Source organism: Telopea speciosissima, chromosome 1, assembly GCF_018873765.1.
Source record: "Telopea speciosissima isolate NSW1024214 ecotype Mountain lineage chromosome 1, Tspe_v1, whole genome shotgun sequence".
NCBI classification, from domain to species: domain Eukaryota; kingdom Viridiplantae; phylum Streptophyta; class Magnoliopsida; order Proteales; family Proteaceae; genus Telopea; species Telopea speciosissima.
In genome coordinates this window covers 25,633,741-25,767,408 of record NC_057916.1, presented here as the reverse complement: position 1 = coordinate 25,767,408, position 133,668 = coordinate 25,633,741, and the positions used below count along the sequence as shown (strand labels likewise).

The 133,668-nt window shown below is 38.2% G+C and overlaps 9 protein-coding genes and 1 long non-coding RNA gene across 13 annotated transcripts; 6 read left to right on the top strand and 4 right to left on the bottom strand.

Moving 5' to 3' along the window:
- The first annotated feature begins 10,773 nt into the window (after positions 1–10,773).
- LOC122641806 (beta-fructofuranosidase, insoluble isoenzyme 1-like) lies at positions 10,774–20,282 on the top strand. Its single transcript, XM_043835111.1, has 7 exons — positions 10,774–10,912; positions 18,034–18,042; positions 18,161–19,017; positions 19,295–19,453; positions 19,539–19,777; positions 19,882–19,972; positions 20,086–20,282. The coding sequence occupies exons 1-7, from the start codon at positions 10,795–10,797 to the stop codon at positions 20,263–20,265; spliced, it is 1,653 nt and encodes a 550-aa protein (XP_043691046.1). The 5' UTR covers positions 10,774–10,794; the 3' UTR covers positions 20,266–20,282.
- Positions 20,283–26,999: 6,717 nt separating this feature from the next.
- On the top strand, positions 27,000–28,076 carry LOC122641814. The gene is made up of 2 exons (XR_006329966.1): positions 27,000–27,227; positions 27,840–28,076. It is a non-coding gene; the product is annotated as an uncharacterized LOC122641814 (long non-coding RNA).
- Positions 28,077–29,857: 1,781 nt separating this feature from the next.
- Positions 29,858–30,592, top strand: LOC122638646 (uncharacterized mitochondrial protein AtMg00810-like). Its single transcript, XM_043831522.1, has one exon. It carries the CDS (start codon positions 29,858–29,860, stop codon positions 30,590–30,592), a length of 735 nt encoding a protein of 244 aa, XP_043687457.1.
- A 3,916-nt stretch (positions 30,593–34,508) lies between these two features.
- LOC122641796 (beta-fructofuranosidase, insoluble isoenzyme 1) lies at positions 34,509–39,769 on the top strand. Its single transcript, XM_043835101.1, has 7 exons — positions 34,509–34,644; positions 37,444–37,452; positions 37,570–38,426; positions 38,667–38,825; positions 38,913–39,154; positions 39,264–39,354; positions 39,462–39,769. The coding sequence occupies exons 1-7, from the start codon at positions 34,527–34,529 to the stop codon at positions 39,639–39,641; spliced, it is 1,656 nt and encodes a 551-aa protein (XP_043691036.1). The 5' UTR covers positions 34,509–34,526; the 3' UTR covers positions 39,642–39,769.
- A 6,836-nt stretch (positions 39,770–46,605) lies between these two features.
- On the bottom strand, positions 46,606–48,012 carry LOC122661329 (ubiquitin-60S ribosomal protein L40). Its single transcript, XM_043856693.1, has 5 exons — positions 47,856–48,012; positions 47,670–47,756; positions 47,454–47,556; positions 46,902–46,968; positions 46,606–46,755 (listed from the first exon to the last, which is right to left on the bottom strand). Exons 1-5 carry the CDS (start codon positions 47,956–47,958, stop codon positions 46,729–46,731), a joined length of 387 nt encoding a protein of 128 aa, XP_043712628.1. The 5' UTR covers positions 47,959–48,012; the 3' UTR covers positions 46,606–46,728.
- A 3,767-nt stretch (positions 48,013–51,779) lies between these two features.
- On the bottom strand, positions 51,780–87,121 carry LOC122661313 (probable UDP-N-acetylglucosamine--peptide N-acetylglucosaminyltransferase SPINDLY). 2 transcript variants are annotated; one of them, XM_043856680.1, is made up of 19 exons: positions 87,013–87,121; positions 86,736–86,806; positions 86,150–86,586; positions 84,995–85,156; positions 84,707–84,882; positions 84,550–84,625; positions 82,326–82,454; positions 81,297–81,416; positions 81,083–81,151; positions 80,918–80,999; positions 76,248–76,342; positions 71,118–71,182; positions 70,232–70,430; positions 69,815–70,009; positions 65,105–65,199; positions 55,653–55,788; positions 55,317–55,534; positions 53,363–53,490; positions 51,780–52,219 (listed from the first exon to the last, which is right to left on the bottom strand). In XM_043856680.1, the coding sequence occupies exons 3-19, from the start codon at positions 86,558–86,560 to the stop codon at positions 51,849–51,851; spliced, it is 2,727 nt and encodes a 908-aa protein (XP_043712615.1). In that variant the 5' UTR covers positions 86,561–86,586; positions 86,736–86,806; positions 87,013–87,121; the 3' UTR covers positions 51,780–51,848. The 2 variants fall into 2 exon arrangements, with proteins under 2 accessions (XP_043712615.1, XP_043712609.1); XM_043856674.1 differs by lacking the exon at positions 86,736–86,806.
- Positions 87,122–92,865: 5,744 nt separating this feature from the next.
- Positions 92,866–95,989, top strand: LOC122649459 (WD repeat-containing protein LWD2-like). Of its 2 annotated transcripts, XM_043842641.1 has the most exons (3): positions 92,866–92,871; positions 94,523–94,528; positions 94,892–95,989. In XM_043842641.1, the coding sequence occupies exon 3, from the start codon at positions 94,937–94,939 to the stop codon at positions 95,948–95,950; it is 1,014 nt and encodes a 337-aa protein (XP_043698576.1). In that variant the 5' UTR covers positions 92,866–92,871; positions 94,523–94,528; positions 94,892–94,936; the 3' UTR covers positions 95,951–95,989. The 2 variants fall into 2 exon arrangements, with proteins under 2 accessions (XP_043698576.1, XP_043698569.1); XM_043842634.1 differs by lacking the exons at positions 92,866–92,871; positions 94,523–94,528 and adding an exon at positions 93,240–93,386.
- Positions 95,990–97,108: 1,119 nt separating this feature from the next.
- LOC122658919 (transcription factor SRM1-like) lies at positions 97,109–99,013 on the bottom strand. The gene is made up of 2 exons (XM_043854078.1): positions 98,497–99,013; positions 97,109–97,488 (listed from the first exon to the last, which is right to left on the bottom strand). Exons 1-2 carry the CDS (start codon positions 98,886–98,888, stop codon positions 97,146–97,148), a joined length of 735 nt encoding a protein of 244 aa, XP_043710013.1. The 5' UTR covers positions 98,889–99,013; the 3' UTR covers positions 97,109–97,145.
- Positions 99,014–107,333: 8,320 nt separating this feature from the next.
- On the top strand, positions 107,334–122,974 carry LOC122648554 (vacuolar protein sorting-associated protein 55 homolog). Of its 2 annotated transcripts, none has more exons than XM_043841766.1 (5): positions 107,334–107,438; positions 109,424–109,475; positions 121,860–121,899; positions 121,989–122,073; positions 122,746–122,974. In XM_043841766.1, the coding sequence occupies exons 2-5, from the start codon at positions 109,443–109,445 to the stop codon at positions 122,927–122,929; spliced, it is 342 nt and encodes a 113-aa protein (XP_043697701.1). In that variant the 5' UTR covers positions 107,334–107,438; positions 109,424–109,442; the 3' UTR covers positions 122,930–122,974. The 2 variants fall into 2 exon arrangements, with proteins under 2 accessions (XP_043697701.1, XP_043697702.1); XM_043841767.1 differs by lacking the exon at positions 107,334–107,438 and adding an exon at positions 109,193–109,336.
- A 2,146-nt stretch (positions 122,975–125,120) lies between these two features.
- Positions 125,121–126,195, bottom strand: LOC122648553 (NAC domain-containing protein 90-like). The gene is made up of 3 exons (XM_043841765.1): positions 125,989–126,195; positions 125,599–125,903; positions 125,121–125,435 (listed from the first exon to the last, which is right to left on the bottom strand). The coding sequence occupies exons 1-3, from the start codon at positions 126,143–126,145 to the stop codon at positions 125,226–125,228; spliced, it is 672 nt and encodes a 223-aa protein (XP_043697700.1). The 5' UTR covers positions 126,146–126,195; the 3' UTR covers positions 125,121–125,225.
- Positions 126,196–133,668: the final 7,473 nt, after the last annotated feature.

The following is a 133,668-nucleotide window of genomic DNA, read 5'->3' as shown; positions in this document are numbered from 1 at the left end:
TCTGACCAATCCTATGCATTTTCTTTTAGTCCAAGATTTTCAAAGTTCTATTTTGTAATGCTTTAAAAAATGAAATTGGACTGGAGCTCAATATGTCCACAAATTTTGAGCCTCATTTGATTTATACACTAAAATTTTTAGGGCTATGGAAGTAAGGTTTCTTAAATTGAACATATAAAAAACCCTTACCCTAATTATTATCAACTCTCTCTTTACTGTTATATAACTATAATGTGTAAATAATTATGCTAAGGTCATCCAACGTACTCTCAAGCCCATCATCCTAGTTGACAATCCATGACCCCAATACTTCAGTATAGGAGCTATGGTGGTTTCGAACAAAATTTTGCTGCTACACTTGTAGTAGGAACGTTCCTGTTACAAGACTGACAACCAAGGAAATGGGATCTTATAGGATATTTTAGAAAATACAAAAACCCAGGAAGATATTTATGAATCCAGAGGGGAAGTGAATTTATTCCATTTCCTTGGCTGCTAGCTTTGTAGCAGTAATTTTTTTTCCGGTGGTTTCGTTTGTTGTGCACTATACATATTGCTTCTTTCTCTCTCTCTCTCTCTCACATTCTTGGTTACTATTAAAAAAAGAGAGGGATAATTACAATTTTATTTCAAAAAACTTGACTTGTAAAATTTTACTATGTTGAAAAGTTTTTCAATGCTTGTTTTTTAATGAAAACAAAATTGAAAACTTTTTAATTAAAAAAACAAACATTGGAAATTTTCAACATGTTACGAAATAAAATTTACGGTGTAAAATTTTCCGCCAAAACAAACGGAGTCGGGAGTGTTCTTCCGTTCTCTAAGGGGGAGTGTGGCGACGTGGCCCCAATGCCAAGGCACAAGGATATGTGAAAAATGACCACCATGCCCTTGATCCACCTGATCAATGCCCCCGCATACGATCCTACTGGCTGGATGCAGGCATGTAGGGGCCACACTCCCGTCGAGCTCCTTTTTAATTTTATTTTTTGAAAAATTGATTAAATAAAAAAGTCTAGAAAATATAGCCACCCATCATCTGACGGTCAAAAGGAGACAGATGGGTAAAGATTCCACTTGGGTGGCTCTCACCATGTGGGGTGGCAACCCACATCATGTGGGTAGCTGATCTAGAATCCAGACTCTGAAACTTGAGCCTCGATCATATAGCTAGGAGTGTGTTTGTTGAGATACCTTTTTCTGGGAACAATTACAACCACCAGAATAAGAATGAAGGTGTTGGTTAATAATTTTGAGTGCATATAGAGAACTGAAGCGAGTGGGGCGTTGTTCAAGAAACCAATGGGAGTCTCACTCACTCACTCACTCACTCACTCACACACTCACACGGCCATTAATCCAAGGGTAAAGAACACGTACCCCCTATAATGCACCCAATATTCCTTGTACCCCCTAAGCGGCTCAATATTCTATGTACCACCCTTCAATATTCCACGTACCACCCCTGTTTTACACCGCAAATGCCAGATAGGTCCAATCCGTTAAATACCACCGTTAGATGCCAAAATTTTGACCATTTTACCCTTTGCTCTATTTTCTTAAATCTGAAAAGACTTAATTACCCTCAGTTATTTGTTGCCCTAAACTAATTGAAAATGACCATTTTACCTTTTGTTTTATTTTTATAAATGAAAAGACCTAATTACCCTCATTTATGTATTATCCTAACCTAATTTGAAAAGACTATTTTACCCCTAAATATTTGTTCCTAAAAACCCCAAACATTGCCTTGACCTATTTGTTCATAATATGAAAAGACCTTTTTGCCCTAACCTAATTTGATAAGACCCTTTTACCCCCACAAATTGTTCTTAAGAACCTAACCCAACCTAATTACTAAAATGCCCTTGCTAGGGCATAATTACCAAAATACCCTCATCTTCCCCAAAATCCATCTTCCATTTCTGAAACTTCTCTCAAACTTCATAGAAAACGACCTTACTGCCCTCATATATAAAAACTGTTCTTCATTCGTGCACTCTTCCATGCCCGTTTGCTCAGAGAACCTTCTCCTAACAAAAAATAGGGAGGATGTGTAACGTGTTCACCCTTCTCCCTCTCTCTCTGTCGCTCGCTCGTTCTGGTCTCTCCCTCGCATTCATTCCTTCTTTGAGTCCAGGAATCTAGGGCAACCAAACGGCTCGGTTCGTTCCTTTCAGCCATGAATATCTTTCGATTTGTAGGTGATGTGATGCATTTGGTCAGTATTTTGATACTGCTGCTCAAAATCTATGCCACTAAATCATGTTCAGGTAACAAATGTAACACGACTTCTTCATTTCTTCTTCTTCTGCTTTGGGCTGTTGAGTGGGTTTCTTCCAGTATTTAATTGTATTGAGATTGTCTTGGTTGTAATGGTGGGGCTAAGCTTTTTTAACAATCTTCTGGAGATTAGGGATTTCGCTCAAAACGCAGGAGCTTTACGCGATAGTTTTTCTGGCTCGGTACTTAGATCTCTTCACGGATTTTATTTCTCTTTATAATACTGTGATGAAGCTGGTATTCATAACGAGTTCTGTTTCCAATTCCTAAGCTATACTGATGGTGGGTGTGTAAATTGTGCTTAGAAGTCTTAGGCGGCATTGTGTGTTCTCAACTCTCTTTGTTTCTCTAAGTACGGAGGCGCTCTAAGTGAGTTGATTTGGGGAAGATGAGGGTGGTTTTTAGGAACAAATATTGAGGGGTAAAATAGTCTTCTCAAATTAGATTAGGGTAATACATAAATGAGGGCAATTAGATCTTTTCATTTATAAAAATAAGACAAAGGGTAAAATGATCATTTTCAATTAGTTTAGGGCAACAAATAAGTGAGGGTAATTAAGTCTTTTCAGATTTAAGAAAATGGAGCAAAGGGTAAAATGGTCAAAATTTTGGCATCTAACGGTGATATTTAATGGATTGGACCTATCTGGCATTTGGGGTGTAAAACAGGGATGGTACGTAAAATATTGAAGGGTGGCACGTGGAATATTGAGCCACTTAGGGGGGTACGAGGAATATTGGGTGCATTATAAGGGGGTACGTGTACTTTACCCTTAATCCAATTTAGGGCAGGAAAGTACCTGTACCTGGCTGCAACAGAAACAAAAGAGTCGATACAACCGACGATGCAGAAAGGAAGGATATATATATATATATATATATATATATATATATATATATATATAGAGAGAGAGAGAGAGAGAGAGAGAGAGAGAGAGAGAGATTGAATCCTTTGAAAGGGATCCTATTCTATCTGGATCAGATCACCCACCCAATGCATGCTATGAATGACTTTAGAATCTAAGTACCAACAGACGATCGATGCAGATCGAAAGGAGTGCTCCCTCCACTTTCTTTCATTCTTTTGGACTTTGGGGGAGAGAGAGAGAGAGATTGCAAGTAGCAGAAGGATCAATTCGCTGAAGTATTAATTCTATCCTGGATGGAAAGTAATATTATTGTGCGTATATATATTGTAAATCTACAACGATACGATACTCAACTTGATTTCATAAACATCCAATGAAACAACTCCATTTAGAATTTAATGAGACAGAGAGAGTAAAGGTAAAGTTTTATTCCTTTATAAAGTAGTTATTCTCTGATCTGTTCTGTTTAATCGATCAATATTCTGAGCGAGGACTCATATAGATAGAAGTTCTAATTAATCGACAAAGTTTGAAACAGTGCGTAATTAATTGATTGTGTTTCATCCTCTCAATCTCTATCTGTGATTTGTGTTTTGTGTTTTGTGTTTGTTTCTTGAGATCAAACTCGATCATCCAAAAAAGAGTCGCACAGTATCGATTGATCTTATGATTCACCAAAGAATATTAATCTCTTACTATTTAAAAAGAATAGTATATAGGGAGAAGGATCTCGATCGATCTCTCTAATGAAAAACATTCAAATAAGTGATATCGAAGAACTTATGAGGAATTAATGAATACCTGTAGAAACCGAGGAGGATTTCTGAAGAAGCACCATCATCATCATCAGCACCAGTAGTACAACTCCTAAATACCTCAACTCCATCGATCTTTTGCTCTCTCTCTCTCTCTCTCTCTCAAAACCCAAACCCAAACCCAAACCCAAACCCAAACGCAAAAGCAAACGCAAACGCAAACGCAAACGCAAACGGAAACGCCTCTTTTCCACCAAAGTTTAAGGTGATGATGTTTCTGGTATATAATGTTTTTTTGCCACCTTCACTTCACCCTTACTAAGACAAAACCCAACTCTCCTTCCAATTTCCCAAGGGAAGCATAGAAGAAGCAAAGGATATCTGGGTGGGTTTTCCCTTTTAAGTAAAAAAACACATTAATAAAGATGCAAAGTTACTAAAACGATGGCCGGGTTACCAAAAGTAGTAGTAGTGCTCTATCACATTGCCAAGTCGGAGGGTAAGGTATCCAACCTTCATCCAGGCAGGGTTAGAAATCATAGTTTTTTTAGTAAATGGTTAGAACCATAGTTAATTAAAATGGGGAAGAGAGTTTCTACAAAGGCACTATATATAAGAAGGAATGTTCACACTAAACTCAATAAGGGTTTAGAAACCGGGATCATCTATATGGACCCATATGGTCAAAATAGGATAGAGATATTTCAGTACATCTCACTATTCTTTTTTTTTTTTTTTTTTGTGATGAGAGAAAACCCCTTATATTAGTTAACGCGAAGTATGTACATCACTAGAATTTGGAAGAGTACAACTGTTATTGACCCTAGACCTAGCCAAACCTAAAATCGATTTATAGAAGGTTTTGTTACTATACCATTTAAAATTAACGGTAGAGACGTTTGCAGTTGCCTCAGCTAAACTAAAATAATGTTTAAGTAAGTTATAGGGTAGGCGTATTTTATCATTTGGATAAAATAAAGAGTAGAGATCTTTGTTTTAGCACTACACTTCTTTGAGTTGGATATTAGCCTTCACAACTTTTTTCCATCCCTGCAAGAGTCCGTAAAGTTCTGCCTCCTTCACATCAATGGTTGTTAGTCTACCTACAATTGTTAAACCGTCCTGGTCATCTGTCAAAATTGAACAAGCCCAACTGGTTGATCTTTGATCAGGGTTATAAATGCCTACACAAATTTAACCAGGGAGTTGCAAGTCAGAGTTAGAATCTTGGTTCAATTCATCAGATGTGTGTGTGCATGGTGAGGAGGCATGTATAGTATGAGATGGGGGTTGAATATGTAACTCAGCAAGCCATCGAAAATCATCTCTTAGAACCAACATAGGTTCAGCCTTGGTTAATCCCTTAACGACTTTGTTTCTTACAAACCAAATGAAGTAGCATGTAATAATAAAGACCGAAAAAAAAACCAAAGTAAGGATTGTTTATTCAATCTTTTTGAGCAAAGGAAAGAGGCACACAGATGTGCTAATGAATGACTGGATAGATGTTCGGTTCTTAATCCGAGAGGGCTAGATGCCTAAATATGTTTAGTCCAATCACATGACAGGAATAGATGCCAAATCGATTCATCACAAGAACCACAGAAAATACAAGTAGGCTCAATGGGCATCCATTTTGAGATAGTAGCTTTGACAGGTAGACCTGCATGTAAAACACGCCAAAAGAACATTTTAAATCTCGGATGAATGTTAATCTTCCAAAAAAATCGCCGCCATCTAGTGATCATGGGGCAAGGTTGTTGAGTTGATGAAATGAACTTGGCCACGGGTTGAGTAGAAAACGACCCAGAATTAGATAAGGAACAACTCCAAGAATCAATAGATTTTGAAATATTTATTTTCAAAATATTATTAATAACATGATTAGGGAAACAAGAAGATAGAGCAAGTTGATTTGTAGATCTCACTGTTTATATGTAAGGAAGGTATAAAGGAGAGTGTATAAAAAGCACTGTAGCAATCAAAGAAAAGAAAAAATGGACAGTAAGGATTTTAAATGTTTAGATTTGAAAAATACACAAAAAAAAAAAAAAAAAAACCCCGGCTTAGATTGTGGGACTAACTCATCTCTCATTGATTAATTATTAATATTTGATCATTTTGATGTACTAATTATAAGGTTACGTAATATTAAACTATTTAAAAAAATAGTACTAAAATTAAGTTTTTTAAAATTGCCATTTAAAAAAAAGTGCAAATACATTTAAATTTTAAAATGGTTCGTTTTAAAAAAAAAAAAAAAAAAAAAAAAACCTTTGTTTGGACTTTTTTTTGCCTTATAATTGGGATCAATTTGGAAAACGACCAAAAAATGCAAAAATGTTTTTTGAAATGGCAAAAAAATGACTTTTTTAAATTTTTTTAAAACTATGATTAGAACCCACAAGTTCTCCCGTTGAATCGGATTAAAATAGATCCTATTAATTACAAATATAATAATAATAATAATAATAATAATAATAATAATAATAATATGAAAAAAGTTATATGCATAGCTAGCATTACATTTATTAAGTGCCCATCTCGATTACCCAAAACACCCCATCCTAATAAAACAGAGTCTAGGGGAATCTCTCGAGCATGAATCTCTTTTCTATTTTTTATTTTTAAAACTTGTAGAAATGACCAAGGAGAGGCCAAACAAATTTTTTTCTTTTTCTTTTAGGTAGGGATGTAAATGAATAGCCGAAATCCATTTCCGTATCCGTGTCCGCATCCGTTTAGCACTATCTGAATCCGTTCGAAAGCTAAACGGATACGGATACGGATAGGCTATAGCTATCCGAAAAGCTATATTTACATGTAAACGGATAAAATATCCGATCCGTATCTGTGTCCGTATCCATATAGCACTATCCGAATCCGTCCGAAAGCTAATCGAATGCGGATGAGAATATAGCACTATCCGAGCCGAATCCGATCCGTTTACTTCCCTACTTTTAGGACATAGTAGTAGTAAGGTTTAAAAACTTCAAAATCAGCAATGAGAAATAAAAGAAAGGGAAGTTTGAAATAAAGTCAAAACTAAAATGAAAAATTTTGTAATAACTACCAAATATTATTGTGTAACAAACTTCGAAACATTTCAAATATGGCTACTAATTTTTTTTATTTTTTATTTTTTATTTTATAGTTATATTAAGAAGGATATCACAGAATCAATTTGAAAATTATGATTATTTAATTCGCCTTGCTTATGTTACCATATTTAAGTTGAGCTCCTTCATAACTTCCATATTCTTTTTAGGGGCGCTGTTCTCTGTGCCGCAGCGCAGCCTGCGCTTAGGCACATGGGGATGGGCGCAATGACCACCCTGCCCCTTGCATAGGCTGCCCATGTGCCTGGGCGTAGGTTGCACTGCGGCACAGAGAACATTCTCCCTTTTGTTTAACATTGGAGGGAACCAACTCCTTTAACTTAATATGTATACTAAGAATTCGAACAAATTATAATAAAAAAAGGGAGAAAGTTCTCTGTATGGGAGTGTGGCCTACGCCAACACTCCCATGAGTGTATCTCTCTCCTCTCCATATGAAAAGACATCTCTGCCCCTTGTTTTGAGGAGGAGAGAGATAGACACATGGGAGTGCTGGTGTAGCCCATACTCCCGTACAGAAAACTATTTCCCTAAAAAAAATATTGAAATTGCAAGATTGGGTGGGTGTGCACACGGGCTTCAACTGGGTTGTGCAACTGTACTTGGGCTGAGAGATTACAAAAGAATACTAGCACATTACGTTCCAGACTCATTTCCAGCCCAGCCTGTTTAATTAATTGGGCTGGTGGGTCAAAACTTATAAGAAACTGTTTTAGGTTTCTTTTTCTCTAACCTGGCAGTGATCCTCCCCTCCAATAAAAAGAAAATTGGGGAAAAGAACCTGCGCTTAGATACAGCCACCTGAATTTACCATCCCGCACCCGACAAAATAAAAAAATCCCCTGTTTAATGCCCTAGCACGTCCCCTCATTGACCCTTACATTGGTGTAGGGGCCGTGCAATTGGACTGTGTTCTTCTCCCAAAAAATAAGGGTAGAGTTTTCAAACACGGCCGCATAGGAGGGGAGTATTACGTTGCATCAAATAGCGGGGGCTTATAATCATTTAGGTCACCTATTGTCCCTTCACATTGTTGGTACTCGACCATGCATGGTACATGGCCTTACCCCAATTTTTTTGCCAAAAATAATTTGAAAAACTATTTTATCATTGATTTTTTTTTTTCCCAGTCACTCCGAAGAGTGTGGGTCTTTGGGCAATAGTAAGGTTGTTCCATTGTGACTGAGTGGTTATGGGTTCGAGTCTAAAAACAGTCTCTATGTGAAAACATGGTTAAGGTTGCGTATGACGGGTGACAAGCGAACCGATTCGATTTCTTCGATGCCTGCAATCGATCCAACTATACGGGTTGAATTTGGACTGCCTAGCCACCCTAGCTGAAGGAAAACCTTTTTTTTTGGGGGGGGGAATGGTGGAGGAGGGGGCGAGGGTGGTGCGTGGGGGGTACTCATTAGAGGTTACGTCAACTTAATTATAGGGCTGAATTGGAGGTGATAATTATTCGAATTGGGACAGGCAATTCGAGGTGGGCCGGGTAAAGGGTAGCCACGGCTTAGCCATTAGTCAATCTCACTCGCATATAATTAAGAGTGGTAACGAGAGGGTTGATGTCATGTATTCTGTTGCTTGCATAAGTGGGCTAATTGCGCGCTAATCTACACTATTGGTGGGGCCTCAATGAACTAGGGGATTCATGTGATGATTTAGGGGCAATACGCCCCAAGAACTTTTTCGTAAATTTTCTATACAGGATTTCACTATAAATTTGTAGCGAGGGTTCTTTCTTTTTGATCAATCTGAGGTGTGAGGATGAGCTATAACTCTATTCTCCATTAATAGTGAAGCAAATCTCATCTCATCATGGACGTGGACAATCTTGCCGAACCCTGATTGATTGTGTGATTGGTTGTGATTTTCATTCTTTTTGGCATTGTTTTAGGTTCATGTTTTTCTACACCCCCCATGAAAGACAGAAATCTCACCTTTGTTGATACTTCCGCGCATGCTTCCATTGGACCTTGCGCTGACATAGGGGCCATGCTGCCTTACAGGAAACCTCTTCGATAAAAAAAAAAAATGGACAAAAGATTACTACCTGGTCACGTATTCAATTCCCTGCATCAATGCGTGGGCCGATGAGGGTGTGTGCAGGAGTATCAACATGGATGAATTTTTATTTTATGGGGGTGAAACAGTAATTTCCCAAACTCCTGTGTTTAGGCACAGGAACCATGTGTCAGCTTAAGCATTCATCTCATGTCCATTTGCAGACATTTTATTAATGGTTCACCATTAAATCTATTGCCTAATTATGTTTCCTTTGTGAACTGACAGTGACATTAATGATAACGCTTGAGTTGGCATAAGGTTTGATTTCAGTTGAGTTGTATTAATAACGATTGATTCCTTTTCTGAGCCAAGCCAGCCCCTGCTCTTAATTACCTACATTAATCCTTTCAAAAACCTTTCTTGACTCAGCATTAGTTGTTCACATATTTGAAAGGGTTTTTATCGAATACCCTCCTCAAATTGCCCATAAGTTCAAATGCATCCCTATTTTCCAAACTTTACAATATTCTAGTCTAAGTACATTAGACGTTAGTTTAAGAGAATCTAATAACCAAAATACCTTTATAATGAAAACCCACTAAAATTAAAGAGTAACGTGATCAAATTACCCTCATCTTCTCCAAATCATTTAGGGTTTATAACTGAAAATCGAATAAAACATAAAATCATCCGAAAAAGAGAGACTCATTACTAAAATACATCCAATCCAATGCAGTTTCTGCACTCGAACCCAATTAAAGAACTGCCATAAAAAACACCACCATCTCAGCCGGAATTTCACGGTTCCAACGTTGCACAGCAACCAAATGTCCCAAGTAGATCCAAGGCTGTGCTAAAAAGAAAACATTCATATCCCTTGCACTCTGAAATTTGATAATAAAGCAGTCCGATGCCCAACCCATTAAGTGGTAAGCTTTTAACATCAGACTAAATACGTGTTTAGTAGTCTTACTGGTTTAGGCAATTGGGGTGGACGGTGGACCCATCATCCCCATTGATCCAGATTCCGTTCACTGGATGGATCTGATCTTCCAGAGGGACTAGGTTAGGTCCATATCCAAACTTTTTCCATTTTGTTTTTTTTTTAAATAAGAAATAGGGGAAGTTTTCATACGTAGCCGAAAGAATAATAGATTTACCGGCAGAAGGAAGAGAAAGATATGAAATGACATGTTTACCGGCAGAAGGATTGGAGAAGAGAGTATAACACTAGAACTAGAATTAGAATTTGAATTTTAGAGAGAGAGAGAGAGAGAGAGAGAAAGAATTTGAATTTCCCCAGGGATTCTCGATTTCCCCTAGAAAGGAGAATTAATGACAAAGTTATCCATAACTCAGTCAGCTACCTAAAATAACGAGTCAGTGGCTCAGTACCCTGTTTTAACCTCTTCCTCTTATCATGTCTTCTCACATTCTTAGTGTGTGTGTTTATTTCTCACACCTTCTCTGTCAGTGGAAAATTATCTCCTCCAGTTCCTTTCTGTCTCCCTTCATTAATCATAAATCATAAGTCATAAGTAAGTTTTCTATATAACTCGTGCTCTTAATTGCCCTGATAAGTTCATAGGTGTAGTTGTTGAATTGTTTTGCTCGATCTCCTATTTCATTCATCCGTTCATCTCCACTACAACTAATTCCTTCTTTTGTAGATAAAAAAGAATGGCGATTCTGAAATACGTAGGGATTGTGGTATTCTCATGGTTGTTACTGAGAATGGAGAATGGTGGTGATCATAATATGTGTGTGGAAGCATCTCACAAAGTATTTCCGGAGTGGCAGTCTCTCCAGGCCTCAAAGGTCAAGTCACTCCATAGAACCGCTTTTCACTTTCAACCTCCAAAGAACTGGATTAACGGTACCCGCGTTTAAACTTATAAATCTCTTTAATTATGATCTATCTATGTATCTCTCTCTCTCTCTCTTCTTCTGCTTCTTCTTATTCTTGGTATCCTTTTATTTTATTCTTCTGCAACTGGGCAAGTGGGTTAGGATCTTCTCCGGCCATTAGCCCCCCAAGGGCTCTTCTTGATTTAGAGTGGTGTTTGGGGTAGGGATGGGAGAATTAATAAAGAAGAATGCTATTATCTTGGAGGATTAGAACTCTTTCTTTTTTTCTTTTTTGAGGAACTCGGGTTAATTTGGGGCTTGGGGGGATTAGATTAGGGGAAAGTGTCAGTTTCTGGGCGTATGTTGGACAAGGATGGAGAGAGAGAGAGAGAGAGAGAGAGAGAGAGAGAGAGGGGCAATAACATGCACTAGGCTGGTGTTACATTAGGTGAGGTGAGCAGAGTCTCCTATATATGCTTTTGTCCTGTTTTTTTCCGTCGTTATTGTTGATGATGACGGGGCTTGAGGCCTACCAGTGCTTGGTGGGGTCGATTTGTTTACCCCTTTTGGAGTCCTGCAACTTTGCTGATATATGCTTCTGATATTATTCTAAAAAATTACAAACTAAGAGAGTAGAGGGAGCTGCCGGGAGGGTCAGTTGGAGTCTTGTGTCTTCAATTAGGAACTAGACAGTGAAGTAGTGAGGGACTCATTCAGATCCTCTCCAACGCGCCATCGGATGGCTGGGCGTTCCTTGTGATGAGTGGCGCCACCGTACCACTTGACCATATCGGCGGGATTTCTTCCCCACCCCCCTCACCACGGGGTCATGATTTGATTTCTCAATTGAAATCAGACTGTCGTAGTCAAAGCATATGTATCTTACTTATGGTCATGATAAAAGCTCATCTTTTTTTCTTGTGTTATCTGGAATTAGGACTTGTTTGCTTGCTTGCTTGCTTTCTTGGGGGTTAAGATTATTATATATATATATTGCTTCATTCTATCACGAGTTTGATGATTTTAAATAGATTTAAGATATGTTTCAGAGAATGTTTTTGAATTATACAATCAAATTTTTTTTTTTTTAATTTTTATTTTGACATTCCAAAGTCCAAACAACTCTTTAAATTTTATTTTTATTTTTCATTTGAGTAGACCAGACAAATCTGATGGAGATACATACGCCCCATGTAATGTAAAACTTTGCGACCCACATAGACAGTGAGTGTACCATCCATCAAAGCATGGGATTTTATGTGGGTGGCCCCCAGACTAGAGTTTTAAAAACAAGTTGAATCAAGATATGAGAGAAAGGAAAATGGATATGTATGTGGTCCATGCATGATTATCCAGAATCACAGACCTCAATTAATTGCACTCTGTCTTTTTGTTGCGAAGAGGGTTGTGTCTCACAGAGACCTCAATGCCACTAGTCTCTGGACTGGAGTATCCCTGCCCTGCGATGGAAGGCATTCCGTGACCTCCGTCGTCAGTAAAACCTTCCTTTTCTTTAACCCTATCCACAGTTAACTTTACTATCTGAAGCGAACCAATCCCTATCTATGTGCTATTTATGCGCTATATTTAATATTTGGCTTCTTCTCAATATTCCTTTCTGTTGTTGTTAGTTGTTACATTTACCTAGTTTGTCTCACTAACTTAACGAATGTGCGCACCGACAAGTTTGGGGAACTGCATTCCTGTTGGAGACTCCCCCGTAGGGATGTCAATCGGTTACTTAATTTCCACCGGATTAGGTGCGGGTTGATTCTATTTTGGTGTAGGAATGGTGAATCGGAAGCCATATATCACTAACGAAATTTTGGTTTAACACTTTTAACATATATATATATATATATATCAGGTAATTCGTTCTGTTATTAGTGTTCTACGGATAAATCACCAAACCCTACCGATAAATTTTTTTTTTATAGTTTTTTCAAAGTTGAAATTCGACCTTAAGTGAAAGTTTGTATTTATTTCTTTCTATATTTTTATGGTTTTTGTTATGTTTTTTTGGGTAAATTTTCACGTATCTCCCTTGAAGTATCACGTAATTATAAAAACATCTTTCAATTTTGAAAAATTTTGTATGCCCCCTTTAGGTTCATAAAAATTAACACTTACTCCCATTCCGTTAGTGTATGACTAACAACCTAAAAACACAAGGGTTGAACTAACAAAAATACCCTTGCAAGAAAAACACAAAAAATGAGTGACTTTGCCATTGCCAAGGCCACCACCCACCATTGCTGTATCCACCACCGCCATCCCCTATTACTACCATTACCACCAACACCACCGTGTAGTCCCATCCCACACCATCCTCTGCAGTGATCCATGGAGGGAAAAGCAAGCAGAGATCGATTGAATGGAAGATGAGGCTGGCGTTGGAATCCCCTCTTCCCGACCCCATACCTGTAGGATATAGCTCTCCACAAAATCTCCCCCATGGAATATCTGAGCTTACCATGCTTTGGATAATGACAGATTACATTAAGAAATTATAAAATTTCAATTTTCAAAATTAATTTCGCCGACAATATCAACGAATACGAATCACAAAAACTTTCAAAGGCAAAATTCCGCAATTGGAAAATGTAATAAGTATGGTGTTTTCTTGCAAAGGCATTTTTGTCAGTTCACCCCTTGTTTTTAACATCGTTAGTCCTACACTAACAGAATGGGGGCATGTGTTAACTTTGAAGAACCTAAAGGTGGCACGTAGAATTTTCCAAAATTGAAGGGTGTTTTTATAATTAAGTGATACCTCAGGGGAGGTACGTAAAAATTTTCCTTTTTTTTTTAATAAAAAATAATTTTATTTTGATGAATACATAATTTATTTAAATTTATTATCATATTTAGTAATAATATTTTTTCATATGAATTTTTTTTATTATAAATTAAATCTTTATTTTAATAATAATTAGTAATACAAAAAATATGATGACATAATCAATTTGTCTATCCCTCTCCTCATATTCATTTTAATTTTTTTTTTCTTGGCTTTCAAACATAGTTTTAAAATTCAAAAAAAAAAAAAAAAATTTTGAGGGCTCCATCCCATCTCGTTTATGAAATTGACATCCAACATCTACCCTTGTCTTCTTGGGAGCCACGACAATCTATTATTTTATGGTGTCAAAATGGAAACCAAAATGAAAAAATCGACTGGAACAAACTATTTGGTTCGGTTTTATGTTTTAAGAAACCAATAAAAATTGAAATCAATTGGATTGATCAAATGTGTTGAAACTGGTGAACTGAAAATCGATGAGGCTGATAAATATCAGGTTTTTTTTGTTTAAACTTCGGAGACCAACCCATTATCGGTCCAGTTCCTATCAAGAATGGATCATCAGGATGTATGTGCAGGTGAACGTATGTCTGAGAGCTAACTACATGTCCCTTTTAGTTTCCATAAATACAGTAAATGGCAAAATGGGACTGGTGGTTGCCTCTCACATGTTCATGTATTTGTAGAGGAATTGAACTCATTCCGATCAAATGACATATGTAAAAACCAATTGAAACAACGAACAAAATCAAACTAAAATTACTATTTTACACATTTATATTATTTCTTACAGTACACATGCATGGACATAAACAATGTTGCATACCGATTCAAAATAAAATATTTCATTGAATTAATAGGCAAGGCTGGGCATAACGGTTAAGTTGCGCTATTGCAACATGTTGGTTACAGGTTCAAAACTTGTAAACAACCTTTCTTGTGAAGTGCTACATACATTTTTTCCTAGTAGACCCTACAATAGCAGGAGTCTCGTACATTGTACGAGAAGGACGTTCTATAACCTGTTCTCTCTATCCAACGGTTGGAATGAACACATCAGTTGTCCACATGACAAAATAGATATCTTGTGATAGTCAGAAAATAATTTGTGACCATAATAATGCACTTTTTTTTTTTTTTTTTTGTCAAGAATTATTATTTTAGCCATATTGTAACTAAAACAATCACAATAATAAGGGTAAAGAGTATTTTGACATTCTTGTTTTTAGAACTAAAACTTCAAATTGTTGTTTTATGATCACTGCCAGAGGCCAAAAGTAGGATTCACTGGAATTCAATGAGAGCCTAGCCTGTTAACATTTTTTATTTTAATAAGCTCAGCCCAAACTCCACTCTAATATTTCATTCAAAATAAGCAATGCTTCTCTAATACCTTTGACTTTACTTGCTTAGTTTTATCTTTGTATTTGTTAGAAAACAATAAGATGGGCATAAGTATAAAACTTATCTGTTTTGTACAGAAGTTTGTATGTCGCCGAAATATCCTTGTAGAAGTAGGAGAAGGGATTGGTATCACCTATATCATCCTTTTGTATCATTTGAATTAGCAAATCTGTGCTCTGAGTTGAGTCGTACTTAATGTACTTTCCTTAAGGTATTTGAATGCCATGAATATGTGCAGAGCGGGTTGACCTTACATTCTCACCTCCAAGATAAAACAACTCCAATCACAAATGACAACACTCCAAGTGTGATTACAATAGGCAATATCCGAGGATAATACTCACTAGTTCATTGACACAGACTCACTACAATAGAGAAGAAAACAAAACATAAGATTGTTTTAAAATAGTATTAGAGAAATAGACAAGATCCCCTCTATTTATATCGGAGAAGAAGATACACGTCTAAGAGATGTCTGCAAAAGATATGCTCCAAAGCATGTGCCTTTTCCCACAAGGCTTGTTTGTTAGCCATTTAAACAAGACTTCCAATAGACACACTCGATCATTGGCTATTTATGTGTCTATTAAGAAAGGACTCAACCCTCTAACATACCTTTTATAAAATAAAATAATATTTTGAATCTATAATTTTAAAATTATTTAAAATTTCAACAATCCCCACAGATTCAAAATATTGATAAAACAAAATACTGAACTAGTGAATAAATTTAGACATAGTAAGACACATTGTTGGAGGTGTCTTTCGGACTTGAACCTACACTAGGTCTGATGAACTACGCTATAGAGTATGGGTGAAGTTGGATTTCTTGAACTTCTCCTCATTGGTGTAGCTGGCTAGCTCACCATCCATATCCTACTAGTTGACGTTCAAGACCTACCCCTTAAATATCAAATTGGACATTATATGGTCTTGTCCCCTATCTTAGTCTCATGAATATTAAAAGAGTTCGCCTTTTAAAAACTATTATCAGCAGGCAGCCACACCTCCTACATTCACTTAAGTCAGCCAGTGTACACCACAGCTAACACACCCCCAAATTTCGTAGGATTCGATTGATTAAGAGCCTAAAACACACCCTCCTTTCATTGTGGTAGTACTACTTTTTCATCTAACCAGAAGGAGTAGACATTTAGTAATACTAAACAGGCCTCCTAGTGACTTCATTTATATCCTTTGAACCTAATTCAGGAAAGTTCATCTTCACCTAGGTTGGGTTTCCGTCATATGGCCTATGACACAGAGCTTAAGGACTCAGTTTTGTCATGACTGTACTGAGTCGATAACACTATCTTCTTTAGCCTCACCAGATATATGTAACAACTACATAAATGTCTTTATTTCTCTATTGGCCATGCCATTTGCCTTCCGGATAAGGGCTTACATCGATTCAACTTCAGCTATCATCATATATCTGTTATTTAGATTATTAGCCTAGTGGCTCCCAATCCGACCTCCTTACAAAACCATAAACTAGTAAAATTATGGTGGTACCTATAACCTAGGTTTATATTATTGATTCTATAAATCACCCCCACTAACACATGTTTGTACATGCCACTTTTAAATCAAGGTATTGTTCCAAATATTTACATAACCAAATCTAAACATATCTATTAGATTCAATTTTCAAGTAAAGATTAATCATTCTACTTGGCTTTCTTCATCTCTTAAAAAGAGACTCAACATGTAAATATATGCATTCTCATCATAACCCCCACATATTGAGTTTATACATTCAGATATATAGGCCAATATAATATGAGAATGCCCTTGTGAGAAAACTGAAACCCTACACTTCCATACTAATTCACCTGCAACTTTATTCGCATATCAAACATAGCATATCAATAAATATTAATGCACCCATACAATTTTATATGTACATAATTATATGGACTATGCCATTTGTTTCTACAAATTTGGTTGTTCGACTTTATTTACCACTCAGTTATAATGCCCTTGCATCATAATTATTTCAATTTCGACCTCTACTAAGTCACCAAATGAAAAATAGTTGGGTTCAAGTAGCCTTAGAATGTAACCTTAAAACCACAAGTCACAACTACCAACACATGATGTCAACCAACACTTGTCAAAGGCACACCCTGTGAATGGGTTATTACGAACTCACATCACATTCTCAATCAAATGGCAATAAATAATAATCAAACATAATTACAAGTGAGATAATGTCATTCCATAATCCATTTCATCAATTCATTTTTTTTTAAATCATTTATTACAAGGACATTCTCATGTTTGATCCACTCTACGAACTGAAAGCGAGATCTTGCAAAAGGACACAAGGCCTGAATCTACTCATATGGGCTATGTAGATAAGGGGGCCAGTGTTATGATCGCTTTGAGTTATGCTCAAAGTGCAACATGTATGCTTACGTGTGAATTGTGAAGATTGGGAGAAAAAATACGAGTTGGAAGTTGAAGTATTATATTGGTTTATATCTCTAAATGTGATAAACCCAAAATGTGGGCGTTATTATGAACTCACACCACATTCTCAATCAAATGGTAGTAAATAATAATCAAACATTATTACAAGTGAAATAATGTCATTCCATAATCCATATGATCAATTCATTTTTTTTTTTATAAATCATTTATCGCAAGGATATTCTCACAAGGACATTCACATATTATATTGACTTATATCTCTGAATGTGATAAACCCTAAATGTGATAAACCCTAAATGTGGAAGTTATTATGAGAATGCGTATATTTACACATAAAGTTATAAATTATGGGATTAGATTTCGGCTGTGAAACCTCAACTTAAAAGCTGTGGTAATTACCCAAAAAGATGAGAATGTCTTTGTATCTTCCACTGCAATTTCTAACGCCTGTTCTCTGTTTTGTGTCTGCTGAACGAACACTTTGCGGAAAAACACAAAACTGTCAGACCCAAATGGTAAGGCTTTCAATCGATGAAGTCAGTTTTATTCCATGCTTGGTTTTTAATATATACTTGTGTTCTTAGCTCTGGGTCTTGATGATCAATGTTTTTGTTTATCTCCTCTCTGCAACAGCACCTATGTATTACAATGGCATCTACCATCTGTTCTACCAGTATAACCCCTACGGCTCTACCTGGGGCAACATTGTATGGGCCCATTCCATATCAACTGATATGATCAACTGGATCCCACTTGACCCAGCCATTTACCCTTCCAAGCCATTTGATGTGAATGGAACCTGGTCAGGATCAGCAACAATCCTCCCTGGAAACAAACCTGTCATCCTCTACACTGGACGTGATGGCCAAAAAAGGCAGGTCCAGAACATAGCTGTGCCAAAGAACACCTCTGATCCATTCCTTAGGGAGTGGGTAAAGCCTGATTACAACCCATTGATTGTGCCCAACAATGGCATTAATGCGAGCGAGTTTCGTGACCCCACAACGGCATGGTTAGGCCAAGATGGACATTGGAGGGTCTTGGTAGGCAGTAGGAGGAAAAACAGGGGAATGGCTCTGTTGTATAGGAGTATAGACTTTAAGTATTGGTGGAAGGTGCAGCACCCTTTGCACTCAGCAGCTGGAACTGGTATGTGGGAATGTCCAGATTTCTATCCAGTTGCTTTGGAAGGAGAGTTTGGGTTGGAGACATCTGTGAATGATAATGGTGTGAAACATGTATTGAAGGTGAGCCTTGATAAAGCCAGGTATGATTACTACGAAGTGGGCAGATATTTCGCGGAGCAAGACCAGTATGTGCCTGATATCACATCTGCGGATAATGGAATGAGGCTGAGATATGATTATGGCAATTTCTATGCATCAAAGACTTTCTTTGATTCTGGCAAGAACAGAAGAATCTTGTGGGGATGGGTAAATGAATCCGATACCGAGGACAATGATGTTTTCAAAGGATGGGCTGGTATTCAGGTAGAAATTTTTAGCAGTTAAGCTGTTTTTGTTATGAATTCTAAGAATAGTTTCCTGGTTTAGAATGCATTTTGAAACCCGATTCACCTCTATTTCCTCAATTCAGAATGCACTCTGTACCTAGAATCTATTCCGAGAATGCATTTTTTTTCTTTCCAAACACGGCCTTAGATTCTGATTTCCTTGGTTTAAACTTTCTTAAGAATCACTCCATTACTCAATGAGATGATGGCTAGGAGCTGATTTTTATTGTACAAAATATTATCTTCTTCTACAGACAATTCCAAGGAAAGTGTGGCTTGATAAATCTGGTAAACAATTGTTACAATGGCCGATCAAGGAAATCAAAACACTTCGAGGATTAGATGTTCATTTGAGAAGAGTACATCTTGCAAAGGGAGGCCTTGTTGAAGTTCGACCAATCACAGCGGCACAGGTTTGTTTCTTTTGTTAGCTTCTTCCTCTACTTGCAATTAACTTAAGCTTTTCTTACTCTTTTGGTGTCACCATTTTCTTCACAGGCTGATGTTGAGCTCACCTTCCACATACCTAATTTACACAAGGCTGAGGCCTTTGATCCAACTTGGGTAGATCCTCAACAGCTCTGTGGCCAAATGGGAGCTACTGTTCAAGGTGGGATTGGACCCTTTGGGCTTCTAACATTGGCTTCCAAAAATCTAGAGGAGTACACATCAGTTTTCTTCAGAGTTTTCAAAGGCAAAAACAAGAATGTGGTGCTTATGTGCTCTGATCAAAGCAGGTTTCTCTCTCTCACTCACTCTGCACATATGATCCATTTTCTTCAGAAATTAGTATACTATTGATTTCCTTTGGTTTTGGATTCTTTTTCTATGAAAAAAACAGGTCATCACTAAGGCCAGAGGTTCTTAAACCATCCTTTGGAGGTTTTGTGGATGTGGATTTGAGTGAAGGGGTGATATCTCTGAGGAGCTTGGTATGGCTACAAATTATGATGTTATGGGCATTATTGGTCTCTCTGAAATATCATTTTTCTTTTTTCCTTGTTTCTGTAGATAACCATGAATTGTATTTTGTATATCCGGCCAGATTGATCATTCTGCCGTGGAAAGTTTTGGCGCCAGAGGGAAGACTTGCATTACATCTAGAGTTTATCCAATTCTAGCAACAGGTAAGGATGCACACTTGTTTGCCTTCAACAATGGGACTGAAGCTGTAAAGATCTTGAAGCTGAGCGCATGGAACATGGACAAACCTCAGATGAACTAATTAATAAGAGCTTTGAATGGACTAGTTAGGCTATTTATTAGATGTTAGAAATTAACAAGCTAATGACATGAATGTGATGGCTAGATCTATTCTGTGCCAGTTTAACTAGATTCCAAAACATTGAGTAGAATGGACTCAAGGTATTCATCATTTTTTCATAATTTGGGGCTTTTTTATTATGGTAAATTACACCCCCTGAGTTTTTCCCTAAATTCAGTACTACCCCCTGTGTTTCTAAAATATACTTTCAGACCCCTAAGTTTAGGTTACTTGTTACACTCAACCCCACTATGTGTCTATGTTAGAGCCTTTCTGTTAGTTGCTGACATGGTGGTCATTGATGCCTTAAAATCACAAATATACCCCTAATGTTGTGTGAGCTTACCATTTTGCCCATAGGGCAACCCAAACATCACCCTCTCATCTCTGTTACTTGCCTCTGCTATCTTTCTTCTTCTTCTTCCTCCTCCAAACTTACCTGCCCCCACCCCTTTGCAACCCCATCCACGCAGGCTTAACCCTCCACTCTCTTCTTATTTTTCGTATTTCATTTTTTTTGCAACCTCACCCTGCTCACCCCTTTGCAACTCCACAGTCTAAATCCTAAGTCACCCTAGTTTTATTTTATGTGATCGAGCACTTGCCAAGAAAAGAAATAAGAACATATTTCATAGACATGCCTTCATTGTTAACAGGGGTAGCTTTGCCATTGGATTGTGTTACTGTAGAGGACGAGAGGCTCTGATGGAGACCAGCAAATATTAAAGAATCAATTTGAAAAGTATGATTATTATATTTAATTCGCCTTGCCTATGTTACCATATTTAAGTTGAGCTCCTTCATAACTTCCATATTCTTTCTAAACATCGGAGGGAACCTACTTCCTTAGTTTAATATGTATAATAATAAATCGAACAAATTATTATAAAAAAATGTTGAAATTGCAGGATTGGGTGTGCACACGGGCTTCAGCTGGACTTGGGCTGAGAGATATAAAAGAATACTAGCACATTACGTTCAGGACTCATTTCCAGCCTAGCCCGTTTAATTCATTGGGCTGGTGGGCCAAAACTTATAAGAAACTGTTTTGGGTTTCCTTTTCTCTAACCTGGCAGTGATCCTCCCCTCCCGTAAGTATAAACACACCCTTGAGGTATCACGTAAGTATAAACCTGAAGATGAGTTGCAGGTGTTTTTGTTTTTTTTTTTTTTTTCCTTCTTGCAAGGTAATTTTTGTTAGTTCACCCCATGTTTTTAACGTTGTTAGTCATAAACTAACAAAATGGGGGCATGTGTTAATTTTTGTGAAGCTCAGGGGGTTAAGGGGGTGTTTATACTTACGTGATACCTTGGGGGTGGTATGTGAAAATTTCTCAAAAAAAATTGGGAAAAAGAATATTGTCTGAGCGTGTGGCCCTTGCACCTAGACACAGCCACTTGAAATTACCACCCCGCCCCTAACAAAATGAAAAATTCCCTCTGTTCGATGCCCTTACACGTCCCCTCATTGGCCCCTACAATGGTGCAGGGGCCATGGAACTGGAAATTGTTCGTTCTTCCCAAAAAAATAAGGGCAGAATTTTCATGCACAGCCGCATAGGAGGGGGGAGGATTACGATGCATCAAATAGCGGGGGCTTATAATCATTTAGGTCACCAATTGTCCCATCACATTGTTGGTACTTGACCGTGCATTGTACATGTCCATACCCCAAATTTTCTGCCAAAAATAATATGAACAACCATTCTATTATTGATTTTTTGGTTTCAATCAGTCCGATGAGGGTGGGCCTTGGGACAATGGTAAGGTTGCTCCATTGTGACCTAGTGATTATAAGGTCAAGTCAGAAAACAGTCTCTATGCGAAAACAGGGTCAAGGTTGTGTATATCGGGAGCCTTGTGCATTAGGTACACCCTTTGGTCAGTCTGATCAGCTTTATTTTTCTACTGGTTCCAAAAACTTCAAACCAAACATGACTGACAAGGGAACCGATTCGGTTTTTTCGATCGCCTCCAATCCATCCAACTATTCGGGTTGAATTTGGACCGCCTAGCTACCCTGACCGAAGGAAAGCCTCTTATTTTTTTTTTTTTGGGAGGGGGGGGGGAAGGTTGGTTTGGGTGGGCTGGTGGGGGAGGGGGCGAGGGTGGTGCGTGAGGGTACTCATTAGAGAACCTGTTATGTTACGTCAACTTAATTATAGGGCTGAATTGGGACAGGCAAATCGAGGTGGGCTGGATAGAGGATACCCATTAGTCAAAATCTCACTCTCATATAACAGTTGTAAGGAGAGGTTGTAGCTGAGTCTGAATGGCCCATGAACATGACTATTGTTTCACAACTTAAGGAATCCTCCTCCGCGACTATTCATCTTTAACAGGAGGAGCTGCAAAAGGGCTTAACTCACCATAATGTCTGCAACTTTAAGGAGTGGAGGAACAAAAAGCAATGTAAATAATGGAGCAGAAATCCACTCTTTAGATTTAATTATTAATCAAAACTAGATACCATAACAAAGTGGAGAGGAGAAGCTCTTAAGTGTTATCCCCCCCCCCCCCAATGCATGCATGCTACTATTTTTGTGTCAAATTTTTAAAGGTATTCATAGGATTTTTTTTTCCATTAGCTATTTGGTAAAAAAGTTGCAGGACATAGGTCATACTTGTTGGTTGTGGACCTTTCTATTTGGAAAAAATAATTGGAAACTTTGGAAAGGAGGTATATTAGGTTACCCAATATTAATCAAATTCTAGGCCCATAAGGTGTCGTTGACCCTAGGCCCAGGATAAAGATAGGTCTTTCCTTTTCTTCTAGGAAATCAAAGTGCGTTACCATGGTAATTAATTAAGTATGGAATCATTATCATCACCTTTGTTCTTAGTGATGTGTTGACCACTTTAATGATATTGATGAAAGTTGATCACTTCACCAACCCAACTGTTACAAATATTTCCCCAGCTTTAATTTCTGTCCATTCTTCTATTCTATGGGCAGAGATTGTATCATTAGTCAGTTCAGAGACTACTTGAATATATATAAAAGCCATAGCAGCCCAATAATGACTTTGGAAGATCTTTTTTGGCTTTTGGGTAAACACTTTTGGAAAATCTAAAGCTAAAGGGTTCTGCACTTTTGCTAAAAGGTATAATAGATTATAAGAGCATGGCGCATGCAAAAATTATATTTAGGAATCATAAAAAGATTATATTTAGGAGTACAGTACATTAAATAAAGGAAACAGAAGGAGAAGCAAAAAAAATTATATAGAATTTGAAACATCTGAAAACTGAGACTTAAAAGGGTAAAAAAGACTAGAGATGTATTGATAAGAAAGTATATTAATTGAATTGAAAATAGAGATTAGACATGTAAACAATGCAAATGGAGAAAAGATGGAATAATTATCACCTCCAATTCACAGGTACCTCCAATTCCTCCAATCACTCTAATAGGGGGGGGGGAGGTGGACTCCACCTTGGGCAGTGTTTTCGGGTAGGGGATAGGGTGGTCATTTCCACCCCCATTTGAGGAATTGGAGGGGATAACGATTCGAAAAGATGGGTATATGTGTTGATGTTGTTTAATAGCGCATAGGTTGAGCTCAAAGAGGAATACATGAAGATAGAAGAAAATGAAACAAAGGATAAAGTTTTCCACCATTTAGGGTGAAGAAAGAATCTCTTCATGACTCTTGGTATGGTGAAAATTATCATAAACTCCCGCCCTCTATTAAGGAAGGTCTGAAATATTCTTTCTCAGCCAAATGAGATGGTCAAATCCCGTGAATTAAGAGGTTCTCTCTTCATCGTGGATCAAGGGAAACTTGGTCTAAAAGGGAAAAAAGCTTTTAAATCTATACATGTATGTATATAAAGGAAAAGAACCCTGAAAGGTAGCATAGCCCATGTGCCCAGACACAAAGGGGTGCACAATGACCACCTTGTTGAGGGGTTTGATGTCTTGTACTCTGTCGCTTGCATAAGTGGACTAATTGCGTGTTAATCTACGTTATTAGTGGGGCCTCGAATTAGCAAGTCCATGTGATGGTTCAGGAGCAATAGCCCCCCAGAATTTTTTTTTAGGGCTATATGGGTTTTTTGGTAAATTTTCTATAGAGAATTTTGCTATAAATTTGTAGTGAGGGTTCTTTCTTTGTGATCAATCTGAGGAGGTGTGAAAATGAGCTGTAACCTATTCTTCATTGATAGTGAAGATCTCATCTCACCATGGGCGTGGACAATTTTGTCGAACCATGTAAATCCTTGTATTTGATTGTGTGATTGTTTGTGATTTTCATTCTTTTTTTGCATCGTTTTAAGTTCACGTTTTTCTATAATCCCCCCCCCCCTCTGAAAGGCAGAAATCTCATATTTGTTGATTCTGTTGCGTATGCTTCCATTGCACCCCATGCTGATAGGGGCCACACTGCCTTACAAGGAATCTCTCTGATAAAAAAAATTGGACTAGAGGTTGTTGCTTAGTCATGTAGTCCCTGCAGCAACGTGGGGGCTATTGAAAGAGTATTAGCATGGAAGAATTTTTTTATTTCATGGGGGGTGAGACAGTAATTTCACGAATTCTATGTTTGGCCGCAGGAACCATGAGACCAAACAACATTCTTTTTCACAAAAAAAAATTCTCCTCTACAAGTATAGAGAGAGAGAGAAAGAGAGAGGGGGAGAGGGTTCAGCTTAACAAGAAATATTGAAAAGAATAAATATCTTTTAGTGATATATCAGGAGTTGTGAGAGAAACTTGGAGATTGTGAAAAGGGAAGTTTGTGAAAATAGATTTTGGAAACCCCTGGATTCAAGGATAGCATGAGAATTATAACCCAAGGATTAAAGGAGAACATGAGATTTATATAAAGGAAAAGATTGTATGAAGATTTCCAATTTGATTGATTAGAACTTAGAAGTAGACAAGAGATGTCGGATTTGGGTTTTGCACTTTGGATATGTGATAATTTACATTCCCATCGAAAAACTAAAGGGGATTAGGTGGGAGAAAGTGTGATTTATTTTAGAACAAGCAACAGCTAAAGGCATTCATCTCATGTCCATTTGCAGGCATTTTATTAATGGTCCACCATTAAATCTATTGCTTAATCTTTGATTTCAGTTGAGTTGTATTAATAATGATTGATTCCTTTTTTGAGCCAAGCCAGCCTCTGCTCTTTACCCCCATTAATCCGTTAAAAAACCTTTGTCTTGACCATTCATCATTAGTTGTCCACATATTTAAAATTATGGGAGAGGGATAGGTACACCGTCCTCTCCCATATTTTAAAGTATGGAAGATGGACATGCACTGTCCACGAGCAAAAAGCTAGCGGGTAGCATCAATGGGTGCACTGTGCACACGATGGAGCATCATATCATATAAGATGGGTAAAGGTCATTTCAAAATGGGGAAGAATAAGATAGCCACAACGACTCTTAGCTTGTGGCACACTAATGGTATATCCAACATTTTCCTTTAAAGTATCAATGAAAACATTAGTGGGTTATTTACTTTACTCATATATATTTTCTCGCTTTATTTTATTTTATTTTATTTTTTCCCAAAAATCCTGTTTGCTTCTTCGTTTTACATCCAAATTACATAAACAAATTCCTTCCAGCTCTATTTTATATTCACATAAAAAAAAATTTATTGTAAAATAATATTTTTCTTTGTTTGTTTTAATATACATTTAAAAATTGAAAAAAAAAATTTACATGAAGGCCTTGTTTGTATTGTAATAAAATTTCCAGTCGAAATGATATTTTACATAAAATTAAGTTTGTTTTGTTATAAAATTCTCCATGCAAATAATATTTTAGATGGAAAAATTTTCTTGTTACTTTACAAAGTACAAACAGTGAAAAAACTATATTACATCATTTTTTCTCATTTTCACCTTTGTACATAAAAACAAATAAAACATAAGAAAGAAGGGAAAAAAACCTCGCAGGATTGTATTCTTTGAAAATCAAATACATCAAGAGCAAGGGAGCTCACACTTGACATGATATACATGAGCTAGTAGGCATTGAGAGTAGAATATCAATCTTCTTATTGTGAATATAAAGAAACACAATGTTTCGTCTAAGTATGGGCACAATCATTGGTAGCTCGATGAAGAATATATTAGATTATTATTATTTTTTTGGGTATGAGAATATATTGGATTATAAATCTAAAGAAGAAGGTCAATATATGTACGAACACACTCCATGAGTATATATTTGAAAACACATGATTCATAAGAAGAAAAGGTGTAAAGTATAAATTCTTAATCTTTTTAATTGTCAATATTATCTGTTAAAATATCGATTAAAATTCTAAAAGTTATTGAAATAAAGATCCATTGAGTATAACCATTTTGATATACTATCCTTAGAAAGAGTTTCTTAGGAAACATTTAGGAAGTGTTTGGTTCACTTATTCTTAAGAATTGGAGTCTACGGGGGCAGCAAGGGGTGGGTGAGTGTGAGTGTGTATAGGGGCAGCATGGGGTGGGGGTGAGTGTGTATAGAACATAGAGTTCTTCCCATACACTTGGATGTTGCAATATGGTTGGGAAATGAAGTTGCGCGCAATGGAGCATGGAGCTGAACACCCAGCTGATGCAGTGAATGACTATATGCATGACAGTACGATTCTAGATGTGGATTTAAGTGACTTTCATGGTATTGATGACCATTTTACTGAGGGTGGGGATAGTGTCCCAGTCAGTGAAGCTAGGTTCGATGTACAATCCATGCCCCATTCCTTTCAAGTCATTAAATTAACGAGAACTAATATATGTTACCAACTCTCCTTTTCCTTTACAAATTTATTTGTTTCCCATGCAGTTGGCGGGGTAATGGCTTTTCTCACTTTGCATGAAATGCTGCCATTGGCATTTGATTACGCGGGAAAGAAGCAAGCAGTCAAGTAAGGCTGTGTTCCTTGGAATGGCTTTCATGTCTGCAACGTAATCTAGTTCATTTTGCATTAATGGTCCGGCCATAATCTATATCATACTCTCTCATATGCCTGCTAAGGTGTTCCTTGTTCTATAAACTTCTTATTTGAAAGTCTGTCATGAGTCATGCCATCTGCTAGCTGCTATTGGAATTATGTTCTTTCTAATTGTTAATGTTGCATTAACACAATCAGACCCAAGGGATTGGGGCCCTCCGGCCTGCAGTTTTAACTATAGATTCAAAACGCTGGTTGGTGATGGGTCCCACCCAAGATTACAATCTTATTGTCATCATACACGTACATCAGGAATATTGGATGGACTTGCTTGTCAAAAAGAAATAATTAGATCTGCACCCTATTTTGGGATTGATGTACGTGTGGTTTGTGTGATTACACTTTCATCAAAAAGATCTGCGCTGTGTGCACTGGGTGTGTGGGTTTAATCCCACATCGGATGTGGGTGTGTGTTGTATATATCCGCCATTCCTTGGTCCAAAAAATCAGTTAAGTTTTATTACCTATTTAGTTGGCTTTGTGTCGGTTTATGTTCCTGGTTGGTTTTCCTACCTACCTGCACTCACATTCATGTTTCTTACACATTTTTCTGCTTGTAATGCAGCCTGTATTTTCTCGAACTCAGCTTGCCCAAGGACATGAGCTTGTAATGGAATCGTTGATCAGCCCTTCATAGCTTTTTCATGTTTCAAAACATTCTTTGCAGGCTATTGATGTGTCTAGATTTCTTCCTCCGGCCTCTCCCCTCTTGTAATCACCTAGAGCTTCTATAATGTGCAATGTTGTCTTCTTATGAAAAACCAACTGTGTTGTCATCTATATGGAAAATTTAGTTCTCCAACTCCTGCCTTCCCTATCCACCAACTCCACCCACCCAAGAGAAAAAGAGGGGGAGGGGGAGGGGGTGGGAATTGTATACTTGTACAACCTGTACGTAAATGATCCAGTGCCAATTTCATTATAGTTCTTATTAAGCTATAATGAGTCAAATTGCCCTCATTGTCTATTGATGAAGAAGTATTTATGTTTTAATAACCAATATTGAAGTTCAAAGCCACGAATCCACAGAATGGATTCTTCTTCTACTTACAGGAAGTGTATTGGTTGCTAGAGAGCTTGCTTGGGTGTTCCATTGTCATCTACTGTAAGCAAGTGCACTGATTAGAGGTTAAGTAATCAGTAATTATACATTTATACTTGGGTGATCTGATAGAAGCTTGTGGGGATGTTTTCAAAGTTATGGGGATGTTTGAAGTGTTACTACTGGTTTAAGAACTTGAGCTAGATATATATCTGAGTTTATCCTAAAAATTCATTATGAAGGTAATTAGAGAATCCGTAATCCAAAAGTTTCTACAAGGGTCAGCGAATTTACAAGCCATGCAGTAACGATAAAATGACGCATGCTATCTTCTCAACTGTGCTTCTTAGAAGGCTTTTGAGTTCATATTTTGGATTTGGGACTACAAGTTCTCAATGTATGTATGGTGTTCTGATCCATTCAGTTACGGATAGGGATTACGTGTTCGCTAAATTCTTCTTCTCTCTATCTATTAATGGAGGATTAGTTCCTATCATCAGGAAAAAGAAAAAAAAAAAAATAAACAGACACAAGTAAAACAGATAAAGAGATGGCAAAGGATACAAAGTTTCAAATTGTGCTGCACTTATCATGTTGCTGGCCAGTATCACAGGGATTTTACCTGTATGATGTGAAACTTGTCTCCAAACACTTCCAGAAAGTAATGGAAAGAGTTGTTGTGAATGGATTTTGTACTATGGAGCCAGGGCCAAAGGCTGACATATTATCTTTATTCCTTCTTCTTTTTTCCCATTTTTTTCCTCATTTGTTAGAGTTGTGATGTGATAACAAGTTTGGAATCCTTTCACATTCCTAGCAATTCGGCTCCATCTCTTGTAAGTACTTTCTTAACATGTAATGAGAGAAAGATCACCTACCTTCCTTTCTCGGATTATCATCACATGTGATATACTTGTGATATGGATCTGTCCAACTATGGCAAGTCTACCCTAATCGGTTATGGCTGAATATTGTGTATTATTTTGTATCACCCAATATTGGGTTTCCTTTTCATGGAGATTTAGAATCTCACAATGTAAATCTTGTATATATATATATATCCCATTGGGATTATTCACTAATCTAAGGATATCATTCACTCTATTATGGTATTAGAGTGCAAGACTGACAGGTCTCTTGAGCGCTATAAGGCGCGTTTAGTTGCGAAAGGTTTTCATCAACAGCATGGCTTGGACTATGGTGAAACTTTCAGTCCAGTTGTCAAACCCACCACCATTTGGTGTGTTCTATCCATTGCAGTATCCAACGGCTGGCCCATTCGTCAATTGAATGTACAAAATGCGTTCCTCCATGATACGTTGGATGAAGAAGTCTACATGGCCCAACCCCAAGGGTTCACTAATCCTAACTATCCAAATCATGTCTGCCGTCTACATCAGTCATTATATGGCCTCAAGCAAGCACCCCGTGCATGGTTCCATCGACTGTCAGAATTTTTTCTTAGCCTGGGCTTCACTGGTTCAAAGACTAACACCTCACTATTTATCCGTTAGTTGGCTGGCCATACCTGCTACATTCTTATGTATGTGGATGACATTATAGTTACTGGCAGTGACCCATCCATGGGATCTACTCTATTACACCGCCTTTCTCAGGAGTTCTCCATCAAGGATCTTGGAGATTTACATTTCTTCTTAGGTATTGAGGTCAATCGAACTGCTAAAGGGCTGCTCCTAACCCAATCAAGATACATTTTTGACTTATTGACACGCACAGGAATGGTGGATTGCAAGCCAGTAAAGACTCCAATGGCCACAACTACAAAGTTCTCTGATTCAGGGGGGGTGTCAATGCCTGACCCCACCAAGTATAGATCGACAGTGGGTGCCCTACAATATGTAACTCTCACAAGGCCGGATTCCTCCTTTGCTGTTAATCGTGTGTGTCAGTTCATGCACGCTCCAATAGAAGAACACTGGCAGCTGGTAAAGCGCATCCTTCGTTACTTGAAAAGCACCCAAACGGCAGGTTTACTGATTGACCGCTCCTCATCTCGGTCTCTACAGGCATTTTGGGTGGGTTATGGGTCAGATCAAAAATCAACCGGCGGCTTTGCTATTTTCCTTGGACCCAATCTTGTTTCTTGGGTGTCTCGCAAGCAGCGTACAGTGACACGTTCCTCTACGGAGGCCGAGTACAAAGCTCTAGCCGATGCCTCGGCAGAACTGATATGGCTGGAGTCATTACTTGCTGAACTTGGGTACCCTCTTCATGGCCCTGGTGTGACAATCTTGGTGCCACATACTTGTCCGTAAACCCGGTATTTCATGCTCGTACGAAGCACGTTGAAGTTGATTTTCACTTTGTCCGAGACCGAGTTGCCAAGAAGCACTTACAGGTTCAGTTCATTTCTTCTCAGGATCAAATCGCAGACACACTGACTAAACCATTGGCGCATACCCAGTTCCAAACTCTACGTGACAAGCTGAAGATTCGGTTGCCCGATTTTCCACCTTGAGGGGGTGTAATGAGAGAAAGTTCACCTACCTTCCTTTCTCAGATTATCATCACATGTGATATACATGTGATATGGATCCGTTCAACTATGGCAAGTCTACCCTAATCAATTATGGCTGAATATTGTGTATTATTTTGTATCACCCAATATTGGGTTTCCTTTTCATGGAGATCTAGACTTTCACAATGTAAATCTTGTATATATATATATCCCATTGGGATTATTCACAAATCTAAGGATATCATTCACTCTATTAACATGTCATGTGCTATCCAAGATGGCATCAACATAACAGAAATCTATGAATAGAAAATAGAAAACAACAATATATTGCAGAAATTCATGCACCAACAGCATGGGCATAGTCCCCCGTTTTTTTTCCTCATTTGTTAGAGCTGTGATATGATAACAAGTTTGGAATCGTTTCACATTCCTGGTAATTGGGTTCCATCTCTTGTAAGTACTTTTTTAACATGCCATGTGCTATCCAAGATGGCATCAACATAACAGAAATCTATGAACAGAAAATAGAAAACTCATGCACCAACAGCATGGGCATAGTCCACATCAGAGCCTGCAATGGCAACTTTCTTTAAATTCTAGGAAGAGTTGTCTGAGATTTAATTCTGTTACTTTGTGATTGAAAGAGGAGTAGCCCATCTCTATTACTTCTACAATGTCCTCTTTGAGAACATAAGAATAATGGGCTCTGATTGCTACTATCTCCAAATGGATTCTTGGTATTAAAGTTGTCTTGTCCTACCTTCTCTCCATCGTTAAATATGGCATTTGGGGCGTTTATAGTGACTTGCATTTCACATTTTTTATGTTTTAACTTTGAAGCTTTATTAGCTAGAAAGTGAGCAACAGAGAGATTTGAATTTAGCACCTAAGCATGAGTAATTGACATCACCAGGAGATGGAGATTTGTCTATTTTTTTTATTTACTAAAAAGGAGGGGAGGTTTGCCCAACTAAATGGCATTAAGATGCATTTCAGACATGCCAAGTTTTAACCACAAATAACTGACACCACCAGGAGATGGAGATTTGTCTCTTTTTTTTATTACTTAAGAATTAATAATTTGGCCAATATCCTTTTCACATGATCAACTATACACATGCTAGATTTAGGATGAATCTAACTACAAGACTCAGGGTAACCAAACAGTATTTAGATAGATTTAGGGTAAATCTAACTCACAGACTCAGGGTAACCACACAGTTATTCATATAGATTTAGATGAATCCACCTAACAGACTCAGGGTAACCAAACAGTCTTTCAAAAAGATTCAACACAAAGAATCAGGGTAACCAAACAGTTAATTTCAAAGTTACGAATCCACAGAACCTAATTTTAGAAAACGTGATCCAGAATTAGAATCTAATTCTTCAAAATAACCGAACCAAACACTTCCTTATATAAATGGCAAAAAATACTGATGAAAATTTTCTTCCAAAAGTGCATATTTTTTTCCGTGTCAGAACTAATTTTATCATTCTTACTATTCGAATTTTAAAAATTTTGCTTATTATAAAAAGTTGGAAAAGATTAATGGGTAATTTTTACTTTTAGAACTGTTAAATTATCAATGGGAAAATGATATACACACCATTTATAGTTCACGCCATCTCATACTATCTCTCCTCCCTGAGTCTTGATCATGTGGGCCCCCTAAATACGAATTGAGAAACGTTCTATCCCATCCACCCATTGGTTGGCCATGGAAGATGCCAATAAATATGAGCGACATGTAGCCCTTTAACTTGGAATTCAACCGACATGTATTACTATTATTATTATTATTTGGAGTTGAATACACTTGTTTTCGTTATATATGAGAGAGGATCTTCAAAACAAGTGGTATAGAACAGCTCACCTATGAGGTGTGATAAAATGGTGTCATACATTAGTGGGTAGCGAAGTTGTTTTATGTGAGGAGAGAGAAAGACACAAAAGTGTCAACGTACCCTACCCCAATCGTTCAAAGAACATTATCATATTAATTGCCTATTGTCTATTTGTCTTATTCCCAAAAGTTATTTAATGCAGTATTTATGTGAAATAACAAGATTTATTCTTTTTGAAAGAGAAAAAATATATATATGTCAAACTAAAAGGATGAAAATGTAAAAGGACAAGAATATTTGTGGTGCAATGCCCTTGTGCTTGGACACAAAGCTGGGCGAAATGACTGCTGCAACCTCAAGGATTTCCACTTTTCCATGGGCTGTGACGGTCATTTCGTGCGGTCCTGTGTCTAGGCACCAGGGTTGCGTGCCGCATGTGACCATGTAGCATTCTTTCTCCCAAAAATAAAATTAAGATTTTTTTTTTTTTTTTTTTTTGAAAAAAGATTGGAAACGTTGTCAAGATGATCAGCATGTGTCATCCTATCTCTCCCCCTTTGGAAAAGACCCCCTTGACCTCCTATATCTTGCCTTATGATTGGTGTATATCGCTAACTTACCGAAAGTTGGTGGCATGCCCAACCCTCTCTTTTTTTTTTTTTTTAGTATTTTTACCCTCAGGTAAATAGGTAATCCATCAAACTAGTGAATACAGTTGGTGATTGGCCTTATAGAGAGAGGTTTAGACTTTAGACTGCAGAGGCAAGGTTTGGTGGTATCGAAACAAATGTGAATAATATGGCGGTTGGTTTCCATTACGGTTCATATGTTTGATCATAAAATTTTACTTGAAAATTTGTACTTTCAAAAAATTTTATATGATAAAAAGTTTTTTCAATTTTTATTTTCATTGAAAAATAACCGTAGAAAAACTTTTCAACATGTAAAATTTTTCAAAGTGGTAAAAATTTTATACCGAAACAGACGGAGCCTATCTCGTAGAAATCTTGAATTGGCTCATCCAACAAATGGGCGACTTATTTGGGAAGAACAACATTAAATGGTAAGCTTTTAAAATCAGAATAAATACGTGTTTAGTAGTTTTACTGGTTTAGGCAATTTGGGTGGAGGGTGGACCCATCATCCCCCATTGATCCAGATTCCGTTCACTTCACTGGATGGGTCTGATCTTCCAGATGGACTACCTTAGTAGGTCCATAGCCAAACTTTGTATCCAGATCGTCTACGGCCTGCCTGCCCGTAACGGTTAGAGCGGTGCACTAATGAGGCGCAGCATAATGATCGCTTTACCCTTACCCAAATGGGGGTAAGGCCGTCATTACACCTCACCTCATTAATATAACAGTAGAACTAGAGAGAGTTTGAATTTTACTGGGAGAGAGAGTGAGAGTAGACTTTGAATTTCCGCAGGAATAGGATTCTCGATTTCCCCTAAAAAAGGAAATTTAATGAGAGAGTTATCCATAACCCAGTCACCCCCTACCTAAAATAACTAGTCAGTGCCCTTATTTAACCTCTTCCTCTTATCACGTTTCCTTCTCACATTCTGAGTGTATGTGTGTTGTTTCTCTCACTCTCACTCTCTCTCGCTCTCTCTGTCAGTTCCTTTCTGTCTCCCTTCATTAATCATTAATCATAAATCATAAGTCATAAGTAAGTTTTCTATATAATTCGTGCTCTTAATTGCCCTGATAAGTTCATCGGTGTAGTCGTTGTTTTGCTCGATCTCCTATTTCATTCATCCATTCATCTCCACTACTACTAATTCCTTCTTTTGTAGATCAAAAAGAATGGCGATTCTGAAATACGTTTGGGTTGTGGTGTTCTCATGGTTGTTACTGGATAATGGTGATCATAATATGTGTGTGGAAGCATCTCACAAAGTATTTCCGGAGTGGCAGTCTCTCCAGGCCTCAAAGGTCAAGTCACTCCATAGAACCGCTTTTCACTTTCAACCTCCAAAGAACTGGATTAACGGTACTACGTTTAACCTTTTTTTTTTTTTTTTTTATTCTTTCTTCTTGATCTCCTTCTTCATCAAACTTAAAAATCTATTTTTGTGATCTATCTATATCTCTGTCTCTTCTTCTTATTCTTGGTATCCTTTTATTCTTCTGCAACTGGGCAAGTGGGTTAGGATCTTCTCCATTAGCCCCGAAGGACTCGTTTTTGATTTAGAGTGGTGTTTGGGGGAGGGGTGGAAGAATAAAGAAGACTGCTATTACCTTGGAGGATTAGATGTTTTTTTTAAGGGGAAGGGTTAATTTGGGGCTTGGGGGGATTAGATTAATCCATTAGAGTAGGGGAAAGTGTCAGTTTCTGGGCGTATGTTAGACAAGGGTGGAGAGGGAAGCACTAACTGGCACTGGGGTGTGCATGGGGTGATCAGACTCTCCTTTGTTTTTGTCCTGTTTTTTTTGTCGATGTGTTGTTGTTGATGATGACGGGGCTTGAGCCCTACCAGTGTTTGGTGGGGCCGCATTGTTTACAGTTTTGGAGTCCCGCAACTTTGCTGATGCATCCATCTGATATTATTCTCTAAATACAAACAAAGAGTACAGAGAGCTTCCTGGGGGTTCAGTTGGACTGTTTTAGGGACTAGACAATAAGTGAGGGATTCAGATCTGATCCTCTCCGGCGCGCATCCGATGCGTGGGCGCCGTCCTTGTGATGTGTACCGCCGCCCAACCTCCAGCGCCGCCACCAACCCCAACCACCACTGAAGCATATCGGCGGGATTCTTCTCCCCCAGCTCCAGGAGGGGGTCATGATTTCTCAATTGAAAACCTAGGAGTCAAAGCATATGTATCTTATGGTCATGATAAAAGCTCATCCTTTTTTCTTGTGTTATCTGGAATTAGGACTTGTTTGCTTGTTTGTTTGCTTGCTTGCTTGCTTGGGGGTTAAGATTATTATTCTGCTCATTCTAACACCTGTTTGCTGATTTTAAATAGATTTCAGATATGCTTCAGAGAATGTTTTTGAATTATACAATCATTTTTAATTTCTATTTTGACATTCCAAAGTCCAAACAACTCTTTAAATATTATTTTTACTTTTCATTTGATTAGACCAGACAAATCTGATGGAGATACCCACCCATGTAATGTAAAACTTTGCGACCCACATAGACAGGGAGTGAGTGTACCATCAAGCATGGGATTTTATGTGGGTGGCCCCATACTAGAGTTTTAAAAACATGGAATCAAGATCTGAATTGGGTCTGTTACCAACGGGGCTACCATTTAGTGCTAATTTAGCATTAGGAATTAGATCCATAATCTCATATACGAGAGAGAGAGAGAGAGATTGGTAATGTTTTACCAAAAAAAAAAAAAAAAGAGAGATTGAGAATGAGAAAGAGAAAGAGAAAGGAAAAGGATTTGGTGTATGATTATCCAGAATCATAGACCTCAATGGCACTGTCTTTTTGTTTCGAAGGCATTCCGTGATTTCCGTCGATGATCCCTGTGTTGCGATGGAAGGCATTCCGTGACCTCCGTCAGTAAAACCCTTTTCTGTTTTTTTGGTGAAGAAGTAAAACCCTTTTCTTTGATCTTATCCACAAATATAACTTTACATCTGAAACGAACCAATCCCTATCTATGAGCTATAATGCTGTATTTGGCTTGTTCTCAATATTCCCTTCTGTTTTTACCTTTAGCTAGTTTGCCTCACTCAGTTTACAAATGCGTGCACCGTACAAGTTTGGAGAACTGCATTCCTGTTGGAGACAGGGATGTTTGGGCCCTTTTTAGGTTCGGGTTGAGTCTATTTTGGTGTAGAAATGGTGAATCCAAAGCCAAATCAGTAAGGAAAATTCGGCTTAGCTTCGGTTTCAGCTTTGTTTGTATCCTTTCCTTGTATGGGATTGTTATTGGGGTCGATTTTGGTTTCAGTCTGATTTGGGTTCAGTTTAACATACATATTTATATAAAAGTTATGAAAAACTGATTTTTTTTAATAGGTTTCGATTTTTGAGTTGTTATCAGTTTTTTTATCAGGTAGATCAATTTAATTTTTATTTTTTAAATTAGTTTCGAGTTGTTATCGCTTATCAGTTTCTTATTGGGGTAGATCAGTTTGATTTCAATTTCAGTCTAGGTTTTTGAGCCGGTTTTGGGTTTTAGGTTCTTCCGATTTTTTGGTGTGGATTGGCTTGGTTTCAACTTGTTCAATAAGACATTGATTCGGTTCGTTCCTGATCAATTTTGACACCCCTAATTGGAATATTAGTATTCTACGGATAAACCAACAAACCCTATCTTTTAACTTTATTTTAGCTTTCTCAAAGTTGAAATTCGACCTGTGTCAAAGTTTGTTGTATTTGTTTCATTCTACATTCTTATGGTTTTTGTTGCTTTTTTTAATAAAAATAAATAATTTTATTTCGATGAATGTGTAATTTATTTAAATTATTAGCATATTTAGTAATTATATATTCATATGAATTTTTTTTTTTTCATATTTAGTATTTTGCCAACCTTGTTTTTTAGAACTAAAACTACAAATTGTTGTTTTATGAACACTGCCAGAGGCCAAAAGTAGAAAATTCACTGGAATTCAGTGAGAGCCTAGCCTGTTACCTTTTTCATTTTAACAAGCTCAGCCCAAGCTCCACTCTAATATCTCATACAAAATAAGCAATGCTTCCCTGATACCTTTTACCTGCTTAGTTTTGTCTTTGTATCTTCCTTCCACTGCAATTTCTAACGCCTGTTCCTCTGTTTTGTGTCTGCTGAACGAACACTTCGCGGAAAAACACAAAACTGTCAGACCCAAATGGTAAGGCTTTCAACCGATGAAGTCAGTTTTCTTCCATGCTTTGTTTTTAATAAATACTTGTGTTCTTAGTTCTGGGTCTTGATGATCAATGTTTTTGTTTTCTCCTCTTTGCAACAGCACCTATGTATTACAATGGCATCTACCATCTGTTCTATCAGTACAACCCCTACGGCTCTACCTGGGGCAACATTGTATGGGCCCATTCCATATCAACTGATATGATCAACTGGACCCCACTTGACCCAGCCATTTACCCTTCCAAGCCATTTGATGTGAATGGAACCTGGTCAGGATCAGCAACAATCCTCCCTGGAAACAAACCTGTCATCGTCTACACTGGAGTTGATGGCCAAAACAGGCAGGTCCAGAACATCGCATTTCCAAAGAACCTCTCTGATCCATTCCTTAGGGAGTGGGTAAAGCCTGATTACAACCCAGTGATTGTGGCCGACAATGGCATTAATGCGAGCCAGTTTCGTGACCCGACAACGGCATGGTTAGGCCAAGATGGACATTGGAGGTTCTTGGTAGGCACAAGGAGAAAACACAGGGGAATGGTTCTGTTGTATAAGAGTAAAGACTTTAAGTATTGGTGGAAGGTGCAGCACCCTTTGCACTCAGCAGCTGGAACTGGTATGTGGGAATGTCCAGATTTCTATCCAGTTGCTTTGGAAGGAGAGTTTGGGTTGGAGACATCTGTGAATGATTATGGTGTGAAATTTGTATTGAAGGTGAGCCTTGATTTAACCAGGTATGAGTACTACACAGTGGGCAGATATTTCGAGGATCAAAACCGGTATGTGCCTGATATCACATCTGTTGATAATGGAATGGGGCTGAGATATGATTATGGCAATTTCTATGCATCAAAGACTTTCTTTGATTATGGCAAGAGCAGAAGAATCTTGTGGGGATGGGCAAATGAATCCGATACCGCGGACAATGATGTTTCCAAAGGATGGGCTGGTATTCAGGTAGAAATTTTTAGCACTTAACCTGTTTTTGTTATGAATTCTAAGAATTGAAACCCGATTCATCTCTATTTCCTCACTTCAGAATGCATTCTGTACCTAGAATCTGTTCTGAGAATGCATAACAAGCACAGCCTTAGATTCTGATGACTTTAGTTTATACTTTTATAAGAATCACTCCATTACTCGATGAGATGGCTAGGAGCTGATTGTTATTGAACAAAATATTATCTTCTTCTACAGACAATTCCAAGGAAAGTGTGGCTTGATAAATCTGGTAAACAATTGTTGCAATGGCCGATCAAGGAAATCAATTCTCTGCGAGGATCAGATGTTCATTTGAGAAGTGTAGTTCTTGCAAAGGGAGGCCTTGTCGAAGTTCGACCAATCACAGCAGCACAGGTTTGTTTCTTTTGTTAGCTTCTTCCTATACTTGCCATTAACTTAAGCTTCTCTTACTCTTTTGGTGTGTCACCATGTTCTTCACAGGCTGATGTTGAGGTTACCTTCCTCATACCTAATTTACACAAGGCTCAGGCCTTTGATCCTAGTTGGGTAGATCCCCAACAGCTCTGTGGCCAAATGGGAGCTAGTGTTCAAGGTGGGATTGGACCTTTTGGGCTTCTAACATTGGCTTCCAAAAATCTAGAGGAGTACACATCAGTTTTCTTCAGAGTTTTCAGAGGCATATACAAGAAGCATGTGGTGCTTATGTGCTCTGACCAAAGCAGGTTTTTCTGTCACTCTGCACATATGATCCATTTTCTTCAAAAATTAGTATAGTATAACTTTCCTATTGATTTCCTTTGGTTTTGGATTCTCTTTCTATGAGAAAAACAGGTCATCACTTAGGCCGGAGGTTTATAAACCATCCTTTGGAGGTTTTGTGGATTTGGATTTGACTGACGGGGTGATATCTCTAAGGAGCTTGGTATGGCTACAAATTATGATGTTATGGGCATTATTGGTCTCTCTGTAATATCATTTTTCTTTTTCGTTGTTTCTGTGGATAACAATGAATTGTATTTCTATACCCAGATTGATCATTCTGCCGTAGAAAGTTTTGGCGCCGGAGGGAAGACATGCATTACATCTCGAGTTTATCCAACTCTAGCAACAAATGAGGATGCACACTTGTTTGCCTTCAACAATGGGACTGAAGCTGTAACAATCTTGAAGCTGAGCGCATGGAACATGAACAAACCTCGGATTAACTAATTAATAAGAGCTTTGGATAGACTAGTTAGGCTATTTAGATGCTAGAAATAAGGCAAGCTAAAGACATGAATGTGATGACTAGATCTATGCTGTAGCAGTTTAACTAGATTTCAAAACATTGAGTAGAATGAATTCAAGTTTTCATCATTTTGCATAATTTGGGGCTTTTTTATTAAAGAAAAGGAGGTGCTCAAGCAAACCTACCAACTCTTTGCATGAGGTTTTCCTGTGGTTGGAGTGGATATATTTGGATTTGAGTTTCCAATCAATACTTTACTATTAAACACACGAAGTCCATCTAGGCCAAGGTTTATTCTCTATCCTGTCTTCAGCACTTCTATTGCCTATGTGGCATATCTTGAAATCTATCCCTTAAATCTTATCTAAATCACTTCCTCTATAACAAATCTCCTTAACAACTTAGACTCTTATTAAATCTCTCTCTCACACACTCTCTTGGTTCAGTAAATCTCAATCAAATATCCAACGAATCCATTTCCCTGGTTTCACAAATTATCTTTTCGATCCATACATATCTGATATGGAACCAAAACAATAATATAACTATGGGGTCGCAAGTTAAACAGTCTAACCATATATATAGACCAGAACAGAAGAACCCACCTTTAAAGCCAGAGGCATTTTTGGATTCAAACTGGACACTAAATCTGCAAGACTCTAGTGTCGGTTTACCAGAAGACTTGTTGAGGAGCTTAGTGCAAGGGATATCAGCAAGTGGGAATAAATTTTTCCACCATGTGAATCGGACTATCTTTTTTGGGGTGGGGTGGGGTGGGGTGGGGGGGGTGGGGGGGGAGGGATACCATTCGAAGTGGTGTATGGTAAGAGGACTAAGAATTCTTCTAACTGCAGAGTTTCCCTATAAAATCGATGTGAATCGGCGTATGCTAAGTAAGCGGGGAAGGCACCATTCATTTTTGTTTTTTGCTAATCTATCTAAGAGACTTCCCAAGGGTACTTTACTCACACACACTAGAGGGGTAGGAGGGAGGGAGGGGGGCACACTATATACACACACAAGCAGAAGCTGCAAGCCAGTGTGCTATGCACTGGATTCACACCATTCAAAGTGGACTAAGAATAAGGGGGAAGCACATCTCGGAAGGTTAAATCATGGTGATCTAAAAAGCTTTTGGGTGAACTGATTTCTGATCAGTTTTCCTTGGGATGGTTAGGCTTGAAGCAGGAAGGAGAAGGTACATGTTCTAAAGGCAAGATCATGACTGGTGAAATGCCTGAGTGATGAGACAAGAAAAGGAGTAAGATCATATTCATAGACGTTTCTACATTGTCAACGGGTAGCTTTGCCACTAGATAGGACGAGAGGCTCTGATAGAGACCAGCAAATATCAAAGACTTTCACCTTTGAAACAGTGAATCTTTAAAGTTGAGACGGCTAAAACCCTATGCAAACCTTATGGGACTAGGGTTCGTCGGAGGGCCGGTCTTATAGTATTGTCCAAGCAGTTCATTGTTGTACATGATGGCAGGTTAGACGAGATGTAATTCTGTGGACAAGTGACACCATGGTCTAGGGTGTCAAAACCTAGCCCGAACCAATGAAACCAATCCAAATAGAACCGAAGCTTATACAAGCTTATTGGATTATGTTTCAGGCTAGGGTTTTGTGACAACGAAACCAAATCAGACCATACCGAGACCGATATTATAGGGGTTTCAACTGGTCTGATTCTGGGCTATTGGTCCAGTTCTCTAGCAGTTCTAGCTCTAAGGTGTCAAGACCAGATCCGGATCAATAAGCTCACTGATTCCAAATCTAGATCCAGGACCATTAACTAAAGGGTGGTCCGGTTCCGATTCCTAATCAGGTCCAAACATGCCCCTGTTGAGTAGCTAAATGTAAAGCATTTTTCCCATTGGAACTAGAAATCTCAAGCAAGCTGTAATCTTTCAAAAGCAATTCATTAACTATTGGTGTGTGTCCTCTATGTGCAGCAGATATGAGAGGTAGAATACTAGAATTTGAGGAGCCAAGTGTCTTGCTTAGTCTTGGGTCATGTTCTAATAGCAATTGTGTCACGCCCCCATCCCAACAAGGGATAAAATACATTATAAGGGGTGACTAGGACAACGCTTGTCATCCTACTAAGCTGCCAGGATCACTGACACAGTGTCCCAATGCACAGTCATAACTAATATTAAAACAATATAATATCAGAGTGCGGAAAGGGAAATATTACATTCCAAATGATCAGTAGTTTTGCGGAAGCGTATAAAATCAATAGTTACAAGATGATCAAAGCCTAGATGATAAATACTGTAGTTAATCCATTTTTCATTACCATCTAATAATGATTAACAAGGGTATAACAGTAAATATTTTTACATGGGCCTACGCCCTAAAATAAACAAAAGGGGAACAAGTCCCTAGAATTCTCACGGCCCGTAGGCGCAATCGTCACAAGGACACCCGTTGCCATGTTCCTCTAACACAGCTTCCGGCTCCTCCGTACCTGCATCATAATCTAAAAATTATGTACACGAGGGGGTTAGCTCTCCACTGAGCCAGTGAGGGGATGGGGATGCACAAACACACAATTCACATAGTCCAATGATGCATGCATATGTTAAGTAAATTTTCCACCTAACATCACAACTAAGTCAATGACATATGCTACTGTGACAACTTGGGAGACACTGTGGGTCACTTAACTTATCGCCACAATGAAACCTCAATTGTCACCTGGGACCTACGCCGATCGAAGCCTCCAAGACCACTCGTGGCGCCTCGATAACCAATACTACCATGATCGGCCTCTCCCACCTCCACGTAATCCGGTGTCGATTACCCAACACCTAAACCCCTGTTGGTAAGGGTCGTAGCATAAGGGTGTAAAATCCTAGCCACGACTACATGCAAGTCCTATCGTCCCGAGAGGTAATCCGGCGCATCAACTTTTCATCCGGTTTTAGTGCCCACAAGACGGCAACGCATACAGCTTCAACATGACATTCAACATAATTTCTTCATAAATATATATAGTATCCGGGGTTCCGACCGCACCCACCGACACCGAGACCCATCAAAGTAAAGCATCTCCAATTAACATCATAACATTCATATATAAAAGTATGCAATATGCGCAAGCATGCTTAATAATTTATAATGATGACATAATATACAATGCAATAATAATATCAAGCCCAAACAACCAAACCCACTCACAACGTATACGCCAAGCACCAAGATTATCAGTTGTCGCCTCGATCAAGCAATAAGCCACAAGATAAATATATTAACCTAAACAAAGAGTGAAATAAGGTTAAACGAGCGAAGGGAAAGGATCCCCAAAAGGTCTTCCATAATCACTTAAGTATAAGGTTTTAGAAACAAAGTGGTTGCAGGAGTGGTTTCATGCCCAAATTCTACAACCACATGCAAATCCTAGGAAACCATGGGTTCAGGACAGTTTTAGTCAAGGTCGGTTGCAGATGTGGTTTCAAAAAACTGAAACCGCCCATAAATCCGAGCTTCACAGGGGCCTTCTCAGGGAGGTAATTCCAGGGTGGTTTCTTGCTGGTTTGAAACCACATGTAAATCCTAGCTAACCAGGGGCTTAGGAAGGTCTCTGCCAAGGGTGGTTGCAGGTGTGGTTTCTTAGGTCTGAAACCACATGTAAATCCTAACTAACCAGGGGCTTAGGAAGGTCTCTGCCAAGGGTGGTTGCAGGTGTGGTTTCTCAGGTCTGAAACCACATGTAAAACCACATACCTGCAGAACCGAAAATTGAAAGGTTTCTCACTAGGGATTCATTTTCCAAGGGGTTTAAAGGTAGGGAGGTTTCAAGAAAGCTTCCTCCTAGGTCCATTAGGGTTCTAAGACCTCATTAGGTCCATGTAATCCCATGGATTTAAGAGGGAAAACAAAGAGAACCTAAATTAGGACATAATAGGGTAGAAACCTTAAATTTCTTAAATGGAAAGAGATTACTTAGGCTTAGGGCTTGTAATGGAGTGAAATAACTCCACCATAGTCTAGGTTTAGAGGTTCCATCGATTCCTTGGGTTCCAAGAGAACCCTAGGTCGAATCTCTCCCATTTTCCAAACCTCAAAACTCAAAATAGATGAAGAGATGTGGGTTTCAATGGCTTACCTTCCCCAATGTAGAAAAGCTCTACGTAGAGGACTCCACAAGGTAAGGTTCCAAGCCTTCAACCAAGCTTTTCCATTCCTCCTTCTCCTTTTCTCCTTCCTTCTTTCTTCTTTCCTTCTTCCTTCTTTCTCCTTTCTACTTTCTCTCCTCTTTCTCTCCTCCACGATTTAGGTTAGATGGGAGAAGAAATGAAAATGAATGCTTTCCCCCCCCCCTTTGTCTTATTTATAGAAAATGGGCTTGGGTCCTTTAAGTTAAATGGGTCAAATAGCTAAATGGGTACTTTAAGTTAAATGGGTCAAATAGCTAAATGGGTGGATCCAAGATAAATGGGTCAAGAGGGCTTAATGGGTTGACCCATGGTCTTATTTAGGGTACAGGAATGGGTTAACCCATCTTTGGGTCAAATAGAGTCAAATGGGCCCTCAAGTTGAATGGGCCTCTTAACTAAATGGGTCTGCCCATAGGTTTCAAATAGAAAAGAACCCACTTGGGGATGGGTCCATCCACCATGGGATTATAAGCCCATCACACGCTCCCTTAAATAAGTGGGACCCACAAATAGAATATTCCCAACTCAACTAAAATAGCCCGGGCGATCTAAATCTTGACCCGCACTTCGAGGGCATCGAGGAAAAGGATAAATAAATAAGCCAAGGGCTAGAACTTACTTCTCCATTGCCATGGTGTGTCAATGGTAAGCCCGTATCATGGTCAATAATTTGTAACTGGGTTTGACCACCAGTGAGAACAGCTCACCAGCACGTGGCAGTGATAACCACACGTCACGGGGAAGAAATAATAATTAATTATGATCCGGGGTGCGGGTATAACAAATTGGACAACAACTGTATAATAAAAGTCACTTTAACATGTATGTTAAAATAACAAAGATCATCTTTTAACATTTTAAAACAGAAAAAATGATGCAAAACAAGTTCAAGGGTATGCATTTCTTCCGGTTCCAACGGTTCTAAGGACCATAACAGATCTGGACTAATAAACTATCACTAAGACCAAATCCTGACCAATAAGCTATTGGGTGGGTCGGTTCCGATTCCTAGCGAGACAGTTTCGGTCCGATTACCAATTCCCGTCCTAAATTGATACCCTTACGATATTACCCGAGACTAGAGATGTAAATGGATAACTGAAATCCGAATCTAAATATGCATCTGTATTCGTTTAGAGATATCTAGAAAAAAAATCCATCCGAAAAAAATCCAAATACTTAATGTTAAAAAATTTTGTAAACAATGATTTTGAAGATTTTTGAAGATTCAATAGGTTCTAGAATATGATGAAAAGAGAATCATGATCTAAGAGAGATGGATTAAGAATGAATTGTATCTCCTAAGGGGAGGAATGTCTGGGTTACACAACGCAAAGATGTAAACGGATGATCAAAAATCCGAATTTGATCCACATCCAAATCCGTTTAGAGGTATCTGTATTCGACTAGGGAATTTCCGGATCTAATCACATCCGATCCAATTACATCCCCATCCGAGACAAACTTAAAAAACTGAACCGAATATGAAATAAACCAATAATAAACAAATAGCTGCCATAAATTCATATAAAAACACATATTTTCCCCTTATTTACTACTAATAATGTATTTGCATGGTAATTTGAACTCAAACCGATTAATAAAAACCAAAACCAAACCCAATCCAATACACCCTTATTGAATCATGTTTTGGACTCACTCAACACAGGAATCAGGAAGTGTAGCTCCAACACCCAAATACATAATAACGTGAAAGAACCACCACCCCATGAAAGGTACAAATCCTGATGCCTTCTCACGAACTCCCATTGGCCTCTATGCAACTTTTTTTAAAGGATTATAGAGATTAAAGACCAAAAATTACGAAGAAACATGAACAGGCATCAGGATAATAGATTTGATTTGCATCTGAACTGCGACATTTTAACCAATCTTGACCACCTCTCCACATGGGCAAAATAAATGATCCATTTAGAAGAAGAAAAAAAAAGTAAACATGGAAGTTTAGTAGCGATATTCCTAGGTAGGCCGGTCTAGCAAGGGTTATCTGTTTTGAGCATATCAAGTTTCTTCCCAATCGAAGTTGTAAAGTCATGATTTTTCCAATAATTTTAGGATATTGTTTGCTCTCCGTATGGAACAAACCAATGATCCACAGGTTTATTTTGGCAGAGTACTAAAGTTAAGACAACAACGGGGACTAAAGGGTAAGGAATTTGAGCCACCAGGCATATCCTCATTGTCCCCCCCCCCAAATTCTCTCATCACATCAGCCATTGCTAAAGATAATAGCTTGCCGCTGAGCCCTTTAGACAATGTTTGCCATTGAGACCCTTAGACAATAGCTTGCCATTCCTCACCAGCTCTGTAATGGTTTAATAGCACAGAGGTTGAGTCTAGGGTTGCATAGGATCTCAACATTCTAGATTGAAGTTCAACAACAAATCCTCAGACAATAGTTCAAGAGGTTTGTTCTCCTCTGCCGAAACCAAACCAGAAGAGAATTTTAGTTTGTAAACTATAAACTACAAGAGTAAATCATCATCCAGAATTTTGATCCATAAACCAGTTGGCTAACTACTGATACTGTTGCATTTTTTTTTTTTGCGGGGGAAGAGGGGTGCAGATGAGTGGTTGGACACTGGCATATGTAGCAACGAGAGATCAAATTTCAAGAAGGATTAAACACAATCAATTCAATTATTAGCAAAACTACTCAAGATTAATCAATTGTGCCTTTTCAACTAAAATATCATCAAAATTCAAGATATTAATTCACCACAAAATTTTACCCAAAAAAATTCACCATGAAATAGAGAAGTTCTAAAAATAAAAAAGACAAACCCTATCCAGAGCTAAACAAGCAACTGGTGAGCAAGATCACAAATATCTTTAAGTTTCCAACCCATCCCACCAGATGCAAATGACCTTCTATAGCTCACTTGATCTTCTTCTTGGGCCTCAGCTGCAAAAATCAGAACAGAATTATAGTCACATGTTCTAAGATCACCCTCATCTAGAAAGGAAGTAAAACGAAAACTCTACTCATAATCATGATTACCAATCACACAATCTCCAGAGAAAATAAGAATATCACAAAGAGCAAGGTACCTGATTGCTATGACCACACTTCTTCTTCCGGCAATTCACTGCTCTTGGGTGCAAGCGAGCATAACATCTAAAACAACAGAGGAAAAATGACACACAATGTTTATGCACGAACCAAGATACAGTTCAAATAATAGTAAACTAACACATTACAACTAATCAACCTGTGCAAGTATATAAATGCGTCTTGCCATGTAAAACTGGGTTGGCTAGCCCATTCAATCGACAATCGAGATGCTAGGAGGTCAGCTTATGATTTCAGACTATCAAAACAATTCTTAACTGTATTCAAGCATTTGTATAATAATAAAGGAATGATGTACCACCCACGAAAATCAACTGCTTTAGAAGTGAAATCAGTTGACAAAGTTAAGGAGTGCCGATCAATTTGGGGAACCATTTCTTAACCTCTTTGGCACTTATAAACCAGTAGGATATCTGACCTACAGTCCCCTTCCAACAAAAACGAAATCCCCAAGGCCTCATACATTCGAAACTAATTAAGAACACAAAAAGGTGTAAACAATATAAAAAGATCCAAGATAAGAGTCTCACTTTCTGCAGATCATTTTGTCCTGATTATATTTCCGAGCCAACGCCATAAGAGAAGGTTCGATAATTCCTCCACGCAGCCTTAGAACAAGATGCAGGGTAGACTCTGCATTACAAAACCCAACAACCACCAGAAAGAGATTAAAATCTTCAGAGTCGAGTAGAAGTATAAAATTTCCAGTAAAGCTGAAGATCCTAACCAAGGGTTTACGGACAAACCTTTCTGGATGTTGTAGTCAGCAAGAGTTCTACCATCTTCCAGCTGCTTCCCAGCAAAAATCAATCTCTGCTGATCAGGAGGAATCCCTGCACAACAACCATATTTCGAGTTTCCCGATATGAAAATCTGTTTTTACCCAGGAAGAGATTTGAATGTAAAGAACATTTAAAAGGACCTCCGTTTACCTTCCTTGTCTTGGATCTTTGCCTTGACATTGTCAATGGTATCACTGCTCTCAACCTCGAGGGTGATCGTCTTCCCCGTTAGGGTTTTCACGAAGATCTGCATCTTTCCCTTTCTCTTTTGCGCGGTATCTGTGTGTGTGCCGACGAAACACAGGTTTCTGCAAACAAAACCTTTTATAGTCCCCCCTCCCCTCCCCTAGGGTTTCAGAACTTTGGGTTGACATTTGGAACCCAAGAATGGGATTATTTTACAAGCGGCTACCCTTGGGCTTCTTTCTTGGCCCATGTTGAGTCCATTTCATGTCCGTTCCAAAGGACCTTCATGCTTTGGGAAAATTACTTGATTACACAAGATCAAATATGGTATGGACTCCATCGGACCGAAATCGTTACCGATATAGATCTGATTTGCCTTCTATTTTGGATTAAAATTTTGATTTTTTTTTTCAATAAACAATTTCAATTTTTTGATAAAAAATCTTTTTTTTTTTTTTTGTAATAGCACTTTATTTAATAACATGAAAACTCATGGCCGAAGATTACATAACTCCAAGATCAATGGATCGGAAAATGGGTCATAGTATTGTACATGTTATGGATAGGGCCTTCCTTGCCAAGGAGTCAACCAAGCTAGGGTTGTATTTATTAAGCACATGTAGATATAGCTATCTAGCTATCTACATATTTCCTCTTTTATCACGGTTCTACTCCGAACAACGTGGTCGTGCTATATCATAATTTCTTTATATTCATATTAAATTCAGTAAAAATTTAAGCTCACTAATTAATATTTAATATATAGATAAGATACCTGATTGGGTATCTGTGTAACAATTTATGTTCTAGGGTTTATCCAGATTTTGTTATCTCAGTATTAGTTAACAAGGTCGAGGCTATTTTATCTAACTACTTTTATAGATTATAGTTTTATAGATTAAAGATAATTTTCATGAATAAGACATAAAAATAAGATACTTGTATTTTCAAACGTTATAGAAAAAAAAAGTTTTTCTTTTTTGAAGTAAAAAAACAAAGTGAATTGGAATTGTAATCGGACACCTATACGTTTATGAGAACCATTTGAATGTTAATCTCCCTTGGATAAAAAATCTATTTGTTGACGATTTCATGAAATCGCTCTGAAATGGAAACAGAAATCATACCAAATTGGTGGAATGAACCTATTTATTTAAAGCAGATGAATAAAAACTAACTTCTAATTGATTAATGAAGCAAACATGATATTCACACCGAATAGAATATATGTACCTTGTTGAAAGTCCAAAAATGTTGAAACTACCTCACTCGGAGGACTACAAATAAAAGATTTTATTTCAAGAGCCATCATTGGTTGGGAGAATCCATTGGGGATTAACCATGATTTTAAATATCATAAGGTCTCTTGCAGAAAAAGATTATGATTCGAAGGCTGAGAATGGCCGATGGAATCGATAATTATTTTATATTATTTAAGCAGAGTATGTGAATATAGAATTTAAAACTCATTTTAAGATATTTTAAATTAAATGCCTTGTCTAGGGATATGGAAAAAATTGGGATGAAGTTGACAATATGGTGGGTTTTTTTACGGAAAATTCATCAGCATAACAACACATAGAGTGATGGAGATCAATAGATAATAACAATATTCATCTTTGGAGATTATCAGAATTATGGGAAATGGCTGGGCACGCAGCCGGGGTGCCTAGCATGTGTCATCCTCTCTCCTCCCTTTTTAGAAAAGACCCTTTGCCCTCCTATGTCAAGCCCTATGATTAGTGTATACCGCTAGCTTACCAAAAGCTGACGGCATGCGCTATCCTCTCCCCATAATTATTTATAGTAATAAAGCATAATCTCTAGAAATGACCAGAATTATTTATTCGGCAAGAGATCATGTCTGATCATGTAGCACCTACACCAACGTGAGGCCAATAAGAGCTCATGCAAGACTGAATGGGATTTTTAGTTCACTAGGGATTGAGCGATAATTTCACGCAGTCGTAATTTTAATATGTGATGGCTGTTATAATCCAATCACCTATAGTGCTAGCTGGACTGTTGTAATCTCGTTGAATTAAAAGTTATGTTCTGTTTGATCTATGGATTTGCAAGAACCAATTAGCATCAAATGCCAAATGCATCTTACAAGCACTAAGCAATAATCTGACTACAAGGTTGGCCTGGGATTTGTTTAAGCTTTTACTTACAATTTCACCATTTTCTGATGATGGATGTTATTTCAGTCAGCATGTAAGATGAAGATAAGATGTTTACGTGTCATTTGCTCGGATCAATCGAAAGGTGTCATTTTTTTTTTTTTTTGGTAAATGAAAGGTGTCATTTCAAGGTTTCCATTTTTTAAGGATCATCCAAGGATATATTTTTAAATATTATTTTCTAAAAACGACCAAAGGAGTCTTTTCACGTTCCATTTTCTTAAATCGACCAAAAGGTATCTTTCCACGTATTATTTTTTTGCATCGATCGAAAGGTGTCACTCCAAGATTCTTTTTTCATGGATCGATGAAAAGATTCTTTCCACAGATCATTTTCTCGATCCAATCGAAGAATATCACTCCAAAATTCTATTTTTTGAAATTGATCAAGGGTGTCTTTCCACATACTTTATTATTGAATCAAACAAAGCTCTTGACATGCAAAGGTTTGACAGGACCTTCTGGCAAAGGAATCTGCTATGATATTAAGATCCCTTGGAACATAATTGCATTTGGAGAAGTACGGCTGAAGGCTTAGGATATCTTGAATCAGCGGGCTGATCTCTATAGGCTGGGCAGTTGCTGGCGTGAAGATGAAAGGACTGCTGATAGACCACTTAAACGATTGAGAATTGGAATTATTTGGCAAAATTTGGGCTTCAAATATAGCACCTTGAAATTGAAACCGAACCATATATTAATGGTCGGCTGGTCTTTGTCTCAATTGTTCGGCTTCAGTTGGTTTATTCAAGTGGGTAAATGTTTCACACCAAGAATGATGTCTGCACAATTTCTGAATGGCCCTTGACAAACTCTGCAGAAGACGGAGAACAGTCCAAATAAGACTTGGAACAACTCTACAATCTCACAAAGGTTATAGGTAAGTAGGCACAACAAGATCAAATGTCTGCCTCTAGATGCATAATCACTCTGTCGAATTCTTGGGGCACCATAATCACATTTCATGGGAACTGACCCCGGTATCTTGCAGACCACCAATTGTTTTTTCAGTCAAAAGGTGCACTTAGAGATCAGGTTCAATGCTCACTTCCCAGGTCGATCAACTGCAGAGATAAATGGATAAACCTGTGATCAACTTCAAAAAGGAATACTTTGAACTGACCCAGATTGGCTATGGCGAGTTTAGCCCACACATCCAAGGGAAACATTCTAAGCATAGGAGGGAGAATGCACCAACTACATTAACGAATCAAGACAATCAATCAAATCCTAACTAATCAATACAAGTTCACTGCTGTAAGACTCAGATTGAGGTCAGGAAGTAATACATTAGGAACTATAACATTCTTTTCCCTTCCATGTGATTCAACCTCAATATGCCTGAATTAATCATCCACTAATTAAATAGATCAATTTACAAACCACTATAATATGATTAGGGAAAAAGCCCACATGATAAATCATACCTCCATGAGCTTCCAACATCCCCTCCATTCCTATCATTCATAAATCGATTTTTCACAAAGACCCATCCAATCTGGTTGCTGCAGTACTTCCAAAATGTGATTACACTGGAAGAGCTACATCCAATGTGGTTGCTGCAGTCTTCTTGCAGCAAATTCCACTCTCCATTCACATAGGAGGTCTCAGCAGAAGGGCAATCCATACATTACACTCTTCCAAAGATGCCGCATAATATATCCCACAAATCATGCGATACCACAAGGTTTGCACCCACAAAACAGGGTGTCTCACCTCAATTTTTCCGACTCATAATCTAAATCATCTGACCTTCCCTCCCAAGTTGAAAGGTTCATTCAGATGGCAGGGCAGTGTTGAAGCCATTAGTCTTGACAGATGCTGGAGAATTCTCCATCAGGGTTGTGATCTTGGTAGGCTCTGATAACTTCATGGCTGGCTCGCCAGGCACCTGCTGCAGCTGCTGCAGCTGTAACATTTCCATATGCCTCAAAGATGGCACATCACCTCTACAGTACCTGCGCCATAAGTTTCGATATGCTGCTTCTAAACCCAGGGTGAAGTTTTGTCCATCACACACTGGGGACTTCGTCATGAGATCCCGGAGAGACATCCTCAGGTTGGAGAGAGCTGTAACATCAGAGGCCAATTGCAGTGCCAACTGGACATACTCATCCTCACTTTTTGCAATCAGATGCTCCAAACCTGTATGGCAATCACATACTCCCACTACATCAGAAAAATTTTGTAACACCAATAGGCCTACACAGAAACACAACAAAGTTCATAGTTGGATCTGGCCCTCATATAGAGAAGTTTCAATAGAAAGATAATCTGTCGAACCATAAAACGCACAAAGCACATAAAGTCCATCTATTGCACTTTAAGAACAGCTACTTAGGAAAATAATTATGTATGTAGAGTTCTATTATGTAATGTTTGTAAACACAGCAGAGAGGTCAAATGGTTCAACTGTCCAACTATCTTTTGTCTGAACAGAAACGAAAAACCAGTATTTAGAACAAGAAAAATCTCATCTTGTGAGTTAGTGGTGAGCTCATTTTCACCCACTTTAGGTGGTGGTTGTTTCAAGCTTGCAACTTTAAGTATTAAATTTTATAATTATGGAATTCAAATAATGTAAACTTAAAATGACCTTATTGATACCATAACTAACAAATAAATGAATTTGACTAAATGCAATCACTAGAAAACAAAAAAGTTTTACTTCGCTGTATGTGTGGCTGCATCAAATTCAACAAGGCATATGGGGATTACTGTATACTAGTAGGGCCAATGTAACTTCCATCTGAGGGAGCCTTGCAATTGCAAAAGAGAAGGTCGCACAGCCGCCGCTCCAGAAGTTGTTACTTCCTCGGCATCAAATGGGTTCGTAGAGGAACCAGGAGAGAGAGAGAGAGAGAACTAATGTTTTTGGGGCTCCAACACACGTTAGTGCTCTACAATAAGGTTTCCAAAATAGAAATGTAATCATAGTGAAATAGATTAGGACACAATTTCTACTGGATGCAGAGCATAATCTATACAAGCAAATATTCCACAAACTTTATAGAGAGCATAAGGTTGAATTAAAGATTAGACCACTACAGCAAGGAACCAAGTTATTGGTCGGTTGGTCCTGCTAAAATCAAAACATTCCGGCAATTTGGGGCAAACTTCCGTAAATCTATAATTCAATCTAAATCACTGAATATTTCAATTTTGGTCCCCACAAATAAGAAGTATCAGTTTTTTTCACTTAGATTTCTTGAAATTTGCTAACAAGACTATAGAAATTCTTCACAAAAGGACTTCAAGATAAGAAGTGTAGAAAGCAAAGTAACTCACCAATTTTACTGAGAAGGCTGATACCAACATTATGGGCATGTACTGAACCTGCCATAGTGACACATGGAACCCCCATGTACAAAGATTCGCAAGTTGTGGTTGTTCCTGCATATGGGAAAGTGTCCAGGCTACATGGAAAATGTAAACATCAAGTTTAGAGATTAACATCAGAACAGGATATTGCCAGTGAAAGCAAAAACATCAACACAGAAACATATTTGACTTCTAGAATATATGACGACAATAGTTAATTAACCACCACCAGATTTTCCTTAATTGTCAGTCACATACCATATGTGCAAAAAAGCTATTACAAATACCAAAGACAAAGATTGTGTGGCTTTTGAACAGAAATGCCTTGTAGCACCAGAATAGAATAAATCCTCCCCCCCCCCCCCTCAAAAAAAAAAAAAAAAAACTGCATCATAAATTTGGTGACATGCAGCAGGGTTGACATGACCTTTGCCCTAAGGGACTAACCTAACCATCAAATGTTCACCAAGCTTTTTACTTTAACCAAAAAAAAAAACGGTGATTCCTGTGGCAAGGCAATGTATATTGTAACAGGGCACAGCCCTAGAACACCAGAACCAAAAGAGTGAAGAGAAGAGATGGAGAAGGAGAATGGAGAAGAGGGACAAATTAGAAACTGATAATCGAAATTAATCAGTCCCCTATCCCATAGCTTTTTTATATGTTAAACTTACAACTAGGAATCATAAGAGAGAGAAAATAGATACTTAATGTAACTAGGATTAGAACTAGGACTTAGCCTTAGGAATCTAATCTAATTACAAGGACACCAAAGATAGGAATCTCGATTAGAATAAGAATATTCTAATCGAGATTCTCATAGCTCGATATACTCCAACACTCCCCCTCAAGCTGGAGCGTACAAATCACCAAGACCCAGCTTGGAACAATTTCTTTGGAAGGCAGGTCCAAGACATCTGTTGAGCTGCTGAAAAGAAGATTCTGGAGGGAGTATTGACTCAAGCCATCTTCTGAATGTGGTGAGGCAGATGTCATGACTTTACAGTCTAGTAGGAGGAGCCTTACAGGGCTTAGGTGGCTGGCTTTAATGTTTGGTTAGCCCTAGTAATGATTCCCTATATTCTTTCTCATTTGTTTAAAGGGCATGTTGCCTCTTGTTTAATTTCAAGTAATAAAAGCTTATGCAGTTTAAAAAATATTAAGAACTAAATCACCACTTTCTAGAATATCTTCAACTAGATTTAACATAATAGCACTCATAGTTGTCATGGCGACTACGCAACCCAAGGCACTGGAGGGGCGTCTAGGGGACAAGGCACCCACCTAGGCATGCAGTATATGACTATATGTAATATAGCAATGATAATTTATATAATTATGCTTACATGCAATATAGAAGCCATATCAATGCAATATGATATAATTATGCTAGTAATGACCTAAAATGAGAAAACTAATATATAATAAATGAGATATAGGATATAATATAAGCATATTCCTCAAAAAAACAATACAATAAACATAAATCAACGTAAACTAGTGAAGTGTCAAAAAGACGTGTTGTTGCCTTGGACCCAAGAAAGAGCCTGGACGCCTTGACAACTATGACAGCACTATGCAGTCCAGTAATAAACATGTCTACTATATGGGTTAAAGAGCTCAAGGGAAACAATCCTTTATCACATGATGAGGCCTTTCCACTAGTGAAATTCCAAAGAAACCAACTTCTATAAACAAAGGTTAAAATTAACATATATATAGCCAAGTCCAGAGAAAGACCTAGATGCTGAAGGATGAAACAAAACTGCAAAACTGAGAATAATACTCGAAGAAGTAAACAAGAACCACCATCAATTTAGTCTACTCAATTTGATTTGCAGGTATGAAACAAAAATGAGGCAGAAAAGTAGATTTTGCCTTGATTATACGCTAAAAAACAAAAGACAACTCCACATTTTACCTAATATCCATGAGGGAATATGCTTGCATATGATCATGGTTTAGAAGGATTAATGGCAGAAGATCAACACGCTGTGATTCCAGTCCCAACTGCTCCAGTATTGTAAGAAACCTCTGTCTTACGCTATCACAACAGAATGGTTTACACTTCACCACTAACCTGGAATTTGGAACTGCACAAAGTATCCTTGCCCAAACTTGCAGAACTTTTGGTGTTATCTGGGGAGAGGGGAAAAGGCTAAAATGTAAACTGCCCCATAACACAAGATTTACTACATGAACCAAAACTTGGAAACCGTTATTAATATGTTGGTATGATTCTTATTCAAAGAAATACCTTTGCAAGATTATTAAAGCTCCCGAAAGTAACAAAACCATTACAAAGAGCAGGACTTGGAGAAATAGGCCCAGCTTCAGGAGATGGTGTGTAACAAAGGAAGCAGCCAGGCAACCGAACTAGCTCCTCAACATGCCTGCCACAAAAATAGAAATTAAAACAGACACAATGTAACATATAATACACTTACCGTATGTATTTATGATTGGATACACTGACGCAGAGCACCGAAGAGGCATGTTCACAAAGGCCTTTGTTATGCTCCACAGAGCATGGGTGGGTGTAGTAAGAGAGGGGAAATAGTTATACTCTTTGGGGAAATTTTTCATCATGCCCAGCGCTGATTCTGAAATCAAATGCCTTAATCCAAGGCGTAAATTAAAAACGAACCAGCTGCACTGTTCCTGTTGGGGGTATAATCTCTTGTATTCCGTCGCTTGCACAAGTGGGCTGATACCGTTCCTGTATAGGGTTTCGCCACAAATTTGTAGCAAGGGTTCTTTCTCTGTAAACAATCTGAGAGAGGTGTGAGGGTGAGCAGTTGTAACCCTATTCTCCATTGATAGTGAAGCAGATCTCATCTCACTGTGGACATAGGCAATTTTGCCAAACCACGTAAAACTTAGTGTTTGCATACTGTGATTTTTTGTTTGCGATTTCCATTCTTTCTGCATCGTTTTAGGTTTACATTTTTCTACAGTTCCTACCATAATGTGCATATGTCCGACATCTTAATGTAAAACCACTAGCCTTTTGGGCCTTTACTGCTGACTCTGTTCGAGTAAAATTGTCAGAGGATATTTTATCTTTTTATTGAGACTCTAGGTCTCGAGCCATCGCCTTCTTACTTTATTAGATCATCTGCCCCCCCAGTGCAATCGCAATTGCAGCAGTCCTTATTTCTCGTGGAAGCCAAATGAAATCCAAGCATATGGTTAGCATTACGTGACCAAATTAATCGTGAAAATCTAATGATACAAAGTTCGTTAATGACTGAGGAGCGTATGTATTTTATCACAACTGTGCAGAAGAGCTTTCAAAACTGAACTGGTGATAAAAGGATCATGAAGAACAAGAACCCAAGCATCCCTTCAACATAATAATGGCAGAGCACAAAGAGAGAGAGAGAGAGCATAATATGGCTTCAGATTTGCATGCCACAGATCTCTGCTGTCTTCTCTCTAGTGCTGGAATAATATACACTTTTCATACCCACAACTCACTCCCAAACCCAAAGGGGTCATGTCTTTCACTATTGGAACTAATATCAGAGGGGTAGTTGGATATTAAATTACTCCAGTAACCTGACTATCAAATGCCAGCAATAAATCATAGTCTAGGGAAATGCAGGTACCAGGGACACATCTGGCAGGAGTGGATGGGCAGTCATTGGAGATGGTTGCTTTCTTCATCTTTCGAGCTTAGCGCAAGGAGGGTAGGAGGGGATGGAAAGAGCTCCGCCTAGTTCTTGCCGCGTCAAAATTGTAAAGACAATGAATAGGGCAATTGAGTCAGGTGTTTGGTCAAAAGATTCTAATTTCCTAACACAGATATACTGATAATTTCCAGCAATATCAAAATATTGGTGAAATTCCAAAACCACTAGCCAGGAGCCTGAAACTGCTAATGAGTCCACACGTGCAAAGGGCTAAGGCCCAGGTTCTTTAACACCAAAATCAACAGATACAATAAGGTTGTTGCTAGAAAAAAATCAGCGATGGGGGTGGCGAGCCCCGTTCCATGATTTTTTTAAAGAAGTTCCTGTTGTATTTGCCTAGTTCAGTAGGAAATGTTATTTATTTTGTGGGGCCCAGTTACCATGTAAACAAATCTCAGTCGAAAATGCAGATTTCGACCGAGATGTCTTGGTTTCACAGTTAACCGAGACAAGTTGGCTGGGGAGTTTAAAAAATACAGGGTTTCAACCGAAACTACTGTTTCGGACAAAACTTGGTTGAACCAGGCCTATATAATACCAAATTTCAATGGAAACCTGCTTATTTTGCACAAGTTTCGACCGAGAGCAGTAGGTTTCAGTGGTTTCGACATAGGGAGGGTGATTTTGGCCCAAAACTTTGCATTTCTTCGCGCAACTTCGACGTTTTGTCCATCTACAAGCTGTATCAAGCTTCCTAGAAGAGTGTTTGAACATTCAATCTCAAAGGTAATAGTGTTCTCTTCCCAAAAAATCAAATTTCTTGTACAATACATGAGAATACATGGTAGAATTCTTTCAAATTTATATATTTTAGCTACAATGGTCCAATCTACGACTCTAAGGAGCCGGAATTTTTTTGGTAGGTGATTTTTTTATTATTTTCTGTTTATAAAAACTATTTTCCTACACTGGAAATAGGAATGTCACAAGCTTCCCTCAAGTGCCAAGTCAAATAAAGACTGCTATGGCAGCGCATCAGAGGGGGCAAAGTAGCAGCTATGAGGGAGAAGAGGGCAAGCAGGGATGAGTTTGACGATGCATATCTAGATAGGTATCCTACGTTAGGGGAGCAGGATTATGACAATGATGAGTCAGATGAGTCAGATGAGTTTGATGATGTAAAAACAGTGGTAGAGGCTACACAAATGAAGTGGGTAAGGACAGAGAGCAAAGACCAACTTAGGATTGATAATGAGAGAAGGTTATAGATGGCCAGGGGAGCGGAGGAGGAGGTTGAGACATAGAGAGCCACAGATTCCACTCAGGCGAAGCCAGAGTGTGAGGGCCCCAAAACCAGACCCAACCCCACGGCCCCCAGCACGACGGGCTCCACCCCCACCCCGAGTCCGTAACCCAGATGTTGAGGTACTTCAAATGGATCGTACATTCTTCAAGAACCCCAAGTATAAACAAAAGAGTTTGAAACAGACATAGACTAATGTGAAGGAAAAAGTGGGGCTAGCTTCCTCCAAGTGGGATTTCTACCACATCATTCTAGCCAATGTTACCCAAGGGCCATACTATCAACGCATGTCAGATGAGATAGGGTCGGCTGGCCCAGGAGTGAAGGGGCCAACACCTTATGAGATGTACAATGTTTTACTTGCCCCACCACAAGGAAGAGTTGATGGAGTATATTGATAGGTTGAAGCCGATGTGGAAGCATTATGGAGTGACTATGATGGCAGATGGTTAGACTGGACCCACTAGACAATCCATCATCAACTTCATGTTGAATTGTAATGGGAGGACTGTGTTCCTCAAGTATGTTGATGCATCCAAGAAAAAGACTGATGCAAAATATATTTACAAGTTGTTGAAAGAAGTAGTGAAGGAAGTGGGAGTGGAAAATGTGGTACAAGTGGTCACTGACAATGGTAGCAACTTCAAGAAGGCAGGAGAAAAACGGATGAACAATCCTAGGGACCGTTTCTTCTCGATACCATGTGTTGCTCACTGTATCGATCTCATATTGAAGGACATGGGGAATTTGAAACTTGTGAAAGGGGTGGTAGAGAAGGCAAGACAAGCGAGCATCTTCATCTATAACCATAGATTTACTATGCAATGTCGAGGACCAAGTATGGTGGTGACTTAGTTCGGCTAGGGATTACATGGTTTGCAACTAATTGGATTGCTCTTCAAGGCTTCGAGGTGTAGCCTAGGAAGCCTATCATACCAGGACCAATTCTGGAAGAGAATATTATCCGGTTCTAAAATAAAATACATGCGATGATGATGAAAATGAATGATGGAGATGATGAGAATGATGATGATAGTTGAAGATGGAAGATGAAGGGTCAAGTTGTGGAATATAAAGGGTTGTTGATGGTATGGAGGTAAGATGGTAGATGGATAGTTGGACAGGTACAGCCCAGAGTCCCGTTGGTTGCCAACCGTCGTAGTCCCACCTTGATCCCGTTTGAGTCTCACAAACCTTCTTGTATCTCACAAGGAATAAGTCTCAAAAAAGTAGTCATATTTCAGAATTTTCTTGGATTCTTGGATGATTGAGAGCTCACCTATGATTTCAATTTATAGATGAAGGAGGTTAAGCCTCAATTGATTACATCAAAGTCAGCATTTGCAATTCCCAACAAAGGGAAGAATTCCAATGGCTGGATACATGAACAATTAAAATATTAAATCGTCTTTTGGAATTCCCAAGACATGGGGGGAGGCTTCCAAAGACTGTAACTACTTAGCTAGGAAAAACTAAAAGACTAATCAATAGTCAATACTACCTAGAAAAGTAACACCCACGACATTAATTAACCTAAGAATGAAAATAAGCTAATACTAAGCCTAATCCCATATGCCTTCCTTGTACCCACATTTAAGGCCCATCAAAGTGGCCCAATGCAAAGAAAACACATGGAATCAAAGGCCCAATGCATACATAACCCCACCCAAGGCTTATTTCCAATAAACTATGCCCATTATGTGACTTATCTGCATCACTTCGAGTTGAAGAAGGCTGGACTTGGGTCGATGCTTGCTTCTGAGGAATGGTTTGACTAACAGGGTCTAGTTCTAGTGGAGGTCGGACAGCCCAGACCACCATTTCTAGTGACAAGTTCTGGGATGATCACAAAAGGCCGTAAAGATCTTAGACCCAGTTGTCACCATGTTAAAACTTGTAGATAAACAGAGGAAGCCAACCTTAACACACTTGTGGGCAGCCAATGATATGATGAAGATGGTTGAGACAGTATATAGAAGAGGTAATATATTCAGCTTATTAGGGATCGATGGGAGGGGCAACTCATGCATCCACTACATAAGGCTGATGAGTTATTACTTTATTTAACTTCAATTCAATTTGTCAATTTGTGATTGTCATTTAATTTCTTATTGTGGTACTCTGTTGTGTTCAACATACTATTTAAATGCTAAGTACCACTACAAACATAGACTTGGGATGAGGCAAGATTTGATAAATGCAATTCATCCAACTTTGAGCCAAATGCCAATAGACAAGGGATTATCAATGCCAAGGTGAGAATCAGCTATTGTTTAGTAGGTAAAAATTTATGCAAATATACTTGTTGGTATTGATGCTAACTAAAATGAATACAGATGAAAGCTTTTAGGGATGCCACTGGGAGTTTCAGCCGATTAGTGACAACAGCGGCTCGAGCTGGCACTGCTGTTGGTTGGTCCAATCAATCATTAATGCTCTCTTGTAGCTGAATGGTGGTTGCAATGTGACAGTGATTCACCCAACCTAGCCAAGATAGCACATAAAGTGTTATCCTAGACATGTTCTGCCACTAGATGCGGGCATAATTGGAGTACATTCAACCTCATACACTCTAAAAGGCAGAACTGATTGGGTGCTAAGAGACTTGTGGACTTGGTCTATGTGCACTATAATATGAGATTGAGAGTGGAGCACATACGACTTCGCATGGAACACGATACAAGCCCAATCAAGTTGGCAAGAATACTCCAAGCAGATGAAGATGGAAAAAATTCCCTTTATGAGTGAGTCAGGGATCGAGGTGAGCCTTTATTAGATGAGGCTAGGGGTCAGTGCAACAACAAGATTGCATCACAAATGGGTGTTGATGCTAATGAGTATATGACAGCATAGGGCAAAATTCATTCGCAGACCCCACGTCCATTCGAGCCACACCCTGGTAGTAGTGGAGCTTATGATGATGAGTGGTCCCATTCCTAAGATGCCATTCAACCACCTATCCAGACTCAAGGCCATGATGATGATGATGATGATGGTGATGGTGGTACTGGTGGGTATTATGATGATAATGCCAGATTAGCATCCTTATGCGATGAGGACCAAATGATTTAGGAGCCAGATGGAGAACTAGAACCAGATCCACAAACATTCACAAGGGAGACTCAGTTTACTCATACAACACAAGATGGGGATCATGGTACACGTACCTTGAGAGGTTACAATCGACGTCCTCACAAGCATAGCCTTGGATCTACTGATGAGGCATCTGGGATGGATATATCGAGCTTGACTGGCACTATGGAAGCCATAAGTTTGGGGGGGACTAAAGGACCTGGGCATTAGCGTGTGCCATCCTTCATAGCAGAGACCATAGTTGTCAAGGCGTCACCTAGGTGCCGCCTAGGCATCCAGGTGCTTTGGTCGACTTGGGCGCCTTGGTCGCCTAAGCGGGCGCCTTGGACGCCTAGGTCGCCTAGTTGGTGTCACCTTGATTTTTTTACCTTCTCCACCACCTTGGGTTGCCTAACCGCCGTGAGAACTATGGCAAAGACCCCTAGTCCAACACAACATCATGCTAGCTTCGAGAGCATTGGATCAACATCGTATGTTGGGTATGAACTGTATGGTGGATATGCCGATGGACCATCCTTCAAGAGCACCGGTACATTTGGATATGAGAGTGATCATGATGCATCTTCTACTACATATGGATACAGGGATGGGTCAGGTGCTACTAGGTCATCCTTTGTCGACAGTATCTTTGAGTATCCAGCCCAGCCATGTGTGCTAGCTCCACCTGATGCAAATTCATCATCGAAATGGGTTTATTTCTTTAGAAATAAGTCTATGGTTGGGATATATATATATGTTGGGCCTTTGATCCCAAGGGTCTTCTATGTTATAAGCCACTTTAATGGGGTCTAAACTAAGGGTACATAGGTTGCATACGGGATTAGCCCAATACTTAGTTTATTTTTATGTTTTTTAATTCAACCGGTTCAAATTGGTTGTATCCAATTGGTTCAATTTAAGTGATTTTAATTAAGTCTTTTATTTTAACTTGTTAGGGACAATTAGGTCTTTTTACTGTTTTAAGTTATTAGCTTGTAATTGTAGTCATTCCCTTCCACGATTTAAGTGAAGGAAGTGTTTAGATTGTATTAGGATTTGGCTATTAGCCTTTTATTATAAATATTAAATCGTGGGAGGCTCCCCCACAGTTTTATGAATTAAAAAAAATCGTGTTTGCTGCCTCTATTGTTGCTGCTGCTCCTTGAGAGTGTTTATCCTGCTGGTTCTATCAAGGTGAAAAGGGTAGGTGGATCTCCTACGACTCCTTGCGTCGTGACGGCCGGGAGGATCCCTAAGTTTGAAGGTGGTTCTATCCTTCTCCATTACTCAAAGTGTCTTCTTCAAGCTGTCATTGAAGATCTGCTAAGTCCAGTAAGTTTATTATATTTTCAGTCCTTCCCCTCTTCTCCAAATCCTCTACAGCCTACCCCAATCGATCCCCTTTATTTTTATCAAAACCCTAGATCTTCTTAATCTCAGCCAGCCTTCATCTTTCATCAGATTCAACCCAAATTTAGATCACAGTCCCCTCTCCTCACCCCTCACACTCGACTGTAGGTTCTGACCCTAATTATCATTCAAACCCTAAGATCCCTTCATTCATATAAAACCCAAAAAACCCTAAATTTCTGTCTAGACCTAACCAGCCATCAGAAGTCCTCCATACAACAGCCGAACCTCCTTCCCACTGTCCCCTACACTCGATCCAAAGCCCTGCCCCAAAATCCCATCTTAAACCCTAGTTTTGGCTGTTTTCCTATTTCCAAAACCCAAAATCCTAACCCTAAATTTTCAGGAATTCTAATTTTCATTTAAACCTAATTAAACCTACTTCAATATCATCCTAAACACCTGCCCAGCTTTACTGTTTATCACAATCTCACATCCTCTTCATCTGAACCTTAGAATCTGACCTAAAACTCCTATTCTGCTCTATTGGAACTACAGAACCAGCAGCCCCTTTGGTCCTTTGTCATTGGATCCTGGATAATTGGCCTCTAATAGGACCTTACCTATCTAGAGCTACATTACCACCTCCTTACAGTCTCGGTGAGCCCTTCCCTAGATTGGGATATCTCAAACAAGTTGATGATGGGGGTTATAGATGGGCAATTATGGACTATCAAAACAATTGGGCCCAAAGCATGTCATGGGATACATATGTGGTGCATTCAGAGGAGTGGCTCCAACATCTTTAGTGGTACGCAGCTCATGGATTAGACCCACCAAGAAACTTCGCTTGGAATTCAGTGAATGTTGTATAATTTATGTTTTATTTGGTTAAAATGAATTACTAAGTTTTCTAGCACTGTACACATGAACTTAGTATTTATAATAATAAACTGGGATCAAAAACCACAAGTACCATTTTGGGTGGGTTTTTTTTTTTTTTTTGGGTGAAAATAGTTCTTGCATTGTGTTAAGAATGTCAAATATAGGCTGTATAGAAAAAACCAGAGCAAAAAAAGAATTTCTGGGCCTCGAAACCACCAACTCGAGTTGGCTGGAAAAAAATACCTGGTTTCAACCAGGTTTCGACCAAATCTCGGTTTCTGTCTGGTCGAAACCAAGATTTAGAACCTTACCACACACTTCTTCAGGGAAATCCCCAAGTTCCCAACTAGTATATAACACATCAAAAGAGAAGCCATCAATATTCTGTTATTGAGTCTTTAAAGTAGTAAGACACCCTATTACATGTAGTAATTCTATTTGGGGTACGATAAAGGAAATCTGTGTATCTTTAGGAGGTCTGGAGGTAGGTCACATATTTTGATTTTCATGGTCCTTGATAATGGATTGAATTGGTTTTATTTGGTGAAGTTGCGAAAGCTTTAGTGTGGAGTTCCCAGTGTACAGTCTGGCTATTTAGATATTATTATGCTTCTGTTAGCTTGCTTTCTTCAACTGCTACTGCCTTCTTCCTTCACCTGCTATACCAGCATAAGTCTAGTTCTGCTAATTCTTTGGCTTCCGCAATTCATCTTATTGATCTTGTTACTGTTACAAATTCTGTTAGAGAATTACTAAAATAGTCCAATCAACAGCTTGCTTTCTTTCACTGGTACTACCTTCCTCTTCCTTCATCTGCTACTCCTTATGCAAGTCTATTTCTTCAAATCCTTTCTCTTCCTTGATTCATCTAATCCAGATTCCATGATAAATAGGGTTTCTAATCATAGTAGGTTTTACTGATTCTGCTAAAAAATTACTATGAAGTACGATCAGAAACAAATTTATATATCCACCAACCATTCCAAAACTATTTACTTCATTATGCATCACTAAATCTACTCATAACCCTCTCTTTCCATAAACCACCAGATTGTCTCTTTATGTGCCTAACATACAAATCTCGAAGTTAACAAAGAACATTTAAAAATCATTATTCTTCTTACATTCCCATCAATGAACCACAAGGAAAACTTTAATTTCTCTTTCCTAGATGAATAACGACACTAGCTCTCATTTCCAATCTCACTAGCAGAAATCAGTCTAATTTTCTGATAATGGAATTCGAAAGGAAGATAGAAAACCTAAGCTATTTCATTACATATTAATGGATAGATTTAATAGAAGAATAATATATACGCTTGATCACCGTCTTAGAAAAGTTGATAGAGTACCCAGACCATTTGGGGGCCTACCACATAGTAGAATAGGTCATGCAATAAAATCGAATTCAGAGCAAGTTAAACACCAGAAATGTAGAACAGCAAAGGTAAAAGTAAAGCTTACTTCTGCTTAGTGTCCAAGGGATCAGCTAGTGAATCAGTGATTCTATAGTCGATGGTAGGCAAACCAGTGGTGTTTGGGTAGCCAATCCAGGTCGCCTACAGTAGAAGCAATTCATAAGTCAGTCAGAAACAAAGGTGGTTACATAGAAGAAAAGTTTCAGTCCCCCCCCCCTACGCGCAAAGCAAAAAACAATTACAATATTTTCCCTTCGATATGCTTATTTACAGGACCACTCAAAAACAAAACTTCCATTTCAATTTATCCCCATAAGAAATTACGATAGAAGAATCAACTTAACCTGCAAAACTTTCTTCCTTTTTTTTTTTTTTTGGAGGGGGGGGGGGACATTATTAGCCTGCAAAACTTTTCTTTATTTTACCTTCCAACTTAATGATACAATTTTAAAATAAAAAATCAATCGGAACAAGGATTATGTGAATAGGCAAACTAGACAAAAGCTTTTACAATTAAGAGCCAAATTTTGGAGAAAGAGAACTATTAGCCAGCATCAGATAATGAGATCAATAAACCAAACATTACTAGTATTTCCACACCTTGATAACAAAAATATGTATGTATCCTATCAAACAATTACGGCCAGCAAATTAATAGGGCAACAAATTTATTTAATATAAGAGCAGATGCCACGGAACATAAACAAAAAGTATATAATAACCTTAAACTTATTAGTAGCTAAGGCCAGAGTTTCAGAACAGTTGCATAGGTTTGAGAGAGCACAAAAGAAAATTTTTAAGTTGTTTGACTTGTTTCTGAACAAATAGCATCCATTTGAACATATCAGGCTTCTCCTCAGTGATCCAGCAAAATAGTTTCACCCAAAAAATCCGTAAATTTTGCTACAACTGGGTCAAAAGGTGCATGCATCCACTGGAACTAAACACATTATAACAATTCCTTTCATAGTTGTCAAAGCGGAGGCGAACCAAGGCGATCGAGGGGTTAAAAAACCAAGGCGACACCAAGAAGGAGACATCAGAAACAAGGCGAGAGAAAGGCACCTGGAAGCCTTGACAACTATGATTCCTTTCATGCAAGCCAAAGAAATATCATTCTTCAAGCTCATGCCTCAGTTTACTGCAAAATTATCTCTATCAATACTTCAGACAATCAATTTCTCTGGAACACTAGATGAAATAATAAGATGACAAAAGCAACACTAGGGATACATTGCTGTTTATAAAAATCTTGTGAAGAAAAAACTCTCTAGTTGGATTAATAAAATCTAGGGAAATGTTTCCCACGACAACAGTGTACTATCGCCCTCTCAAATGAGGTTTTTTCTCTCTCCTATTTTGACCATGTGGACCCCATGTGGATGACACCGTTCAATGTATCACCATTGGTGTGGCTGGGAGATTCCCCCCACACTGGCGTCATGGAGAATCCTCTCCCTAAATCTAGTAGCTGTTTACGGGGAAAAGTGATACTTGTATAATATACACGCACAAAATTATAATATATAACCATTTCCATACTTTAAGAAATGATTGACACTTTACCCACAACTAATGTAGACCTAAGTAATTAGAGGAGCAACCAACTAACAAGACCCAAAAATAAGAATTCTCATCACAAAGCCCACCAAGTCTATAACTGACCATGCCAGCATCTGATGCAGATCGAACAGATTTAATGCAAATCGATCAATGGATCTGCAGGTGATGGGCTCATTTTAGGGATTGGAGGAAGGAGATTTTAATCTGAAGGCTAGATTTGAACCAAATCTGATGTCAAATCTAACGGTTAGATTTCAAAAGAATAACTATCCAATCTAAGTTATTATTTCCAAGATAAATCAGAAATAAAATAAGGTAAATAAATAATATCGATGAGCTAGAATAAAGGGGAGAGAAAAGGGTGGTCAATGGTGGAAAAGGGATGAGAAAGAAGATGTTGCTTTGCTGTCCAACTAGAAAGAGATCTCAACAATGGAAGAGAGCGCATTACAACTCACAAGTGAGAAAGAGAATATAAAGAAATAGATACGAAGAAGAAGAGAAGAGAGTAATACCATGGGCGAGGGGAAAGGCAATTACAAAGGAAGCCAATCCATTCCAATCATGGAGGGGGGTTGGTTACAATTCTCATCTAATACTTTCCTACCTAAGACTCTTAGACAGCTAAGGAATCTCCCAAACTAAAAGTCTGACGACTCAGAAATAAGATACAAGATAATCCCTACCCCAACTATCATCAACATGGGACCCACTAGTCAAATAATAATTTTTGTGCACCCCTCAAAACCCCATTTTTGGGCTCTGTATGTCATCCCATTACAACAATAAACCCAAAAACTAAGGCCCAACCCAAAACTAATACTAAAACCTAGCCCCAAATTTAAAGCGGGCCTGCATTAGCATCACATACAAACACCTATCTCTGAACAGAAAAAATTCAATGAATTTGGGCAAGTTTCTTCATGAGAAACTTATGCATCAAGCAAAATGATGGACTTTGTTGTCCTTGGCAAGTGACAATTGATTGTAGGAGAATTATGCTTTGATAGAACTCCCTCATAAGAGCTCAAAATGCATATATATATATATATATATATATATATATATATATCTCAGGTGCATGTTCTAGATTTCGTGGGGAATTCATAAAATTTGTTGAAGTCTATGTAATAAAGGTAGTTTGGGCACTAGTTTAGTATCTTGTTGTCTTATGTTGTAATTTTCCATTTTAACGTTTTACCTCCCTAGGGAGGTGTTTGTAATTCTTCTTCATGTTAGTAAATCAAATAGGGGAGAGGAATCTTTACTCTCACATTCGGTTGCACATTTTTTTTCTCTCTTCTTCTCCTTTCTTCTCTTCCCCTCATCTTCTCTTCTTCTTTTCTCACCTCCCACTTTCTCCTCTCCTCTATTAAATCGATCCTTACACCATTTTCAACTTGGTATCAAAGCGTGGTTTGAGAGTCGACCAAGCTTTCACATCTCTTACACCTCTCTTTGGGACCCTAGAAAAGTAGAGGTTTCCAATAGAGGCTATACCATGTAAAAAAACACATCTATAAGATCTATTGAAGTTTTCTCATCACCTAGAAGGCATAATGGAAGAAGTTTGGAGGTTGTGAAGACTATTCAAAGAAGCAAGAAGCCCCTTGGTCACTAGCACCAGTTTTTTCTCTCTCTTCTGGATTCTCATCAAGCAGTATTTGGAAATGGGGCTGGGCTTGCTAGAGTCGCCAAAGGGGTGGCTTTCAACCCCCCAAAGCCTTGGTTACTAAAGAGGTGAGTTGGTGGAGCACAACTCATCCTCCTCCAAACTGTCAGGTACCGCCAAATTTGTGTTTTTTGCCCCTTTTTTGGCTTGAAATGCTTTGTATGGTGAGTTCGGTTATTATTGGTTGGTGAGTTATATCATTTGGGACTAATATGTTGTCATGGAATGAAGCTAAATCGTGAAGGATGTATGTGAGTTAGTTTTCTTCAAGTGTTTTTATGGTTACCTACTTGCTGGATTTTTTTCCCCAAGCATTGGGGGGGGAGGGAATTTTGGTGGAGTGTACTACCCATTTGGTTTGAGTATCATCCACTTTCTACGTGTGTTCCTACATTATGTCAGAGGTCGGAGGAAGAGGCCAAGGACCACCCCGAGGGAATGACAGGGATAGATTCAACTATGAGCATTGTGGGAAATCTGGGCACACTACAGAGAAATGTTGGATGCTTTATGGCTGGTCCCCAAGTATGCATGGTAGCAGGAGAGGGGGAGCCAGAGCACACACTATGATGAGAAGTTGAACCTATGGGATATCTATCTGAACTACAGACAGACACCAATTCTCTCACTCAAGATGATATTGCAGCATTTCGCAGGGTTATGTCATATCTGGGTAGCTCTTCTTCTACACCTACAGTGCAAGCTTCTTTAGCTTCCACCTTACAGGCCTCTACATCTTCTCCTTCCACTGCCTCTTCATGGGTCATTGACTCTGGAACCACTTACCATATCACCAGCATATCTCAGTGTTATGACTCCTACTCTATTTGTTCTGGTAAGGAAAAGGCTAGGGTTGCTGATGGTTCTCTTTCTTCTATTTCTGGTAAGGGTAGTGTTCGTGCTACTTCTTCTATTTCTCTCGACTCTATTCTTCATATTCCTAAGTTTAACACTAACCTCTTATCTGTGAGCAACTTAACCAAATACTTGAATTGTTGTCACTTTTTTTCCATCTCCTAGTGTTTTTCAGGATTTGGTGACAAAAAGGATTATTGGCAGTGGACGTGAGGAAAAGGGACTCTACCTTATTGATCCAGGAACATTGTCTCTGCCTATTGCTCAGTCCTATACATGTGGGGTCAACGGCCCAACATGTATGTAACTATGTAACCCAACCTTAGACTTATTCCTAAGCAAAAAAGCCCATTTCGATGATACATCTGTATCATATTTAGCTTGTTGCTTTACAGATTACAGATAGAAAAAAAAAATCGAAATGTCAGTTCAATTCAATTTTGTGAGCTACCCAAAGGACCTTGGGGTCCTCAAAATGTTTTCTTATATAATAAATAACAACTTCCTTTGCAAGATCTTCAATGCAAAAGCACCTCAAATCAATGGTCTACATGGAATTGATCAAACAAACAGATTAATCAAAACAGCAATGGCAATCAAAATAACAAATTGCAAGGAAATCCCAAAATAAATCGTATAATTTAAAGACTACGACCTGAGGCATACCTGGACAGGTGCTGGTCTGCAAGCCATCATTCCTAATCTATTGTTAGAAGTATGACCACTGAGTTCAACCAAGATGTCAACCTTATCTTCTCTAACCATATTTGCGACTTTTTTCTCATCAATCCCATAAATATCTCTCCACAACCCACCCTTTTTCAAAACTTGATCTTTAAATCTAGCAGTTTTGGCATCCGCCTACACAAAGGACGAAAAATTAAGCAAACTATCAAAACTGCAAAACAACCAAGGTACCTCTAAAGTGATATTTTCTCAATACAAAGCATTAAACTCTTTTCCCCGAACATTTCATTGATGTGGAGGAAATGATAAGGGAAAATAATGCCATTACACACTTTTAAAGCAATAGGATGACTGATTTAAGAAATGGTAAAAATGAAATTTGGAAACAATTGATACCTTCACTACTGCAGAGTACACGACAACATTGTAATTTGAAAAGTCATGATAGACAAGGGGTGCTTCAATGAAATATGATACTGAATGAGTAAAATAATCTGGAGAGACATATCCAACAACAAGTGGCCGCTCTGGATCTTTTGGATTGTCCCAAGATGTGTACTGTGGATATGACCTCATAAACCGCCTACCCCAATCCCTGCATGTAAGTCTTAATTCAGACAGACATTCCTAAGAAGCAAATCATTACACAGCCTACTTAGGAAATTGTCTATACTCAGTGAAGCACCACTTTAGAGGAAAGCAATTTGGGATGCAATCTAAAACAAAGCACGGATAATATGTTGAAGGTATCTACAGACTCTACAAAGCACCAAGTAGAAAACTGTCATTAAAAACAATTCATCATGTTCATTTGATAATCAAAAGCAAATCAAAAACTTGAAGAAACACTAGTGTTTGCTACTGATGCTACCAGCTAATACATTCCTAGAGGTTCCTGATGAGATAGAACTCAAGAAGGAACATTGATGGAGATTATACAAAAAAAACAGGGTCTCCAGGAGAAGAGTGGTCGACATTAACAGCATTGCACTAATATAGAAAATGTTTATGCATGACAAGTTAACTAGAATGGGCACTGGTAAAATTGGTCCTGAAGACCAGCCTTGACAGTTGCAATGCTAGTCCCAACCTCCACACCAGTGGATTCTGACTCTGACTGCAGGTGCCCATTTCAATTTACAATCTGAACTGGTGTGGACTTCTTAATAATGAAAATTTGTAGTTCACCAATGTTCTTGGACCACCTTAGCATTTCTAAATAATGGACCTTACTATGATTAAAAAAAAAAAAAAAAAAATTTCAGTTAGGAATTGATGGTACCTATGAGCTTCGAAGAGTTTATCATCATTCCCTTCGTTTATGTAATTCATGGCAAGCAATCGGTTCTGCAAGGAACTCGTCATAATCCATATTTGGTTTGAAAGAGATCATAATAAGAATTTGAGAGAATAGAATTCCAGAGAATACCCAAGAAAATTTTCTTCTTTCATAGTCAGAAAGAACATTGTTGTAAACGTAACATACATACAGAAAACATATATGCAAAGAAGGTGCAATGTATTATTTGATATGCAAGAAAAAATAGACCATTTTTTTGTCACAAAACTCACAGATGAACTCAAACAGTTATAGCTCAGAAAACTTCTTCCTTCAACACAAAGAAGCCTGAATAAGCTCAGGTTCTTTTTAAGCAACTACCCCATAAATGAACTCCCCCATTCGATTGAACCATACAAATTACTACATATCACAGCCAACGTTTGGCATGCCAGTTAGTTTTTTCGTTCTTTCAGAACGAACCGGAGGGAATCAAGCCTAAAAGAACGTTCTTTACAAACCGTCTCAGACACGGTCTGTAAAGAACAAGAACAAATTAAATGAAGGGAAAGGGGAAAAAACCCGTGATTTCTCAAGGGAAAAACCCCGATACAGAGTGAAGCAGGAGAGGAGAAGGGCTTCAGATCGACGAAGGCACCCGCAGACGAGAAGGTCTCACTCTCGGGCTTCAGATAGACGAAGGCACCCGCAGAGGAGAAGGTCTTCAGATCGACGACAGCACTCGCAGAGGTGAGTTCCAAATACAGTCTCTGCAACTCTCTCTCTCTCTCTCTCTCTCTCTCTCTCTCTCTCACCATCGCCTCTCTTCAACATCGCCGGCCTTGATTTCTGGAATGAACCCTCCCTCTAGATTATGGGATTGAAAGCCCTAAATTTTTTGCGTTTTATTTTCTTGTAACTGTGTGGGTGTGCAACTATGAATGAAAATCTCTGTTTTGTCTTTCTGATTCCTACTAATACGAAAGATCCTTTTCTTTAATCTCTTGATCTGTTGGATGCCAAATACCCTGGAATGGTGATGCAGATTCATCACCAAATAGGGTTTCTTTCATTAGAAATAAGTCTAGGGTTGGGTTACATACATGTTGGGCCTTTGATCCCATGGGTTTCTAATGTAATAGGCCACTTTTCTGGGCCTAAAATAGGGGTACATAGGTTGCATACGGGATTAGCCCAATACTTAGTTTTTATTGTGTGTTTTTAATTGAACCGGTTTAAATTGGTTGCATCCAATTGGTTCAATTGGTCTAATTTAAGTGAAGTGATCCTATTGGCTAAGAGGTTCTTATATCCTATTGGCTACTAGGGAATCTTCTTTATTTTAAGCAGTTTAAGTTGTTTTTAAGTCATTAGGACTCTATTTTGAGTCTATTTCCGTTTCTTAGTCAGTTTAAGTTAGCTAATAGGTTAAGGATTGGGTTAGGCCATTCCTTTTTAGTGTCTAAGTCTAATTTTGAGTCTTTTATATAAGGTTCTAAGGGGGCCATATATTGAATACGAATTTGATTAATAAAAATTAGCTTTATGCTTGCTGCCTTTGTTGCTGCCTTTGCTCCATCGTGAGTGTGCCTTGTGAGTAATATCAAGGTTGAAGGGATTGGTGGACTCCGATCGACTCCTTGCATCTTGTAGATCGGGAGGTCTTTTTTCTTAGTCAATCGAGCTTCTTCAAGCTGCTGCTACTGCCTTTGAAGGAGATCAAACTAGTAAGTAATCTTAGTTTTTTACATATATCCTTCCCCTCTTCATCCTCTAATCTAATCCACACACCCCTCCATCCATCAAACCCTAATTTCCATTAAACCTGCAACTCCTACCTCAACTAGGACTCCCTCATAACTACAGATCTGGCCATCAATTTCGAACCATACTTCCAGCCTATATTCTCCACACCTCTCCCTACACTCGACCTTAAACACAACCCTTAGTCTCCACTACAACCCCTTCATTCCCCCACTCCATTAAACCTAAAATCTGCAACTCAATTCTGTCCAGAATTGCAGAATTTTAAAACCTTCCCAAATCCTATTATTTTAATACCATATTGACCCCCTAGACCTGCCCATTAATACCCTATAAACCCCTTTCCCAATATCCAACCCAAACCCTAGGAATTGACCTAAATCCTAGTGCTGTCCATTCGAACCAGCAGCCCCTTTTGTTGTTTGATCTTGTTGTTTGGCTCCTAGTAGGCCTCCTACCTATCTAGGACTACATTAATTGGATCAAAAGATCTTGATTTTCTAGTTAAACCCACTCAAATATCAAGCAGCGATGGCCTATCGAGTTGGTGATTCAGTCGAAATACATGACAATGATGGGTGGTGGGCTGGGAAGATAACGAAAATAGATGAATCGAAATACTATGCACAATTTGATAGCAGTGGAAGAGGTGGAGTTGGAGTTGCAGAGCCGTTTTCTCAGGTGACAGTTATAGATTTTCGTTCTAAGTATTATGCGTACTTCCTTCATGGAGATGAGAGTGGTTACCCCTTTTCTCAGTTGAGGGTTCATCAAGAGTGGAATGGAAGAATGGCAGATGGGTTTCTTCCCGGTGAAGAGGGTTTTTATGGCCTTTGAGTTCTTGGGTTAATTAGAAACTTTATGGGTGGGTTGTTGTTGATCTCTCTCTGTCTCTCTCTCTCTCTGTGTGCCGTGGTGGTTGTGTTGTTCTGTTACTGTTATTGGGGGATTGCTGCCCAATTCTCCCTTCTAACTTTATGGTTTCATCTCTGTAGGAATCTGTGATTGAGCTTCTGTTCTATGTATTTGTTGTCTCAATTAGTTGAAATGTTATCTCTCTCTCTCTCCCCCCCGTTTCCTTCTAAAATTTAGGCACTAGATTCATCAGGTTTTATTTGCTTATAATTTTTGTATTGCATTTTTTCAAGATCTGATTAAAGTGGTTAAAGAACCTGAAACAGGAAAAAGCAGCGGAGGAGAGGAGATTGTAAGAAGAGGCTCTTGCAGTTCCTTTCAAGTCTTTGATCCCAATGACTGTTGATACACCTCCTGTTATGTCCCAAAGTGTAGAATGAGTGGGTCTTCCTTGAGCTCTCGCAATGGCAATGGAACCCCTCTACATAACGTTGTTGCCTTCTCTGATTTTTGTTCTATTATTGTGTGGTTTATGGATTGTTTTGTTTTGCCTCTACTGATTTTTGTGGTTGAATTTCCTTTCCCCCACCCCCAAATCTACTTTTGGATATGATGCTCCATCTGTGAATTAGGGGTTCTAGGAGGCAATAGGCCAGGGTCGTGCAAATGTTACTGAATTGAACTGAAATAGCTACCAACTTGAGATAGTTTTAGTTTTAGAATTACCTATTGCATTGATATGAAATCTGAAATATTCCTAATTTCCCTTTCTTGAATATTTTTTTTTGGGGGTGGGAGATGAGGTTTGCTTTTGTCAATGGGTGTTGTTGGTGTTCTTCAAATGGATTTGTTTTTTGTTTTGCCCATCAAAAAATAATAAAAATTACTTCTTTCCTATTAAGGTGGTGTTGTTTCATTGCCAGAGTCTGTTCTCTTGATAGTTTTATGTGCTATCACTTATTACCAATGTTTTGTAGAGATATTAGCACTTAAAGTTTGCTGGAAAATCTGTTGATGGTGATTAACTACTTATTAGTGCAAGTATTTCCATTTCGATAGATATTAGGAACTAGATGAACATGATATTGCATAAGTAGATGATCTATCTCCTGTAATTCCCCCTCTTTACTGTACTGGTTTGTCTTTAATTCCCCCTCTTTGCTGTACTGGTTTGTCTTTAATTCCCCCTCATTACTGCTTCATTTTAGTTGCTTGATAGGATGATTCAAACTTGATTCGTGATCTACCACAATAATACACATTACATGGTTCAAATGACCCAGTTAGGACTAGAGTCTCTGGCCTTTTAGTGAAGAATTCAATCTTGATATCTGAACTGCACAGCAGAAATTAATCAAGGAGTACTTGATGGGTCTTTAGCTCAAATTGGCAGAGCGCTTGGAACATGAGCATGTTCCAAGGGGATGATGGTTCGAATCCACCAAGGTCTTTTTTATTCAAATGTTCATAGCATAATCAGTTATGGCACTAATCCACACAAGAATCTAATTTTTAATGGCATCTTTGAACTTTGACATATTTTTATAATTACTTTGGTTATGTTAATGAGATATTTTATTTTATGCTAAGGTTGGTAAGAGAGAAAATGATTTTACAAGTTTTTTTTGGTATAATTTAGAAGGAAATGGCATTATTGTAATTAATATCAAATAGGGAAGAACAGATTATACCAAACACCATTTTCGTTCTGAACGGCGTTCTTGAGACCGTTACCAAACGGTCATTTTCGGTCTCAGAACGCCGTTCCAGACCAGAAACGCCAAAGAATGTTTCTAGTCAAGAATGGGCGTTCTTTGTTCAAACATTTACCAAACGTAGCCTAAAGAGACGGTCAAATCTATTATAGAATTAGGCCAGATGATGGAACAATTGTCAAAATCCCAAGCAAGAGCCGAGCCTTCAATTCATGCTATCTATGCTAAGCCAAATGAAATGTATGCTGAAACCTGTAAAATTATGGTTGCATTACTTCATAGATGCTCCAGCACTGCATAGATACTACAGTATGCAAGGAACGTGTATCAATGTTTAGGACAGACAAGGAATTAGGCATTCTATGGCCAACTCTTTAAGGGTGCCTAACAATGCCTCAAGGAGACATTGAAACTCTATTTGGTGTCAACTATATACTCTGAATTTAAAATATTTCCATATATCTTTGATCAGTTGGCCCAGCTACCAACAGTTTTTCTATGAGAGAAGGAACATATTTCTTCAGACAACTTAGCTCAAAGCTCTCTTAGTTGAAAGAACTGTCACAGTTTTCTCCAGAGACTCCATCAATCAGTTGAAGAGCATTCCCATTTTTTCTTAAAGCAACAGCCATACCAACCACTAAAACAGAAAGCAAAACACAGTGATTATGCATGCAACACACAAAGAGAAAGTGAAGCATGGACCACATTACTTTGCAGGTAAAAACAGGTTAACTCAATGGAATTTTATCAAAGTATATAACTTGAACTTGCAACTGGTCAGTAGTTCCCACAATACCTGGCCAGCATTACGAGAATCAGGATCTATCTTAAGACATTGTTCATATGCTTCAATAGCCTGAGATATATTGCCCGCATCTCTATAGAGGACCCCTACACACTCGATGAATTTAAGATGTGAAATGACAATGAAAACATTAACAAATAAGTTCAGAATCTCCACGACACCGAGTATTACAGCCAGCAATAATAAACAGACTTATATTGAACTTATGATATTCAGAATAAAATGAGAAGACCAGTGCAAAATATCAAAATCTAATAAAAGAGGAGGAAATAACAGAGTAGCTTTTTGAACTACAGAACAAGATGAATGGGCCAAATTACTCTGTAGAAAAAACACCGTAAACATCCCCTTATAACAGTTGAAAAGGAAAAATGTACGTTAGATCCCTGAATCTAAAGTTTAAACGCCAAGCCAATGGGCAGCCAGGAATATCTACAGCCAAAAGAGTTCTTACTAGCTTCTGATCTTATCCATTTGACCATTCCTCAACATATACTTTTCAAACTTTTTAACCTTAACCAAACATTAGCCAATTTTCTTTCGTAGAAGGATCAATAACATCTAGATCCATTCCATTCCATTGACAGTTAAGCAACAATGCAACCCTAAAATATTTTTACTTCATACGAAATTGGCCAGTGGTTAGTAATATGGGAAGATAACTAGGGACTCTTGAAATATTTTATAAAACCAACCAAATCTAACTTGTTAAGAACAGTGAATGGAATTAACTTACATGACATTATTTTTTACTGGTTTTTTATACATAAAATATATAAATCAGGATCTAATATAAATAATGATATAGATCGATGCAATGGTAAGGTTGCTCCATTGTGACCAAGTGCTCACGGGTTCGAGTCTGGAAACAGCCTCTCTGCGAAAGCAGGGGTGGCTAGGTACATTACGACCCTCCCCAGACCCTGCAGTGGCAATAGCCTCATGCACTGAGTACACCCTTTTTTTATCGATGGACAAAGCCCAGCTAAGCTTTTGTTCTACCCATCAGTTCATGGGTGTTCAGGTCCATATTTTGTTATATGTTTGGGCCCATATTCTGTTATAATTAAGGCCCACATTCTGCCCCTTTGTAGCCATCGATCAGCTGCTGGAGAAGATGTTTGACAGCTTTTATTGGGTCCCATAGGCCAGTGCTTGGAGAAGGAATTCCAGAAGTTTGTGAGGTCCTTTTACAGCTATCGCAAGGTTCAGTTATAGACCCCACTTGGGCATCTGGAATGGATGAGTTGCTGCCAATATTTGTTAGGATATTAAATCTTTGTTTCTATTTCAGTACTTTCTATTTTCTTGTATGGCGGAGCCAATAGCTAGATAGGTAGGACTTTCTATATTCCAGCAGGTTCCTATTTTGAAGTTAGTTTCCTTTTTCAGTTTTATTGGCAGCCAAGCAATCTCCCCACGCCATTGGGAATTGCTATTTTTGTAAATGATGATATTTTATTATAAATAAAAAAGAGGGGCCCCTAGAGTCTACAAATTGAGAAATTTAAAAATAAATAAATAAAATATTTTTGGATTCTTAAATGCAGTAAGTGAGGTGAGAGACTCAAACATCTATTCTTTTACCTTCTTCTCCCTTTCCTCTACTTTCTATTTTCTTTAAGGTTCCTATTTTTCTGCCTTCGCAAGATTGAAGAAGACATTATTCTCTTTGATATTCTACTGCTACTGTTGCTGATTGAAGCTTCAAGTACTCCATTGTTGCTGTCTGTTCACTACAATGTTTTCTTTAAGGTTCCTATTTATACCTTTGTAGATCCTCTAAATCCTTAGTCCTTTACCACGTCTTAAAACTAGCTTTCTTATTCTTAATGGCTGTTTAAACCTCATCATCCCACCACCAAGTCTCTCTAGAGAAATGACGTTTTCCTTTCGATTCGCCTAGGACATCTTTAACAACCTTCTTAATACAAGTAGCCATTTCATTCCACGTCGTAGTAGTGTCTCCCTCAAAATCTCACTTTCCTTGTTTGACCACACTTCATTAGTAAATGATTTCAAAGTATCTCCTTTTAAGCTCTACCACCTTATCCTAGGGCAAACAAGCTCACCCTTCTTACAATTCTGTGCAGTGAGGCACACATCCATGACCACTAATCTATGTTGTGTGGTTAGGCTCTCCCCTGGTATAACCTTACACCCCTTACACAACAATCTATCGGTCCTTCTAATTAGGAAGAAATCTATTTGACTACTATGATGTCCACTTTCGAAGGTAACTAAATGCTCCACTCTCTTTTCAAAGTGTTTACAATGGATAAATCAAAAGCCACAAAACAATCTAAAATTGATATGCCCTCCTCATTTCTCTCTCCAAAACCATATCCTCCACGTACACCTTCATAGCCTCTACGATCTTTCCCGACATGTCCATTTAGATCACCCCTTATAATAATCTTTTCTCCTTGACGAAAACCTTGCACTAATCCATCCATGTGTTCCCAAAATTGTAACTTACTACTTTCATCCAATCCTACTTGAGGTGCGTAAGTGCTAATTATATTTACAACCTCTTTCTCCAACACAAGCTTGATGGATATAATCCTATCTCCGAATCTTTTAACATCCACCACATCATTCTTTAAATCTTTATCCACTACTATGTCCACTCCACTTCTATTACTCTTATCCCCCGTGTACCAAAGTTTAAAGTTGTCCAACTCTTTAGCTTTTTTAACCTTCCATCTAGTCTCTTGAATACAAGCTATGTTAATCCTTCTTCTCCTCATATCATCTATCAATTCTAGACTCTTACCTGTTAAAGATCCAATGTTTCAAGACTCTTTAGTTAATACAAGATATTAAATAGATTTCAGTTACTAGATCTTAATTGGATTTCCGTTTCTATTTTGAATTGTAATTAGCTTATATTTAGTAGCTAGGAGTTATGAGTCAGTTTTTATTCTTGTTTCTATTTTGGAAGTATAATCTTAGTTTAGGAAGTTTAATTTTCTGGGATTGTAATCTGTACTCCCCATGCAATAGATGATTTCTGGAGTTGTAAATAAAAGTGAAGGTTGTATTTCAGCCTCCAACGATGAGAAAAGAAAGAGAGAGAGAGAGAGAGAGAGAGAGAGGAAGGGTGGTTATTAATCATGTGGCTGTGAGAGACAAGTACGGTGAGACGCTGTGGGTGAGAGACCCATCCCTATATCCTCTTCTTCCTCCATCGATTTCCTATTTTCTCTTTTATTGTTCTGCAAGCCAATCTACATCTGAGACACAATCAAAGCTTCATTGTTGCTGCTGGAAGCTGCTGCCTGGTCTGAGAAGATTATCCTATTGCTGCTCCATCAAACACTGACTGAAGATTTAAGAAGATACCTTGTGGCTACTGTATTTGGTGATACCTTCCTGGAACCCTTCTTCGATTCTAGTTACAGCCTAATCCTAGGGCTGGATTTGGCTGTAGGCCAAGGTACTAATTGGGTTCCTACCTAATAATTTTGAGACCCCCTCATAGCTTTTAATCCAGCCATCAGAACTGGCTGTAAATTTGAGGAGTTCATCAACTGCTAATACCTATTCACTCGATTGGGAGATGGCTCTTGTGGAGTGGTTTTTATTTGAACTTCTTCTACATTATCTAAAGTAGTAACTCTTTTTTTTTTTTTTTTTTTTTTTTTGGGGGGGGGGGGGGGGGGAGTACTTACCAGGTTGTGGTCAAGTACTCTTGCCCAAGAACGCACAAACAGCCAGATGTTCTGTGATACAGGACAATTAGTATGCCCCCAATTAATTGGCCCACAATATTTTTTGTCCAATTCAAAATTTTATTCCTATTTGGATTCAAGCAATTATTCATCCATTTTTCTTAAGGTAAGGAATTATCCAAATTATTTAAAATATAAAAAAAGGGGGAAACTAAGGGTATGTTTGGAAGCCAAGAAAAGAAAAGAAATGGAAAGAAAAACATAATAGGACAAAATCATGATGACACTAATGATGAGTTAATGTGTCTATCTCTCTCCTTATTTCAAAAAAAATTTTAAATTTTCTTTTCTTTTCGCTTCCAAACAGAGCCTAACTCCTACTCCGGATCAAACTCAAGCTCTACCATAGTTTGGGCTGAAACCATTGATTGGTTTTTAAACCAAAACTCCTCAATTTCTAAGCAAACATAACCCATAGAGCTAACAAAAACGTACCTACCAAAAACATGCCTACAGATGGACATTCATTCATTGCATCTAATCTAAATTTTCTTGTCAAATGATGTGAATGTAGTATGAATCTGTAGGTAAGAATCGTAAGATATTCTTGAACTGAAGAATGTCAATTTTTTTACATCATCAAGGGTTTCAGTTTATACTTACAACCTGTAATTCATGCAGGCATACACATGCGAACAAGAAATATCAATTTTGATTAAAGAATAGCACTCCATAATTCCTGGGAGCGCAATCCATCAAAGTGAACCCACTTCAAATTAAATTTTGGATTGAACCCTGGACCTTTTCCAGTATATGTGGTTCAGGTTATTAAAATCCCAATCACAGGTAAACCAACCAAGAAATACACAAACACAATCACTTGAAATAAAGTAACTGACAGGGAAAATCTTGTACAGAGAAGTTATGACCGTATTAAAAAGGAAGATTTGGGTACAAGGTGAGAGGAGAGTGGTGGAGAAAACCTACCTAAGTTATTGTATGCTTCTGCATATGTGGGGTTTGCAACAATAACTTTCTCAATCATGCTTGCTGCAGCATCCAATTTACCCTGCTTATGAAAAGAGAACATTAGCAACCACAAACACATATAATCAACTCAAATAAAAATAAGTTCATATATAAGTAATACACCTGGACAGTGTATACAACACCAAGGTTGTTTAGAGATTGAGAGAAGTTTGGATTGATTGACAAAGCCATCTGCAAAGTCCAGAAAAAATTCATCATCATGCTTTCCAAAAAAAGAGTTAATATGTTATGGGATCAAAAGAGGGCAGCAAAATTGCACACCCATATAATAGATGTATGATATGGGTAATGTTACAACATTATAGCTGAAACTTGCCTGATAACACTCCACAGCTTTATCAAGGTTGTCTCGGTCCTTGTAGATTACTCCTAAATTGTTGCATGCCTCTGCACAGTGGGGATTGAAGTGCAATGCAAGTTCATAGAACACAACTGCCTACATGACCAGAAGTTTATTTTAAATTATCTTCAGTGAAATATAACTGCAGGAAAATCATGCCAACTAACTATAAACATACCATAAACAAAAGCTTCCAGGCATATTAAAGAAACGAGTGAACATATTCCAACAGCAGCACTAATTTTGACTAAAGCCATACCATAAACAAAAGTTTCCAGGCATATTAAAGAAACGAGTGAACATATTCCAACAACAGCACTAATTTTGACTAAAGCCATCTCTTCTCCTTGTTCAGTCCTTTTCTCCATAACACTTACCCAAGCATCTCACTTTTTCTGTCTTTTGTTCCAAGAATACCCCTTCCCCCACCCCAATCAGCTATTCTTTCTACTTTTAGGTAGTTATTTTTGTTCCTTCTTTTCTTTTACCATCCATCGCATTTTTAAAAAGCCCAGTTTTTCAATCAATCTTTATCCTTGGGCTTGTTCACTGTGTAATTTGCATGTGAACCTTTGATGTAGACCATACATTTTCCAAGAATCTTAAAGATTTGGTTTAGCGCTAGTTTACATCCAAAGTCCACAAGCCAAGGTTAGTTTACATCCAAAATCCATAACCCAAGGAGTGGATCTACTTCAAACTCAGCAAAAGAATCAATAATACTGTTGATTCTGCAAAAGAGGAGATTATCAGTATTGACCAGACTGGAACTCTCAATGCCTGACAGCTGAAAAGTTACCAGATTGCATAACAATTTGTTTAGGGAAGTTTATCAGTTTTTATTACTATTGAATTAAAGCTAGCTTGCTGATCAGTTGTTTAGTTTATCTTTATTTGAATCAGCATGTTCCCAACTGAATTTAGAATCTTGTAATCTTATATGTACGATGGGGAGCGATCTTCAGTTACATCGGAGGGTCTACTGATCTTCTGTGAAGAACTCACCTTATCAAAATTAAGGCTTTCACCATATGCAACACCAAGATTATACATTGCATCTGCGTAGTGCCAATTGTAATACAAAGCCTTCTTGTAGTACGCCACACCTTGATTCATGTCTCCCCCCAGTTTGACCTGAATAGACAGAAACCAGTTGAAGCCAAATTCAGTACTCAGGAAAGTAAACGCTCACTCCAGAACTAAGAAGACAAAGCAGAGTTAAATCATGTCTAATTGTCTAAACCTTAAGTGTCTAGGACAGATAAACTATTGTACAAATTCATGATCGAACCATAGATATAATTCAGAGGATTCGATTGAACGAGACCTCCTTGTTTCACAGGTTTCGACACTACTCCTAGGTATTTTGCAAGAAAAAAAAATTGCAATTTTTTGCCAAATAAGTTGATTTCCTCCCACTTTTTTGCATTCTTCTACTCATTCAATCCCTCTACAACTTGGATTTGTATGATTGGAGCTTGAAGCTAATGGTTTTTCTCCCCAAACCAAATTTTTTGAGGAATTAGTACATAGGCATTGTAGCTTTGTTTCAATTGTTATATGTTACATAGAATGGTCCGATCTACGACTTCACGGAGTCGGATTATTTTTGAGGTTGTTAAATTATTTATGAATTTTCTGGTTTAACAATATGATTTTCCCATAACAAATTTTTTTAAAAAACAAAATAGGGTTAGTTTTGAGTGGTGAGTGTTAGATACTTGTATTTCCCAAACTTAATGTATTTTTTTATTGTTTTAATTGCATATTTACATTTCCAGTAACTAAATTATATGTGGTCAATGTTTATATTAGGGCTAGTGTATAGGGGCGGGATGAAACTAATTCATGGAATAGGTATAAATGGTAAAAATAAAGCACCCCAAAAAAAAATCAAAAAACCGTTTTCTGGACCTCGAGGTTTCGACCATGTTTCGATCGCAGGGTTGAAACCCGAAACTTGGATCCTTGGTACACAAACATGGACTCCTAGCTTTACTGAGTAAAAAATAAAGGATGGTGAACAACAGAAACACCTTCAATGCTTGATCCAAGAGGATTTGAAGTTTTTAATTGTCCAAGTCAATTCAGTTTATCTCAAACATACTCTTAACCCATAGAGTGGCCTTCTTTAGAGCATATTCTCAGAAATTTGATTCAAGGATTGGATGCACTGTCAGAGATCAGAGCATTAATTTGAGGACTGAGAGAAATATCCAATCAATGAGGCTGTGACCTCCTATTTATGTTTTGGTTTGGGGGGGATAGTGATGAATAATGAACAAAATGAAAAGGTAACACCCTAACAATATGCACAAACAGAACAAAAAACCTCACTATGCTTTACAAGGCCCCAAAAGGGGGGTATTTTTTTGTTATAATAGGGGCCTTCCTCTCTACTATCTATATTCACTTCTGGAGTTGTTTTCACAGCTTCCACTCCCACCTTATTTTTACATTAATAGAATATATCAGAAAAGAGATAGAGAGAGAAGACTAGTAATCTAGTGCAGTTCAACCAGTTTTCACAAGGTTGTACATAACAAAGTAGTTCCCTAATCCCTACAAGACAATGACTTGAAAAGGCCAGAAAGAATCTCCTCAGAAGAATGGCAAAGAGCATACAATACACTGGGAAATCCAGCAATTACAAACTCCAAATGAATCCAAAGTGTTGATTCATGTCGATTAAATAGAACCATGGACTCAGAATTATCATTCCCAAGTCCCAACTCCCAAGTTAACCAACAATAGCTAGAACTGCAATCAGTTTGGTTTGGTATGAAATAGGGCCAACTTAAACCAGGTCAAAAATTGAATTTCTAGGTCTAGGCATACTCTCACATAGCATGACTGGTCACCAAGGTGATGCCTTGACAACTATGCTGATTGGACTCGTCAAAATTCGAAAACTTGAAACACAAATGTTCAAGAACTTTCCACAAACCCATTGGTGAAGAGATGAAAGATTAAAAAAAATCCATTCATACAAGGCCATGGAGTGTGGACTATGGAGAGCAGCAGTGCAGCACTACCTTTGAAAAATTAAAAGCACTAACGGCCTAATGCAACAACCAAGAATGAACATAGTAATAGTGTATAACATACACCAAGCAAAATTACATCATCTAACTATAATATTACACAAAATACAAGTTTCGGAAATTATGACACCAGGATTTAAAATACTGAAAAGGTCAAAGAGGACCCACTGAAAATGGAAACCCACCTTTGTTCCCAAGTCTGTCAAGGCAATTGCAATATTATTCTTTGCAATCTCAAAGTTTGGTGACACAGCCAAACACCTGGTACAGAACAAAAGAGATCAGATATCAGTCAACATACATTGCCCATAAACCCAACAAGACAACTAACAACAAGAGTACCTCTCATAGCAAGCAATAGCTAACTCCAAATCCCCACGGTTTTTATAGATGACCCCCATGTTACAATATGCCTCAGGATACATAGGTCTCTGCTGTACAGCCTTCTCATAGCAACTAAGAGCCATATCATATTGCATCATCTCCGAATAAACAACCCCAAGGTTATAATAGGCAGGCTGCATGTTAAAAAACTCAACATAATAAAATTTAAATCTTCAAGTGAAGAGGATAATAGAATACACACACGCAGCATCAAGATAAAGAGGATGGCAGGGATCATGAGATTACAGCATAGTGGGGGTCTATTTTAAGAGCTTCAGTGTACTTTTGGATTCCCTCCTGTGTACTGCCAGTCAGTTTTAATCTGGTTCCAATATCTGTCACGACAATTGCTAGACATTCGGAAGCTAGTTTATATGATGGATCTGCTCTTAAAGCCTTCTGATATGACTGTAGAAAGAAAACTTGATAAGATGAGAGTTGCACACTGGATAAGAAAATAACTTGCAAACCACTGTGAAAGGTAATGTGCCGAAAATCATAGATCATAACTTGAAGTAAGCAGATTGGAATGTAAAGAATTACAATATCCTACATGACATTTGGTGGTGCAGCCGTACAAACAATGAATTACTAACAATGTGAGTAATCAGCATTCCATTGATCACTAGAACAAGCTTGCAGGTCTCCCTAGATAGGAGTCACCAAATCAAAGTCTTGTTTTTTAATAACAAAAAATGAAAGAAGGCATCTTTATACAAGCAGATAGGCCAAAGAGTTCTATCCAAAGTCATCAATGGGTTTTGTTGTACATCAAGCAATAAGAATGTGTATACACGCATCATCATATCTTCCCTATAAAAATTTCTTACCAGTAAGTAAACCCCAAAATCAGGGGCCAATGAAGGTTAATTATTAAAACACGAAGGATAAAGGAAAAAAAACAAAAGCATTGGCTGGTAGCCTCTAATGATCCACCTCAAAAGGGCATACCCAGTGCACGAGGCTCCCACCACTGCAGGGTCTGGGGAGGGTCATAATATGCACAGCCTTACCCCCGCTTTGCGGAGAGGCCGTTTCCCGACTTGAACCCGCGACCACTATATCGGAATGGGGCAAACTTACCATTGCGCAAAGGTCCACCCTCACTCTAATGATCCACCTCACATAAAAGAATTGTATTCCACTCCTTTACAAGAATCAATGCTAAATAGGTTTTTGGTCAAATGAATTGCAAAACCCACTATCTATATCTGATTAGAAAAGGGAGTTGGTTTAAACATTTACCCAATGGCTTCCCACCTCCACCCCCGATGCTTAAGCCACTTTCTTGGCATTTTTTTGTCATTGGTTAATGCATTACGGAATTCATTGTAACAAAATATCTGTCAGTCAAAATATTAAATGGGTGATGACACAATAAGCCCGTTGTGGAGGGCATACCTCAGCAGCCTCCATCAGGTGACCTTCATCCTTGTAAAGAATACCAGAATGAGTGAGAGCGCAAGCATTTTGTGGGTCGAGCCTAACGGCTTCTGCGAAACTCTCAAAAGCAAGACGACCCATGTTCTGCATCTGAAGGCAGATTCCCTTGCCTACGTGAGCTTCAACGTTCTCACTATCCTGGGCCAAGACGCTCTCATAGATAGCAAGAGCATCGACAAACTTATTTCTGGAGCGAAGGATGTTGGCATAAGACAGAGAATTTTTCCCTTCGAATTTCTTCTGTGCGGGAGAGATGGATAGAGGAGAACCATTCCTATCAGTAGAAGAACGTCGTCCTTTCAAGCAGCCATTATCACCAGTGGCGTCTCTCTCTCTGCCATTAGCACCATCGGTCTCCTTCCACGCCATCAACTCGAATCCTTGATCCCAGATTCCTAACCAAAGCATCAAGTGATAAAAGTTTAGACCTTCAATAGTTACATGAACCATACAACTGCAGTTCAACTTCACTGAACTGAAATAGGGGAGGGGTGGGGGGGAACTAAATTCTAAAAGCGATAGAATGATTCCGATAACGAACTACGACTTTGGAGCTACTTCTCTGTAATCGGAACTCCGGAACACAGCAAAAACCGCACTCTGTGATCACAATTCCTGCAGAAAATCTCTACTCAACGAACATCACTAACAAAGAGTAAATATTAAAAATGCCGAGTCGTGAAATGAGACAAAATAGAGAGAGGGAGATCTTCTGAGTCGAAGTGAAAACAAGAAATCAGATTCGATTGGAGACAACGAGGGGATTGGGGTAAGAAGGTGATAAAAATAAGAAAAGAGAAGATTAGGGATTAGAAACTCACATTTGAGGACGATGAGCTGAATGTAGGAGCACATGGGGCGATGCTTCTGCCAGCGCTGCAAGGAGTGGGCGTAGCAAGGATGAACAGAACTGGTACGAGGCTTTCTTTCACCAGAACCAAAGCCCTCAAAAAGGAGCGCTTTTGTGTGTGTGTGGGCAGGAGAGGGTCTGGTCGAGAGGGGGAAAGAGAGACTGTATTATTATGCTGTTACTCTTCTCTCACTCGCGAATGGAGAGAGAGATGGGAAGGGGTTTGGGCGCGAGATGTGGTACAGGAAATCTGGGCCATTGGATGATTCAAGTCTGAGTCACTCTCACGACTCACGACTCCCGCGGCCCGCCGCAGCTCCACTCCCTCTGACACCCTGAGTTTTTTTTATCTTTGATGTCTTAACGCTTACGGCTCCTGTGTCCGTTACTTACGAACGCATATATATTAGAGTCCATTCACAGAATGACTCTATTTATACACAAATTTACGTTCGTACCATTCATTCGGATCGGCGGCTACCGATTCTGGTACTGATTCCAATCTGTAAACCCTATATCTCCTCTAAAACCTCGTGGGTTTAATTTGAAAGTGACCTCCTCTGTTTGGTCCTTGTTGTATGTTGTAACCAACCAAATATGGCATATTTTTGTTCATTTTTATACTGGAGTTTCTTTATAGCAAATTCTCCTTTATAGAAAATTCAACTAAAAAAAAATAATAAGATCGAATTTTCCTCAACCAACCATCAATGGTTTTTGTTGATGTCATAGAAATAATGGAGGATATTTTAAACCTCAACAAATAAGATGAGTAATAATGATCCTAGATAAGTGCGTATTTTCTTCACTCTGGGTGAAAGAATATTTTCTTCAAGATTTTAGATATATATATAATCCACCCCCCCAGGCCCTATTTATCTTTTGGTAAAACTAGATAAAAGGGAACTATTGCATTCAGATTTATCTTTGTAATTAATTTTTTTAGGCATATTTCAATTTTCATTATCATGTTTTGAAGTTATAGTATACATCAACTTACGTTCTTTTTGGTATGATTTCTATTTGTATTTATTTGATATATTTCGTTTTTTACAAGTGTTTCGTATAATTTACGAACCTTATGTTTGTTTATTATAAATTGAAATAAACTAAAAATCACAAATAGGTTTAGAGAAATCATCCATCAATGATCTCGTGATAATAATTGGGTAAATGCAGTCATGCTAGCTTACAATGAAAAGAAATGATTGCATGCACTTGTTGTAGACAATGGGTGTCCTTTCGAGGTTCCCTCATCAACCATCTTATAAACTTTCTTTGGGTCTACTCTGTTAAATTAGATTGGGTAGATCATCCATGGGATATTGAAATGTCCCACTTGTTTAACCCTCAAAGCAATATGCCAAAATCAAGGTAGGGAAGAACTCAAATCCTCTTTCTAACCTTATAAGTTGAGGTATGCAAAGAAGTAAAATTCTTCTTCTCGTATATGAGAATGGCTACAAAGGTAAAAAAAACCTATGAAACTAACATTGAAAACCGCACAATCAACAAGAAATGGGGGAAGAAATAAGTTATGTATAATATATTAAAAAAAATAAAAATGAAAGAAAAATTAGTATTGAGAACATTGGGTCGAGAGAACCAAGAGGGTTTATGTTGATAGATCAATACAAGAGAGAGAGTAGTCTAACTTTTGGAGAAAATCCAAATTTAACCCAAATTTGTACTCATTTAATTAATTACTTTTTTGGATACAAATTTGGATATTGATTTGTCTATCTCAAAATTATATGTTTATATTATTATTTAGGGTTACAAATAGAAAGAAAAAAAAGTAACCAATACCCTTGGTTGCTCCAATGGTCAAAAATTTTGTGTGGTACCCTTGGAAACCAAGGATCAAGTATTGGTAAGTGAAAAAACTCTTCTCTCAAAAAATTAAAATATTTCTTAAAATATCATAAATGTCAACAATGTGTTATCATGTACCAATTTGGATACTAAGGTTATATTTGATATACATTATCGGGGTGAATTTTGGATCTAGAACACATTTTGAAGCAAAAAACAGAAAAAAGAATTGGGTTTCAGAATGTGTTCTAGACCCATAATCTATTCTAAAAAAATGCATACCAAATAAACACAGCGTTAAAGTATTTTCTATTGAGTTTTTTTTTTCTACATATCCAATTATTTGTGATGGGAGCCTAAAAACTACAAGATATGTACAACCAACACCTTTACAATCCTCCTCTTGATTTTTTACGATTTTCAAACTCCATCTTATTATTATTTTTTTTATAGGTTCTATTCTATTATATTCTAAGGGGGAGGGAAGGTGTGAACCAGGAAACTTTTTTTTAATGAAAGTGTGAACCAGGAGGCTTGAACCCAAGAACTCCACTATGGTTGATCATGGTAACTATGAAAAATGACTAAAATATAGGTAAGGATTAAAGAAAAACGAAACATAATGTTAAGTAGTTAAGAAAGAAAAAAAAATTTAACTATGCCTTATATTATTCTTCAGTGTCTCCACAACATCATTCTCTATTTAAAAAAAATCATCAACTATAAAACATTTTTTATACGGTTTCTATTTGGTTCATGATATTTTTTTGTTTTGAAACCAAAATCGAACCAGGAAAGGAATATACGAAATCAAGATCGGATCATTTTTTTTTCGATTCGATTAAGTTCGATCGTAAACAAGCAGTTCCAGTTCCAGTTCCGAAAATTCGATTTCGATTGCATTTTGACACCCTTAATTGGGTCCTTGTTAATGAAATTGTTTCCCATACCCATGACTGGCGTGATGTGGGAGATTCCCTACATTGGCGGTGCGGAAAACCTTATCCCTTAATTTAACTATGATTTAATGGAATATATGGCCTATGCTAGACCTCTTCACTCTACAGCTCATAGTCAATAAATGGAAAATAGTTGGCATAAAGAGCACCATGAATGGGCTATATAGTTAGACTAAGAAGGTGCAGTCCAGCAGGATGCATCATTGTTGGAATGCATTTCCTTATTCCCGACTTTTTAAGGACACGGGAGAAATTTAATTTCACGCAGAGTTAGTTTAATTGGGGAAACTTTGTAAGCCCATCATCACTTAGCCAACCAATGTAGTAAGTGAAGATAACATTTGTGGTTGATTCACTTCAATGCAAAAATGATTGGATGGGATAAACTGGCACAAAACCGACCTAAAACTGTTCTTATTCTTTTTCTTCTTCTACCTCTCTCTCTAAGTAAACAACTTAAAATTTGGCTGTGTTTGATATGAATTTTGGAATAGATTATGGATCTAGAATGCATTATGAAATGAAAAAATAGAAAAAATATGGCTTTAGAATGCATTCATTGGATCACTTTATCAAGCCCCAACCAGTAGCATTAATTCAAGCTTAAAGATCATTAAATATCTACACAACATTTATGGTGTATAGTTAACGTTTAAGAGGTAAAATTAAATCGGTATACGTCAATGTACTTAAACAATATTAATCACTCGCACCCAAAAAAAAAAACAATATTAATCACATACGTATCATAAATTTTCCTTTCAGTTTAAACAAGCAAGATATAGTACTCAAATAACAGCTGCCTAGTGTAGTTGATGAAGCTGTGTTGATCTAAGCCATGCTCACCATGAAGTATCAAGTTTGAGTCTCTAGGGCCCCTTACCCCCCCCCCCCCGTCCTTTCTATAAAGTAGGTACTGATAAAATTAAAAAAAAAATGTAGTGTTCTTATAATACCAAAAAAAAGAAGATTTTAATACCTTATTAATTAGGTTAACATAGATGAATTTCAGCATATATTTTCATACATTAAAATTCAAAGGGAGGGAGGGTTCTCTTCATGGCCCATAGAGCCTGTTCAAAAAAGCCCATTTCCATGGATATGAGCCATGATTTTCTATCATGTGGATGATTGTTTTGGCTGTCTATCCATAAGTTAGACAGGTTATTTGACTTGTTTCTTAAACTTGAATTACTTTGTGTCAATATATGTGCGCCACCTCAGTCGTTTGGCTCACCATATGTTAACGTTGAACTTTTTTTTTAAAGGTGATGAGAGGAATGAGGTTTAAATAAAATAGAGGAAGTGTTTCTTGTGGGGGAGCATGACCCCTATACGTGAGGGCCAATGAGGGTGTCTATGGAAGCATCAGGCGGACTGTCATTTCTGCCTTTCATTGGGGGTGGGAGATCATTTTACCCCTCTTTGTGTCTCGACGTGGGTTGTACACTCCCCACAGGAAACATTTCTCCATAAAATAATCTACTAAAGTTGACTAGATAAGGTTATCTAGTCAACCCAAAAATTCTGCCATGTCGCATGCTAGATGAAGCCCAAAATTTGTGGATGGATACATCCATAGATTTCCTAGTTATTGTCGAGTTCAGTACAACAGAGTTTGGCAAGTGGAAACAAGAGTTTTGAAAATGCATGGCTATGGAAGAGTGCACCACTGTGATCAAAGTACTATAGACATGCATGGACATAGAGGGGGATGCGTGCTAAGACTTGAGGGAGTATATGGTTGAATTTGAGTATTAAATTTGACAAGTGAACTATCTAGATCGTCAAGATTGTCACATCATTTTACAACATGGCAAAAATCTAAATTCGATCAAGGGAAACTTATCTTGAGAGGGTTGAATGTGGGGTTCTTCCCAATAAATAAAAAAATTAATATTTATTAGGTTGAGTGATTTGATTACATTCACCAAGATTAGTGTCCTTTTAAGATTATGAATTATTCAATTTTCCGCTTGCCAGACATTTTAGTTTGCATTATAAAGATTCCTACCCATATCAATGTAAAATTCTAATCCAAATGAGCATGTGATATATATGACTATAAAGTGTATCCAAAGTTGTAGAAAATTTAATATGAGATTCGTGACATTCATGCAATTTTTTAAACCCATGAATCTTGCTTTAAACCTAATTACATACACTAAGGTGAACTTTATAGATTCCACCAACATTGGTGTAGGTGAATATAAAAAAAAAATTTTAAAGGACAAAGTTTTCCTCCACTCATAGAAGACAACAGTTCACCCACCATCATAGGGTTCACAAACTCTTCCTAGGGTTTTAGTATGATCCAAAATTCCCTTTTGTTATCCATTCCCGTCCTCTCATGCCCCTCGGTGAATGGAAACTTGGTCCTTTTTTAAATCTCTATTTTTTCTCATTTTGACATCATTGACAATTTGTGCATTTTCAAACTTCAAAGGTGAGGAGAGAAATGATTTATAAAAAGAATGGATAAGGGGAGCATTGAAAATAGATAAGGATTTTCTCGATTATTTAAGGGGGAGAGGGTTCTCCTTATACTATTAAAGTTATACTAATTAATGACGGTGCATAAAACGGTATCATCAGTAAAGACTTACACTGGTTAGAAAGGTAACTGAGAATGAATAAAAAATGCAACAAGTTGCAAGACTTTGTTATCTTATAAATCGGTTCCAATGAATTAATAGGTAGAACAAATGAACCAATGAGGAAAGACGGGCTAATTGGCAACCCTTTTTTCTTTTTTTCTAAACTCTTTCTTGGACCCTAATTAGCTAATCTGTCACATATAGTCAGTGGTGATCCAAATTGAGCCGGGCTAGGCCCTACTTACCTTTTGGCCCAAAGCCACTCCAGACATGCTGCCAGTGTACGGTCGTCGTATAGCCCACCTCACATACACTTTTATCTTCTTTGGACCCTGATCCTCTATTGTCGAGCTGTCCGGCAGGACCCTACTACCAAGACACAACAAGGCGGGGAATGACTGCCTTACCCCTGCTAGAGCGTCTTGCCTGAGTAGGGGTAAAGCGGTCATTTACCACATTGTTGTGTCTTGAAAGTAGGGTCCTGACGGACAGCTCGCGGTGGAGGATTTCGGAGAGAATTTTGGAATAAGTTGACAATCGTTCAAATGGGAATAAAAAAGGGAATCTAGAAATATTGCACCTGCAAAAGCACAGGTAGCCCTCGTGAGATTTGACTAATAGCTACACCTTCCCTTCCTTCTCTAAGATATATAATCTTGGATCCCTCAAGAAAGTAATGGAAGTTAACCCCGTGCCTCAGCTTCCATTCTCATCAAATCACCACCAACCATTTCTAGTTCTCTTTCTCTCTCTCACACACACACATGCACAGCAAGAAAAGAATCAAATAAGGTTGTAAACTTATTGTAAGCAAAAGCTCAGGAAATGTAAGTTTTCCCCAATTTCCCCATTTCTCTATATCTTGCATTTCCTTCATCTGTTATGTTTTAGATCTCTGCTGCTTTCTGTGGCTTTTTGGAGATGTTGGGGGAGAAGGAGATCAAAATCATTGAATAATTTGCTATATTAATCATGTTCTTCTTCGGGTTTGTTTTATTTAATTTCTTGTTTCCCAACTTATAACCTAAGAGCTACAACTCTTTATTTACTGTTTTATTCAAACTCATATGAACCTCTCTTATTTATTGCATCTGGTAAAATCAATCATCACTCACTGACCTTCTCACATTTCTGCTCCTCCATACATAAATATACTCTCTGAATGGTTATACTTGACTGTAGTTTGTAAACTCTGTTTTTTAATGTTTTCTCCTTTTGGAGAAGTATTCCTATCGGGGGACATGGTAGTTCCCATGTGAGAACGGTTCTTGAACAGTGATACTGTGGCTCCATATCACATTAAAGGAAAGAGCATCTTTAGGATGCTTTCTGTTTTTATAAATTTGACCAATTTTCCCACAAGAGTTTATGATATACCTCTCTTTATAATGACATTTTATACTCCAAATCATTTCTCTGCTGAATTATTCACTGATTATTAGCTCGCAAAGGCCATTTTCAAGGGATCCAAGGTTTATGGGTAAATTTATTCATCTATTGAATTATTTGTAAATAAAAGGCGTACCCAGTGTACGAGATTTTCGCCACTATGGGGTCTAAGGAGGGTCATACTGTATGCATCCTTACCCCTGCTTTAGTGATTTAGCAGTGAGGCTGTTTCCATACTCAATTCTGTGACCACTTGGTCACAATTGAACAACCTTATCATTGCACCAAGGCCCACCCTCAACTATGAATTATTTGTAATTAAAACCCCAAAATATAATTTTTTCTAAATCTTTCAAATTAATGCAGCTTAGGTCCAAATTAATCATGATAGTTGGGAGTGATAATTGTTAGTAAATTCATAGATAATTCATGTCTACATGAAATCCCTCCTTCCCTAGTTTATAAGTTTCATCAAAATCACACCCAACCAGTTCAAAATGCTGCAAAACTATGCGTGACTTGCCATGATAGGCATGCATTAGGATTCCTACTTTACTAATTTTACAAGGTTATTGGTTGGCCAACCATGGGTGAGTTCCAAAACTCTTACTTGATTGTCGGGATAATTGTCCTAACATACCCGATACAATGTCAAACCAATAGGCACACAGGACGGAGACCCACATGGTCAGGAAAGAGAAGAAATAGGGAATCAAGAGAGGATCTGGTTCTCCTCCAATCGTGGCGGGAACTGGAGAGTCCAGCCCAACAAAAACAGAGGGGTATGGTCATTTCACAAGAGAAGCTCAGTTGGGTCCCACTTATGAAATGACCAAAAACCCCCCCCTTGTTTTGCTGGGCTGAACCCTCAAACTCCCGCCACAGCTGGAGGACAGCCAAATTGATCAAGAGAAAGTGTGAGAGAGTGTGAACTATTAGTAGTGTGTACATCATTTTCCCCTTTCTTTTTAGTGCTATAATAGTATAATCATTCTAAAAGAAAAATAAAAATCATTTGAGAAGAAAAAATATCTTTTTTATTGTTCAGTAACCACCATTTTGATGGTGTTTTTCTTGCTTTGACTCGCAGAAAATCCAAGATACATGCATTGTAGTCCAGTCCATTAATTTCCCTATGCAAGGACTGATGGAGAAGAAACCAGGGATTTACACATATGAAGCTCAATGGCCAATCTATGCACTAGCATGGTCAGTACGCAGTGATAAGAAAACACGCCTTGCCATTGGAAGCTTCATTGAGGATTACAACAACAAGGTTGAACTCGTTCAATTCAATCAAGACACTACTCATTACTCCAACGATGCTCGCCTTGTCTTCGACCACCCTTACTCACCCACAAGACTCCTTTTCTTTCCTTCCGAAAGCACATCAAACCCCGATCTCGTCGCAACATCCGGTGACTATCTAAGGCTTTGGGAGATTCACGATGACCGAATTGAGCTTAAATCCCTCCTCAACAGTAACAAAACCAGTGAGTTCAACTCACCCATTACCTCATTTGATTGGGCTGAGTTTGATTGTAGCCGAGTTGCAACTTCCAGCATAGACACCACATGTACGATATGGGATATAGAAAGGGAGATAGTGGACACTCAATTGGTGGCACACGATAAAGAGGTGTACGATATCTCTTGGGGAGCTCCTGGTGTGTTTGCTTCAGTTTCAGGGGATGGTTCAGTTAGAGTGTTTGATTTGAGGGATAAAGAGAGGTCAACAATTATATATGAAAATACCAATACTGAGAGTCCTCTGTTACGTTTAGAATGGAACAGAGCTGATCTAAGGTTCATGGCCACGGCTGGGATGGACAGTAATAAGGTGGTTGTGTTGGACATCAGGTTCCCTACTTGCCCGTTAATGGAGCTCAGAAAGCACAAGGGAAGTGTTAACTCTATCGCATGGGCACCGCACACAGGGCGACAACTTTGCTCTGTTGGAGATGATGCAAGGGCTCTATTGTGGGAACTCCCGGCCGGTGGGATTCGACCGGAGTCCGACGATGGCCACGTGGAACCTGTAATGTGGTACAGTTCAGTAGCAGAGATCAATCAGGTTACTTGGTCTTCACTTGATCCAAATTGGATTGCAATTGCATTCTTGAATAAATTACAACTGTTGAGGGTGTGAATGGAGTTACTAGCTCCAGCCTCCAAGGGAATCTCTCAATTTTCTTGAATTAGCTCTATAGTGATATAAATTGTATTTCGATTTATAGTAATGTATACACTTGGACAACCTAATTACAACTTAATTAGAAGTAGAGACGCTGAACATGTACTTACATTGCATGAATAAATGTCTAAGGAGACTACTACCTTTTTGCCAACTTAGAAAAAGGGTTTCATTGATTGTTTGCTCACACAATTTGTTCTTGAGTCAATGTCTAATATATACAGCAAAGAGATGTAAGTAGACAAGGAATTTAAGATATACAAGTAAATTGAGTTATCAAAGGAAACAAGATAAAATTCTATTGGCAACTCCTTGGTCTTCTAATGATCATTTGAAAATGGTGATTATAATTGATTCAATAGGATTTTCTAGAAGAAACAAGACAATGGGTTGCTAGAGTTCATTTTATATGTATATATTTTGTGGGCTGAGTTTGGATGGCAAGAAAGATAGTTTCAATCCCAAGGAATAGGGATGACATTGATGATAGAGCAAGAGTCCTATCACATGATCATATCACCAATGATGAGGGGATTCTTCCTCTCACATAGGTGAAGGACAACTTTCGCTTTAAGATAATTGAGAGAGATGAATGAAGATGTAAACGGTCAAATATCCATTTTTATGAAGGGTAATTGATGAAGCTCAAAGTATGATTTAATTAAAAGGGTCATTACCTGTCTAACTTTCGAAATTTTGCATTTTTGCACAAAGTGAACACCCTTAAGACTTGAATCTGAGCATGATTAAATTCAAATAGACAATAATCTCGGAGCATGATTTAATTCACATAGACAATTGCTCGCAATTTCTTTGACCTTTCCTTTCCCAAAAAAGGGGGAAAAATATGACTATAATGGATGAAATGATTTATTGATCTTCTGTTCTTGTAGGCACAATAGGAAGTTCATGGTCATGATCTCTAGAAGAATGAATGACACATGAACCTTAATGTTCCCATTACTAAACCTGAACTAAAACAAAACTCATCCTTTGATTTGCACTAAACCCTTCTATCTCTTGACCTTAAAAGTTAAAACATCCTCTTGTCCCTTACAGTCTCGTATCTTGATATTCATCCTAATGTATCAGCTAATGTAGATTATATACTCATTATGAACAAATGAACAACCTATTATACTCATATTATTTACATGGGAAAGTTATAGCGGCCATATCCAGGCAAACCTCCTTTATCAGTAAACTGCCTTGAAGTAGCCATCGTTTCCATTGCTTGTTGAAATGGAGCATTCGATGGCTCTACCCAGTTTGGAGCATTGGCTGGAGGAGGAGGAGGAACAACAGAGTAACTGTCAACTGTTGTTATGTCATGGATACTGGACCTCTTCTTCTCCTTCTTCATAGAATTTAGACGAAGATAGTATTTCTGAGCATGACTAGCCACCTGGGTGGGTGTTCTTGACACCACCGCATTCCTTGAAATACTCCTCCAGTCACCCTTACCATATTTCTTCAGTCCAATTAGAAAAAGCCTATTTACACCACACAAAAAATGCAAATCAGCAATCCTCTTCAAGTTAGCTCTTTAAATACACAAAAAAGTACAATTGCCACAAGGGTATGTTACTTTTTCAAATTTCACATGATACTTATTTAGCCACGGGGACGGATGATATGTCCATTTTGAATATTGGGTAGAGAGGATATGGTCTAGATTTGCCATGTGGACAGATGATATGTCCATTTTGAATACTGGATAGAGAGGATATGGTCTAGATTTGCCATGTGGACAGATGATATGTCCATTTTGAATACTGGATAGAGAGGATATGGTCTAGATTTGCCACGTGGACAGATGATATGTCAGCAGAGTCAGACGGTTTTATACAGGAAAAATCATGAAAATAAACAACTCAGATCTGCCTTGTGACTTCCAGAAACGTCACAAACATTAATGGGGATTATTTAATTGTGGAATGTGCTACTGTAGAATATATTATAGGGAATCTATTTGAATGGATAAATACATGGTAAGTCATGTCCAGCCAAATCTAACACAACCAGTTAAATCAAGTCCATACCCAGGCCAAGATCAACCCTAAACTGCTAAACAGCAAGGGCTTTGGAGTCCAAGTTTGAATGCAGAGCTTGAAACAGAGCCCTAAATGGTTCCAACTGATCGATTTAGCTCTTTAATGAGAGCTTCTGCATCAAGATTTCTAGCAAGATTTACTATTTATACGATAATTGATCTCCAACAACAATTCTTCTATTTTATGGAACAAACTCAAGTACTCAACTTCCGACCCTGGCGTGTTGACCTAAGACAACAATTGGCTCCCACAAAGGCCTCTTTTAGCATTCGCAAAAGAAAAAAAAATTGAGATTCCTGATGTAAAAGATGAGCTTATAGCTCAAAAAATCTCGAAGCAGGAAACGATCACCGACGAATTTAAAGAAAATAAATTATAAGGAAACAAAGAAAGAATTTATAAAAGTGAAAACAGAGCAAGAAGGGGAAGACTAAAGAGTAATCTCACCGGTGTTCTTCTTCCGTCCAAGGGATCCCTTTCTTTCTCTCCGTTTCGGAATGCTTCGACTTTGGTTGTCCAAACGAGATCTGACTCGACCGACACTCAGAAACCCAACTTGAAGTAATCGAATCATCTTTGTACTGCGGTAACTCAATCCGTCCTGAATCGATCTCCGATATATCGAAAACTAAAGCTTCGTAATGTTCTTTCACCTCCGATGGCGTCTTTCCAGAGATCTGACTTGCTATTTTATGCCACCGATCGGGAGATTCTTCGGGAAACAACACAAGAGCTTGCTCGAACAACTTATCATCGACACGAGACCAAGAACTAGAGGAAGAAAAAGTAGCAGAAGTTGAAGGAAGGTTGCTCACGTTCCATGGCTCATCTTGAGACATCTTCAATTAATCAGAGATTCCCTCTAAATTTCAGTTTGGTTTGGATTGTGATGAGTTGGTTTGCGCGTTCTTTCTTGTTCCTAAGAAGCTCTTTTGAGGCTTTAAAGGGATAAACTATAAAGAGGTCGAGGGATTTCAGTTTCTGTTTCTGTTCTTTTCTCTGAGTTGTCCCGAGACCTCTCTGATTTATTTATGTTAAGAACGTCCTAATTCAACACGTTTTTCTATTTCTGGTTCATTACACGTGGCTGGCAAAGGCGGCGGAGATTTTGCTAATTGCTATCTTCACGGGAGCAATTATCTGGTGGAATCGGTTTCCTTACTCATCCATAAACCCTACCATACAACTTCCTTCCATAATTCCTGATCAATACTGTATCATCTGTCCAGTCGTTGACTTTGATTGATAGCTGTTATGTTTGACTATACCTATTGTTTTGAGCAAATTATATGTATCACCCCTGTAGTTTGGTTTAATTACAAGTAATCCCTTTCATAAAAATAAAAATAAAAAAATTTACAAGTAATCCCGTTGTTTAGATAATTACATTTATACCCATGAAGGTTGACGGTGTTAATGAGGTGTTAGTTTTGAGATGTTAAAAGACAGTTTTACCCTTATCATATCTTCAACTAAAGGTATCTTTGGTATAGTTTTTATTTTTTATTTTTGCTTTAAAAAACATTTTTTTGTTGCGTTTAGTATCGTTTATGGAACCAGTTTTTATTTAAAAAAGATTGAAAAAAACCAAAAATAAAAAATAGATCAAAAGCTGTTTATGATTATTGGCCAAAAATCGCTTTTGATCATTTATGTAGGGACTTTAATGAGCACGCGCTCATAGGTCACAAAATCGAAGGGTAAGAATGTCATTTCCTTATTTAATTAGAAATATCGACCCTCCTCCTCCAACTTCTTCTTCCTCCTCGTCCTGCTGTGTCCCCATCCGTCACTTCCCATTTTGTTTTCCTGCAACTCCATCCGCCTCCGCATCTTCTTGTTCCTGCGACCCTCATCTTCTTATTTTTCCTGCAACTACTCTTTCACCAAAAAAAAAAAAATGAAACTACTCTCCCTCTGCAATCTTTGGCAATCTGATGATACCAATGCCTGGATGAAGAATTCGTTTTTCGCCATAGATGAAGGGAAACTCAATCCTGATGTTATTGTGTTATTTCTTTTTGGTCCTGCCATGGAGCAATTTGTGCCTGTAATGATGAAATCCAAATGGTACCTTATCCCAATTTGCAAGATCGGTCTTCCTACTTTGGGAAAGAAAAAAAAAGTCTCTGGTATGAGGTTGTCGCACACACACACACTTATTTGCTGCAACCGTGGGTTGTAAAGAAATGATCTACTTTAGGTGGACTAAATTTAGTGTTGAGATAGAGGGTTTGATCGGTCTTCGTGTTTGAGTTTGGTTCTGTTATCTGGTTTAGATTCAATCGTTCTGAGGGTTTGATAGATCTTTTTGAGCAACTCTCTGTTCGATCTGTCTGGCTTAGGATGTAGCTCTGCTTTGTAGTTTCATTCTGTGTTCTTTTGACGATAGGACTCAGAGTTGGTTTTTTTTTGGGTCTTGGATTGGAATACGGAGAGAGGAGGAGAGTTGCAGGATCCGTTGCTGTAGAAGGAACCTCATGACATAGAAGAGATAAGGAGTTGCAGTCAAACTCAACCTTCTTGATCTGTTTACAGATCTGTTACTTGATCCACCTATACCATCACCTTTCAACACCTGCACTTCAGCCGAACCAGCCCCCCTGCCACCTGTCCTTTCAACCTCCATCTCACCGTTTCAGCTAAAGAATTGCCATGGGGGTAGTTTTCCTTCACAGAAGATGAATGAGTGTCAATAAAAATGAGATCTTAGGTGGAAATGAACAGTTCTAATTCAATTTTGATTTGTAGAAACCTTTTGGATTTGGATCTTAGGGGATTCAATTGCAAATGGATGGGTGATCTAAACCCAAAATCCAAAAATGAAATAAGGAAAATCCAAAGAGATTGATACCCAACAACTCGGTTCTTAGTTTATGCTTTGGGAAGGAAGATGGGTAAAGGTGGCATCTCTCCACCCACTCACTTTAAAAAACTATTATGCATATAGGTATGCCAAACATATTTCATTGTCTACAATCTATTATGTGTAGTGATTACCAAACGATTTTTATGTTTTGACCAAAATTGGCTTTCACAAATGATTTTTGTTAAATAGATAAAAATCAAAAATAAAAAATGTACCAAAGAGAGCCTAAAATGATAAATTTTTAAACACCATTTTTACCCTTATTACATCTCCAAATCTAAAATCTCATTTTTTTTTTCTTCCTGCAACCAACATCCCACAAAATGTAATGAGATCAATTGTAGACCTGTCTTAAATTGGGGTCGAATGACCCTATAAGAAGTACCAATAAATCCCCAAAATGTCACTTGATATCAGCAATAAGATGAAAAGTAATTTCAAATTTTCATTTTGGCAGATTTTTCTGATAAAAAAAAGGAGATTTTAAATAGCAACAACAATAGGTGTTGGAGGAACACCAAATACGTGTCGAGTGGCCTCTCACAACAGAGCAAGAGTGCCTTAAAATCTAATTAGGATCTGATGGTCAAATCCAAGTTAATTTCAAGTATCAATGTAAGAAATAAATACCCAAAATAGAGTACTGTATGGCATGAAGAGAAGTCTAATTAAATGATCTTGGATGCAATGATGAAACCCAAATAAACATCGAGTGTACTATCCATGAGGGTTAACAAAAACCCTAAACATTATCTGTATCTGATGGGTAGAACTATGGTGCTGTCAACTCTTGTATTATTACCAATCAATTTATGTAGACGATCAACTCCTTGGAAATCCAAAGCAAGTACTGTTCTTCAATTATGTTTAATCTGTCATTATTAACAGAATAGGATTTTTATTGGTTAGGGTTTAGATTGGGATTGCAAGTGCTGGCGAAGAGGCAAATGGGGTGCTTGATTCCTCTTACCACAAGCTCAGTCCCATTCGAATGTCAGAGCTTCACCATTTGAGCCCTGAACTTCATCCCTTACCCCTGATGGCAGTTTGGTGGATCTTTAGGTTATAAGACACGAATTGGAGAGATTAGTGCATTTGCAAAGTCGTGGTAGTTGGTCATCGATTTCACAGCTCGAAGATCACCGGATTGGAGAGAATACTCTTCGCAGATCGTCGGAGATGAAAAGTTGATATATACAAGCTGTTGAAGAAAAAAGAGATGAGATGGAAGGTGAGGTTGGAACGATAGAAGGTTGAGGAGATGAGTTTGAGTAATGTAATGTAAGGGTAAAATGGTAAAACTACACCAATGAAGGGTAATATGGTCATTTATGAATTTTTTGCTTCAATTAACGGTTTCAACTTAACAGCCTAGGTTTATTTCTAAAAACCCCACCATAGTCTATGGGAGGTACATGTAATTGTTTAAACAACAAGAGGTTACTTGTAATTGGACCAAACTATAGGGGTGGTGCATGTAATTTGATCTATTGTTTTTTAATTTTAAAGGTTTCCATTAAGGGTGTACAGATTTTGACTGTGGACCTTAGATGTACTGTATCAAAATCCCGTGAAGTGAAATAATGGAATAATAGTTTGGAGGTCGGCAACCGGCTATTTGTGTTATTTTGATTTTTATAATTTCTATTTTCGAATGAGAAAGCGAATGGTAGAGTGGCTAGAGGTGAGTGGTGTTTCTGACCCAATAGCTTTTTTATTTCTATATATATTTATTGAGATTATATTATTATATATGATCTCTCTACTTTTTGTTTTTTTTTTCCGGGGTAAGATATATGATCTCTCTACCTGGGATCTGGAATTCTGGATAGCTCAGTGATAGTTATCAAGTTGGACTTTTTAACTGACGTGGTTCGACGGGATATGTGTCGGCCCAGCTCAGCAGCTGCGTAAAGCAGTCAAACTACGTTATGGATAAGATAGTTATGCCAGATCACCATACAACAACTCACCAACCGAAGTGGGGCTACGAGCATGAACCAAAGAGCTGGAAAGCCTCTCCAGTCTCAACTTTATTTTTTGGGTAAATTCAAAAAGTTTCACCTAAAGCAAAGGAAATGGAGAGGACTCTTGTTTTGACATGTGTGCAGACTCCAGAGACCCCATTGTATGTATAAGAAGTCTGACTGAACGGGTGTCAAAAACAAAAACAGTCAAATGTAAACGTGTCGGATCCATGGAATGAGATATCGGCAAAGGATCGGTGGCATCGATTGGATTGATTAGTATCAGCCGAGAAAGATACTAGTTCTGGGTATCAGTATCAGATCAAAGGTAAAATCATAAAAACTTGCTCTCCCACATGGTTTAGCGGTTTGTTGTGTTATGCGGTCCTGTTTTTCAGGATCCGATGCTTTATTTTGTTGTTTCAATCATTGTTTTGGAGTGCACTTCAAGTTGATAGGTTGTAGCCCTTAAGTTAGGGAATGAAACCGCTTTATCTGCTTATGCGGTTTTTGATGCCTTCACTTAACCTTAAGTAACTGTAGCACTATACTTTCAATGCTTTTGAGATTGAATCGAATCAATCTCGAAAACATTGTTATCAATTGGTTTCGTTCGATCTAATCCAACAATCACCCCCTCCGAAGCTCAACAAGACTGAACTTCTGAAAGATAGAAAGCTCCTGAAACAAGTTTTCCCACCTCCAAGACAAAAAAAACTATTCTGAAATAGATACAAAAAATGAGAAACTTCCTCTGACGAAAAGGATGGGTGTTGGGTGTGGAAGCTCAATGAGAATAGGATAGCATGGACTTGTTCGTCTATTTTATTCTTAGGTAGGGAGTCAAGAGATGGGACTAAGTGAACGTCTATACATTGCTAGGAAAGGCAATTCGTTCGAAACATAAGGATCCAACAGACTACATTAAAAATCCATTTTTTTTTTTTTTAATCTTCCTAAAGATTGTTGGAAGAATTTTTTTGGTTGTGTGAACTAGGGGTGAAATAGGGTCGGGTTTTTTAAAATCCTAGCCCAACATTGAGTCTTCTTAGCTCAACCCAAGCCCAACCCAGCCTTGATTGACCCTGATCGGGCTGGGTTGGGTTGGGTTGGCCTTGATTGACATGTGATTGGATATTGGTTTGTTTCATACTCAATTGACTATTAGACTTTTCTTAAGATTAAAAACTTAACTCAAGCTTAAAATTTTAAATATTTTTGTTTAATAGATAATTAGCCTTTTTTTTGTAAGTCAATAGATATTTTGATACTAAAGAAAATTTGTAAAATGTAATCAATAAATTGTAAAGCATAACTTAACACATGGTTGGGCTGAGCTGGGTTTAGCCCAAACCCTCAACCCTAGCCCAGCCCGACCCTAGCCCCGGGCCTAAAAATTTTAACCCTAAATCACCCTTAGGGTTGAAAAATCTAACCCAGGTTTGTTTGGGCTGAGGGCGGTCTCGGGCCGATAGGGCCAAGCTTACACCCCTACTGTGAATGGATATCCATAAAAAAAATGCATATTTTACTCAATATTTATATTTATAAATGGTAAAAAAAAAAATCTAACTTTTAATGAAAAATAGAGATAAAATTGACTGAGGCTAATACCATATCAATATCTTGATACCGACCTCAATCCTTAGACGGATCAATGAATGTACAAGACCCTGTGTTTGGGCTCAGGGAGAGCACACCGCATGGGCCCAAATAACATTCTTTCTCCCATACAAAATTATCACAGAAATATCTAAAAAAAAGGAAGAAAATCCCTTGGGCATACTTTGGTCTTCAAAATAGGAATTACCTCACTGAGCAAGTGAGAGCACGTCCAAACCTCATTCACTTGATACCCCACTCGATCTGCTGCTTTTGAGTTCCATTGACAACAACTTGGCTTCTATTGCAATTTGACTTACTCTAATTTCATAATTAACTTCCATAAAAATAAATTGTCCTTTTGCATAATGTCCAACCAACTTCACATTGAGCTTGGAAGAGAAAAGTTAAAAAATTTAAGAGTCCACAATGTACAATTACATACAACTTTGGAAGGTATTGGACAACTGAACCCTCTCTTCATTATAGTACTTCCCCTACCCCCCCCTCCCCAACAAACAGTTTTGCATGTTTGTTTTTTTTTTTGGCATACTTGGGAGGACTTCTCTCATAAGATTTAACGTGTTTGGCAAAATTAATTTGATTTGTTTTTTGGTAAATTACACGTCACCCCCTGATTTTCAAGGGAAACTCAAATCATCTTTTGATTTTTGAAAATATTCATCCATCCCCCTCTATAGTAACAACGTTAATCTGCTATTAGTTATTGGTGTGAAAGAACTATTTTACCCTTGTACTAAAACATTAGAATTAAATTTATAATACTATCCTTCAAAATCTATGTTTGGATGTCAAGGGTAGTTTAGGGATTTAAACTTATTAAACTGGTTGACATCATTGCTTAACAACATAAAACTAACGGTAGAGACTAATTTGTCATATTGGGGTTTAATACAGGGGGTGATTTGAGTTTTGTTTGAAAATTAGGGGGGTGATGTGTAATTTACCCTTTTTTTTTTATAAGTTTTACATTATTAAAAAAGGATTGAGTTTCCTTTCAACCGTGGAATAGAAAAATCTTGGAAAAATTACATGATTAGCTACTTTTGGATTTTCATTTACAAAACTGTCTATTATGTTTGAGTTAACAAAAATAGACAAAAACAAGTTTAATTTTACAAAACTAGACAAAACAGTGACTCTTCTTCCTTCCTTGGTAGTTCCCCTCTGAAAAAATCTTTTTTTTTTCCCTCTATTACTTGGGACAGCAGAGAATGGTGGTGGCTGGGACAAGGGTAGGATTGCAAGGAATGGAGGATGCTTGGGCGAGAAGGCAATGACATGGGTAAAAATGTATAAAAAAGTGAGTGTGGGAGGGAAAGACACTATTTTGTCCAGTTTTGTAAACCTTAATTTGTTTTTGTCTATTTTTGTTAACTCAAATATAGGGTGGACAGTTTTGTAAATGAAAACCCAAAAGTTACTAATCATGTAATTTTCCCAAAAATCTTTCTCCACCAATGATGTTTGTGATTGAACTGTTAGGTCCTCTTTACACTCCAAGCACAATTGAAGTTGAAAATACTTCTCCTTAATCCAATGCAATGGCACCGATGTGAGTGACTGTGGAGGAGATTCTCTCTACACCCACCTTGTAGGGAAACCCTTTTTTTTCTTTCGATAAGGACTTTGTAGAGAAGCTCAATTCTTGAAAAAACTAGCTTTAAAATTCAGAGAAAGGCTCCTTATTTTTTTAGTAGGAACAAAAGCTCCCTTGGAACATCCACTAAGAAGAATGAACTCCACAAATTTATCATCTTCATTATTGTAAGGTCTCAAACATAATCATATTATTTAGACATCCCAAAATGGGTTGGAGCACATAGGGAACCAATACAATAGGGGAGGGGCGAAGTAAATAATGGTTTTTTGAACAAATGATTGGGTGGTTAGGTCACCTTCTAATATTACAATTAGGTGTGATTGATATGCATTTTCCTCAAACCCCCCCCCCCCCCTCAAAAATAAAAAAGAAAAAAAAGAAAGAAGATATGCATTCTTACAATAGATTTTGAATCTAGAACATATTTTGAAATCTGATTTATATTTTCTTATTTTAGAGTGTATTTTAGACTTAGAATCTATTCCGAGAATGCATACCAAGCACAATCTCAGATTAATGTTTTCTTTCTCTTTCCATCCAAACGTTAGGATCGGCTCCAAATTTACCCCCTTTCAATACCATGCATAGTGGGACCAACACTGTGTAACAAAACTTTTGCATCTAGTTTTTCAGGAAGGGGGATCTTTGCCAAGTTGCATGGCCCCTACACTAGTGAGAATGGGGTGGGGTGTAAGACGGACATTTTGCAAGGTCCTATCTATGTCTGGAGGCGTTTACCAAAAAAACAACAAAAACTATGTCCGGAGGCAGACTATATGTAGCCTGGCAGCAATCTTTTTACCATTTTTTCACTAAAGTCAGTCACCCATTCATTACATTGGAGGACACAATTGTTACTCAGATGGCTCATTGTATATTTTTCCGTGTTACCAAAACACGTCCGTGGGATGCACGAAACTGGTCGGTCGGAAATCGGAATGCACGATTGCACGAGTTGTGTTAATCACTATCAGACTGGCCTGGGCTGGCCCAACGATCCTTGTCCTGGACCAAGTGTTTTCTTTATTGTCAAGCGGACCAGGTGGTTCTTTTTTTGGTGAAAAGTGGACCAGGTGGTTCGATTACGTACTGGGAGAAGAAGTTCGCAAGGCCAAACTCAAATATCCTCTTTCGTTTTGTTCATCAAAAAAAATATCCTTTGCGTTTCCTTTTTTATTGACAAAGGCTCGATAGTGGCTTTGCTGGTTAGACTAATTAAACTACAGAGACCTTTCCTCTTCCTGAGTTCCTGATCATAGATCTCTGTTTCTGCAACCCCTTCCTTTACCGCAACTTTGGCGTTCAAAAATGGTGATGTCAATTGAAGGTAACTATTGCTATTACGTTTTTTTTTCTCAAATAACTTTAATCTTGATGCCTTCTCAAGTTTTCATAGGCTCTCTCCGAGTATCTTACCTTCGATTTTCCTCGGCCTGCAATTTCTTTTTTTCTTAGGCCGTCCTTGACCTGCAATTCCCAATATTCACATATAACACGTCCATATCATTGACTTGGTTGTAAAATCTCGTCCTGCTTTGTGCTTATTGGTGAAGATGGTTGAATTTCCAAACAAAAGAATTTGTTTGATATTTTATTTTCATATCTATAATTTGTTGCACTCTGTTATATGAATTTGGAGCTTGAGATATTTGGGGTTTCATGTGCTTTTGGAGAGTTAGAGGTGGGGCATCTGGGAGTTGGGTTTCTGTCGTTTTGGTTTCACAGTTTGGAGAGAGCATGGAAATATAAAAAAGTTTTGAAAGAGAGGCCGATAGGCTGGGATTTACAATGGTTCTGGAATCCTGGAACCGGCATAGCATTGATTAGCATTGATTTTTGTTTTTGTGATGAGAATTCCATTTCTTTAGGGTTTCTCATTCATTTACTTGGCTTTTAGAGGGGAGGGGGTTTGAAAATCTAAATGCCCATAGAAGCATCAAATCAATCATAGCTTCAAGTCAGAAAAAACTAAACTTTATGAAGTTTATAAAGACTCAAAATCAACCTTCCGAATTCCCCCCTCTCCCACTTTCTCTTGGTTTAGGATTGGAGTATGCATTGAAGGAGGTTTCCATAATAGCATGGTTGAAGGAGACTAGGTGACCATTGAGGCTTGGGTGTCATCTAATAAAGAGGGCCCTGGAGTTTCTCCCATGTGTTGAGATACATAAAACATCTGGCTTCAGAGGTGAACTATTCGTCAGCTAGAAGCCTAGGTTGGCAAATGAGGTGGCAGATCAATTATTTAATCAAGGAGTGGTTAGACTGTGTTGCATTTCTTAGAATTCCTTTCCTTTGCTAGATTAGGGGTTTTTGTGTATTTTCATGTAATTGCTGGTCATGTGATTGTGGTTGGCCTGTCTTGGGCCTTGTACTATTTCTTTATATCTTCACTATAATTTCTATTGTTATCTGCAAAAAAGGGTAGAACTGAAGAAGCTTAACCCAACATAGAAATGAAAGGACTTGGACCCAAATGATGATTTTAGGGGAAAAAGAAAAATCCTGCATGCTCCTCTACTCCTTTTCAGATTGATGGAGTTCACTGAACAACCTAACCCTTTAGGCTAATTTGTTGAAATTTTGAGAAATTATTTTGTAGCTCTCATCATTTCCTGCATCAAAGCTGCCCAAGCAAAAGTGACATGGGTTGATGGACCAACTCTTGACTGGGGAATTCTTGAAGCAGGATATGGTTTCATAAGCTAGCTAGGTTGTCATTTTGTCCTTTTCGTTTGTTTATTGCTCAGTTGGGTCAATGTTTTTCAGACCAAGTTCACTGTCATATTTATTGCTTTGCATACTCTTGATCTGGACCTGGCATATATTTGCTTAGCTTGTTCTAGATATGCATATTTTGCTGTTGAAGTATTGTTATAGTACTTTGTTAGTTCCTGTCCTGTATGTTTTTCATTTTCCATTAACTTGGTTTATATCATACAATTAAGTTGATTTAATGAATCTTAAAGCCATTTAATTTTAGCATTCAGTCATAAACCTATCTATTGATAAGTCTGGTTTACCCATTTGGAGATTCAGCAATTGGGAATAAAGATTAATATAAAACAATTTTTGTAAACAGTTTTGTTTTGGCTATTTTGAGGTATCTACCATAGGCTGCTGAATTTTGTGACCCTCTCATGATGTTTGATACTAACTAAGTGTTGTTGATGCATGGTGTGTCGGTGGTGTTGGGGTTGCGAAATTGTCCTGGTTCTATGCAGTGTAAGTTCGAAAACTAGTACTTTTTTTGTTCATGAAAGCTTTTTTATAAACATATTGACTTTCTGTTTCTTTTCTTCCTTTTTGCAGGCTCGCTGGGCTTGCATTTATGTTTTCAGCTAGCATTTTACTGCAAATCCTGGTATGTTTTCATAATCAGACTGTATAGAGAATTGTAATGATTTATCTTTTTTTTTGACCAGCAACATCAATGGTCATTTATTCATTAGCAACATACGTGTGTAGCTTTGTCCATGTTTATTTATCTGAACCTTCACAAAAAAGTAAAATCCCAAAACTTGTAGTTGCAAAAATTCCCTGTGAACATACGTATTCCCCCATTGCAAAGTCAATCTTCAAGGAAGGAAAACCAATTTGAAGCAAAGGAAATCATAGTAAAAACGCCAAACTTGGAACAACTAAAATTTCCTGTTAACATATGTATTCCCCCATTGCAAAGTCAATCTTCAAGGAAGGAAAACCAATTGGAAGCAAGGGACTTCCTAGAAACACCAAAAAACTCTTCAGTTGATTGTGCCCAATCAACATTTGAAAGCCAATATCAGTACAAATCGGTGGTAATATCTCAGATGGTCTTCAAAAGTCCTCCTAGTCCTCTCTTTCCCTTAAACACCCAACACTGCATAGGTACACCGATTCCGCAACACCAACCCCTTCTTCCCAAAAGGACTTCTCGGCCAATGTAGGAACGCATGCTTCACATCCCTTGATCAGGACCAACTGATTCCAAAGATACCCAAGTAGTAGTACTACTTTTCAGCAACAATGCAATTCAAGAACATGTGTGTCAAACTAAACATCTTTGGTAACGGCCATGGTTGTCAAGGTGGCAAGGCGACCTAAGGCGGTAGAGGGGTGCTTAGACGACAAGGCGCCCAAGTGTTATTTTTTATTTTCCATCTTTTCTAACATTATTTAGTATGCTACAGTATGTACCTTATATCGTCAAAAATCAACATTAAGCCACCTCATAAAAAATCAATATTAAGCAACATCAAGTTATCAAAAATCAACATTAAGTCACATTAAGTAATCAAAATCAATATTAAGCCACATAAAGTCATCAAAAGTCAAAATAGAACTAGAAGACAGCAGAACTGAAGAAGCTAGCTATTGGAAGTTTGAAACAATCAAAACATACATTTGGTTTATACTTTTCTTAGAAAATATGATCTTATCAATAAGTAATTAAATTGCTCTCGATTTAGAGAAATGTTATTGTTCTCTAAGAAGTTTGACTGATCAAATGATTTTATTTTTACATGACTTTTTGTATTAGGTAGAACATAAAACCAGCTTTCCAACAAGCCCAAGGTTGCTTAAATCTAATTTATATTGAAGGAGTTATGTCCCGATCAAACCTTATTTGGTGTGCGTGATTACTGTCAAAATCGCTCTAAATGATTTTTTTTTTTTAAAATATCAAAATTCACCTACTGCCAAAATTAAGATTTATGGAGGTTTTAGATTTGAGAAAAAACTCAACATTAGAAAGTTGAAAAGTTCACCTACCGCCAAAATTCCAGTTTTTGTTCTTGAATTGGGGGGTTGATTTTTATCCTTTTGGAATTTTATTTTTTAATTATTTTTATTGGATTCAAATAGGGGGGTATTTGCTTATTTATGAATAATATCTTAAGTAAATGTTTCATTTACTTAAATGATATTTGACATAAATAAGTGCCAGAACCTGGTCCAATACCAATTAAACCAGTGCAAGGCGTCCTACACTATGGCGGCAGTTGCCTATGCCCCTACAGATCCGCTTGGACGCCTAGGCGGCGCCTTGACAACTATGGTAACTGCCGATCCCTTGAGTTTAAGTTGTCCAAAGTAGGTGCTTGATCCAAAGCCCCCACCCAAGCAAACATATCTATTCTGTAGTTTTTCCGGGGGGTTGGGGTGGGGGGGGGGTGTTGAGTTTTCCAAATCCTCCTACCTTGTACCAAGACTATTTCTTCCTCCTTGGGTCAGCTTGTGGCCAGCACCCTATAATAGGCAGATATGGGACAGACTCCCCCACCCCTCCTCCCCAAACTTTTTTGTTCTATTCCTCAGTTCATAACTATATAAGTGAGCCAGCAATGAGTGAACCTCCTCAAATTCGTCTCAAACAGCTGCCTCTTAAATTTGGGGGGGGGGGGGGGGGGGTTCAAACCAAGGTACTAAAACTCGGGTCTTGGTACCAACTCGACTCTTGGAAAAACCGAGATGAGTCGAGATCTCGCCGAGTTGGTGTATTTTTTTTTTCTTCAACTCGAAGCCTCAACTTTGGGTCAACCCGAGATTTGGACCCGAGATATGTCGAGTTTTGTCCAATCAGGTAAGGTATTTAAGTGGTAGGTGGGTTAAAATAATGGGTCGAAACCGAGATCCAACCGAGATCCGAGATCTCGTCGCCGAGATATTGCACTTTTGAGACTCATAGGCAGTCTCGTCTTGGCTTTTCCAAAAACCGAGAAACTCGGCAAGATCTCGGCGAGTTCTCGAACTATGGTTCAAACCAGCTTTACATCTACCACTAAAACAATCTGTCATGGTGGCTTCTTTCTCCCTTGCCACACTATGCAGTTGAGGGCTGCGGTACCTCAACCTCCCCCTTAGCCATCTTACTTCCCAAAGCTTGCCCTGCCCCCCCCCCCCCTCCCCCCTCCCCTCCCCTCCCCTCCCCACCCCACCTTGTATTTAATGTCTACACTCCACACCTCATGAGCCCCCTAACCACCCTTGAATCCCATCAACCAAATTCCCCTCCATATTTAGCAGCAATAACCTCCCTCCAAGGGGATGTGGTTTCCACACTAAACATACCCAGCTGTTTCCCATGCAAAGCTGTATTCATTTTAGGCATGACTTAATCCCTACATTCCCCCCTCCCCTCTCCCCCCGGCCCCCCCCCCCCAAAAAAAAAAAAAAAAAAAAAACTTTTCCCTTAAAAAATATTTCCATTTATTCAACTGATACCTCTTTTCTTCATGTTGGCATTCACACCTTTCCATAAGAAGTCTCATCATTTTTCTATCTTCTTGCAAACAGAGATGGGTGCCAATAATATAGACATCATGTACGTTCTGGATGCTTGATTGAGCACTGGAGAATAATCCTGCCACCTTTGATAGATATATTCTTTTCCACCCAGCTAGTCTTTTCTCCATCTTGTCCAGACTAGGATTCCAAACAGCTGTACCTTGGGCTTGCACCAATATGAATTCTTGTGTAATTGAAAGGAATTTGATAAGATCCGAACTTTTTATCTCCCTGCTTACCACTTCTCCCTACACTTCACCAACCCCTATAACGACAGATTTGGACTAGTTTATACTCTCGATCCTGTAATTTATTTAAAAACCAGCAGGATCCCCCCACCCCCCCCCACCAAAAAAAAAAAAAAAAAAATGCTGCTCCTGCTCCACATGTGGCCCTGTGAACGTGTAGATTTTCAAATTTGAAAGTTCCAAGCTAGGTATAATTTGGTGCGCATGCCCTCCTAATGAGGTTCCATTTTTGGTTTTCACCACACATGACAAACCGATAGGGTTATCTTTTATCCCACAATGTTTTCTTCTATCATTTTATCAGAAATGATAATGAGGTTTTGTTCATGAGAGACAAGCTTCTACATTATCATTGTATGGCGAGCCTTTTACAAAAATATAAAAGACTACAGATATTCAGTCACAAGGGGTGGAATTCATAAAACAGTACCACACTTGTTGGGAAGTTGTGAACTACACAAAGAGATGATTGGTGTCTTCTTCTCTTTTCCACATAAGATTCATCTATAAGACAAATGTACACCTTGAGTTTGGCGATTCTCCAGGTTAGCAACTTTTCCAAAGCCAAGACCCATACAGGGGCCTCTACCTTTGCTTTATGGATTGAGCTTTCCCCATATTGTGGGTTTTTTTTTTGGGGGGGGGGGGGGTGGAGAGGGGAAACTATTATCTTTGGAAAACTGTAGTGCAAGTTGCAATAAGTTTCTTAGTTCTTTATATGATGTTATAAGGTTTCAGATAATGATCAGACTGATACTTATTAATAACAAAAAATTGACAAGACTCAGAAATTGGTGAGCGTACACATTCCAACCTCTTGTACCCCAAGAGGTGGCAATTTAATGAGTTTTGACAGCAAAAATTGTTACTTCTTCGTAAACATCATTGCCATGTCCTGGTGGGATATACCATATGTACACATCTGGATTTAGTTTTGAACTGATAACTCAATAATGAAAACTAGCTAGCCTTATCTTCACTAATTGGGTTTGGCTAATTTGGCTAAGTGGTTCCTGTTTGACCATTGTACTTAATAATACTGAAACATTGAAAAAATTGAGGATCCATGCTAAAAGGGTTGGCTAATATCTTTAATGCTGGTTGCAAAGTTGAAGCATCCACCCTCCTTACTTTATTTGAGCTTGTTACCAGCTGTGCAAAAAAATTGCTGGACTTACTGTTATAGTAACTCCTGAGCTATTGTTTACAAGTTGCTTCCTCCCCCCACCACCCAAAAATAAAATAATATAAGATGAATAATATGTTGTTCAGCAACGAGAGTGGTGATAAATCCTGCAAATAGGGACGAGAATGTATTTTAGGAAATACTCAAGAGGAGGACGACTACACAATGGGAAAGTCACCCGAATACACCAGCTCTATTACCTATGATGATAGTCAGCTTCTCAGGAGAATGATCTCTTCCAAGAAATGTACAAAAACCAAGCACTCTAAATTAGGTGTGAATACCTCAAAGATCCTCTTACAGTTGAACACAGCTTGACAGCTGTATGGTATCTTTTAAAAACATTGGATGATGATTGATGAACAAATTTTATTGTAATAACAGAAACAACAGGAAAATACAATCCAAAGGAAGGTCTACAAGTATAGCTAATTTGATACAAAGAAATGACTAATTGGTATATCTACCACTCCCAAGGCTGGGATTGTCCCTATACATCTGTGATCCCTTGAGATCTAAGCCTCCATCAGATTGAGATTTTTCTGGATTAAATGAGAGGCCTGCCCTGCCTAGTTGTTCATATCTCCAGTGTCACTCTCCTTGATTCATTCATTTAATGATCAATGCTGATTCTCTCCCTATCTTGAAGTGAGTCCATTCTAGAGTGGTGGCAGCCTGCAATGGGACTACTTTTCATCTATAAAGGTCCCTCTCTTTTCCATTAACTTTGCTTGATAGAGAAATTTTAATATTTCCTCCAAGCCTAGGTTTTTTTTTTGTGGGGGGGGGGGGGTTTGTTCAAGAAGATAAATATGTTTCCCCAAGGAATGAATGATCTTGTAGAACAAGCAATTGACATTAGAGAGAAACTTGAAGATTTTAGAATTCCACCAAGATGTGAAGAAAAGAAATCACATTATTCATGTTGAAACTTAAAAATACATTTTCCAAGAAGGGGTTGAGGTGGAGAGGGGAGCATAGAAAAATAGTCAATTCAAAGTGGGTCCCATATGGGACTTCCTAAGTCATGGAACACACAGTATATGATGGTTGGATTGGTTGGGCCATGCAACCTTTTATTTTTGAGTTACTTGTACTTTTGTTTACTCTGGGTCCTTGGGGGGCATTTTTAGTATTTTGGGTTTAAGTTTTTTGGCTTGGGTCAGTTTATTGGGTGTAATCGATTTTGTTGTTACGTAGACCTTTTGATGCAGAAGCCGAAACCATGATTAATTTGGCTGTTCTTTGATTTTTCGTTGGAGCCTTTTTATTTGTTTGTTCTTTTAGCCTAGGGTTAAAACAGTCTTTTTCATGGTTTATCTTCTTAGTTCCCCTCCACGATTTTAGAGGGATTAGTATTTTATTTTATTTGTTTTAGTTGTTTACACTTATACTCCTATTTAGAGTATAAGTCTATTCTGTGTTTTATAATTAGGATTCAGATTAGGAATCCCAACTCCTAATCTGATTAGGAATCCCAACTCCTAATCTGATTAGGATTGCTTTAGATTGATTATTTGTAAGGCCTTTAGGCCCCCCTTTATTATTATTATAAATAGTAGAATCGTGGGAGGCTCCCCCACCTATTATGTTTGAAATTTTGTTTCTTCTTGCTGCTGCCGCCATGACTGCTGCTGCTTCTCTGTCTTGTGTGTCATATCAAGACCCCTTGTGAGTACTATCAAGGGCTAGGGCTGGAGTAATCTGGCGACTCCTTGCATCTTGCAGATCGGGAGGTTCGTCTTCTTCTTCCTTCAAGTTCTTCAAGGTTGCTGCTGCTGAAATTCTGCAATTCCAGTAAGAGTTACAATTTCCTGCAACTTTATCATCTCTTCTTCTTACTTCCATCTAACCTAATCGACTTCCCCAAACCCTAGCTTCATCTACATTCATCACAGCCCTATTCCCTCATCAGATTACACTCAAAACCTAACCACAGGTCCATCACAGTAACCCTCCCACTCGATCTCAGTTGCAGCCTCACCTATCCACTACAAACCCTAAATCCCTCCCTCAACATAAATACCCAGAAACCCTAAGATCTGCCTAGACCTAACCAACCATCAAAACCCCACCAAAGTCCAGCCGAACCACCCCCTCCCTGCTAGGAAAACTCGACCTAAAGCCCAGCCCCTAAATCTGCTCCTAAACCCTAGTTTCAGCTTAGATCCTAAATCTGAAAACCCAAAACCCTAACCCTAATATTTCTGAATTTCTATTTCTTATTCAAACCTCATTAAAACCTATTCTAATAGACTACTAAAATTCTGCAGACCATTACCCAATAAAACCCTAACTCAATCTCCCATTCCTAACCCTAATTTTGCCCTAGTTACCCTAAACTGCCCATTCGGCCAACCCTAAAACAGAACCTGGTCCTAAGTGAGATTTATTTCACCTAGGCTACATTACCTTTCAATTTTAGTTATGTTCTTATCTTGGGTTGTCTTTATTGTTATTTTTTCCCCCAAGACTAAATGGAGTCCAATCACTGCCGTCGTCAACTTTATCCAGCCAATGTTAGGAGATCAAAGCCTACCACCCTTCCATGATTTTGTTGTTGTTTGAATAGTGTAGTTATTATTTCAGTGAAACCAATAAAATCAGATTGCTGAAGTATCGAGAATGGTTGTGAGGGGAATCTCGATTAGGGTATTCTCATATCCTGATCGAGATTCTCTCTACTTGCTGTTTCCTTTTCTGTTATGATTTATTGGTGATTCCTAGTTAGGTTGTGTTTATGATTGGATCCTAATACAATTAGGAGTCCCCCATTGTAATTCAAAATAAAAATAAAGGTCGTGGGGAGGGACTGGAGATTAAGACAATCGTCTCTCTCAGTCCCTATTCCTCTTCTCCATCTCTTCTCTTCTTCACTCTCTGTTCTGGTTCTTCTTAATTGTTTGATCTGCTACATGGTATCAGAGCTATACTCTTAGACTGGAAGTGACTAGCGGTTCTGGTTTGAGGGTCTTCTGAAGCTTTTCTCTTCAAGGGGTGCAGCACCCACTGCTGCATATTGTTATGGATTAAACCCAGATGAAGTTTTCGATTGAAAACTAGGTTTTCCTTTACAACTACTACATACCTGAGTTTTGAGATCGATAGGAGATTGTGGAGTTGCAGCTGCTGGTCGTTATTTGAAGATTTCTTCTCCATCTAACCCTGATCCAATCTGTGGATCCCTTTTACTGTTGAAGACTGCAGCATCAACCTATCTCTTCTTTAAAGTTTCTCTCTATTACTTCCTGCGGTAACCTATTCAGGTGATTTTTATCTCCAATTGATCCATTAAGGTGGTGAAATCTGATTTCTCATCCAGATACATCCTTCGGTTCATCTACTCTATTGTTTTGTTTTGGGTTTTCAAAACCCCAGTTGCTGCTACTACCGTTTGATCTGCTACACAGGTTGATTTGGGAAAGTTTTGACCATAATCAATATTGTCAAAGCGTCACCTAGGCATCCTGCCCCCGTTTTTTCAATGGGTGCCTTGGTCTCCCAGGCGATTCCTAGGCACCTTGTTGGTGTCACCTTAATTTTTGACCCCCTCAACCGCCTTGGTCACTTAGCGCTTTGACAACTATTACCATAATACTGGCACGATTTTAATTTGTCATGACCAACTATTGGGTTGTTTACCTGAGTTAATACCCATAGGTTGCTTATCTCTCCCCAGTTGTGAGGCTTTGCACTTTCCGTTTTTACCTTTTCCCTTTGTAATCAAAACGGAGCAAAAGTTATGCTTTCTTTTACTATTTATTTGAGGGAAGAAAAAACACCACCCGGTCACGCCAGACACGACGCCCTTGCATCGTGACATAGGGGCGCGCTAAATGACTGCCACACCCCTGTTCATTTCCGGGGTTCCAAAGAAAACACATGGGATCAAAAGCTATGGTTTATTTTTGTTAAGCCGGTAAGATCTGTTCAGTAAGACGTAATGATGTAAATTACCTAAATGGGCTTAATTTATTGGAAAAAAGCTTTGGGTTTGATTATATATGTGTTGGGCCTTTGATCCCATGTGTTATCTTTGTAATGGGCCACTTTAATGGGACTATAATATGTGTAGAAGCTAGGCAAAGGGGATTAGTTAGTTAAGTGTCCTTATTTCTTTATTTTTAATTGTTTTAAGTGTTTTAGTAAGGATAAATTAGGAATCTATGTGTCCAGCCCTGTTTTGAGTCAGTTTCTTGGTTACTTTATGGTATCTTATTATTTAAGGATTGGGTTAGGCCTTTCCTTTTTAGTATAGGAGCCTGTTTTTGAGTCTTCTATATAAGTTTGTAAGGGGGTCCAGCATTGTACACTGATTATGATTAATGAAAAGCTATTGCTGCTCTTCTCTTCCTTGCGTGAAGAATTCCCTTGTGTTTGATCCATCCAGCCACCTTGCGGTGTGAAGCCTGGGGTGTTTTCTTTTATTTTCTTCTTCTTCCTCCATTTTCTCTCCATTAACAAGTAAGTACTGTTCTGAAATTTTCTGCAATTCCTTATCTGATTTGGCATTCATATGCAAGACTGTTTTTGCATGAATTTGAGTTGGGAGAATTTAGACATTAGAGTACCTTCAGATTTTGGGAATCTGTTCTTCACTGTTCTAGAGAGATTCAATTAGAACCTCCATCTGATCTGACATGCGAATCTGGAGATATACTGATATCCCTATTTTACCCTTAATCTCTTAAATGGAAGTCTGTCCTTTTAAATACTGATTCAATTTACTGGTTTCTCTAATATGATATTGCTGAGATTTATAGTATATAATCAGAATCAATTACTCTACATATTCCTCTCTTCTGAAATTCTATTTGAGTGGTGAAATTACTGTTCTAACCCTCTTAGCACTACTAGGATTGCCTCATATCTTCTGATCCAGCCCTTGGATCAGTCTTAGATTTTCAACGAGTGTTCTACCCTATGTTTACTCAACTCGATTTGATAATTAGCCCCATCTATCCATCTGATTTTTGTTATAGATTGTTAAACCGTGGGATGTGTTTGGTGTGTTCCACGATAGGGGGAGTCCTCTATTGTGGACTCTAGGATGTTATTTCTATAGTTATTTTGTTTCTTTTGTTTTCCTAGTTTAAGAAGATGCCTTACTTGGAGTTTGTTTTTCTTTTGTTCTTTCCTATTCCTAGTAGGAAAGCTTCCTTGTAATCTGGAAGTTATAAATAGAAATAGAGTAAATTACTCCCCCCTCCCCTCGATTATGCCTGAATGACAAACCCCTCCCCTGGGTTTTGAGTAATGACTCTCCCCTCTCTTGCATTCCCAAGATTCTAACAACCGTACCCATTCCGTTAAAAAGGACTGTTAAGTGATGACATCACCCAAAATATTTTCATTTAAACCCCAAAATACCCTTTTTTTTTGATATACCAATAATACCCCATAATAAAAATAGACAAAATCTCTTCTTCTTCTTCATTTTGTTCGAACATTCCAGTTGAAGTTTCCCTTTCGTTCGAACACTTCGGCAGAACCAGCGAAGATATTCTTCATTTCGTTCGACCACTCCAGCAATATCAGAGATTACGAATCTTATTTCTTTCGTTCAAACACTCCGGCAGAACTAGAGAACTTCAAGAAGTTCAGTTCTCCTCTTTTTCCTCTCGTTGAACACTCCGGCAGAACCAGAGAGCTGCTTCTTCGTTTCAGTCGAACACTCCGGCGCTATTCTTCTACCACCAAGTTGTTGAAGGTAAGGTGTTTCATCATCATATCCAGTCCATAAGAAGAAGCAGTTCAAACAAAGTTGGCAGCTCTGGTGCAAACACCCACTATAGGTGGGTTAAGTTTGAACCCGATTGGAATTGACCATGTGTAAAAGGATAAAGGTTTGAAAATTTATCTGAAGAAAAAAAATACAGACAAATGGAAATTCAAGGGGACATTAACTATGGTAAGAACAACAATAGTTGCCAGTGAAATAAACAATTGAGGATGCTTTGCCACCATTAAAATTGAATTGTTCTCAGACAATAAACACAAAATTCATTTTTTAAAGAAGGTGAATTATTTTCTGCAATTATATCCATAAGTTCTAATTCCCAATTGAACTGTAAACTATTAATGGTAAACCATACAACCTTAAGAAAATTTAATTCATCAAAACTTCTTGTAACCTATCAGGGATACAGTCTGCACTTTCTTCAGATTGAAGAGATTTAGCACAATGAGCTTCCCTTTCATTTCAGCAACAGTAGAGGTGCAATTAAAGTGTGTCCCACAGAAGATTGTGGAGACACTGTGCCCTGTGCCATGTGCCATGTGCACAGAAACGAGTGGCTGGCTAATGGCTAACGGGTATGAGCCAGAATGACGAATCGCTTTCTTAATACAGTTTTGTTTTATTTGAAAGAGAGAGAACAATGAGTTATTATTCATTAATCAGAGAAGCTGGATCATATCAATCTTCATTCTGAGTTTGTGAAAAGATTATGGATTTCCAATTAGGATAACTCCAAAGAGCAGAGGAATTGAACTACTGGAGTCCTGTGCATCATAGTTATCGTTTGCTACTCTGTTTGAACAGAAATGATAAAATCTTCTTCCCCAAAAAACCCACATTAAACCCACTTGTGATCATTCATAGAATCAAAACTGTGTGTGGAGAAGTAAGAGGTTTTTGAAAAATTCATCACAAATGGGGCAAATAGATATGAGAGCAGTTCAGAACTTCAAACCAGATCTCCTAAAGTTGGATAGAGACCAATCAAAGATGCAAATAAAAAATCAGAAATCTGATTTCAAGGAAATCCGCCAATTTGGCTCCCAATTAACTTCTCAAGAGTTTTTTTCTGAATCTTCAATAAACGATGAATCTAAGAGGTTATCTGAATCGGGTTTTGATCCATTTACTGTACTCAAACAATAGAAATGGTGGCCATGGCTTTAAATTCATTCTCCTAGAAAAATGAAGAGTTTACCGTAAATTTCTTACCTCCAGTATATGCATGGAATGGAAACTCTAATCGTCTGGCATTAATTTGTTGATTTTCTGGATCTGGGCTTCTAAAAGAAACGTTTTTGATAGTCATGGTGAGAAAGAGACGCACTCAAAATAGTCATAAACGTATCTTTTATCTGTTTTATCTGTCTTTGAGCAGGTGGATGTTGTGGAGTGCCATTTTCACCATAAATTTCCACTTTCCACTCATCTTTTTTGGTCCAAGCTGTGAGAGAATAACCGAGATGGGAGTTGGTTGCAGGTCCAAGCGGAGATGGAAGATGCACGTCCAAGCACTTGCAGGTTGTTGCGGCAATGGCTGTTTCAGCAGGTGGAAGATGCACTCTCCAGCTTCACTTTCTCGTTTCCACAGGTGGGAGACGATAGAGCAAGGAGAGAGAAGTTAGAATAGGGTTTTTAGAAAAACTGTAAAAGGGTAATATAGTCTTTTCCTATCACTTAACAACCTTTTTTAGCGGAATGAGTACAGTTGATAGAATCTTGGGAATGCAGGGGAGGGGAGAGTCATTATTCAAAACCCAGGGGAGGGGTTTGTCATTAGAGCATAATCGAGGGGAGGGGGGAGTAATTTACTCATAGAAATAAAGGGGGAAGCCTAGCTACCGATTGCTAGTCTTCTCTGCAGTCAATTTTGTTGTTCTTCTCTTCTTCTTTCTCTTTCTCTCTTGTATGGTTCTAATTAATAGATATTGGAATATTTGATTTCTCCTGAATCGAGTTAAATATATTCTCTATTATCGACTTCTGTTTTGGATTGCTTTGACTATTCGATTGCAGTCCTACATTACATAAACATGTCAAATACTGTTACTCAGGAGTTGATGCCTAGGTAACCCCTTCACATTAATGTTTTGTGAATGTTTCATCTCCAACTTAAAGGGCTTTGCACTCTATGCTATTCCTTGTATTATGATATCATTATGTTGGCATAATATCCCCCCAAAATAGTGTATATTTGGAGCAAAAGACTGTAAAGTTCTTTCCCTGTATCTTTTTGGAGACTACTTTTATCCCCATCTGTTCATTTTGCTTTCAATTCATGGACTTATTTACGTTTTGTGGCAGGCTTGTGCAATATACAACAACTGGTGGCCAATGTTAACAGGTAAGAGAGTGCCAGAAATCACTCAATTGGCCTTTGAGTATTTTTACCTTCCAGTAGAAAGGTTGACATAATCTTCATATTCCCTGCAGCTTTAATGTATGTTCTAGTGCCTATGCCATGTTTGTTCTTTGGAGGTGGCTCCACTCATTTCTTGACCAGTAGGGATGGTGGGGGGTAAGTCTCTTGTTTTACTTATTCTGAGTTATGAAAGTTATTTTCCCTCTGTTAATGTTTCATGCTATTAATTTACTGTATCTTTAAATTCTTTGTATTTTTTTGGGAATACTTGACATTCATGACGCTCATTCCATTTAGATTTATGATCTTGGCTTGTGATCATTGACCTCATTTCCTTTGTGAAGCATGTGTTGTATGCTATATATTTCAAAAGGAATGCCTTTTGGGACACAACACCTTCAACAAATGCTTTACTCATGCCCTTCAGTCTTTGAAGAATGGAAAGTACTGAAACATAATGGTTTTTGGAAGTACACTCTTTCTAACAGTTGGATATACCTTTGCACTTCTATATGGACAAGGAATAATTTAGATAGATAGTACCAGTTTGCTTCTTCCAGAAATGGCATTTATAGTTTTATGCCATCCATGAAGTTATTGGTTGTATTGAGCTATTACTGTAGTTCATTTTCTCAGGAACATTTACATACAAACAAAAAAGCCAACATGAGACCAAGCTGTGTTAGAGTCCCTCTGTTTCTGATCTTCTTAATAATTACCTAGGTAATTAGGAGACAAGTGTAGCATCCTCACACAAAACACTCTGAATCAGAAACCCGTTTGAAATATTATCCACTGTGATGTTGATTGTTGCTATCTGTTTTGCAGCTGGATAGATGCTGCAAAGTTCCTTACAGGGGCATCCGCTGTTGGGAGCATTGCCATTCCTGCAATCCTGAGGCACGCTAATTTGATAGAGACAGGTGCCATGTTCATAGAGTTCACTTCTTTCTTCATCCTCGTCTGTACTGTCTTGTGTTTTCACCGTGTTAGTCTTGAAGATGATTGGTGATTATCTACCTTATGCAAGAAAGCATACAACTACTGTGCGATCAATCGACTATACAAGATATTTCAAAGAAATTATTGTTCAGGAGATAGAAAATTTAGGCTCACCAATTTGCCATGTAAGCAGGATGTTACACCATGTTATGCCCCGGTAGGTATTCATTTGGCAAGCTGATTGCAACTATCGGGCTTAATGCTTATTACCCTGCAAGTGCACTATACATGTGTCTATATATGTGCTGATCATTTTTCTTTTGGTTTCATCCCTAACTTGACCCAATACACTTGAGCAATGGTATCCAAGTCAACAGACATTTTACTGAATCAGTATGTCTTATTCTTTACATTGCAGCTGCATTCAAGATACATATGGTTTGATATACTCGTGGTTGTGGGCATTTTTGAATACAGGGAATGGTAGAAAATATAGAAACAGCAGAGCAATGCCATCTTTTGGTTCCTACACTTACAGTAGGGCATGGCAAGGTTTTCCTAGATTGCTCTCATATTGGCCACATGGTGGCCCAAATTTTGTGGGCATTGGCAGGATCCCCTGCTCACATGACAAGTTTGACAAGATGACATAATAAGCAAGAAAACCCATTAAAAGGTGAGGCTTTTGGGGAAGGGATTGCCTGAAGATAAAAGGGGAAATTGCCAACACATTAAAAATAGGGGCAATTTCATAGATCTTTTAGATAAGAAAAAATATTACAAAACAAGTAGGTTTTATAAGAAATTTAAGTGTAAAACAAAGTCAAACCTACTTGTTTTTATTATTTTTTCTTATATAATTTTCCCTTAAAAATATCGGCTATGGAATTTGATGATTGGCAAATCCAGTTCATAACCTCTGTCCAATGATTAAACTGATATAAGCACCACCATCCAACACAGAACCCTAAAATAAGTACAATTTCATTATTTACTAATAAAATATACATTTAGACATGCAAGAGTTAACCATATGAAATAGTATTACGATAAGGCCTATTTACTAAAACAGCTAGCATTTACTTTAATTATAAATAAAATGGAAAAAGGCTCTCTGAGCTTAAGGCGTACATTGTGTCTCCTGACATGAATTACTATATTATTTTTTTTTTAATAAATAATAATTCAAAAATCAATGTGAAAGGGTCTAAAGAAGAGCATTTGATTATATATTTAAAAATTTGATACGTGATTAATCTAGACTATTTCTTTTCTAACCCAACGGTCTAACATTCTAACCACATCATTTGTCCATGTAACATAATGAGAGGACATACAGATACATCATTTGTCCATGTAACATAATGAGAGGACATACAGATACAGTAAACCCCTCCTACTTGGGCTTGCACCAAGCCCATGAGCAAATCTTTAAGTTTTTGCCAATTGTGCACAGAAACTTGGCTTTTGGGTTATTCTAAGGGAAGCAGTTTTCTGTACGGGAGTGTGGCCTACGCCAGCAGTCCCATGAGTCTATCTCTCTCCTTCTTAAAACAAGAGGGCAGAGGTGTCTTTTCACATGGGGAGGAGAGAAATAGACTCATGGGAGTCCTGGCGTAGGCCACACTCCTGGACAGAGAACTTTTTCCGTTATTCTAAATAACAAAGCCTATTGGTTTCAAAAAAGATGTTCAACTATGGTCCTGGATTCAAACTAGTATAGGGGTTGATGTTCTCTGTGCCACAGCGCAGCCTACGCCCAAACACATGAGCCTGCAATTCAGGGGGGCAGGGTGGTCATTTTGCCAATCACAACGCAGCCTGCACCCTGGCGCAGAGAACATTTGGCCTTCTTTTAAAACAATTATCTCCAGAACTGGGTATTATTTAATTAAAAAAAAAAAAAACATAAAATCGTTTATAGCACAATACAAAAAGGAGAATATTATTGAAATTTCGAATCAGAGATACCTAAGAATCTGAATACAAAAAAATTTAGAAACCAGTAAACACTCCCCAAAACACAAAAAAACTTACATTTACATTTGCTGCCATTTTAACTCAAATATAATCCCCAGGTGGTAGCTCAGTTAGAAAGACCCAACACCTCATAATTAAGAGGTCATGAATTCAAATTCACCTTGCCCCCTATCTATCCCAAAAAATAAAAAAATAAAAAAAATTCAATATTCAAAATTTCCAAAGCTATAGTACATTTTAATCCCGATTGAATAAGTTTTTAATTTCCACTAGTCCAACAGGGATTGAAGATCACCATCGAAAATCTCCCAACCGGTACTTTCACCAGTGGGAAGGGGATGAACATTATCTCGGCCACCTGAAGATGAACTGTCCTGTGATCTGCTTTACTCCAATTTTGTTGGGTTCTGATGATGAGATGTGGTCGCCATTTCCCCAATTCCACCGGTCGTCCCAACTCCAGAAGAAGCAGCTTGGTGTACATTATGCATTCCCATCTCGCTTGTCGTGACTCCTGAGGAGGAGGGCCTTCGATCGAATGCTCGCAAGCTCCCCGATCCTTTGTACACACGGCACAAACTATATTCGTGCCGTAACTGCAAAATTTGTTATTTATTTAATTAATGTCTCTCATCAATTCCAATTCTAAACAATGTAACAAGAAACCATACTAGTAATCAAGTAAAGTGAACTGGCAAAGTTAGTAACAATGGAGAGCTAGAGAACACTATATTTTTCTAGTGTACTTCGTCTACCCACAATTCGATTTGGAGTTGCACTATTTGAAGAAGAAGAGGCTTCATGACCTAAGATAGCTCGATACTCGTTCATCTTCCACTCAGTTTTACTTCCACTAGGAGCTTTTCCTTTGTAGAACACCATGGTTTTCTTCATTCCAATGATCCGATTCCCTGAAGAATAAGCGTAGCTTGGAGAACCTGTAGCTTTCCAGTATCCGGAACAGGTGGTTCGGCTTGTTCTTCCTACACGAGCTTCCCTCTCTTGTCTTGGCACGAAGAAGAACCATTGTTCTGGGTCTCCACGACACAGTTCTCCTGAAAACTCTGGAACCAACAAAAAACAGATTCAGAAAACTAAACAAGAAGATAACAAAGCTCTCCATCTCCTGATATATATATATATACTAACGTGGGAGGTGCCATGGATCCATCTCGTAAATGTCGAGAACGGGTATAACCCGGTCCAGGTCTGGTCTCGTTCCTTCTAGCTTGTTACGTAGATAAAAGGAAATCAGCTCTTCCTCCGTCGGGTAGAAACGAAAACATAGTGCCAAATTATTATCCATATTCTTTCTCTCTCTCTCCAGAGTCCAGATGTATATGTGTGTTTTGCAGCTTTAATTTAAACCTTAATGGGGGTGGGGGGTGGGGGGTGGGGGTGGGGGTGGGGGTGGCTTAAATGAAACTTCGAAATTTAAAGAGGATTGTGAAGTGAAGTAGGAGGAGATGGAATGGAATGTTAAGGGTACCAAGTACCAACAGCACAGCAGCAAAAAGGAAACAAAAACCGCGGACTAGCCGAGTGAGTGAAGGGGAGAAGGACATCTAACGTTTTGCGTAGAAACTTTCACGCGTTGCGACTGTGCGACCATAATTTCTTCTACTAAACTAAACCTTCAACCTAAATTCCCAAGATAGCCCTCTCTCCTGTTGAATCAGTCAACCTAATTTCGATGCAACATTTTTACCTTTTCATCCACCATCTCCCACCATTCATGCGTTACATCCGTATGCGGCCCCACTCCACTGTTACTTGAATTGGAATCTTCAAGGGGCTGTGATTGAATTGACTATGGAGTTGTGCAAGCACCGGGAAGAGTTAGAACGTGTGTTTTAACTTTTAAGGGTGTTAATTGGTCGGGTTGGATCGGTTTGAGTTCAGTTTGAATCGATTTTGACGTGTTTTAAAGGTGAATTCAAAACTATATCAATAAAAAAAAGTTTTGATTTCGATTCGATTTTGGATTTCTTATCAGTTTTTTTTTATCAGATTGTTTTCAAATTTGGTCAGGTTTGGGTTCAGTTTAACATATATATATATATATATATATATATATAATGTTTTTAATGAATTTCAAGTTGATAGCATGTATGCACGTAGCTGCAGAGGAGCCGAAATCAAGTTGACTTGAGTCACTTGACTCAAAAATGTTAGGAATAATAACCAAAACATTCCTGAGTCTCCTCTCCCTTGTGAGAGAAGGACCTACCTAGCTAGATGTGACAAAAGATCATGTCCGGATTGCTTCCTAGAACAACTTTAACGGAATTTTATTTTTATGCTTTTTACTTGTAGAATATTTGACGCTTTTTATATATATATATATATATATATTTTAAGAGGCGAGGGTTTGTTTTTACGGCAGAGAAACTGTCAAAAGAGAATAAAATTATATATTTTGTATATATAAAAAGGTACACACGTAAAGTGATCTGGCTCTCCTCCAGCTGTGACGGGACCTGGAGGATCCAGCCCAGCATTGACCATAAATCTCCCTTTTTTTGGTTGTTTTTATTTTTATTGGACTGGACCCTCCAGCTCTTGGCTGGAGGAGAGAGCCAAATTGGATGATACGTCGTGTTTTACCTTTACGCGCGCATCCTATTTTGACAACAACTTCCGAGTTACCCCAAAAGACCAACTCAAAAAATGTCACACGTGTACATAGTTCGGGTTTTTTGTGAGCGTAGAGACCGTGTGGTACCTGAAATTTTCAATTTTCATATACTTTTCACGTAAAAGTTCTGACTTGAATCACTATCATGAGAAAAATAATTAAAATTTTAAAAGAGTAAATTACATGCACCCCTGATGTTTGAAATAATAACAAAACATTCCCATAATTTTAATTTTTTACATCTAACCCCTTGATGGTTGACGGTATTAATGAGATGTTAGTTTTAAAAGGTAAAAGACAGTTTTGCCTTTTTTATATTAGTGATTAAAATGAAATACTATTTTACCCTCATTCATTAGATCTTCTCCTCCAAACCTAAAATCCCTAAATCGATTTTTTAGGGTTTTGCTACACACCATCTTCGACGAAGCTGTCCATTTTTTTTTGGTAGACCTTCCCTTGCCCAACCGCTCTCCCTTCAAATCTCCACACCTCCGAATTTAGCACTGCACACATCCCTGGAACCACTCACCCCTAGAATAAACGAACTGTCGAAGAGAGAAAACGTGAGGAGAAAGAAGAAGCTAATTAAGTACGTTAAGATGGAGCGCAGTGTAGGCAAGTTTATGAGGATAGTAGAGGACAATCAATGGTAGCAGAGAGGCGTTTGTGTGGGTTTTCTTTCTTGTTTTTGGGTTTCTGAACTAGGTTGGGATCAATGGTAGCCTTGTTATGGTTCTTTACTTTCATGTTATTTGAAGAATGTATATAGCTGTAGAATGAGTTTCTGCTAGGAAGTTCTATAATCTTAAATCTTTTCTTTTTCTTGTGAAGTCCTTGTAGATGATCAATTAAAAAGGATACATATAAACGAAAGAATAACAAGTCTAATTAACGAGGAAAGATAAAACCCAGTTAATAATTTGCTGCAGAAGATAATCTGGGTACAACATTGTTTTGGACATTCTAGAGCCTTACCCCTGTGCGAGCTCCTTATTCGAGTGGGGGTAAAGTGATCATTGCACGCAGCACCGTGTTTGGACAGCACGACCCTGTCGGGCAGCTCAGCAATAGAGAATCCAAATTGCCAGAGATCTCTTTCTTACGGAGGTGCAAAGGATTTCTACTTTTGCCGCAACGAAGTTTCACTTTCCCTTCCCGGAAACAAAGTTGTCAACCAAAAACCGTAGGATTGGGCGAGAGGTAGAACTGAGTAGATTAAAATCCTCAATTTCCATATGGTGAATGGATGGAGCAAGTGCTATAAACAATGTCCATTGATCCAAGAACTTCGACAAGTACAAGATTCAGCCCAAAGTGAGGCTCTCTTTTTTGAATTTCACTCAAGCAGAGCCGGAGTGGGGCTCCTCCCTTTCTTCGATTGAATATCACCAACGTGTAGAGTGGAGGTTTGCAGATCGCCGGAGAAGAAAGAGATAGATGGAGGAATATGACACTGGAACGTTGGGTGGGGAGATGGATTTGGGTTATGGGTTATGTCTCACAAGAGTAAAATGGTCAATGTAAATTACTGAAGGGTAATATGGTCATTTTCAAATGTTTAACTACAATCAATGGTTTGAACTTAATTGAAAAGACTTATTTGTAAGCCACACAATCATTCAGGGGAGATTCATGTAAAAGTAGAAACTATAGGGAGTCATCTATTATTGTTTCAAACACCAGGGCTATGTAATTTACTCATTTAAAAACAAATGGTTGTTCAAGTGTTTTTTGATACCTGAATAAGAAGACTTATGGAGTTGGAGTAAGTTTCCCTCCATCCATAGAGTACGGGCCACCTACCTTTCTAGGGTTCACAAACCTCTTTTAGGATTTTAGTTTATTCCAAAATACCCCTTTGATATCTATTCTCGTCATCTCCTGCCCACAATTAATGGGATCCCATTCATCGTGATGGAGGGAAACTCGATCCAAATTTGGGGATTTTCATATCAGATACGATTGAGACTTTATCTGGTAGTTGCACGTGAAGGGAAGAGAAACAAAGTGAAATCATTTGAAAAAAGAAAAAATATTTTGTTAAAAATAAATTTGATTTTTAAAAAAAATACAGGGGTAAAATCTGTCCAATCCATACCGATATAGACCAATCTGGATTGTTATCAATCGGTATCGGTTGGGACCAATACCAACCGATACAAGATAACTAAAACCTTACCTGTGATGGCTCTATTTTGAACCATGACCAAAATATCATGTGATGTTTGAGTGTCACTTAAGCAGGGTTTTAGTAATCGATATTGGTATCGGTTTCTGCCGGTATCTTATCGGTAGATCGACCAGGAATTCGTATCTGTCTCCATGCACCTAAGAGAAAAAAAATTAAAACTCTGTTAAATTATTTTTTTTTCACAACAGTTGGAGGACAAGTTCTTTCCCATGGGACTACGGGAGTATAGTTTTTCTGAGCTTCAAAATGTTTAGGATGACGAATTTCTACACTAGTTGGGGCCCATCTTTTGATTAAAGATTTTTATTCAGTATTATTGTCACTGTGAGTTTTGACTTTTGAAGCATCATGAGGAATTTTGATAATTGCCATACAGTCCGTACGACAAGTAATGTCACGAGGCATTACTTTATGTGATGTTGTAAGTGACCTTGTAATGATTTTCAACATCGCGATTTCTTTGTATACAAGAACCAAAACCTTATTCCAACTATGTATATATATTGGCACGCATGTGCATACATTTAAATTTAGTTGTCTAGAATTTTCTTTTTAGGAAAGTGATTGTGATTCATCTCCTAGTCTGGATGATCTAGTCAATGGCATGTGAGATCGGGTCAATTTTCACTTTTTTGTCTTGAATACTGTATATCCATATCTTGTGTTTATCTTTTTAGGAAAGTGGTTGTGACTCATCTCTTAATCTGGATGATCCAATCAATGGCATGTGAGATCGAATCAATTTCCACTCTTTGGTCTTGGATACTGTATATGCATATCTTGTGTTTATGATGCTATCTATCTATGTTATGTATCTTGATTTCCTTTGCTCGACGTTGGGTGCGTATAAATGAATAGCCTTCTTTCTACCAAAACACTAAATATAGGTTTTAGATGCATTTTAATTACAACATTGTCATTAAAGGGACTTAAAACAACTACTTGATTGAGAAGTTCATAAAGATGATATAAATGGACAATCATTTGTAAATAAATAGATGGAGAAAGTTTTCGCCTACTAGAGAGGAAGGTTCACCACATCATTCTAGCCTTAACAAACTCCTATTTAGCTCTCCTCGGGAGAGCCCAACACTCCCAGGGTGCTGCCAACCGTTGGGCTATGCCGCACACACCTCTAGGCATGCACCGAGATGTGTGTGGCACGCCTCAGTCGCTGGGCTCCCTAAAGACGATCCTGATCCCATAGGGTTCTAGTATGTTCCCCAAAATACCCTCTTGATATCACCCCATTCACCGTGGGTGGAGGGAAACTTGGTCCTAAAAATATTTTACATCAATTTTTCCAATTAATGCATGAAAATGGATATGATCCACACAAGGAAGTAACTATTTTTCATGCGGTGGGAGTTCTTATAGCCTGCAAGTATGGAATTCCTTTTATTCTGGACGCAACACATTCTGGTTTTATTGATTAAGTTGCAGACGTTTGCAACTTGCGACTTTAGCCGACATGAAGTTGTAATTAGCACTGGTTTGTCGTTAAAAATTAGCGTAGGGTTGGAGAGGAGTAAGAGAGAGGAGAGAGAATCAGGTTAGGCTAGGGCTGGATTTTCTCATGATCGTTGCATTAAAAAGTGCCACATGTCATGATTTTAAGGGGTTACTAGAGAGGAACTAGGAGATGGGGAACTTGAGAGGATAAAAATTCATGTGATTCGTTGAGCAATGGCTTGTGCAACAGTGCAAGTAGTAGAGAGAGCCAGAGCGAGTATTGTATTAGGTCTTAGTATCCGATCCCGTTCTTATTGAACATATTAAACATATTTTTCACATGCACATTTGGGGACCATATGCCTCCACGAATACTGGTGTTCGTTATTTTTTAACTATTATTGATATATTTCACGGTATTTGAAATTTTCTTATACCTTATAAATCCGACACTTTTCGAGTTCTTTGCAATTTTTTGACTATGTCAATACTTCTCTTTTTTTTTAACGACATTTTTTTTCCTTCGACGGATTTTAGAAACTACTACAAAGATAAAAAGTACTATGCAAATGTTTGATATCAGATAATAATACAAAAAGTGGCCAGGGCCAATTAAAAACCCGTCATTGAGAGTCTTTCCAAATTGTAACAGTTGTTAGTTCATGAAGTGAGAGGGGTCTATCATATGGACTGCTTAGGATTTGAGCGGGAATTTTAAAACTACAGAAGATAGAAATCCATGGATCACTTCAAATATTGATTTGATTACCAAAACCAACCCTTCATCACACCATTTTAAGAAAAATGAAGCAAAATATTCCAAACGCTCCGCTAAGAGGTCAATGGTTCGACTTTCCTTAGGGTTAACTGCTACCGCTGTTTGATGGGATTAGGGTCCTCTGTAGTGCAACAGGGTTTGTAGCGCACCATCTGACGATCCGCAGTGCTCGGGCATGTAGCCCAACACACATGCAAGGTGTTGGGCTGTGTGCCCTAGCACTGTGGGTCGTTGGATGTACGCTACACTCCCTGTTGCGTTATAGAGGAGCCCAACGCAGTTTGATGATACCTTGCCGGTAGAATGTAGGCTCCCAAGAGGTGATGGGTTCGACTTTCCTATCTTGAGCTTGTGCATAAGACAGCCTCTTTCCCCCTTTTTCCTCTCTCTCTCTCATTCATTAGTAGCTATACTTCAAAATCCGTCAAAATCCCATTAGGCAGTTAGATAGGTAGATCCAAGCGGTATGATATGACTGTACCGCCAACCTACAGTGAGAATAGCAGTAATCCTTGAAGAAAGAATATCTAGGCCATCTCAAGAGCAGTGTTTATTGTCGTATTGACTAGCCAAACAGAGGAAGAATCAGAATCAGAATCAGAATCAGAATCAGAGATGCCGTCCTCCAGATTGCATTATGGCCAGCAACGTATTTGTTTTAGTACTTCAAGGAGTCATTGCTTGGAACATCCGAGCCGCAATGTAGAAGAGGCACCTTGGTACGCAAGGGCAGTCCTTCGTGTTTGACTGACTTCTTCACGAATTAAAGGGCCTAAGCAATCTCCCAATTCCATGACTTCACCGGATCTATCCTCAAGAGAATCCCCACTCTAAAAAATGGGAAAATAAACAATTTGGATCCTCTACTGCCGAGCTGCCCGGCAGGACCGTGCTGCATAGACTCGGTGCTATGCGCAATGTCCGCCTTACCCCTGCCCAAATGTCTTGCCCGAATAGGGGTAAGGCGATCTTTGTGTACAGCACCGTGTCTGGGCAGCACAGTCCTACCGGGCAGCTCTTCAATAGAGGATCTGAATCTGAAGATAAATGATGGCCATGTTATTCATGCCATGCATGCATCGTCTCACACTCTTTGTGACATGTGGGCCCTCCATTAATTAATATTCAAATTGTATAACACATCTTCCATGCTTTTCATGTGCTATGTTTTCTTCTTGTATTGGAATCATACACGCATCCGAAGAAAAATAACTTTCAATGGGTCACAAATCATCTTATAAATGGGTATACCATACGACATTAAATTGGTGAGAGGAGAGAGATTTGAGAAAATGTACATTTAAGTGGACCCAATTGCGTTCACTTTTTTACCTCCCCCCAAAAAAATAAAAATTGTATTCACTTTCTAGGGGGATGCATGATACGTGTTTCACCTTTAGTAACACATTTTTCATAATTTTCATTAAGAAAAAAAAAAAAAAAACCTACTATGTTTGACAACAGCATCCCCCACCCCAATAGAGAGAAAAAAATGAAGATTAGAACGGCTGACATAAATAAAGTGATTTCTTCACATATCATTCTTATGTTTGTTGATAAGAATGAGGTAGGTAAAATGGGATTTAATTTTCCTTGATTGTATATGATCTGTAATGGTATGATATATACAGTATTAACTTCCTATTCTGTAAACCTACATATATGGTATATACAGTCACAATGATATGTACATACTACATATACAAAAGGGGATGGGATTGACACTATCATATTGAGATCGTGTGAGCTGGTGTAATGTTAAGACTC

What these genes read in the sequence shown, in the direction of transcription:
- LOC122658919 (XM_043854078.1), bottom strand. Translation starts at nt 98,888, where the DNA reads ATGTCTCAAGATGAGCCATGGAACGTGAGCAACCTTCCTTCAACTTCT. An exon ending in TGGACGGAAGAAGAACACCG is followed by an intron (nt 97,489 to 98,496) that starts GTGAGATTACTC and finishes TGGTGTAAATAG; the next exon opens with GCTTTTTCTAATTGGACTGA.
- LOC122641796 (XM_043835101.1), top strand. Translation starts at nt 34,527, where the DNA reads ATGTGTGTGGAAGCATCTCACAAAGTATTTCCGGAGTGGCAGTCTCTC. An exon ending in ATGTGCTCTGACCAAAGCAG is followed by an intron (nt 39,155 to 39,263) that starts GTTTTTCTGTCA and finishes TGAGAAAAACAG; the next exon opens with GTCATCACTTAGGCCGGAGG. An exon ending in TGATATCTCTAAGGAGCTTG is followed by an intron (nt 39,355 to 39,461) that starts GTATGGCTACAA and finishes TTCTATACCCAG; the next exon opens with ATTGATCATTCTGCCGTAGA.
- LOC122649459 (XM_043842641.1), top strand. Translation starts at nt 94,937, where the DNA reads ATGCAAGGACTGATGGAGAAGAAACCAGGGATTTACACATATGAAGCT.
- LOC122648553 (XM_043841765.1), bottom strand. Translation starts at nt 126,145, where the DNA reads ATGGATAATAATTTGGCACTATGTTTTCGTTTCTACCCGACGGAGGAA. An exon ending in GGATCCATGGCACCTCCCAC is followed by an intron (nt 125,904 to 125,988) that starts GTTAGTATATAT and finishes TGTTGGTTCCAG; the next exon opens with AGTTTTCAGGAGAACTGTGT. An exon ending in GTGCAACTCCAAATCGAATT is followed by an intron (nt 125,436 to 125,598) that starts GTGGGTAGACGA and finishes CAAATTTTGCAG; the next exon opens with TTACGGCACGAATATAGTTT.
- LOC122661313 (XM_043856680.1), bottom strand. Translation starts at nt 86,560, where the DNA reads ATGGCGTGGAAGGAGACCGATGGTGCTAATGGCAGAGAGAGAGACGCC. An exon ending in AAATAGACCCCCACTATGCT is followed by an intron (nt 84,883 to 84,994) that starts GTAATCTCATGA and finishes TTTAACATGCAG; the next exon opens with CCTGCCTATTATAACCTTGG. An exon ending in GCTTTAATAATCTTGCAAAG is followed by an intron (nt 55,535 to 55,652) that starts GTATTTCTTTGA and finishes CCCTCTCCCCAG; the next exon opens with ATAACACCAAAAGTTCTGCA.
- LOC122661329 (XM_043856693.1), bottom strand. Translation starts at nt 47,958, where the DNA reads ATGCAGATCTTCGTGAAAACCCTAACGGGGAAGACGATCACCCTCGAG. An exon ending in TGACTACAACATCCAGAAAG is followed by an intron (nt 47,557 to 47,669) that starts GTTTGTCCGTAA and finishes TTTGTAATGCAG; the next exon opens with AGTCTACCCTGCATCTTGTT. An exon ending in GACAAAATGATCTGCAGAAA is followed by an intron (nt 46,969 to 47,453) that starts GTGAGACTCTTA and finishes CTGTTGTTTTAG; the next exon opens with ATGTTATGCTCGCTTGCACC.
- LOC122641806 (XM_043835111.1), top strand. Translation starts at nt 10,795, where the DNA reads ATGTGTGTGGAAGCATCTCACAAAGTATTTCCGGAGTGGCAGTCTCTC. An exon ending in ATGTGCTCTGATCAAAGCAG is followed by an intron (nt 19,778 to 19,881) that starts GTTTCTCTCTCT and finishes TGAAAAAAACAG; the next exon opens with GTCATCACTAAGGCCAGAGG. An exon ending in TGATATCTCTGAGGAGCTTG is followed by an intron (nt 19,973 to 20,085) that starts GTATGGCTACAA and finishes ATATCCGGCCAG; the next exon opens with ATTGATCATTCTGCCGTGGA.
- LOC122648554 (XM_043841766.1), top strand. Translation starts at nt 109,443, where the DNA reads ATGTTTTCAGCTAGCATTTTACTGCAAATCCTG. An exon ending in CTGGTGGCCAATGTTAACAG is followed by an intron (nt 121,900 to 121,988) that starts GTAAGAGAGTGC and finishes TATTCCCTGCAG; the next exon opens with CTTTAATGTATGTTCTAGTG. An exon ending in ACCAGTAGGGATGGTGGGGG is followed by an intron (nt 122,074 to 122,745) that starts GTAAGTCTCTTG and finishes TCTGTTTTGCAG; the next exon opens with CTGGATAGATGCTGCAAAGT.
- LOC122638646 (XM_043831522.1), top strand. Translation starts at nt 29,858, where the DNA reads ATGTATGTGGATGACATTATAGTTACTGGCAGTGACCCATCCATGGGA.